Below are 121,896 nucleotides of genomic sequence, written 5' to 3' on the forward strand. Positions count from 1 at the left end.
GACCAGAACCTTATCGTAATTTGGAAGCTTGTATGCCTCAATCACCTGGAGAGCTATGCTGGCTGGAATCAGGGCTTTATGCTTTGGCTCTTGGTAGGGTCACCCATGCCAAACAGGTCAAAGAGTAGAGGCTAGACTAAGAGTGGTCCAACTGATCTTCCAGGTTTGGGGTTCAGCTCAGGGCTAACAACCCTGAATGTTAAAACAAAACTGTTACAGAAACAGCAATGAAGAAACATTTTACATGCGAGTGCAACGTTATTCCTGAGTCTCCACTCGGGACTTGCGTGGCTGACAACAGTGAAAACCAAGAGAAAGCTGTGGACATGAGGTAGGAAGCCCTGACACCAAGACCAACATTGGTTTCTGGAATGGTCAAGGAGAGAAACAGATGGAAGACATTCATTGCTGCCCTAAATTCTAGCAGGTGTAACAGGCAGTAAATAAATACGTTATACAGAAGATTCAGTGTACTGGTCACCATCCTGAAAGAGCCAGGCACAGTTTAGCAGCACATTTCCAGACCAACGAATAGTTTCTAGTGTGTGAAGGAGACAAAGTCACCATGAAATAGAGAATGGCACACCCCAATGGTTTTGGTTTGGTTTAGTTTATCATTGTCATGTGCCAAGACACAGTGAAAAGCTTGTCTTGCACACTATTCATAAATATCAAATCATTACACAGTGCATTAAGGTAGAACATGGTGAAACAATAACAGAATGCAGAATGAAGTGTTACACTCTACAGAAAAGTGCAGTGCGGGTAAACAATAATGTGCAACACCATAAACGAGGTAGATTATGAGGTCAAGACTCCATCCTTTTGCACTAGGGAACCAATTAATAGTCTTTTAAGAGTGAGGTAGAAGCAGACCTTGAGTATGGTGATGAGCTTTTTCAGGCTTTTCCACCTTCTACCTGGTGGGAGAGGGGAGAAGAGAGAACGCCTGGGGGTAGTTGGGATCCAGTAGATCTGAGGTAGTGGTGTAACTAGTAAAGCAGAGTGGGTGCTCTAATTTCCTCCCATATCTTAGAGGTTTGAAATTACTGTGGTGGAAGCAGGTGATTGAAGAACTGGAGGGAGGGGACAGTCAACGGAATGTGAGAGATGTGATAGAGAATAGATTGCAAGGGAATAAGTGGGAGGAATACAAATGATAGGAAGGCACCGAGAGCTAGAATAGGCTCAATGGGCCAAATGGAATTGGTTTATTATTGTCACATGTAGAAAGGTATAGTGAAAAGCTTGTCTTGCATATCATTCAGATCCAATTGTTCATTACACAGTGCATTGAGGTAGAATAGTAACAATACAGAATTAAGTGTAACAGCTACAGAGAGAATGCAGTCAGGTAAACAATAACGTGCATGATCTTAATCCAGCTGATTGTGAGGTCAACAGTCCATTCTATCTTACTAGAGGGCCATCTAATAGTCCTACTGCAGCAGAGCAGAAGTTTTCCTTGATATATACTTTAGGGATTAAAAAACGAGGGCCTGTAGGCAGGCTCCTACAAACTGTAGTTTGATAATGAAAGTGACATCAGTTAAGGAATAACCATTGAATTGGGAGAACTCCCTTTTCTTTTTCCACATTATGGCAGCATGGTAGTGAAGCGGGTTAGTGCACGCTTTACAGTGCCATCTATAAGATTGGGGTTCAATTCCCGCTGCTGTCTGTAAAAAGTTTGGATATCCTTCCCGTGAATGCATGGGTTCCGTCCAGCTACTTCTGTTTTCTCCCACATTCCAAAGACATAGAGTTAGGGTTAGGATTAGTAAGTTGTGGGCATGCTATGTTGGTGCTAAAAGCATGGCAACACTTATGCGCTGTCCGGCACAACCCTTGTTGATTTGATTTGAAGCAAACGACACATTTCACCGTATGTTTTGAAGTTTCAGTATACAGGTGACAAATTAAGCTGAAGGTTTTCCTTTTTAATCTTTTATATCCTCCTCCCTAGGTATTACACATCATCTAAAAGATGGCATCTCTAAAGCAATGATAACCTACCTCAAAGCTATCTAGGGAGCCTTAGCTGACCTGACATCTGACAGCCGTGCTCTCATCCGCTCGCCCTGCGGCTCCTAGTAGCAGCTGGATATATGTAGGGTCCAATTTCAATGCATTCATAGACAGGTGTAGGTCAAAGTTCAGCAGCACTTGAGATTGCCAGTGAGAATACCTCCCATTCACTTTGTCAGGCGGAACTTGTAATGTTCGCACAGTGCATGAAGTGTCCTTGCCCCAAACTATAGGTAGAAATTCAAGCAAACACCAGGGAGATGGGCGAGAAGTGGGCTGAGTGTGGAGTGATTATTTTAATTGCTTTCCATCTCAAATCAAGTAGTACTGACTCTTGTCCAGATGTTACTAAATTGTTTTCCTGCCTGTTGCAAACCATGCTTCTTTCTCTTCCATTGGAATTCTCATTGGGTGGTTCTAAAAATCATACAATGGCTTACTGCTTAGTTTAATTTAAAGGTTTACCTACAGCTATAAATGGAAAATGCTGGAAACACTTAACAGGTCAGGCAGAAAGAGAAACAATTGTTTTGGATCTTTGGCCCTCCAACAGAATCGAGTTGAGTCTGCAAAAGGTGTCTGACCTACCGAGTGTCTTTAGTATTTTTCTGCTTTCAGTTCAGACTTCCAGTGTCAGCAGTTTTTCAATATTTATTTACCCACAAATGGTAGGCTAGCCTCCCATGCAAATTTCTTAGATCGTTCAACCATGGATTAAACAATAATGAAAACTCTTCTGTCCAAGCTTATAGGTTTCATCCAGAAAAGCCAGCTCTTTACTACTTTCTACAGTGGAGAGCATTCTGAGTGCTTACATCACCATCTGGTATGGAGGTTTCAAAGCACAGGATCGAAAAAAAATGCTGTAGAGGGTTGTAGACTCAGCCATCTCCATGGTGGATATTAGCAACCCCACTATCAAGAACATCTTCAAAAAGTGGTATTTCAAGTAGGTGACATCCATCATTGGGAGAGCCTCACCAACCAAGACATGCCCTCTTCTCATACTGCCATCAGGGAGGAGGTACAGGAGCCTGAAGATTCACACTCAACATTTTAGGAATAGCTTCCTCTCCTCCACCATCAGAATCCATGAACACTATCTCACTATTTTGCAATTTTTACTTACTTCCTCATTTTTATATATTTCTTATTGTAACCGATAGTAATTTTATATATTGCACTGTATTGCTGCCACAAAACAATAAATTTTACAATATAATAAATTTGATTCTGACATTCTTATTTCATTCTAATACTGTCACACCTTACGAAGTAGATCATCTCACACTTGCCAACCTGTGCCAACCCTCCTGCCCATTTGAGTTCAAGTCATGAGAGCTTGAGAGGTAACTAGACAACCGGGTGACCCGTTGGGGCAGCTTTTCAGAGAAAGGTAGTGCAGTGTGATGTGATGTGCTTTGGAAATTAAAGGAGAAGAACTCAGGGTATTAAAGAAGAAATACGCGTAGCAAGACAAATATTGGTCCTCCTCGTTTAACGAAGGAAGCGTTTTATGACAACATTTCTGGTTGATCCGCCACCCTTCAGGAATACTGTAACGTTTTCATTTCTTTTTCCCCGGCTTAAAGCCACATATAGCTCACCATGCTGGAATTCTGGTTTCTCCAGATAAATCAGCACATTCTTCATGGTTTGGCCTTGTGCCTTATGTCATAGAAAAGCATGACTGTATCGGGAACTGGCTCCGCTGAAGAGGGACATCTTCCCCTTCTGATAAACTGACAGTAATCCTTGGGATCAGGACAATGTCATTTTTGAACGCACCAATATTTATCTTCGCTACGATGAGATTGTCGTGCAGTTCTTCCACCATCATTCGCGTTCCATTGCGAAGCCTTGGTGGATCCAAGTTACTCACTGAAATGATGGGAGATTCTCTCTTCAATTCCAGTTTATGTGGTGGCAATCCAGAGAGTTCGATGGAATCAAGATGTAATGATGGATTTGGCCTTGAATAATCACAGAAGGATTCCATCAATTCCTAGTTGGAACGACTTCTTTGGCACCAACGGATGTCATTTTGAAGAGGCAGTTGTATTGTCTGATGTTCTTCCTGAACTCGTTTGCCATAGGTTCATCATCGCTGTACAAATTGAGGAGTTCATTAGGTAGAGGCTGAAAATTGCCTATCCTGACCTTTCCCTTCATACAACAGAAATGTGCGGTTTCTCCAGTGAATAGGAAGGCACAACAGTGAGGGCATACTCTGGTCATCGAACCAACATCAGCAAAAATGTGACGGCATATGAGTCGTGCATTTTGCCTTGTTCTTTCTCTGTCCAGGTATTGTCGTCGAAAGCAGCCATTATCGTCTTCAGCAAATCTCGCAATAATTACTCTGTGCCGCATATTCTTGAGTTGATCTTTCCTTTTCTCCTCTGTCTCTTCCTCTCTCCTCCTTCTCTGCCAGTTTTTGTCATACTGGAGACGCGCAGCCCTTTCATCCTTCGTCTCTTCATCTCTTCTACCATTTGTTCTTTTTCTCTGATCCTGGAGTCGTGCGGCCCTGGCCTGATCGGATTCTTGTTCTCTCCTCCATCTGTGCCTATTGTTGTCATTTTGGAGATGTGCATGTCTGGCCTCCTCTGTCTCATCTTCTCTCATCTTTTTTTGTCCTGACTCTTTGATCCTGGAGTCGTGTGGCCCTGTCATTTCTTGACCATAGTGACCCCCTTCTCTTTCCATGTGGCATAATTAGGCTATCCATATATTTTTACCCTAATACTTGATAGAAGATAGGAAGCAGTAACACCAAAGCCTCCAAGATGCTGTTGTTTCTTGATGATGTGGTTGGTGCTCTCCTCAATGGACGTGATAGCCCTGCCCTTTTGCTGTGGTTCGTGTGGCTGCTGTGCGCATGGTGAGGCACTGCTGAGGCTGGCCGTGCACATGCGTCGGGCTGTGGTGTCGCGGTCTCCATGGAAGGTGGAAGCAGCTCTGTGAGTATCGTGAGGCGCCGCTGAGGCTGGCCGTGCGCATGTGTCGGGCTGTGGCGTCCCGATTTCCATGATGGCCGATGGGGTCTCGGGTGAAAGGCAGCTTGTTGTTTTTTGGCGAATGAGCAATTTTAAACGAATATATAACCCTGAACTTTGCCTGCATTCTGTAATTAGAATTTTAATTAGACTTAGCCAAAAAAGTGCCACTATAATGCACCATTTGCGCTAATTGAAGATCACAAACAGACAGAGCATGAGAGTTTTAGTAGTGTATAGATGTTGCAGCTCTGTAAAGCCCTGGTTAGATCACACTTAGAATATAATGTTCATTTCTGATCATCTGATTATAGGAAGGATATAGAAACTTTAGAGAGGGTACAGAGGAGAAATACTAAGATGCTTCCTGGGTTAGAGAACGTATCTATTAAGGATAGCTGGGGGACTAGGACTTTTCTCTTTGGAGTGAAGGAAGGTGAGAATTGATTGGATTGAGATGTATAAGACGATAATTTATTTATTTTATTTAGTGATACAGCATGGAGTAGGCTCTTCCAGTCCTTCAAATAATGCCACTTCCGGCGACCCCAGAACCTTGATTAACCCTAAACTAATCATGGAAAAATGTGCAATGACCAGTTAATCTACGCGGGATGCACTTGGACTGCAGGAGGAAACTGCAGCACCCAGGGAAAACCTAGACATTCCACGGTGGTGGTGTACAGAGATACCTTACAATACAGCGCTGAAAGTGAGCTCCAAAATGCGGGATGCCCCAAGCTGCAATAGTGTCGCTCTAACTGTTACGCTACCAGAGGCATAGATTGACTGGATAGCCAGAGACTTTTTCCCAGCATAGAAATGCTAATATGAGGGGCCATAATTTTAAGTGTGCTTATTTGATGGAGGAATTCATTCCAGTTTACGCTGCCGTATTCATTGAATTGACTGTAAGTGAACAAAATCAATGCAGACACTTAGTGCAGATAATGAACTGCATTCATACAAATTTTTTTTGACAATTGCATCCTCCAAATCTTCACTTTCATTGTAACATTCAAAATGATTGTCGATACCTTTAACTTCATATAGTTCCTAACTTGCTGAGGTAGTTTCATTTTCACTCCTGGCCATTTCTGTCATCTCCAACCCTGAGTGCTTAAAACCGTGGTGAGCAAAGTACTTCTGATCAAAGTTGCTGGTGAACGCAGCAGGCCAGGCAGCATCTCTAGGAAGAGGTACAGTCGACGTTTCAGGCCGAGACCCTTCGTCAGGACTATCTGAAGGAAGAGTGAGTAAGGGATTTGAAAGTTGGAGGGGGAGGGGGAGATCCAAAATGATAGGAGAAGACAGGAGGGGGAGGGATGGAGCCAAGAGCTGGACAGGTGATTGGCAAAGGGGATATGAGAGGATCATGGGACAGGAGGCCCATGATCCTCTCATATCCTCTCCTGTCCCATGATCCTCTCATATCCCCTTTGCCAATCACCTGTCCAGCTCTTGGCTCCATCCCTCCCCCTCCTGTCTTCTCCTATCATTTTGGATCTCCCCCTCCCCCTCCCACTTTCAAATCCCTTACTCACTCTTCCTTCAGTGAGTCCTGGCGAAGGGTCTCTGCCTGAAACGTCGACTGTACCTCTTCCTAGAGATGCTGCCTGGCCTGCTGCGTTCACCAGCAACTTTGATGTGTGTTGCTTGAATTTCCAGCATCTGCAGAATTCCTGTTGTTAAAGTATTTCTGAGTTGTCTTACTGCTTATTTCTCACCAACTGTCAATGTCAAAAAAAGCCACTAGTTTTTTGAATACAGATGCACCTGACACTAGTTTAAAATATTTCAGCAACAGTCTCCTGCCCTGATATACCTGGCATAGTTTCTCAAATAACCTAAAGGAATCCCAGTTATTTTCTCAATTAGATTTTGCTCTTTAAGAGTTGTCCCAATAAGTGGCTACCCTGGTTAGCTGCAATCCACTGTATATTATGAATAATCAAGACCATGTCATGATCCCATGGCACACCACAAACTTGATTGCTCATCCAAAAACAAAGCATTTATTTTGAGCAACTCACCCAGAACGTTGGAGGAACTCAGAAAGTCAGGCAGCATCTATGGAGGGGAATAAACAGTCGATATTTTGGGCCGAGACCTTCATTGGGACAGGGAAGGAATGGGACAGAGGCCAGAATAAAAAAATGAGGGGAAGAAGTACAAGCTAAAAGGATATACGTGAGATCAGGGAGATCAGGTGAGGGCGAAGATGGGTGGAGGGGGAGGGGGATGGGGATGATGTAAAAAGCTGGGAGGGGATAGGTGGAGAAAGTGAATGTATTTAATGCCTATATATTGCTATAATCTTTGCAGTAAATTTTACACGGCACCATACCAAATGCTTTTGGGAAATCCAAAGGCATTACATATACTGGTCTCTCCTCTATCAACCTTATTTGTTATATCCTACAAGACTAGATATCTCTCCTCTTCTTCAGGACATACTTGGTTTGAATAGCTGGGTACATAAGGTGTTAATTTTTTGTCTGTGTTGTCACACAGTTCGAAGTGGTTCAGTTGTCTCAGGTATAAACCCCTGTGTAAAAGAAAGACATCAAGATTGTATAATTATCATTGAACTCCTATGTAAACTGGTTCTCATGGATGGTTCAAACAAAACTGGTGTGGTTCATATTTTGTGCTCAGTGTGCATGCCACTGTTATTGGAAGAGTAGTCTATTTTGCTGTGATTTCTCAATGGTTTACACAATGTTCAAACAGATGGAATGAGTGGAATAGCTCCTGTATTGTGGTGAGGATTCCAGCTCAATGGAATCCATTCCGGTCAGAATGAGCTGTACTGGTATCACGCTAACTGTTACACTACCAGAGGCGTAGATCGAGCGGATAGCCAGGTACTTTTTCCCAATGTTGAAATGCTAATGCAAGGTGCATAATTTGAAGAAAATATAGAGGGGATGTCAGAGGAATGCTTTTTTCACAGAGTGGTGGATGCTTGGAATTTGCTGCCAGGGGAGTAGTACAGGCAGATCAACGGAAACATTCAGAAAAATCAGAGGGTGGCAGATGGATGATGGAGAAATGGAGGGACACGTGTGCTGGAATGGTTAGATTGATCTTAGAGTAAGTTCAAAGGTCAGCAGACCATGGTGGGCCAAAGGGTCTGTACTGTGCAGCTGTGTTCTATGTTCATTTATGTAACTTTTCTCTTTACCTCTGCAGGCTCTTTGCCTCCTCCCTACATCTTCCTAGCTCACCTATCTTTGCATCATAACCAACTTTGGCTACAGCACACCCAATCCCTTCATCTGTCTTCAATATACAGTGGATTCTGGTTAACTGGAGCACATCAGGACCAGCACATTTTGGCTCAATCAAGCAGCTGCCCCAATTAGCCAAAGGTTCATAGAAATAGTTAGAAATGTATAAAACAAAAAAAATACCATTTAACAATGGTCACTGAGTAACAATTTATGTATTTAAATGAAATAGGGAACAAATTAAAACACTACCAATACTACCACAGTAATATAAAATTGTGTATAAGTTCCTAATAATTATTGATGGAGGATTTCATCCAGTGTATGCTGCCATGTTCTTTTAATTGACTGTAAATGATCAAAATCGTTGCTAAAACCAAGTGCAGATAATGAACTGACTTCATACAACATTTTCTGCAATTTCATCCTCCAAAACTTCATTTTCATTGTAACATTCAAGATGATCGTCAATACCTTCAAATTCTTCATTGTTCCTAACTTGCTGAAGTAGTGAACTCGTTTCATTTTCACTCCTGGCCATTTCTGATGTTTCCAATCCTGAATGCTTAAAACTGCAGTGAGCAAAACAGTTATTTCTCAGCAAATATCAGTGACAAAAAAGTCTTTGAACACAAACCTAATGCAACTGAAGCGATATAAAACTGTTCACTCTCTGTATGGTATAGTGCCTGACAACCACACAAGTGTTCACAACTGATACTAGTTACAAACTGTTCAGCAACAGTCTCCGGCCCCAATATACCGGGCATAGTGTCCCAAATCACTTAAGGGCATCCCAGGTATTCTCTTGGTTAGTATTTCCTCCTTAGGAATTGTCCCAAATAAGCAGCTGTCCCAAATAACTTGTATCCACTGTATTTTATAGTGGATATAAAATCCACTATAATCCACCAGCAAGTCCATATTTCGGGCCAACACTCTTCATCAGGACAGGGAAGGAATGGGGCAGAACTCAGAATAAAAAGGTAAGGTGAGGGGAGGGGAAGAGGAAGAAGTTCAAGCTAAAAGTTTATAGGTGAGATCAGGTGAGGACGAAGGTGGGTGGATGGGCAAGGGGGATGAAGTTAGAAGCTGGGAGGGAATAGGTGGAGAAAGTTAATGTATGTAATGCCCATCTACGCCTATATAATTGCTCTAATCTTAGCAGTAAAATTTTATGTGGCACCATATCAAATACTGACATTTTGCCTCTTCCTCAGGACGTACCTGGGTTTGAATAGCTGGGTACATAAGGTGTTAAATTCCATTCCGTGTTGTCACACGGTATGGAGTAGTTCAGTTGTCCCAGCTATAAAGCCCTTGTGTAATAGAAAGACATCAGGATTGTATAATTATCATACTTATGAGAACTGATAGATGGTTCAAACAAAACTGGTGTGGTTCAGATTTTGTGCTTAGTCTATATGCCACTATTACTGGACGAGTAGTTTATGTTACGCAATGTTCAAACAGATGGAATGAGTGGAATGGCTCCTGTAATGTGGTGAGGATTCCAGCTCAATGGACGCTATTCCGGTCAGAATGGAGAAGATATTGTCAACATTGTATGAGAGAGGATATGGATAAAGCCTGACCCATAGGGAAGCCACTTTATGATGCAATTTAGGGAATTATTAATGTGTCTGTAAATATCTGCCTGGAGGAGTCATCCAAGTCATGGACCTGAAATCTTACTTTTGATTCGCTTTTAACTGATGCATCACCTGTTGAATATTTTCTGTTTTTTTATTACAGTGTACCATTTAGTATCGTCCTTGTCCTCACTGAGCCATAATAAGATTTACAATTTACATCTTGCACAGGAGTTTGAGAGAAGATCTCTCTAAGCACATGTATACACGGAAGATGTGCATCCTCAGGGCATTTGACTAGTAATGGGGAAACCCACACCCTACTGGCCCCAGTCCATATAACCCACTATATCTCCTTAAAGATTATTCATCAGAATACAACATACAAAGAAATGTTTTGTTTTGCATCAATAAAAATGATGAAACAATGTACAGGGAGGAGGCCAAACACCTAGAGAGCTGGTGCAGGGATAACAACTTGATGCTTAATGTCACCAAAACCAAGGAGATGATCGTCGATTTCAGACGGTCTCAGCCTGAGCACACACCCCTCAGCATCAGCGGCTCCACAGTGGAGAGAGTGGAAAACATCAAGTTCCTTGGGGTGCAGATCTCGGATAATCTCACCTGGTCCAGGAACACCACTGGGATTGTGAAACGGGCCCAACAGAGATTGCACTTTCTGACGAAGCTTAAACAAGCATCACTCCCCACTGACACCTTAACTACATTCTACAGAGGCGTGGTTGAGAGTGTGCTGACCTTTTGCATCACAATCTGGTACTCCAGCTGCAGTGCTGTCGACAAAAAAGCCTTGCAGAGGGTGGTTAGGGGAGCAGAGAAGGTTATTGGGGTCTCCCTACCTTCTGTCCAAGACCTCTTTCAGAGTCGATGCCTCCAGAAGACACGGTACATCATTAAAGACCCCTCAGACCCTCTCCATGAACTGGTTGTTCTTCTGCCATCAGGCAAACGTTACAGGAGCATCAAAACTAAAACCACAAGGCTACTAAACAGCTTCCTCCCACAGGCAGTCAGACTGCTAAATAGCTGCTCCACCTGACTCTGCTTTGGACATTTTTAACTTGCACTGGACACTTATAACTTGATTTTAACTGACATGTGGCTGTTGTGTTTTACCATTTATTGTTATGTTTATTATTTAGTGTTGCGTTTGTTATGTTATGATTGCACTGCTCCTGAGAAACGCTGTCTCATTCTGCCCTGCAGAGCTGATGTATGGTTAGAATGACAATAAAGTTTTTTGAATCCTTGAATCTTGAACAACCAAACACAGTCTGAAATATGCAGGGGGAGGGGCAGCCCATAAGTGTCACCATGCTTCCAGTGACAACAGCATGCCCACAACTTATTAACTCTAACTCATTCAGCTTTGGAGTGTGAGAGGAAATTGGAGCACCCAGAGCAAACCCGTAGCAGAACACGTAAACTTCTTACAGAGAGCGATGGGAATTGAATCCCGATCTTATAATTGGCACTGAAATACACTTAAGCCTGATTTATACTTCTGCGTCAACACGACGCTGTAAGTACTGCATCGCCGCAAACCCTACGCAGAGCCGACGCGGATCCCCACGCCAGAGCCTGACGCACACCACTCCCAAAATGTAACTGCGTGTCGCAGCAACGCAGAACGTAACAACTGTGATTGGGCCGCTTGGTAGCATCGCATTTCATCCTACACTGCAATAGCTTCCCATTGGGCGACTGAAGGGCAGGGAAGGAACTCTGGACGCAATGCTTTCCATAAAGCTTTACAGACTTCTGAAATTATGGAGGACACATTTTGCTTTTACAAAAAAAGACTCTCGCTTCTTGTTTACGCTGAGAAGGACTACCATGACCATGAAGCCTTGCACGGGCAGGTGTGTGCGCATGCATGATGTGCCCGAATTGCAGAGCGATGCAGACACACCAACGCACAAGTATAAATGCTCACAACGTGCGTAAGTCACTTGCGTAGGTTACGGCGTCCAGTTAACGCAGAAGTATAAATCAGGCTTTACGCTTAAGGCTAGGCAGCCATGGTGCTCCTTGTCTAATTGTCTCCCTCTTTCCACTCAAATCCATCAACATCCTTGCTCTCATCCAATTATCACATCTTCCACATTCCTCATTCACCACTGTTGGCTCTGGTTTCTGAGACTTAAGCCCTATACTCCAGAACTTAAGTATCTTTGACAGAGAAGTGATTAGCATTGGAAGGGTTGCTGGTTATGGATTAAGTGTGGAATGTGGGAGATCCTTTCAAAATGAAGAAAAGTTAAAAGAAAAACATAACCATAACCATAGAAAGCATTACAGATTGGAATGGCAGCTGTTCTGCCCAAGACTTTGAAAAATTACAGAGAGTTGTGGACACAGCTCAGTCCATCACCAAACCAGCCTCCCCTCTATTGACACCATTTACACTTCCCAATGCATTGCAAAAGCAGCTGAGATATACCATAAGATATAGGAGCACAATTAGGCTATTTGGCTCATCAAGTCTGCTCCTGCATTTCATCATGTCGGATTTAATATTCCTCTCAGCCCCAATCTCACGCCTTCTCCCCGTATCCCTTCATGCCCTGATCAATCAAGAATCTATCAACCTCTGTCTTAAATATTCATAAAGACTTGGGCTCCAGAGCTGCCTATGGCAAAGAATTCCACAGATTCACCACTCTCTGGCTAAAGGAATTCCTTCTCTTCTTCATTCTAAAAGGACACCCCTCTATCCTGAGGCAGTGTTCTCTGCTCACAGACTCTCCTATCATAGAAAACACCCTCTCCACATCCACTCTATCAAGGCCTTTCACCATTTGATAGGTTTCAATGAGGTCACCCCTCATTCTTCTGAATTCCAGCAAATACAGGCCCAGAGCCATCAAACATTCTTCATCTGACAAGACACTCAATACTGGAATCATTTTTGTGAACCTCCTTTGAACCCTCTCCAGCATCAGCACAGCCTTTCTACGAAAAGGAGCTCAAAACTGCTCACAATACTCTGTGAGGCCTCACCAGTGCCTTATAAAGTTTCAACATTACATCCTTGCTTTTATATTTCAGTCCTCTTGAAATGAATGCTAACATTGCATTTGCCTTCCTCACCACAGACTCAACTTGAAAATTAACCTTTAGGGAATCCTGCACAAGGACTCCCAAGTCCCTTTGCACCTCAGATTTTTGTATTTTCTCTGCATTTAGAAAATAGTCAACCCTTTTATTTCTTCTGCCAAAATGCATGACCATATACTTCCCAACACTGTATTCTATCTGCCATTTCTTTGCCCATTCTCCCTTCTTGAAGAATGGAGTGACATTTGTAATTTTCCAGTCTTCTGGAACCATTCCAGAATCTAGTGATTCTTGAAAGATCATTATTAATGCCTCCACAATATCTTCAGCCACCTCTTTTCAAAACTCTGGGGTGTACACCATCCAGTCCAGGTGACTTATCTACTTTCAGACCTTTTGGTTTCCCAAGAACCTTCTCTCTAGTTACGGTAACTTCACACACTTCATGACGCCTGTCACCTAGAACTTCCACCATACTGCTAGTGTCTTCCTCCGTGAAAAATGATGCAAAATACTTATTCAGTTCTTCCACCATTTCACTGTCCCCCCTTGCTACCTCTGCAGCATCATTTTCCAGCCATCCAATATCTACTCTAGCCTCTCTTTTACACTTTATGCATCTGAAGAAACTTTTGGTATCCTCTTTAATACTATTGAAGCACCTTCAATTACTCCAAAAGACTGAGGTTTGGTAAAATACTGAAAGGCTTTTATTCGCTGTACAATACGACCTCCACAGTGAGTGTCTGCCCCCGGACTGAGGGGGAGGGGCAAGGCGAACACCTTTATACAGGACTCTGTGGGAGGAGCCACAGGGGCAGTCAGCAGAGATATGTGTCCAGACAGGTAACCGAGTTACAACATATATACATGGTTTACCACATTCACCCCTCCTTTTTTTAAAAAGAGTCCCGCGGGGTGAAGTGACTGACAATATTTACAAGAAGTATATTTACAGGTTAAGTCTATCAGGCGGTCGAGTCCGTCGCTGCGATCTACGTAGCACCAGCGATGGCGATTGTGCTGGCTCGGGCCTGACTTCAGGTGCCAGCACGTTAGGCATCGGTAATCCCTCGTGCATGTGCGTCGCGCCCGGTATGGGAGTGTCGTGTGGTGTCTGTAAAGGGTTTGGGGTGCACGGTGTCTTGTAGGTACATACATTGGGGGGTACGGGGTCAATAGTCACCACGGAGTGTTCAGGGTAGGGGCCCGGAGCTCCTGCGGGCGCCAGGTCGCGGATGGAGATCGTGTCCTCCCGCCCATCAGGTAAAACCACGTAGGCATACTGGGGGTTCGCATGAAGTAAGTGAACCCTCTCGACCATCGGGGAGTATTTATTGCTCCTCGCATGTTTCCGAAGCAGCACTGGCCCCGGGGATGTCAGCCAGGTTGGTAGAGTGGTTCCAGTGGTCGATTTTCTGGGAAAAGAAAAGAGCCGCTCATGAGGGGTGGCATTGGTGGCTGTGCATAACAGGGAGCGGATGGAGTGGAGTGCCTCGGGAAGGACCTCCTGCCAGCGGGAGACCGGCAGTCCCTTTGACCTGAGGGCTAAGAGTGTGGCTTTCCACACTGTGTCATTCTCCTTCTCTACCTGTCCATTCCCCCGGGGATTATAGCTCGTGGTCCTACTGATTGCAATTCCCCTAGCTGGCAGTTATTGGTGCAGCTTGTCACTCATAAACGAGGACCCTCTGTCACTGTGGATATAGCATGGGTATCCGAACAGAGTGAAGAGCTTGCGCAGGGCTTTTATAACTGACGTGGTAGTGGTGTCGGGGTAGGGGATGGCGAAGGGGAACCGCGAGTACTCGTCAATTACTTTAAGAAAGTACACATTGCGGTCGGTGGAGGGAAGGGGGCCCTTAAAGTCAACACTCAGTCGCTCAAAGGGGCGGGTGGCCTTGATGAGTGGTGCCTTTTCGGGTCGGTAGAAGTGCCGTTTGCACTCTGCGCAGACTTGGCAGTCCCTGGTCATCATCCTGATCTCCTCAAGGGAGTAAGGCAGGTTCCGGGCTTTCACGAAGTGGAAAAGCCGGGTGACTCCCGGGTGGCAAAGGTCTACATGTAGGGCGTATAGCCGGTCGATCTGCGCGCTGGCGCATGTTTCCCGGGATAGGGCATCGGAGGGCTCGTTGAGCTTCCCAGGCCTGTACATGATGTCATATTTGTAGGTGGAGAGTTCGATTCTCCACCTCAGAATTTTATCATTTTTGATTTTGCTCTGCTGCTGATTATTAAACATGAATGCGACTGAGCGCTGGTCAGTTAGCAGGGTGAACCTTTTGCTGGCAAGATAGTGCCTCCAGTGCCTTATAGCTTCCACTATGGCCTGGGCCTCTTCCTCCACCGCGGAGTGCCGAATTTCAGGGCCTTGAAGGGTACGGGAGAAGAACGCCACTGGTCTTCCTGCCTGGTTGAGGGTAGCAGCCAGCGCAAAGTCGGAGGCGTCACTCTCTACTTGGAAGGGAATGGCCTCATCCACCGCATGCATTGCTGCTTTGGCAATGTCCCCTTTTATGCGGTTGAAGGCCGTGTGGGCCTCGGCAGAGAGGGGGAATGTGGTGGACTTGACCAGGGGGCGGGCCTTGTCTGCATAGTTAGAGACCCATTGGGCGTAATATGAAAAGAAGCCCAGGCACCTTTTGAGGGCTCTGAGGGTATTGGGAAGAGGGAGTTCCAACAGGGGGCGCATACGGTCGGGGTCAGGGCCAATGACTCCATTCTCCACGACACACCCAAGGATAGCAAGTCGGGTGGTCCCAAATACACACTTGTCCTTGTTATAGGTGAGGTTGAAAGATTTGGCCGCTTGGAGAAATTTTTGGAGGTTGTTGTCGTGATCCTGCTGGTCGTGACCGCAGATGGTGATGTTATCCAGATATGGGAACGTGGCCTTCAGTTGGCACTGGTCCACCATCTGGTCCATTACCCTCTGGAAGACTGATACACCATTCGTGACACCAAAGGGGACGCACAGGAATTGATAAAGCCTGCCGTCCGCCTCGAAGGCAGTGTAAGGGCGGTCCTCCTGGCGGATGGGGAGCTGATGGTAAGCGGATTTTAGGTCTATAGTCGAGTACACCTTGTACTGTGCTATCTGATTGACCATATCCGCGATGCAGGGTAGAGGGTACGCGTCGAGCTGCGTGAACCTATTGATGTCTGGCTATAGTCCACGACCATCCTATTCTTCTCCCCGTTCTGAACAACGACCACCTGCGCCCTCCAAGGACTTGTGCTTGCCTCAGTGACCCCCTCCCTGAGCAGCCGCTGCACCTCCGACTTAATGAAAGCTCTGTCCCCCGCGCTGTACCTCCTGCTTTTAGTTGCCACGGGTTTACAGTCGGGGGTCAGGTTGGCGAACAGCGGTGGGGGAGGGATCCTGAGGGTGGAGAGGCCGCAAGTGGTGTCGGTAATGTGGCAGTTGGCATGATGTTGGGTGGGATGTGCGGGTTGGTGTGTGTGTGTGGTCAGTAGCGGGGTATGTGACGTATCCCTACAAAACTGGGGATTTATGACAGTGATTGGCGGGAGGGGCCCATCATACTTCATTGTCACGCTTTTCAGGTGGCTCTGGAAGTCCAACCCCAACAGCACAGGGGCACACAGTTGAGGCAAGACCGGTAAGTTAAAGTCCCGATATTCTGTGCCCTGCACCACTAGCGTCGCTACACAACCCCCCTGGATGTCTGTTGTATGCGACCCAGAGGCCATGGTGACCCTCTGACTTACCGGCCGTATCATAAGTCCACAATGCTGCACCGTGGCCGGGTGGATAAAACTCGCCGTGCTGCCTGTGTCAAACAGGCAGCTTGTCCTGTGCCCCTCCACCAGGATGTCCATCATTGACCTTGCGAGCTGGTGGGGAGCGCTTTGGTCGAGGATCACGGAAGCCAGGGTGGGGTCGCTGTCTTGGTCCGGCGCGGTGGGGTGGCCCGTGAGCACCCGTTGGTCGTAGGCGGTGGGAGGTGGCGCCGACCAAGATGGCCGCCCCCATGTCTCGCACGTGGTGGCGGCGTGCAGGGAAGATGGCGGCCCCCCATGTCTCGTACGCGGCGCTGCTCGATCCCGCTCGCGGTTTTGACTTACAGACCTTGGCGAAGTGGCCCTTCTTTCCGCAGCTGGAACAGGTAGCTTGTCGGGCCGCGCAGCGTTTCCGGGGGTGCTTCTCCAGTCCGCAGAAGTAGCACCTCACGGACTCACGACTGGCTGCAGCCGAGGTCGATTCGTCGGCGGGTTGCGGGGTCTGCGGCGCCCACGAGGCCATCGGGGGATCGCGTGTCTGGAGAGCCTCGGAGTTATGCAGAGCGGCCTCCAACGTATCAGCCAGCTCGATCGTCGAACTTAGGGTAAGATCGGCCTTTTCCAGCAGCCGCTGGCGCACGTACACTGACCTGGTCCCCGTAACGAAGGGGCCTCTCACTAGGAGTTCTGCATGCTGCGCTGCCGTCAGCTCCTGGCAATTGCAGGCCCGCATGAGTGTTTGTAGGGCCCGGACAAACTCAGCACTCGATTCCCCGGATCGTTGTTGCCGTGTCGCTAAGCGATGCCGAGCATAGATGCTGTTTATCGGCCGCAGGTATTGTCCTTTGAGTGCGTTCATCGCGCCGTCGTAGTTCGGCTGGTCTCTGATCAGCGAATAAACCCGTGGATTGACCCTGGAGAGTAGAACTCTGTGCTTCGCTACGGGGTCGGTCGCTTTAATCTCCTCTAGATACGCTTCGAAGCAGGCCAGCCAGAGTTCGAAAGCGTTTCCAGCGTCAGGCATTTGCGGATCGAGGTCTAATTTGTCTGGTCTCAGAGCCTGTTCCATGTTTTAAAATGTACAGCGAATAAAATTGAAGCACCTTCAATTACTCCAAAAGACTGAGGTTTGGTAAAATACTGAAAGGCTTTTATTCGCTGTACAATACGACCTCCACAGTGAGTGTCTGCCCCCGGACTGAGGGGGAGGGGCAAGGCGAACACCTTTATACAGGACTCTGTGGGAGGAGCCACAGGGGCAGTCAGAGGAGCCACAGGGGCAGTCAGCAGAGGTGTGGGTCCAGACAGGTAACCGAGTTACAACATATATACATGGTTTACCACAACTATCAACTAGCTTACTTTTGTTTTCCATCATTACCTTCTTAATGACATTTTGGTTGCCTTCTGTTGGTTTTTAAAAGCTTCCCAATCCTCTAACCCCACTTATTTTGTTCTACCATATGCACTCTCGTTGGCTTTTATGTTGGCTTTGACTTTCTTGTTAGCCACAGTTGTGTCATCTTTCCTTCAGAATATTTCTTCCTCTTAGGATGTATATATTTTGTGTCTTCCAAATTGTTTCCAGGAATTCCAGCCACTGCTTCTCTGCTACCATCCCTGGCATCAATTCTGGCCAACACCTCTCTCATATCTGCAATTCCCTTTACTCTACTATAGTACTGATACATCTGACTTTAGCTTTTAACTCTGGAATTTCAGGCTGAATTTGATCAAGGACTCCTCCTACCTCAGTCATTTTCTCTTCTCCTCTCTTCCAGCTGGCAGAATATAGAAAAGTTTGAGGGCATGTATCACCCGGCTCAAGGACAGCTTCTGTCCGCTGGTATCAGATTCCTGAATGGGCCTATCATATACCAAAGATGAACCCTTCTATCACCTAATCTACCTAACTGTGGCCCTTGCACTTTATATTGGTCCACCTGCACTGCACTTTCTCTGTAACGCAACACTCTATTCTGCATTTTGTTTTTACTTTTGTATGGCATGATCTATCTAGATGGTATACAATAAAAGCTTTTTGTATATTTGGAATACTGTGACAATAATAAACCAATTCCAATACCAATAATAAAGCATTATTTGCATCGTTTGCAACCTAATAACAACAGGCTTTGGATATTGAACATCAAAAAAATTCAAATACACAAAAAAGATGGAGAACTATGCAACACAGATACGGTGGGTTGTAAAGAGAGCTTTTGGAGCATTGGTCTTCATAAATCAGAGTATTAGGCACAGGAATTGGAATGTTATATTAAAGTGGTATAAGACATTGGTGAGGTGAGATTTGGAGTACTGTGTGCATTTCTGGTCACCTGCTTACAGGAAAGATATCCATGAGCTTGAAAGGGTGCAGAGAAAATTTACAAGGATGTTGCTGAGACCTTTTTTTTATTAAGTGCAATCGTGAACAATAGCCAGATTAGAAATGCTGATCAAGTCAAGTAGTTCCCAAAGAGAACTCTGATAGGCCAATCAGACAGTCCACTGCTGCTTGGCGACAGAACACAAAAAATCATATGTACAATTAAGAACTCGTAGCAAGTACATAGAACAGGCACAAGGGTCGCTAGCCCCTGTACCCAGAAACACACCTGAGCAGTGTGGCGGAGGTATGTGCTATGTATGACCTGACCTGAAAGCGTCATGTTGACTCATAACAGATCGTATTCACGGTGGAACAGCTTGGTCAAGGATGGGGTGGTCAGCACAGATGGACAAATTATACCTCCACTACCCCTGAGTTATAGGGAAAGGTTGAATTGGGTTTGACTTTATTCTCTGGAGTGTAAGAGAATGAAGGAAAATCTTATAGAGGTATACATAAGTATGAGGGGTATAGATAAGAAATACTGCAGGCTTTTTCCACTGAGGTTGGTTAAGGCTAGAATTAGAGATCATAGGTTAAGGGTGAAAGGTGAAATATTTAAGAGGAACCTGAGGGGGGAACTTCTTCACTCAGAGGGTGGTGCGGAATAAACTGGCAGTTGAAGTGGTAGATGTGGATTCATTTGTAACATTGAAGAGAAGTTTTGAAAGGTACAGGGACAAGAGGGGTATGGAGGGCTGTGGTCTGGGTGCAAGTAGTTGCAGCTGGCAGAAGAACTGGCATGGACCAGATGACCTGAAAGGCCGGTTTCTGTGCTGTAGTGCCCTATGACGCAAACTTTACAGCATGGAGTTGATCAAGAATTGACGTGCAGATTGGCCTCTCTCTGTACTACACGTTCTGTGACCCATATCATGATTTAATGTCCCGTTGCATTTGTTCACCGGATGGAGTTGATGCATTTGGTTATAAATGGGCATCAAGATCCCTCATCAGCGAACAACACTGGTGACACCCCCCCCCCACCCCCAGGATGCTGAATCATTGGATTATTAAGTATTTCTGTCAAGAGATAAGCAAGTCAAGGATCCGAGCCTGATTTTGTAATCCGAGTTGGGACACTGGCTATCAGCTTTTTCCTGCCTCTGATGTTCTGCAGAGCTGCCCTTTACTGCATACATGCAGTTTGGCTTCCTATTTCCAGAGTCTATTAACTAAACAGTGCTGACAGGTTGAGGGACATTAGAGCCTGGGAGTCCAGTTCTGGCATAGGTGGCATGCCATTCGGACAGCTGTGACAGCATCAAGAACGGGGAGGGCTCCGGCCTCCCTGAGCCTATATATAGAACATTACCAGTCAGTAGACACTATACACTCAATGGCCACTTTATTAGGGACAGGAGATACCTAACGTAATTGTCTCTGAGCATATGTTCATGATCTTCTGCTCCTGTAGTCCATCCACCTCAAGGTTCAATGTGCTGTGTGTTCAGAGATACTCCCCTGCACACCACTATTGTAACATGTGGTTATTTGTTAACCTGAACCACTCTGGTCATTCTCTTCTGATCTCTCTCATTAACATGATGTTTTCGCCTACTAAACTGCCATGCACTGGAAGACTGTTGTGTGTGAAAATCCCAGTCAACCAGCAGTTTCTGAGATACTCAAACCACCCCGTCTGGAACTAAATATCATTCCATGGTCCAAGTCGCTTGGATCACATTCCTTTTCCATTCTGACGTTTGGTCTGAGCAACAACTGAACATCTTGACCATGTCTGCATGCTTTTATTCACTGAGTTATTCCCACATGATTGGCTGGTTAGATATTTGCATTAACAAGCAGGTGTACAGGTGTGCCTGATAAAACGGCCACTGAGTGTATATTAAGGACATGTTGCTGCTATTGTTCCACCATCCTTTGGCTACTGCTCAAAGCACCTTTTGACTTTGGGGGATGGAGAATAAGATTCCTTTCACATCCACTTTCCAGTGATGCTGTCATATTCATGAACTGGCACAGTAATGTAGCAGTTAGCATAACTCTCTATGGTGTCGGCTGTAAGATTGAGGTTCATTTCCCACCACCCTTTGCAAGGAGCTTGTATGTTCTTCCCATGACTGCATGGATTTCCCACAGTGCTCCGGTTTCCTCCCACATTCCAAAGACATACGGATTAGGGATGGTGAGTTGTGTGCTTGACGCAAGCAACGTATTTCATTGTATGTGATAAATAAAGCTAATATTATTCACTTATTATTTAAACTAAATGCCTTAATTCTACCTCTTCCATTATTGTCACTTCAGCCCTACCTCAGCGGGAGGAGAAGATGGCGGCGCGCCACGTGTGCGCAGTCCTCCGGTGAAAAATGATATCATCTCTGTTAAATAGGGGCCGTGGACAATTCTGATTTGATGGAGATAGACCTGAAAGCACAGAGGAACATCTGGAGAAATTTCTGAAACGCCCGTCCGCTGCTGCCGTTACTGTGTGGTCGGGAATCTTTCGGAGGGTAGGCCTCAAAATCCCCGGCCTTGCCTGCTTTTGGCGACAGAGAAGGAGGTTGAATTGTTTGGACAGAGATGGCGCTCAGTACTCGGTGTCGGACAGCTGATCAGAGCTCGAAGTTTTCAGATGACTCAGAGTCAGATTGTGGTCGGCATGGCAGGGAGAGTTTTTCTTCCTTCTCCCGTCTGCATGAGATGTGGGACATTTGAGAAACTTTGAACTTTACTGTGCTCACAGACTTCTTCATCAAATAAAGTATTGTTACACTGTTTGTAACTATATGTTATAATTATGTGGTTTTGTCAGTTTTTTCAGTCTTCGTTTGTCTCGTGTTTTGTGATATCACACCGGAGGAAATAATGTATCATTTCTTAATGCATGCATTACTAAATGACAATAAAAGAGGACTACGTGTCTTCATAGTCATAATCATAGTTGGTACCTGAATGCATGATTTATTCTCGTTTTCTTCTCATCGCTGAGCTTACTGTCACATTTATAATTGCCAAGTACACTGCTCACAATGTGAGCTTCATGTAAAAGTGAGGAATCAGTTTCTTCCCCTCTGGCATCAGATTTCTGAACCGTCCATAAACCCATGAACGCTACCTCATTATTCACCCACATGATTTGAAAAGATGTACCCTTGACCTCACAATTTACCTCATCATCTTTGCACCTTGTTGTTTGCCTGCACTGCACATTCTCTATCACTGTAATAACTACTCTCCATTCTGTTATTGCTTCTCCCTTGCACTACCTGGATGTACTGATGTAATCGTCTGTATGGCTGCAACGCAAAACAAATCTTTTACTGTAGCTCAGTACACGTGGCAATAATAGACCAATTCAGACTCATTTATTGATCATATGTACATTGAAACATAAGGGGAATATGTCGTTAGCATTAACAACCAACTGAAGCAGACTGAAAAGCTTGAGCATGTAGATATTAAGAAAGAGGGTGTGCTGGAGCTTTTGGAAAGCATCAAGTTGCATAAGTCTCCGGGACTGAACGAGATGTACCCCCGGCTACTGTGGGAGGCGAGGGAGGAGATTGCTAAAACTCTGGCGATGATCTTTGCATCATCAGTGGGGACGGGAGAGGTTCTGGAGGATTGGAGGGTTGCAGATGTTGTTTCCTTATTCAAGAAAGGGAGTAGAGATAGCCCAGGAAATTATAGACCAGTGAGTCTTACTTCTGTGATTGGTAAACTGATGGAGAAGATCCTGAGAGGCAGGGTTTATGAACATTTGGAGAGGCATAATATGATTACGAATAGGCAGCATGGCTTTGTCAAAGGCAGGTCGTGCCTTACGAGCCTGATTGAATATTTTGAGGATGTGACTAAAGACATTGATGGTAGAGCAGTAGATGTAGTGTATATGGATTTCAGCAAGGCATTTTATAAGGTAACCCATGCAGGGCTTATTGAGAAAGTAAGGAGGCATGGGATCCAAGGGGACCTTGCTTTGTGGATCCAGAACTGGCTTGTCCACAGAAGGCAAAGAGTGGTTGTAGACGGGTCATGTTCTGCATGGAGGTCGGTGACCAGTGGAGTGCCTCAGGGATCTGATCTGGGACCCCTACTCTTCGTGATTTTTATAAGTGACCTGGATGAAGAAGTGGAGGGATGGGTTAGTAAATTTGCTGATGACACGAAGATTTGGGGTGTTGTGGATAGTGTGGAGGGCTGTCAAAGGTTACAGCGGGACATTGACAGGATGCAAAATTGGACTGAGAAGCGGCAGATGGAGGTCAACCCAGATAAGTGTGAGGTGGTTCATTTTGGTAGGTCAAATATGATGGCAGAATATAGTATTAATGGCAAGACTCTTGGCAGCGTGGAGGATCAGAGAGATCTTGAGGACTGAGTCAACCACACAGTCAACAGCTGCGCAGGTTGTCCGTGTGGTTAAGGAGGCATGCAGTACATTGGCCTTCATCAACTGTGGGATTAAGTTTAAGAGCCGAGAGGTAATGTTACAGCTAACATTGGTTGGACCCCATTTGGAGTACTGCACTCAGTTCTGGTCACCTCACTACAGGAAGGATGTAGAAACTATAGAAAGGGTGCAGAAGAGATTTACAAGGATGTTGCCTCGATCTGGGAGTATGCTTTATGAGAATAGGTGGCCTTTTCTCCTTGGAGTGACGGAGGATGAGAGGTGACCTGATAGAGGTGTATAAGATGATGAGAGGCATTGATTGTGTGGATAGTCAGGGGCTTTTTCCCAGGGCTGAAATGGCTTGCACGAGAGGTCACAGTTTCAAGGTGCTTGGAAGTAGGTACAAAGGAGATGTCAGGGGTAAGTTTTTTTACGCAGAGAGTGGTGAGTGCGTGGAATGGGCTGCCGGCGACAGTGGTGGAGGCAGATACAACTGGGTCTTTTAGGAGACTCCTGGATAGGTCCATGGAGCTTAGAAAAATAGAGGACTATGTGTAACCCTAGGTAATTTCTAAAGCAAGTACATGTTCGGCACTGCGTTGTGAGCAGACGGGCCTGTATTGTGCTGTAGGTTTTCTATGTTTCTACAAGCGGATGTGCCAGGCAGCCCACAAGTATCAGTATACATTCCAGCACCAATATAGCATTCCCACAATGTTTGGCAGAACCACACAGAACACACAAAAAAAACACAACAAGCAAAAAAAAATAACAACAGCAAAGCAAGCCCTTTTCCTCCTTCTCACCCGTCTACACACACGAACAATCCTCAATCCCCAGGATTTATCCTTCACTTTTCCTGCCTCCAGTCTCAAGTCTTAAGCCATTGGGCTTCAATTACCGATTACTTTGTGGACGTTTGGCTGTTGAACATAACTTAATGGGATTCAGGGAATATGGAAATAGACCAGAAGAGTGAAGTCAAAGTGGGGAATCAGCGTGATTTTATTGAAGGGGACAGCAGGCTTGAATGGCCGAAGGGCCTCACTTTCCACCCATCTTCACAGTTCTTAAAGAGTTTCTCAGGAGCATGTCAAGAGATATTAGCAGAGGTTGGTTGAAGATGGAGAAATGAGTAATCAGGAGGGTGGAGGTTGTGGGGATGGTGAGGTTATGGTTGTGGCACTGAGGCATCAGCCTCTCCAAGTCCAGCCCTACATCCCCGCCGTGAGAAGTGGAAACGGGTAAGGTCGGCTGTACAGCTCTGGTGAAGCGGTATAGGCCAACCCCCTGTACACTGGATGCATTGGATTATAGAAAGCACACCATCAACTTCAGAGGATGATGGAAACAGGAGGTCGTTGATGGCCTATGCTCCACTGGCATCAGAATGGAGGTAAATTGGAAACAAGGGCACATCAGAAGGAATTTCTAATCACAAATAGCACCAGGTTAATTTAGCTTTGAAGACTAGATAAGTAGAGCTCCATACTGATAAGGTGGTGAACCTGTGCAGCTGGTAGAGCTGCTGCCTCACAGTGCTGGAGACCTGGGTTCAATCCTGGACTCGGGTGCTGTCCACGTGGAGTTCACACCTCCCCATGTGGGTTTCCGCCTAGTGCTAATGGTTTTCTCCCACATCCCAAAGGCATGGATTTATTCAGTTAATAGGACACTGTAAACTGGTGAGTGATGCAGTCTGGGGGATGTGGGAAGAATGAAATGGATTAATGTAGCATCTGTGAAAATTCTTGTAGTTGACATGAAAGGCTGAATGACCTGTTTCTGAGCTGTATATCTCTATGACTATGTTGTTTAAGTTGCTAGGATTCCTCACATCAAACTCTTGGCACAAAGGTTACATTCACATAGATACAGAATTTACAGCATAAAGCAGCACAGGAAAGGAACTGGCCCTTCAGCCCAGAATGTTGTGTCTAACTAATTAAATTCCTAACTAAGCTCTTCCTTCAGTTAGTCCTGACGAAGGGTCTCGGCCTGAAACGTCGACTGCACCTCTTCCTATACATGCTGCTTGGCCTGCTGCGTTCACCAGCAACTTTGATGTATGTTGCTTGAATTTCCAGCATCTGCAGAATTCCTGTTGTTTGTCCTAAACTAAGCTAATGCCTTCTGCATACACAATGTCCATATCCTTCCATTTCCTGCATATTCATGTTCCTATCTAAGAACTCTAGCACCATCAACCCAGGCAATGCATTCTAAACAAAAAACCTGGACTGCAGATCCCCTTTGAACTTACCCCTCTCCCCTTAAATGAACACCCTCTAGTATTCGACCCTGGGGAAAATTTGCCAGCTGTCTACTCTATCTACACCTCTCATCATCTTGTAAACTTCAGTCAGGCCTCCCCTCAGACTCTGCTGCTTCAGAGAAAACAACCCAAGTTTCAAAGTTCAAAGTAAATTCATTTTCAAAGTACAGATATGTTACCATATACTACTCTGAAATTCATTTTCTTACCCGCATTTTACAAGAAAGAATAAATACAATAGAAATTTATGACAAACTATACATTAACAAAACTAACAAATACTAATGTACGAAAGACAAACTGGATTAATGAAAATAATACTGCGAACATTTGTTATAGAGAATTTTTAAAAGTGAGTCTATAGATCATAGAATCAGTTCAGAGTAGTGGTGGATGAATTTATCCACATTGATTCAGGAGACTGATAATTGTAGGATATTACCTGTCCCTGAAGCTGGTGGTATGGGACCTAGGGCTCCTGTACCTCCTGCCTGATGGTAGTAGTGAGAAGAGGGCATGGCCTGGATGGTGGGGGCCTTTGATGATGGACGCTGCTTTCTTGTGGCAGCACTCCACATAAATGTACCCAATGGTGGGGAGGGCTTTGCCAGTGATGGACTGGGCTGTATCCACCACTTTCCATTCCTGACTCCTGGTTTTTCTGAAGTTAGGATACTCTCCACCGTGCATATATTGAACTTCATCAAAGTTTGTGCTGCCATGCCAAAACTTTTATTTACAGAATGGATTTGTTTAGAGGTACAGCATAGTAACAGGCCCTTCTGGCCCAATGAATCTGTGACAACAAATTATACCCATGTGACCAATTAACCTCATACCAGGACATCTTTGGTATGTGGGGGGAAACTGGCACACCTAGAGGAAACCCACACAGTCACAGGGAGAATGTACAAGCTCCTTACAGAAAGCGGTGGATTGAACTCTGGCAGCTGGTGCTGTAATAACATCACTACTTGACATGAGAGTTTGTCTAACCTCTCCTTAACATCATGTTAAACTTCTTTTTCACCCTCACCAAAGCCTCCACGTGCTTTCCATAATGTGGTGACCAGAAGTGAACACAATATTCCTGAAGCAGCCTAACCAGAGTGTTATAAAGCTACAGCAGACAATGGTTGCCAATGTACACAGCAACAATAAGTTGATGTCTTTTGTGAGGGAGACAAGTTTAGCAGATATCTATTTCATGATATCTGATGGTACTGTATTAATACTTGGTCAAGATGTTCTTGGGATTATGTGTAGATTTTGAGAGAAATTTTAGCAGGAGATTCATCTTGGCAGATTCACTGTTGGCAAGCACAAACAGGCTTTGTGAAAAATTATGTCATGTTTTGTATATAATAAACTTTTACAAAGGGTGTATGCTGTGGTAGTTTGCAAAGCATGTACTGTGCCTCGCCATCTGTGATGCTTCAAGATTTAACCTTTGACCCCAGTTCTTTGGAAAACTCGTTGGCGTTCTTGCACCACATCCAAAGACTTTGCAAACTTTAGAAGTTTTTCATCCCTTCTCCTTTTTGGAATGCTATGTTTGTGCAGAGACCCTAAAAGGGAAGAGGATGGCACAAGAACATTGAATGTGATGGGGTGGGGGGGAGCTGTGTTGAAAGGAGGAAGATTCCTGGCCAACTTTCCTCCCCTACACTTCCGCATTACTCATCGGAAATTTGTGAGAAATGGTTCAAAGTTCAGTAAAGGGCATTTTGACATCTGTTTTAGAAAATTAGTTGGAAATGTGCTCCAAGTTTTCTCAGAGAATACTTCCATTCCTCCATTAGTTTTTTTTCTCACAGCCAAGACATTCGTCCATGTATCTACAGACCGAATTGTTGCAATCTCTTCACAGCAGACAGTTCTGCTGCCCCCTACCCCATCCTACAACACACCCTTATTCATCAACCAACCTTCTGTGAGAGGGCACAGTTTTAAGGTGCTTGGAAGTAGGTACAGAGGAGATGTCGGGGTAAGTTTTTTTCAAGCACTCTTCAGTGCATGGAATAGGCTGCCGGTGACGGTGGTGGAGGCAGATACGATAGGGTCTTTCAAGAGCCTCCTGAATAGGTACTTGGAGCTTAGAAAAATTGAGGGTTATGGGTAACCCAAGGCAATTTCTAAAGTAAGGACATGTTCGGCACAGCATTGTGGGCTGAAGGGCCTGTATTGTGCTGTCGGTTTTCTATGTTTCTACGTTTCTTCTCCTAGTCCAGCAATGCCTCATCTTTAGCATTTTCTTTAGACTCACCCTTCACCTTCTCGGCAGCCTCCTCCACCCCTACAATGACTAACACCTCCCTTCCCAGCTTCAGTGACCGGAAATCAAGGATCAAAGGTCAACTTTATTTGCTAAACTCAAAGATTCAAAGTACATTTGTTATCAAAGAATGTACAAATTATACACTTTGAGACTTGTTTGCTTATAGGTAGCCACAAAGCAAGAAACCCAAAGAACCCAATTAAAAAAAAGAAAAACCATAACCACTATGCTGAGAAAGAAGGAAAAAAACACGCGCATCATGCAAACAACATTTTGCAAGCGACATTTACGTCTGCTAAGAATTCGCTGTGAAGTGTTGGTCAGGGGGTGACATGGAACAAAAAAAAACAACATTCAACAATTATAACGAATAATATAAAAATAAGTAATTATATATAAATAATAAAAGCTAATAAAGTTAGAGGTTAAAGTATAGATATGGAATAAAACGTGCATAAATAAATAAATAAATGCCAGCAACACACATCAAAGTTGCTGGTGAACGCAGCAGGCCAGGCAGCATCTGTAGGAAGAGGTACAGTCGACGTTTCAGGCCGAGACCCTTCGTCAGGACTAACTGAAGGAAGAGTGAGTAAGGGAGTTGAAAGTTGGAGGGGGAGGGGGAGATCCAAAATGATAGGAGAAGACAGGAGGGGGAGGGATAGAGCCAAGAGCTGGACAGGTGATAGGCAAAAGGGGATACGAGAGGATCATGGGACAGGAGGTCCAGGAAGAAAGACAAGGTGGGGGGACCCAGAGGATGGGCAAGAGGTATATTCAGAGGGACAGAGGGAGAAAAAGGAGAGTGAGAGAAAGAATGTGTGCATAAAAATAAGTAACAGATGGGGTACGAGGGGGAGGTGGGGCCTTAGCGGAAGTTAGAGAAGTCGATGTTCATGCCATCAGGTTGGAGGCTACCCAGACGGAATATAAGGTGTTGTTCCTCCAACCTGAGTGTGGCTTCATCTTTACAGTAGAGGAGGCCGTGGATAGACATGTCAGAATGGGAATGGGATGTGGAATTAAAATGTGTGGCCACTGGGAGATCCTGCTTTCTCTGGCGTACTGGGAGATCCTGCTTTCTCTGGCGGTATTTATTTATAATGTAAACAATTATAAAAAGTGGTTTAAAATGTCTCCAATGTCAGCTTGGCCCTGGACCACCAGGACAATAGCAATACCTACATCAGGCTGTTGTTTATTGTTGCAGCTCAGCATTTAACACCATCATACCCTCAGTACTAATCAATAAGCTCCTAAACCTGGGCCTCCGTACCTCCCTCTGCAACTGGATTGTTGACCTCCTCATCAGGAGAACATAGTCAGTGACCTCTACACTGGCGCTTCTCAAGGATGTGTGTTTAACCCACTGCTCTACTCTCTCTATGCCCACAACTGTGTGGCTAGGCACAGCTCAAATGGCATCTATAAATTTTCCAATGACACAGCTGTTGTTGGCAGAATTTCAGATGATGATGAGGAGGTGCACAGGAGTGAGATAGATCAGCTAGTTGAGTGGTGTTGCAGGAACAATCTTTGCACTCAATGACAGTAATACCAAGGAAATGTTTCCGGACTTCAGGAAGGGAAAGTCGAGGGACCACACACCAGTCCTCATTGAGGGATCAGCAGTGGAAAGGGTGAGCAGTTTCGAGCTCCTGGGTTTCAGCATCTCTGAAGATCTATGCTGGGCCCAACATTCTGATGCAAAGGCGGCACAAGAGCGACTACATTTCATCAGGGGTTTGAGGAGACTCAGTATGTCATCAAAAACTCTCATGAATTTCCATTCTAACTGGTTGCATCACCATCTGGTGTGGAGGGGCCAAGGCACAGGTTTGGAAAAAGCTGTAGGAGGTTGCAAACTCAGCCAGCTCCATCAAGGGCACTACGCTCCCCAGGATTGAGGACACATTCAAAAGGTGGCACCCATCACCCTGGGCATGCCCCTTTTCTCATTGCTACCATTGAGGTGGTGGTACAGGAGCCTGAAGACACATACTCAATGTTTGAAGAACAGCTTTTTTCCCCACTGCCATCAGACACTATCTCAATATTTGTTTCCTTCTTTACACTATCTACTTTATATGTATACATTTCTTATGTAATTTATAGTTTTATTTTATTAGGTATTGTAATGTACTTCTGTGCAAAACAACAAGGTGTGATTTTAAACCTGATTCTGATTCAGTGCTGTGCAGGGACAGAGGTCATAGGTAGAGATTTTTGTTTTTATTGCATTTTGGAAAATATCCCAACGTTTCTGGAAATGGCATTTGTACTTCTGTGCAAAACAACAAGGTGTGATTTTAAAACTGGTTCTGATTCAGTGCTGTGCAGGGACAGACGTCATAGGTAGAGAGGCCTTCTCCATCCTCACTTCCCTTGTTCCTTTAGTAGTGCATGTGAGATCCTCAGCTGCGAACTACCCTCGTGAACCATCACCCTCAACAACTTGTCTGCCACTCGGTCATGTTGATAATTTGCCTCGTTTAGTATTTCCCATGACAGAGGTGCAGTTGGGTAGATATAGAGAACCAAACTGGAAACACAAGAGAACCTGCAGACCACATGGTGTCAGTTGAAGAAGGACGATGGAGTTTTGCCCAGCCAATGTTTACTCCCCTGCTGATACTTTAACAGACAGCCTGATCATTTAATTCACTTCTCTCAGTGAACTTCGATACCTAAATCAGTCGCAATGTTAGGGGTATGGATAGGGTGGATGGTCATAGACGTTTCCCCCAAGGTTGGGGAGTCCAAAATGAGAGGGAACAGATATAAGAGGAGAGAGAATTAAAATATATCTGAAAGGAAACTTCTTTACAGAGTGTAATAAGTACTGGAATGAGCTGCCAGAGGAAGTGTGCAAAGCAAGTCCAATAACATAGAAAACCTACAGCACAATACAGGCCCTTTGGCCCACAAAGCTGTGCAGAACATGTCCTTACCTGAGAAATTACCTAGAGTTACCCATAGCCCTCTATTTTTCTGAGCTCCATATACCTGTCCAGGAGTCTCTTAAAAAACCCTATCGTATTCGCCTCCACCACTGTCGCCAGCAGCCCATTCTACGCACTCACCACTCTGCGTAAAAAACTTACCCCTGATATCTCCTCTGTACCTACTTCCAAGAACCTTAAAACTGTGCCCTCTTGTGCTAGCCATTTCAGCCCTGGGAAAAAGCCTCTGACTATCCACACGATCAATGCCTCTCATCATCTTGTATACCTCTATCAGGTCACCTCTCATCCTCCGTTGCTCCAAGGAGAAAGGGCCAAGTTCATTCAACCAGTTCAGACTTCTGATGGTGGAGGGGAAGAAACTGTTCCTAAAGTGTTGACCGCGTGCCTTCAGGCTCCTGTACTTCTGCCCCGATGGTAGCAATGAGACGAGGACAAGTCCTGGACGATGAGTGTCGGTTAATGGAGGATGCTGCCTTCCTGAAGCACCAACTTTTGAAGATGTTCTTGCTGGTGGGGAGGCTCGTGCCTGTGACGGATCTGGCAGAGTCTACAGCCCTCTGGAGCCGCTCTCTCTCTGTGTGGCTCCCCAATACCAAGCAGTGGTGAAACCAGCCAGAACGCTCTCCACGGCACGTCTGCGGAAGCTTGCTAGAGACTTTCGTGATATACCAAATCTCGTCGCAAAACTCATAATATTTATCCTGACTCACAAATATTTTCGGGAATATCAGTCTGCAGCGGTGGCTGAATTTGCTCCGAGGTAGAACACTGGTCTCTTGTGTGTCCAGTCTCGCTCCTGAACTTCCATGATCTCAGCAGGTGCTTCACGGTAGCACTTCATGGGGGTGAACAGCTTTCAGAGAAGATGTTATACTGAGGCTCTGTGTTAACAGGTAAGGTGTTAAACTGAGGCCTTAGACCATCACAAGTCCTGGTTATGTGACCACTGATGCCAGGCAGACACTCTCTGAAGAGTATTGATCATGGCTGGGGCCACCCTTCTTGTAAAGACACTGCTCAGGAGATGGCAATTGCAGACCACTTCTGGAGAAACATTTGCCAAGAACAAGCAGGTTATGGAAAGACCATGATCACCTATGTCAAACGACAAGGCACATAATGAACAAACTTAGAACGTAGAACTGTACAGCACAGTACAGACCATTCAGCCCACAATGCTGTGCTGGTCTTTTAACCTACTCCATTCTAACCCTTCAATCATAGATCAATCTAGTCCCTATCAAGTTAACCCTTTCCTCATGCATAGACCATAACCCTCCATTACTTTCATGTAGGGATAATTAGCAGTGCAAAATTGTATGTGCCTACTGGCACATCCTTGGGATGTGGAAGGGAACAAGAGCACTGTGGTTACAGGGAAACTGTGAAGACTCCACAAAGACAGCAAAGCCAAGGTCAAGATTAAACTCAGTTCTCTACAACAGTGTTACTGTGCAGGAGTGAAATATCTCACGGCACTTTCACTCAATCCGGCTGCCACATTTCCCATGGATAAAAGTCCCGTTCAGTCCCAGCTAAAAGTGACTGTTTTACAATTACAGTGGACTCCTGTTAATTGGGCCATTGGTTAATCAGGGCAGCCATTTATTTGGGACAGCTCTTAAAGAACAAAAACTCAATTGTGAAAATAGCCCTTATTCCCTTCGTTTATTCGGGACACTTTGCCAATCAGTTGGTTCAGGAGACTTACTGAACAGGTACTAACTCACAATAATTGCGTCTGCTTGTGTGGCCCTTAGACACTACATGGCACTTGGAACAAAAGGTTTTTAAATAGCGTCATTTGCCTGTGTTTCTGTTCAAAAAGCAGTGATTTTTGTCACTGATGGTTGGCGAGAAATAAGCACGAAGACAATTCCGAAATGTTACACTCACTGAAGTTTCAAGCATTCAGGTTTGGAGATGCCAGGCACGGCCGGGAGTGAAAATGAAACCATTTCATTACTTCAACATGTGAGGAATTACAAAAAATTTGAAGATATTATGAATGTTGCAATGAAAATGAAGATTTGGAGGATACAGTCATCTAAAGCATCCTATGAAGCTAGTCCATTATCTACACAAGGTGTTGGGTTGATTTTGTTCATTTAACAGTTGATCGTAAGAGCATGGCAGATGAATTCCTCTGTCGATAACTATTAGGAACTAATACACATTTATAGTACTGTAGAGGTTTTGGTAATGTTCTAAGTTGTTCTGTTCTTCATACCTTTTAACTTTTTTCATGAAACTCTGGTTAATTGGGGCAGCCGCTTAATTGGGCCAAAATGTACTTGTCCTGACGTGTCCAGGTTAACCAGAATCCGCTATATTTCAGGGTTAGTTACACGAGATGTAGAATGTCATGTAGTAGTACTCAGTGGGCAAGCAGGCTGAGGGAGAGCTGAATGGCGCTGTACGATAAATTGTTCAGTGTGACCGCAGCATCCATCAGTTGAATCAATAACTGACACATAGCAAGGATCGGGGGCCCATTGTTTAACTTAAGTGGTCAACCAGAGACAAGACCAAAGATGGATGATGGGTCTCTGGAACTTTTTTCTTAAAAGCTATGCAAGAGCTGTCTTTGCCTACTTGAGGAAAAAGATAGGTAGATATTTGAAGAGAAGGGCGATGCAAGGTTACTGGAGCCAGAAGGAATGCAAAGTTGAGGTTGCATTCAGATTACTTACTGACTGCCTGTTACACCATTGGCGTTTAGGGCAGCAATGAAGGTTCTCCATCTCTGGTCATGTTCAGGGCTTCCTTCATCATGCCAGTGGCTTTCTCTCGGTTTTCACTACCGTCAGTCATGCAAGTCCCGGGTGGAGACTCAGGAATACCATCACACTCAGATGTAGAAGGATTCTTTATTGCTGTTTCTGTAACAGTTTCGGTCTTGCCAGTCAGGGTTGTTAGCCCCGAGCTGAACCCTCTGAACCTGGAGGACCAGTGGACCACTGTTAATCTGACCTTTACTCTTTGACCTGTTTGGCATGGGTGACCCTACCAAGACTCGAAGCATAAAGCCCTGGCTCCAGCCAACATCGCTCTCTGGGTCATTGAGGCACACAGGCCTCCAAACCACGACAAGGTTGTGATCCTCCTGGAAGACAGTCAGATCAGCCACCATCTAACCACAATACTGATGTTTAAGTGGCTTATTCTGGCCCCTAGTTTATTGCAATGTTTGTGTACAGGAATGTCTGTCTGTAGGAATGTTCATGTGCAGCTCTGTCTATGTGTTGGAATGTTTTTGCATAGGAAAAGTCTGTGCATTCAGATTCTGCATAGTGGCATGTTTTGTGTGCAGGAATTTACCCTCAGTGTCCTCTTTATTTTGCACCTCCTGTACCTAATAAGGTGGTCACTGAGTGTGTGTTCGTGGTCTTCTGCTGCTGTAGCCCATCCACTTCAAGGTTCCACGTGATGTGCGTTCAGAGGTGCTCCTCTGCACACCACTGGTTATTTGAGTTACTGTTGCCTTCCTGCCAGTTTGAACCAGTATTAGTCTCTGACCTCTCTCACTAACAAGGCACTTTCCCTCACAGAACTGCCACTCACTGGATATTTCTTTGTTCTTTTCATACCATTCTTTGTAAATTCTACAGATTATTGTGCAGGATACTTGGTAGTGTGGAGGACTAGATTAGATTAGATTATGAGGACACACAGTCCTCGTTTATTGTCATTTAGAAATGCATGCATTAAAAAATGATACAATAAAGGATATAAATAAGGTTGAAAGAGTGCAAAGAAGGTTTACAAGGATGTTGCCGGGACTTGAGAAACTCAGTTACAGAGAAAGGTTGAATAGGTTAGGACTTTATTCCCTGGAGCGTAGAAGAATGAGGGGAGATTTGATAGAGGTATATAAAATTATGATGGGTATAGATAGAGTGAATGCAAGCAGGCTTTTTCCCACTGAGGCAAGGGGAGAAAAAAACCAGAGGACATGGGTTAAGGGTGAGGGGGGAAAAGTTTAAAGAGAACATTAGAGGGGGCTTCTTCACACAGAGAGTGGTGGGAGTGTGGAATGAGCTGCCAGACGAGGTGGTAAATGGAGGTTCTTTTTTAACAGTTAAGAATAAATTGGACAGATACATGGATGGGAGGTGTATGGAGGGATATGGTCCATGTGCAGGTCAGTGGAACTAGGCAGAAAATGGTTCGGCACAGCCAAGAAGGGCCAAAAGGCCTGTTTCTGTGCTGTAGTTTCTATGGTTTTATTCTCATCAGGCATGCTCCCCAATCCGGGCAACATCCTTGTAAATCTCCTCTGCATCCTGCTGAGTTCCTCCAACATTTTGTGTGCGTTGCTTGGATTTCCAGCATCTGCAGATTGTCTCCTGCTCGCTGATTGCCGTACATTGCGTTCTCTGATTTGATGCACTGTGGTGCCACCATGTGGTCATGCTAGATATTACTTCAAACTGAAATTGGTTTATTACAGATTGCAACATGTATCAGGGATACAATGAAAAGCTTGTCCGTATATTGTTTGTGCAGATCATATGCATTTAGGCAAAACAAGGTAAAACAATAACAATACATAATATAGTGCAGCAGCTAGAGATGAAGTGCAGTGCAGGCAGACATTAATGTGCAAGATCATAATTGTGAGGTCAAGGGTCCAATTCATTGTATTAGGGATCCATTCAATAGTCTTATAACAGCAGTGAACATCTCAATGAATTATTGATTAGCTTTCTGGCACTTTCTGAACACCCAGGCTTAGTTTGATGTTTGAGAGTTGTGAATTGAATGAGTATAAAGATGAGCTTGCAGGTAAGTCTTTAAAAATTCTGGTGTAGGGAATTCTGAAGTTTAAATTAAGGAATCTAAATGGCAATCTTCCATTGGAATTGGAATCGGAAGGCAGAGTAAAGTCAAGATGGCATTAAACGGTGGTTCCTTTGCTTGCAACTTTGGAAACAGCTCTATTTCTATCTTTGGTATCTCTTTTTTCCTTTTCAAGGTTCTTTTGAAGACCCTGACCCCGAGTTACACTCTGACTTCAGTTCTTTGCAGGAATGGAACCCGCTCTCAGGGCCACACGGCCAGCTGCTTTTGATATGCCAAGGAAGCGGCCTGGAAGACCAGCGCGCCTTCAGGCTGCCGGATTTTCGTGGCTGATTCGAGGCCGGAGCCCCTGATTGAGGCATCACGGGAGAACACAGAACATCAGGAGCAGTGGTTTGGCTGCTGGCTGTGTTTCCAGAGACCTGAGCCTTTCTGGGGATGACTCTCTGGGCAGAGCTCGGAGAAAGCAACGCAACAGACTTTTAACATCACAAGTCAGCGAGTTGTTTGTTATGCCTCCCCTCTCACTGTGAAACGGGGACACCTCTTTTTCCCTTATTTGGGGGGGGGAGAGAGAGAGCCTGTGGTATGTTGAATACCGGGTGAACGAGTAGTCTTTGGGGTACTGCAAGTCTCTGTCTTTACCGATGCTTTGCTGCATGCTTGAGTGCTTGGTGGAGGGCGCTGATGCTTTCTTGCTGGTGGGGGGTGGGTCGTTGCTTTGCTGCTGCTTGTGCATGGGAGGGGGGAGTCGGGGGTGGTTTGGGATTCTAATGTTTTACTGTCATTCATTCTTTGGAGCACTCCTCTGTATTTCTGGATGTTTGTGAAGAATTTCAGGATGTGTATTGTATATATTTCTCTGACATTAAATGTACCTATTGAACCTTTTGGTTCATTATTATCGCGTGTACCAAGTTATAGTGAAACTTTTGTCTTGTACAGTATATGTTTAAAGATTGAGGCACTACAAGGTAAAGCTAGATCAGCATGCAGAATAAAGTGTTACAGTTACAGAGAAACTGTGCAGTGCAGGCAGACAATAATACGCAAGATCATAACAAGGCTAAAGGTGATATCAAGACTCCATCTTATTGTAATAAAGGACCGTTCAATAGTCTTATAACAGTGGGACAGAGGTTGTCCTTGAGCCTGGTGGTACTTCCACGGTCAGAGATAACCAGCTCATGGACTGTCCACTTGGCCCAATATTGTACTTCTCTGTACTGGTCCCACTTATTCCCACTGGGTCCATAGCCGAGAATACCTTGATGACTCAAATGCTTGTGCCGATGTTCTGTAATGTTGTGAGAGTACCTGTCTCGACCACTTCTTCAGGTGGTGCATTCCAGATTCTAACTGTTCTGTGTATGAAAACACTCCTCCCGCAGATACAGTATAAGCCTACCAAACACTTCATATCTATGCTCCCACCATAGGAATCAGATGATTAATATTTACCCTACTGACCCCCCTCATAACATTATATACCTCTATCAGGACACTTCCCCACCTCCCTCACTCCTGGTAAAACACTCCTAACATGTCCATTTTCTCCCTTGTAACCACAATTCTTCAATCCAGGCAACACCCTGGTGAATTCACCTCTGCACCCTCTCCAGCACAAACACATCCTTCTTCAAACAGAAGACCCCTATTTTATATTTATATCTAATATTTATACATCCTATATGTAATATTTTACTTATTTACGTTAAATTTCATCTGTCATTTATCTGTCCACATCTGGATTTTGTTTAGATCTAACTGTATTCATTCTGCTGCCTGAATGTTATCAGCCCATCCCCCTAATTTTATGTATTCGGCAAACTTTACTAGTTTATTTGTTATGTGCTTATCCAAATCATTAATGTAAATTAGAAGCAGCAGTGGCCCCAAACGGATCTTTGCGGAGCCCCACTTTTAACATCTATGCGTGAAAATGGTCCTCTCACCATAATTCGTTGTTTTCTGTTTTTGAGCCAATTTTGTACCCATTCATACACCTTACCCTGAATCCCTACCTCTTGCAATTTGATTATTAACCTCTTGTGGAGTATCTCGTCAAAAATTCCAAGTAAATGATATTGTTATCTCTATTGTTATCATAAATTTTAGTTGCCTCCAGCATATTAGTAAAACATGATTACCCCTTTCCAAATCCATGCTGGCTTTCTGCTAACATGCCTGTTCTCATCAGCTGTTTTTCCATCTCATTCTTTATTAATGTTTCCATTACAGTATCTTACTTATGATACACGTTAAGCTTATTGGTCTACAGTTACTAGGGTCAGTGTGATCACCCTTCTTATACCAAGACAATGTTAGCCCTGTTCTAGTCCTTAAGAATTTCACCTGTCTTCACCGACTTTTGAACAATACATATTAGAACTTGTGCAGTATATATAATCACAGACCTCTTAAAGTACCCTTGGATACATGTTGTCTGGACCTGGAGATTTATTAACTTTCAACCTTTCAGCTGAAGCAGGACCTCACTTTCTAAGATCAGTAAGTCATTTAAAACAGCCTTATTTTTCTCTACACTTACTGGCATATTGCTAACATTTATGCAGGTGAATATTTCAGCAAAATATGAATTAAGACGATCCGCTATGTCTTTCTCTGCATAACTTAACGCCCCACTATTATTCCTAATACACTTATCTTCCTCCTTTCTTTTACTAAAGTATTGAAAATATCTCTTGGGGTCAATCTTAGCCTTATCAGCAATATCCTTCTCAACCTGCCTTTTGGCAATCCGTATTTCCCTCTTGACCATAGCTCTCATATTTTCATATGCCCTATGCTTAACATCATTGCTATTTTTTCTGTATTCCTTATATAGCTGTCTTTTCTTCAATAATTTTCATTCATCCCTGTAGTTGATCTATTGTTTTTATTGCTTCACCTGACCTTGGGTATGAACCTTTCCTGTATTGCGCATATTACCTCTTTAAATCAACCCCATTGTACCTCAATTGACTCAACATCAAGCAATTCTTTCCAGTTTACCTTCTGAATTCTTTGCCACATCTGCACAAACTTCGCCTTTCTAAAATTCAATTGAATGTTTTTGGTTTTTATTGACATACTCTCCCAAAATACTTTGAGACTAACAGTGTTATGATCATTTGTTCCTAAAGGTTCAACAACTTCTGTACTCAAAATTCTATCCTGATTGTTACAGGATCTAGACAGACACCCCCCACCACCACCTTTTATTGGTGCATTAACATACTGGATCAAAAAACTACCATTCGATAACTCAGTGAATTCGCTTTTCTGTAATCCATTAGTCACTGGTTCTCCCACTCAAAATCAGTGATATTAAACCTGATTCTAACCAAAACTGTATGCAATACTCCAGATATCATAGAAACATAGAAACATAGAAAATAGGTGCAGGAGTAGGCCATTCGGCCCTTCGAGCCTGCACCGCCATTTATTATGATCATGGCTGATCCTCCAACTCAGAACCCCGCCCCAGCCTTCCCTCCATACCCCCTGACCCCCGTAGCCACAAGGGCCATATCTAACTCCCTGTTAAATATAGCCAATGAACTGGCCTCAACTGTTTCCTGTGGCAGAGAATTCCACAGATTCACCACTCTCTGTGTGAAGAAGTTTTTCCTAATCTCGGTCCTAAAAGGCTTCCCCTCTATCCTCAAACTGTGGCCCCTCATTCTGGACTTCCCCAACATTGGGAACAATCTTCCTGCATCTAGCCTGTCCAATCCCTTTAGGATCTTATACGTTTCAATCAGATCCCCCCTCAATCTTCTAAATTCCAACGAGTACAAGCCCAGTTCATCCAGTCTTTCTTCATATGAAAGTCCTGCCATCCCAGGAATCAATCTGGTGAACCTTCTTTGTACTCCCTCTATGGCAAGGATGTCTTTCCTCAGATTAGGGGACCAAAACTGCACACAATACTCCAGGTGTGGTCTCACCAAGGCCTTGTACAACTGCAGTAGTACCTCCCTGCTCCTGTACTCGAATCCTCTTGCTATAAATGCCAGCATACCATTCGCCTTTTTCAGCGCCTGCTGTACCTGCATGCCCACTTTCAATGACTGGTGTATAATGACACCCAGGTCTCGTTGCACCTCCCCTTTTCCTAATCGGCCACCATTCAGATAATAATCTGTTTTCCTATTTTTGCCACCAAAGTGGATAACTTCACATTTATCCACACTAAATTGCATCTGCCATGAATTTGCCCACTCACCCAACCTATCCAAGTCACCCTGCATCCTCTTAGCATCCTCCTCACAGCTAACACTGCCACCCAGCTTCGTGTCATCCACAAACTTGGAGATGCTGCATTTAATTCCCTCATCCAAGTCATTAATATATATTGTAAACAACTGGGGTCCCAGCACTGAGCCTTGTGGTTGTCCACTAGTCACCGCCTGCCATTCTGAAAAGGTCCCGTTTATTCCCACGTATAACAATGTATAACGTATATCGTATAACAATGTTTTATAAAGTTGTAGCACAACAGCCCAGCTCTTATATTCCATGTCCCAGGTGAAGAAGCCATTTGAAATGTATGTGAACAGGGAAGGCCTGTTTAGGTCACTGGATGGTGGTGAGGAAGGATGAGTAAGAGCACGTGTTGCACCATCTGTGATTTCACTGACTCTGGCTCTTTCACCTGCATTCACATGGAATCTGAGATGTATATTGAAACATACAGTAACATGCGTTGTTCACGTTAACAACCAACACAAACTAAGGATGTGCTGGAGACGCCACACATTCTGGTGCCAACATAGCAGGCCCATTATGTTCAGCAAAACAACACAAACAACAGCAGCAAAACTAGCCACTTACCTGCAAACTCACAGACAGGCTGCCTCTGGGTCTCAGCCCACCAGTCCTTGGTGGCCATGGACTTTCAGATTGGAAGATATCGAGCCACCAACCTCTAGTCCCTGGCCTAGACTCATAGACTTGCAGATCTCAAACCCCTGAACACGCTGATCCAGGCTCTTCAGGCTTCATGTTGCAGATTCACCGATCCCTGAACTTCGACCTTTGGACTTTGCTGACCTCCAGCAAACGTGTCTACTGTATTCAGTGCTCCTGCTGTGACCTCCTCTGCACTGGCAAGATCGACGGGCAGTCGTTTTACTGAGCACCACTGCTCTGTCCTTCAATCCCTCCTCCCTTTCCCATACTGTCGAGTCCATCCTTACCCTCCACTGCCAGGGTGCAGCCCAGTGCCTCATCTTCCGTCTTGGTAGACCAAATTCAATTGCATGAACACAGAGTCCTCCACTTTCAGATGAGCATTCCCTCTGATGGTTCCCCCCCCTTTCAAACCACCCCACTCCCTCCTGTGGTCCTCCCATCTTTGTCCCCATACACCTGCCACCTCCAATCTCCCCATTACCCATCTTCACCCCCCCCCCAGATTATCTGCTGCACCAGTCAGTGTGCTGAACAGAAAGGCGGCGGGGGGGGGGGGTGAGAGTGCAATTGTTGTAGTGATGAATAGAGAGGTCAGATGTTCTTGTTGTTGCAATGGATAGATAGGGAGGGCAGTTCTTGTTGGAATATTTATTAATTTATTGAGATACAGCACAGAACAGGACCTTCCAGCCCGATTTAACTCTAGCCTCATCACAGTACAATTTACAATGATCTATCACAACCAGTAGGTCCTTAGACCGTGGGAGAAAACCCACGTGGTCACGGGGAGAACGTACTAACTTCTTAAAGGCAGTGGAGGGAACTGAACCCGGGTTGCTAGTACTGTAAAGCATGGTGCTAACCACTATGCTACCTAATATAGTATTACAGCACAGTACAGGCCCATGACGTTTGCCGACGTTTTAACCGATTCTAAGTCTAAACTACCCGAGTCCCTCCTGCATAGTCCCCCATTTCTCATTCATCCACGTGCCTATATAACAGTTTCCCAAATGTCCCTAATGTACCTGCCTCTGTCACCACCACGTTCCACGCACCCACCACTCTATGCAAAAAAAACTACCTCTGACACTGTACTCCAATCACTATAAAACCATGCACCCTCGTATTAGCCAGTTCTACCCTGGGGGGGGGGGGAGTATCTGGCTGCCCATTCTGTCTGTGCCTCTTATCATTTTGTACATCTCTCGTCCTCTTTCGCTCCAAAGAGAGAAGCCCTAACTCGTTCAACCTTTCCTCATAATACATGCTCTCCCATCCGGGCAGCGCTCCGGTAAGCCTTCTCGGCACTCTCTCTAATACGTTCATGTCCTTCCTGTGAGGAGGCGACCAGCATCGAACGCGTTACTCCCGGGAGGCTGTTGCCGCTGTTGCTAGGTGACTGTAATACCCAGAATGCCCGCGTGTCGGCCGGTGGACGCTCACGGCGCCAATGTAACCAATCATGGGAGGGGCGGCGCTACCTCGTGGCCGGCCGGCGACACCTGCGCGGTTACAGCCAATCATTGGGGAGGCGGGACAGACTCCTTGGCGCTGACTTGTGCAACGCCTGTCAGTCGGAGGTGACGTCACAGGAGGCGAGCTGAGCGGGCTCAAGGTCGCTTAGGGGGTTTCAGTGCTGCCGATCGCTGCTGCTCGTCCCCACGTCCGGTTCCACCGAACCCCCTCTCAGCACTGCCTCGATGGCGTCCTTTTTCGCTGCTGTGCCGCTGGCTGCGCCCGTAGTCGTCTTTAAGATTACGGCTGACTTCAAGGAGGACCCGAACCCCAAGAAGGTCAACTTGGGAGTTGGAGGTAAGATCCGGCTCCGGTCGCCTCACCGGGCCTTACCTCAGCGTCCCGCAGCTGTGGATCGGAACCAGCCAGGCCAGTGAAGGGATGGGATGTTCGCGGGGGCGGGGGGGGGGGTCACCCACCTCCCAGGGAGCACGATGACCTCTGAACATCTGAGCTTTAATGAACCCCAGCCACAGGGAGCTGGATGAATCTGAACCCCGGAGGCAGGGAACAGTATGACTCCCCAACATTAGATGCAGTGAGGCGGTGACCCCTGATCTCAGGAGACAGAGAGGGTATGTGAGATGGGTTGTGATTGCTTCACGAGATGGGAGGGCCAGGTAGACAATCTATTCATATACATTTGCACACTTATTTTGCCTACACTCTCGTGTTGTTTCCTTATGTAGTCTGGTGCTGAAGACCTTGTCCTTTCAAAGTTCAAGTTTAATTGGCCTTCATGAATACAGCCAAGCGAAACAGCACTCGTCCGAGACCAAGGTGCAAAACACTGTGCGCACATAACACATATAGTAGTTACGAGAGCAGAAAAACATACAGACGCAAAGATGTATATAGCCCAAGTTCCTGGGTTGCACGGCCTCGCAAGGATGTTGTCCTGGTCCAGCTTCTCTTCCACTGAGCAAATTCTGGAGGGCAGCAACAGCTATTGGGGGTTTTCAATACTTTATACTTTATTGTCGCCAAACGATTGATACTAGAATGTACAATCATCACCGCGATATTTGATTCTGCGCTTCCCGCTTCCTGGATAACAAATTGATAGTAAATATTAAAAATAGTAAAAATTAGTAAATATTAAAAATTTAAATTATAAATCATAAATAGAAAAATGGAAAGTAAGGTAGTGCAAAAAAACTGACAGGCAGGTCCGGGTATTTGGAGGGTACGACCCAGATCCAGGTCAGGATCCGTTTAGCAGTCTTATCACAGTTGGAAAGAAGCTGTTCCCAAATCTGGCTGTATGAGTCAATAATCATCATCAAAGTTTTTTAAACGACTTCAGTGTAGTTTTGATGTCTGTCAATATTATAGGATCACAGAAAAATACAACAGGAGAAGAGCCACTCACACTGATCATTAGACATGTACACGAGTTCCCGTGTTTCCGTAATTTCCCCACAGGTTATATCTCACCCACACGTGTTTGGAATGTGGAAGGAAACTGACAGTCCCGTCGGGAATGTGCAAGCTCTACCCGGACAGCACCATGGATCAGGCTTGAGTTGTGAAGCAGGTTTTATATTCTGCCTCACAATGGTTCCCTCTGACATGCCCTCTTTCGAAAGGCCTCCATACAGTGGATGTGGAGAGGATGTTTCCAATGTGGGGGTGTCTAGGACCAGCGGACACAGCATCAGAATAGAGGGGTGTCCTTTTAGAACACATATGAGGAGGAATTTCCTTACCCAGAGAGTGGTCAGTCTGTGGAATGCATTGGCGCAGGTGACTGTGGAGGCCAGGTCTTTGCATATATTTTAGGCAGAGATTGATAGATTCTTGATTGGTCAGGGCAGGAAGGGATACGGGGAGAAGGTGGAAGATTGGCACTAAGAGGGAAAATGGATCAGCCACGATGAAATGGTGGAGCAGACTTGATGGGCCAATTGGCCTAATTCTGCTCCTATGTCTTATTCACAGCTTCTGTTAGTTCTCCCAGTGAGATATTGAAACTATCAAGTATCACTGATCAAAAAATTAAAAAAAAAGAAAATAGTGGAAACCTGAAATAAAAACAAATGCTGGAAACATTCAGCAGGTCAGGCAGCATCTGTAGAGAGAAGAGTTAGCGATTTGAGATCAAAGACTCTTCGTCAGGACTATATCACTCTCCACGGATGGTGCTTGACATCCAGCATGTTCTGCTTTTCTTCTTACTGAAACTGAGGTTCCTCCTTGAGTGCAGTGGTCACCAGTTTCACCCCAGCCACTTCCTGCTTGGTTGTGGATTCCAATCTGGAGTTAGGATACTGACCTGCCAAAAATGTAGTCTTGCTAACTTATCCTTCTGTATCTGCTGCAGGTAGGTTATGGGTAGGGAAGTGGGCATTCCTCACTAAAGGAGGGCCAACAATTTTCTGCCATGGTTGCATTTGACCTGTTGTGCACGTCACAGCATGATAACAGTATCTTGTCCTTGCTTGTGTCATAGATTTGCTGATGTTGTGTTGGGCACGATCGAAAGTGGCCTATTGGGACAGTATTAAGGAAATTTTTCATTTCTGATCACCCAAGATGTTGGTGCCAATAAAAGCAGAATTTTATTAAATCTGGCTCCACTAAACTTCTTTCTTGCCAATGTTGTTGGTTGCACAAGCACAATAAGTTCTGATGACCTTGGAGTAAACATGAGAGCTGTGGATTGCAAATACACAAATCAAATATTCAAATCAAAATATTTGATTTCCAAATCAAATATTCCTGAAGGTCTTTTCAGGAAAATATTAGCAAACGAACATGTTGATGCCCTTAGATCACTGCTGAGTCACTGGGTTAAATAGGTTACTGGTTGGTGCAGCTCTTTCGACCAGAAGGGCCTGTTCTACCCTGTAAAACAAATGTGAATACTGAGATTGCAGAAGTCAATGCCACATGGACTTTCTTGTGAAAAGGGTGTTTGATGGACATGGAGCTGCTTTCATGTTGATCTCCATTTCTGAGGTGCTGTCCTTCCCAGCAAACTGTAAATTTACACTAAAATGACTGTTCTCTGCTGGGAAGCAGTATCAGCAGTTCATCCTGTATATTCTAATTAAGGCAGTGTTGTAACCAGTAGCAGTTCCTATGATCATTAGAACATTGGTGACGTTTAGAAATATATTGCCATGATTGCTAAATATAGATCATTTGTTTCTTGTTATTGTGGTCTGGGCTTCCCTTTCTAAGCTGTCAAAATTGCTTCAAGCTGCCTTGCAATTGTTAAGCACGCAAATTGTTACAAAGCAAATGGCATTCTTGATGTCATTTGAGCTTAGATCGCAGACATAAGAATAGCTGGAGCATGAGATTCCCAAATGGATCCTCATTACCATTTTAGGATGGAAAAGTCTAGGGATCTACAGAGTTTCAAGGTCAGTTAGTCTGTAATAGAAATCAATACAAGGTAGTTGCTCAGTTGCCTCTCTACTGACTCCTTATCTTTGTCCTTATGAATTTTTTTTGTATAAAATGTCTAATAATGTACTGAGTCCACCTTAGTACCTCCTTTTTAACCTGAGGCAATTGATTGGCACTCTATCAAGTATTGCTTTTCCACCAGCACACAGTTGTAATAGTGGCTCTCAGCTCTTAACTTCACGGTCTACCTCTTCACGACCTTGTACTTCATTGTCTACCAGCACTGCACGTCCTCTTTCTGCTGTTTCACGTTTTTCCCTGTATTCTGTTACTTTACCTCAAAGCTCTGTGTAATGATTTGATCTGAATCAATGGTATGCAAAACAAGCTTTTTGCTGTACCTCGGTAAATGTGACAATAATAAGCCAATTTCAGTATGCACTTTGGCCTCACGGCAGCACCCCTCAGACTGGTAAAGTCTACCAGGGAACTTCTCCACATGAAAAGGCACTCGCAAATTTCTGCAAATGTGCCATGGAGAGCATTTTACCTGCCTGCATCACTGTTGGGTATGGAAGGACCACTCCACAGGATCGAAATAAGCTGCAGCGAGTTGTGAATTCAGTCAGCTCCATCATGGGCACTAGCCTCCCCGACATCCAGGACACCTTCAAGGAATGATGCATCAAAAAGGCAGCATCCGTCATTAAGGGGTCCTGTCACCCAGGACATGACTGACTCTCATTGCTACCATCAGGAACAGGGTACAGGAGTCTGAAGGCACACACTCACCGATTCAAGAACAGCTTCTTCCCCTCTGCCATCAGATTTCTGAATTGCAAATGAACTCATGAACACTACCTCACTACTTTTTTTCATTTTTTCTCTACTTTTGTAATTTAATGTTATACGTATACAGTATATACTTACTGTAGTTCACATTTTTCCCTATCATCATGTATAGCATTGTACTGCTGTCACAAAGACAACAAATTTCATGACATATGCCGGTGATATTAATTCTGATTCTGAAAACTCTCCTTTGTCATGTCATCACCCTTACATGGAAACATTATGCGTTCTTTGTTTTCACTGGGTTTAAACCAGAGGTTGGCAACCTTTTTGCCTCTGGGCCAGATCGCGTATTAATGAGCGGACGGATGGAGGACCAGATAAATGCCGTTAAAAACTTGAAATATGGGAATTACCCATTTAAATACATCTAGTTATGTTTTGCCTCAAATTAATGAATAACACATGCTAGAAAATCATTTGTACTTAACCAAGGATGCCAATTAGTAATCAAAGAACTCAGTTTAGTTTTTCTGTCCCACCATTGCTGGTGCCCCATCAGTTGTGATGCCAATTAGCTTCAACACATTAAGTTTCATTTCTGACATCACTTTCAACAAAGCTTCAAAAATGTCTGCTCCAGTAACCGTGTTCTTCATAGGAATTAATTGAGTAAATTCTTCAAAAATTTGAAAAGTTGAGGTCACTCCTCACACAAACACTGCAAGTTGAGCAGTGTCTCTCAAGTCTGTGCTGTCATCAAGCACAATTGGAAAAAGAATGCAATTCATTGCAGGGATGCAGATTTCTTTTCTGGACAAACAATATCCACCACTGCTAGTAAACATTCTTTGACAAACTCCCCATCTGTAAAAGGCTTCATCTTTTCTGCAATACGTTTTGAGACTTCGTAGCTGGCACAGTTATTTCATTCATTTTCACTGCTATTTCGGCACTCAGCGTCTACCTTCCTGCGTTTTGCATTCATTGCCATTGGAATTTTTTTCTTTGATTTTATTTTGAAACACGAGTTATTCAATGAGTATCGTAGCACATGTAAGTATCTGGATAGTTAGCGTGGATTTCTTGCTAAAACACAGTGACGCTGTTTTTGTTTACAAATTTGAACGATCCCATTTGAAAACCTGCGTGTGCAAGGAGAGTATCTAATACATATTAATAAGGTAGTCTGCCTTCCCGTCATTCGTATATATCAGTGTTTGGTTTGGAACAAAACGGAACCTGGGGCAGTGTAACAAGACGCCATGCATGTCCATCTGTGTGATCGCATGAAACACTCAGAATAAGGAAAAATCGCTCGCGGGCTGGATCTGGCCTACCCCTGGTGTAGACTATAGTACAGGTCGACCTTCACTAATCCGATTACCTGTAGTCTGGTTCCTTCTATAATCCGGCACTGATTATGCTTAATGTGATCCTTCTGTAATTTGGCATTTTCACTAATCCGGCACTCCTCAGGTCCCAGTGGTGCCGTATTAGTGAAGGTCGACCCGTACTAAGTTTTCTTCCTGCTAGTGACTCTTTTGTATCTCTACCTGACCTTGAGAGACTCTTAACCAGGCTTTCTAAAATTGGAAATATAAAATACACTTTTATAGACTTGTTTTGGTGCCGTGTCCTAATCAGGGATTGTAAAGATTTTGTGCTTTTTCTGTACCAGTAGATTTTTTTTAAAGAATCCATCAAGAGTTCAGAAATTTCACAAAAGTTGCCTGTGCTTGCAGTGTCTTCCTATCAGTGTTTTTGTGGATGGCGGAATTTCATCATTACAGTTTTGCAGTGCTGATTACCACTGGATGTCACATGTGGTATTGAGTTCTCATAACTGGTCGCACTGGAGAGTTGATATCTTGCTTCGTGTCGGAACACTGCAGGAGAATGGTATACGCTTCTGTTGCTGTTTCCATTCTAAAATTCTGTGCACTGGTTTATTGGAATATGTTGAATTGAATGGTTGTTGTATTGCAGGGATTAAAGCACCTTTGTCCAGAGCTTTGAGCGAAGAAAAATACAAAGCAGGGTTGATACATGTTTCTTGCTGTCTCATTTCCCACTCTAGTCTTGTGGGTTCTAATGAGGTCCACACAGGAACTGCAAACTTTTCTATAGATGGGTCAGGCGGATGGATGATTTGTGAGCTCCTGTACACTGCACTTTGTTTATAACAAAACATACAAACTCCTTACAGGCAGCGGCAGAATTGAACCCAAGTTGCTGGTGTTCTGTTAACTGCTTCAGTATCGTGTCTAGAAATACTCAGCAGCTCAAGCATGGACTCGAGGAGCTCAATGTCATCCCTCTCCGGTTTGAGTGACTGCAGGGCAGAGACTCCCAAGAGTCGAGGAGGAGGTTACATTTTTTAAGGACTGTCATTTCCTCTATCCGGTCAGTAATATCAATACATCTAGAGCAGCTGTTTTGGGAATTTGATGTTGGGCATATGAACAGCAAAGCTTGTCTAATGTATCTGAGTTTGACCAAGTATGTTAGCCTGGGACAGGAAACTTTTCCAGTGATTCTCCCAGATGATTTTGTGGAGACATCATTGATGGTACCTGTCATCCCCAAGTTATGACAGTTGACAGATCAGAAATGAAGCTGTGAACTATATTCCTACATGGGAGACAATGCTGTCAGTCTGTCCCAGACACATCTTGTATGTAGGCCTATTGGTAAGTCAGTGTTTGTAAGCTAGAGATGACTTGTATTTGGTGTCTTGAAGTGCTGTATGCAGTCCAGGTCTTAAAGCCTTTAGGTTGCCAGAGATTACTGGAGCATGGTAGACTGGTTTTGTGTTGGGTCAGAGATCTTTTCCTAAATTGAGGCAATTTGAAGTCTGTGATGAATTTCCTTGCTTGACCATTAGCCTCAGTGGCCAGGAAGGCAGGACCCTCTGCTTCAAAAAAAAAATCAATTTATTAATTAAATTAAATTATTAATTTATTTTATTTAGATATGGTGCAGTAACAAGACCCTTCTGGCCCAATGAGGGTGTGCTGTCCAATTGCACACATGTAACCCAATTAACCCACTAAACTGTAACCTTGCCTGAACATAATAAAACTTTGCAAGGTATTTTAAAAAATGTTTTGTTGGAATTCCATATGTGGCCTTATGTTCTTCAAATGACATAAATGTATTGCTATTATAAAGATCAGACACCTTAGCTCTGCCTTGTGTCGACCAAGTTTTAAAACCAGGGTCCGCTCTGCTGGGCCGGAAGCTACCATCACCAAAGGTAGGAGTAAACCGGGATAACTGTGATGTCTCCCCCAAATACACAAGAACATCATGCCAAACCATTATTGTATCTACCCTGGAAGACATCACTCTGAAATTATCTGAAGTTAGGGGACATGTGTCTGTATTATACAATTTGTTTGCAAGTAAATGCAAAGAGTCATCAAACAACATACTACAAGCATGAAGAACTGATTTGCATGAGAATCTGTCAGCAAAAAAAGTGGTCAGAAGCTTGTTCCTTAGTTCAAACCCAATCAGTGAACACTCATTCTAAATTACTACAGTACAAGTGGATAACCAGACAGTACATTACTCCAGTCAGGTTGCATCACTTTAACCCCAACATTTCAGACACTTGCATTAAATGTTACCACCAAAAGGGGTTTCTGTTCCATTGTATGTGGGAGTGCCCCCAGATAATCTGCTTCTGGAAGAAGGTGCTGGATTTGATTAGTCAGATTATTGGAAAAAAGGTGCCCCTTGATCCTAAATTATGTATTCTGAATATTTATACAAAGGACTTTGTAACCTCCAAAAATGTAAGGCCTCTGCTTAATATTTATTTTTTGGAAGCCAAACGCTGCATAGCCTATTCATGGAAGAAACCAACAACCAGTGAGCTCTCATGATGGCTGAAGGGAATGACTTCTTATCTTGCTCTAGAAAAGATAAGCTGCATCACAAAAAACAAACTTGGCAAATTTTGGGAAATTTAGGACATTTTCTACAAGTTTCTGGAGAACAATATTCAGGATGATAAAAGTAACGAACTGAATTAACTGATTAATGGGGGTGTTTGTTTTTTTTCTTCTGATTTCTTATTTTTTTTTCCTTTAACTTCATCGTACTTTCAAACCTATGGATGATCTAATGTGTTTTCTTTTCATTCTGTAAAAGCAATAAAGAGATGTGTAAAAAAAACCCACTAAACCTATGCCTTTGGAATGTGGAGGGAAACTGGAGCACTCAGAGGAAATTCATGGAGAGAACGTATGAACCCTTTACAGACAGTGGTGGAATTGAAGCTGGGTTCTTGGTGTTATGCCAACTGTTCCGCCGCCATGCCTGGAAATTCTTCGCAGGTCAAGTGGCATCTGTGGAAAAAATCTGTCTCTGCAGATGCAGCATGACCTGTAGAAGTGTCTGTGGTTCCTACATTACCCTCAATGGACACCTTCACTACCCACAAAGCCTTGGTGAGAGCAGGTTAGTCTCTTACCTGGAGGAGTTGAGAACAGAGATTGTTAATGCATATTGAAAGGCCTAGATAGAGTGGACATGGAAAAGATGTTTGCTGTAGTGGGAGAGTCTGGGACCAGAGGGCATAGTCTCAAAATAGAAAGATGTCCCTTTAGTACAGAGATGAAGAGGAATTTCTTTAGCCATAGGGTGGTGAATCTGTGTAATTCATTGCCACAGAACCTGGGAGGGCAATTCATTGGGTGTATTTAAATTGGAGGTTGGAACGTTCTTAATTAGTAAAGTTGTCAAAAGTTACGAGGAGAAGACAGTAAGATGGGGTTGGGAGGGGAAAATCAGCCGTGATCGAATGGTGAAGCAGGCTTGATCGGCTGAATGGCCTAATTCTGCTCCTATATCTACAGCACAAAGTCATGCAGTGGCAGTGCAGGAGTACAGTTGTTCCAACCACTGGATTGTAAATTGGCATATTTTTTACACAAAGTAGAAAGGCCAAAGTAAAATCTCATTTCACATTTGAACAAGTCTGATCCCAGCTTCTGTTCTGTAATATGCAATAGACATTTTGTAAAGGGTTTCTTCATTCTTTCTGTACTTCCCCTCTTTGAGTTGGGTGGTTTTGACACCAGTTCCCTGAAATATCATGTCTTGTCATGTGATGACATGAATATTTAATCTAATAATCTAATCTAATCTAACCTAATTTGTGCTCCAAACTCCCAATTGTGGACGGAATTCCTTTGTTGCTGCTGTTAGGTAGTGCTTTCCCTCACTGTCCCCCAAATATCTTGAAGAGCAACATAGGTGAGAACTCTATGCTTTGTGCACAGAGACCGAAATCAGTTGTCACTAATAATAAACACGAGATTGTGCAAACACTGAAAATCTTGAGCAAGTCCTGATGAAAAATCTCGGTTGAAACATTGACTGGTTATTCGTCTCCATAGATCCTGCCTGACTTGCAGAGTTCGTCCTGCACTTGTGTGCGTTGATCAATCGTTGCTGAAATTTGATAGGAAAGATGCACTTTGATTTGCCCCAGACCTGCTGGTCTTCATTGCAAGGCCACGGCTGCTGGCTACAGGACAGTGTGACAGGCCTTGGCACAGCCACTGCAAAGACTGAGGAAACACAGTTAATGATGCTTATGTCATTATAGCTGAAGAACAGGAACAGATGTGTTTAAAAATTCAAACACGAGGAATTCTGCAGATGCACATCAAGCAACACACATCAAAGTTGCTGGTGAATGCAGCAGGCCAGGCAGCATCTGTAGGAAGAGGTACAGTCGACGTTTCAGGCCGAGACCCTTCGTCAGGACTAACTGAAGGAAGAGTGAGTAAGGGATTTGAAAGTTGGAGGGGGAGGGGGAGATCCAAAATGATAGGAGAAGACAGGAAGGGGAGGGATAGAGCCAAGAGCTGGACAGGGTGATAGGCAAAAGGGGATACGAGAGGATCATGGGACAGGAGGTCCGGGAAGAAAGACGGGGGGGGGCCCAGAGGATGGGCAAGAGGTATATTCAGAGGGACAGAGGGAGAAAAAGGAGAGTGAGAGAAAGAATGTGTGCATAAAAATAAGTAACAGATGGGGTATGAGGGGGAGGTGGGGCCTTAGCGGAAGTTAGAGAAGTCGATGTTCATGCCATCAGGTTGGAGGCTACCCAGACGGAATATAAGGTGTTGTTCCTTCAACCTGAGTGTGGCTTCATCTTTACAGTAGAGAAGGCCGTGGATAGATATGTCAGAATGGGAATGGGATGTGGAATTAAAATGTGTGGCCACTGGGAGATCCTGCTTTCTCTGGCGGACAGAGCGTAGATGGGCCACTGGGAGATCCTGCTTTCTCTGGCGGACAGAGCGTAGATGTTCAGCAAAATGATCTCCCAGTCTGCGTCGGATCTCGCCAATATATAGAAGGCCGCATCAGGAGCACCGGACGCAGTATATCACCCCAGCCGACTCACAGGTGAAGTCTCGCCTCACCTGGGTCCAGAGAAAGCAGGATCTCCCAGTGGCCACACATTTTAATTCCACGTCCCATTCCCATTCTGATATGTCTATCCACGGCCTCCTCTACTGTAAAAATGAAGCCACACTCAGGTTGGAGGAACAACACCTTATATTCCGTCTGGGTAGCCTGCAACCTGATGGCATGAACATCGACCTCTCAAACTTCCGCTAATGCCCCACCTCCCCCTCGTACCCCATCTGTTATTTATTTATATACACACATTCTTTCTCTCACTCTCTTTTTTCTCCCTCTGTCCCTCTGACTATACCCCTTGCCCATCCTCTGGGTTCCCCCCCCTCTCCCTGGGCCTCCTGTCCCAAGATCCTCTCATATCCCTTTTGCCAATCACCTGTCCAGCTCTTGGCTCCATCCCTCCCCCTCCTGTCTTCTCCTATCATTTTGGATCTCCCCCTCCCACTTCCAAATCTCTTACTAGCTCTTCCTTCAGTTAGTCCTGATGAAGGGTCTCGGCCCGAAACGTGGACTGTACGTCTTTCTGAAGATGCTGCCTGACCTGCTGCGTTCACCAGCAATTTTGATGTATATTGCTTGTGTTTAAAAACTCTTCAGATTGTAAAATGTTGAGAGTTACAGAGAAACGCAATGCAGACAGACAATAATTTGCAGGTCCTAACGCGGTAGATTGTGAGAGTCCATTTTATCATGCAAAGGGACAGTTCAATAGTTTTGTAACAGTATGATAGAAGCTGTCCTTGAGCTTGATGGTATGTGCTTTCAGGCTTTTTTATCTTCTGTTTGTCTGATTGGGATGGGGGAAAAGACGTGAATGTTCAAGCTGGGAGGGATCTCTGATTATAGATAGAAACTCCTGTGTACCCCCCCCCCACCTCACTACTCATTGAATGTCGAAGAATTACTTGATATCATTCTACTTTCATTTAGATTATGAGGACATTCAGTCCTCGTTTATTGTCATTTAGAAATGCATGCATTAAAAAATGATACAATGTTCCTCCAGAAAGATATCACAGAAACACAGGACAAACCAAGACTAAAACTGACAAAACCACATAATTATAACATATAGTTACAGCAGTGCAAAGCAATACCGTAATTTGATAAAGAGCAGACCATGGGCGCAGTAAAAAATGTCTCAAGTCCCGATAGTCCCATCATCTCACGCAGACGGTAGAAGGGAGAAACTGTCCCTGCCATGAACCTCCAAGCGCCGACAACTTGCCGATGCATTGGAAGCACCCGACCGCAGCTGACTCTGAGTCTGTCCGAAAACTTCAAGCCTCTGACACCGAGCACCATCTCTGCCGAGCGCATCGACCCCACCCCGGCCGTCGAGCAACAAGCAAAGCCAAGGACTCGGGGCCTTCCCCTCCAGTGATTCTGGATCACACAGTAGCAGCAGCAGCGAAGCAGGCATTTCAGAAGTTTCACCAGATGTTCCTCCGTGCTCTCACGTCTGTCTCCATCAAATCAGGATTGTGCACGGCACCTACTTGACAGATAACAGATATGATTCACCGGAGTGGCCGCTGTGCGCTGCGTCGCGCTGCCACCTTTTCTTCCCGCCGTTGCTTATGAGATTTACATTATATAGAGTTCTGTGTAAAAGTCTTAAGCACATATATATAGCTAGGGTGCCTAAGACTTTTGCACAGAACTGTAGTAATTTTAAGTATTGCACTATACTGCTGCAAAAAAACCCACAAACTTCATGACATATGAGAGTAATGGTAAACCTGATCCTGATATGTGGGAACGGAGAGGGGAATCATGGTTGGGAAAAGGGAAAAGGAGAAGGGAAGGAGTGGGAAGCTCCAGGGAGACATTCTGTAGTGATCAATAAACCAATTATTTGGAGTCAAATTACCTTGCTTGGTGTCTCAGGGTTGGGTGTGTCTGCACTCATGCCACATCCCAGCCCTGGCACTGCTTCTCTGCCGCCACCTTCACCATGCCCAACATCCTTTGCTCCCACCGGATGTACAAACTCACTCCCTGCTCCACGTTGACAGTTACAGTGCCATGCAAAGGTCCTAGGCACCCTAGCTATATATATGTGTCCAAGAATTTTGCACAGTACTGTATATTGTTCTGTAACTTGCGACAAAGATATACTTGATTATTTCACAAATATGTAGCCTTTTGGGGAAAGGAAGCCACAGGTCTGTTGGGTTTAATATTGTGCTGCTATTTGGTCCATTCTATCCCAACTGTTGCTCCCCATTTTGCTGTATTGACTAAATTCCAAGTAGTGTTGCCTTCCCTTCTAATAAAGGTAGTCAACGGCAGTCATTTTCCTTCTGCAGACAAAATACGTGGTGTAAACACAAAATACTCTGCAGATGCTGGGGTCAAAGCAACACTCACAACACGCTGAAGGAACTCAGCAGGTCGGGCAACATCCGTGGAAATGATCAGTCAACGTTTTGGATCGGAACCCTTCATCAGGACTGAAGAGGGAGGGGGCAGAGGCCCTATAAAGAAGGTGGGGGGAGGGTGGGAAGGAGAAGGCTGGTAGGTTCCAGGTGAAAAACCAGTAAGGGGAAAGATCAAGGGGTGGGGGAGGGGAAGCAGGGAGGTGATAGGCAGGAAATCTGAAGAAGGAATAGGGGAAGACACAAGGGGTAGTAGAAGGAGGTGAGGGAGGTGATAGGCAGCTGGGGGAGGGGGCAGAGTGAAATAGGGATAGAGGAAGGGAGGGGGAGGGAATTACTGGAAGTTGGAGAATTCAGTGTTCATACCAAGGGGCCGAGGAGGCCATGTATGGACATATCCGAATGGGAATGTGAAGCAGAGTTGAAGTGGGTGGCAAACGTAGTCCGAAACGTTGACTGATCGTTTCCACGGATGCTGCCCGACCTGCTGAGTTCCTCCAGCATGTTGTGAAAATACCTGGTGTGCGCTTTTACAATGTCTAAAGGATAGAGTAGATGGAGAGAAGACAGAAATTATTTTTGCCACTTTAGATTATGAGAACACTCAGTCCTCTTTTATTGTCATGTAGAAATGCATACATGCATTAAGAAATGATACAATGTTTCTCCAGAGTGATATCACAGAAAACAGGACACACCAAAGACTAACACTGACAGAACCACATAATTATAACATATAGTTACAGCAGTGCAAAGCAATACCATAATTTGATGAAGAACAAACTATGGGCACGGTAAATAAAGTCTCAAAAGTCCCTGAGTCGATCGACTCCCAAGTCCCCCATAGCGACGGCAAAAGGGAGAAACTCCCTGCCATAAACCTCCAGGCACCATCAACTTGCCGATGCCCTGGAAGCAGCCGACTCTGAGTCCATCTGTCCAAAAACTTCGAGCTACCGACCAGCCTCTCCGATACAGCCTCCCGAGCGCCTTCAATCTCGCCCCAGCCGCGGAAACACGCAAAGCCGAGGATTTCGGGGCCTTTTGCTCCAGAGATTCCACTTCGGAATAAGCCAGAAAATATTGTTTCCAGCATTTGTGTTTTTTTAATATATCAGGATTGGGAAGTGCAGTTGGAAGGAAGTTTTCCAGGAGTGAAGTTTAGAAGTATTTAAATCATGCAAAGGGTGGTAGGAATTTGAAGCCAAAAGACTGCCAATTCTGGCACTCGTGCATATTTGGAGAATGATAACCTCTAGCTTTAACAAACTGTGATACAGTTCCAAATTATTATCCAAAGTTGGAATATCAATATTTAATTAAGTGGTCGTGCTACCACCTCAATACAGCTGAAGCTTCTACAGAGGCACCGTTGTAAGTATCCTGATGGGCTGCGTTATGGCCCTGTACAGAATTTGAATGCACAGGAACATAGAGAGTGGTTGACTCTGCCCACTGGATCACAGATGTATCCCCCTCTACTGCCGGTACTACCTACAGGAGTCACTGCCTCGGGAAAGCAACATCCATCATTAAACATCCCCACCATCCAGGTCAAGTTTAGTTCGTTTTTCTTGCGAATGTTGCTTATCTGATGCTCTGTGCCTGTGATGTTGCTGTAAGTTTGTTTTTCATTACATCTGTGTGTATTCATGTAGTTGCGCACATGACGATAAACTTGACCTTGCCTCTGATTTGTGGTGGCTTAATGCAATAGCCAATCATATTGCACTCATGCCTATTCTGTATAGACACATGCTGCAGTATAAAAAATAGTTCTCTTCAAACATTTATGAAGTACTAAGTGACAATCGTTTTTAACAAAAGAATTCCATATTTTATTGTTTCTTTACTTTTGACTTGTACAGTTCAGAGCTTCTTGACTCTATTTCCTCAGAAGTTGCATTCTGTACAGAAAGCAACAGAATTGGACATGTTAATGCTTTAGGTAGATGTATGAGTTAGATGATTTAAACATTAATTTAATCAGGTACCTTGTAATATTTGCCTTAAATTGATGAACACCACAGCAGAGTTGAATTATAAATGTCCTTTAATGTGTTCTTTAGTAAGATTTTAACTATGTACTGCTCCTTCCCCCATTCCCTGATTGTTTCTTGCAGCTTATCGTACCGATGAAGGGACACCCTGGGTGTTACCTGTGGTGAGGAAGGTGGAAAAATGCCTGGCTAATAATGATAGTCTTAATCACGAATACGTACCCATTTTGGGCATTCCAGAATTCACCAAGAGTTCTTATGAAACAGTTCTTGGAAAGGACAATCCGGCCATTGCAGAAGGCAGGGTAAGTGCCTAGTTTGATAGGTTTGAACTGTCGATGCACAGATTGGGAAAGAGTGTAAATAATGGAATATGTTTTAAAAAAAAACATTTTTGTTGTGCAAGTGCTTTAATCAAACTATTAGTGAAATTACGTTAATGGCTTACATAGAAAATCACCGGCAGCATTTGTCGAGAGAAACAGAGATCAACTTTTCTGGATGGTAAACCTCACATGAGTACAACGAGAAGTTAGAAATTGAATTTTTAAGTTGCAGAGAAGGGGAGAGCTGGAAATGCCACCACCGATCCCTCAGCAGCTCCTTGGCTCGTTCTTCTGACCCCACTACCAACCAGTTCTCCTCCGCACATCCTCAAGCAGTTCCAAACATCTGCCCTTTCGTTCGTCGCTCATACCATTGAGGGGCTCGAACACTCCCTTCCTGTGAAGCAATGATTCAAATGGTTATCAGAGAATGTATACAGTCTACAACCTGAAATACTTGACTTTGCAGACATCCACGAGAACTGGAAGAACCCCAATACAATGAACGACAGAAAAACATTAGAACCCAAAGGCCCCCTCCCCTATGCAAGCAGCAGCCTGCATCAATACAACAGGCTCCCCCACCCTTTTCAGAAAATAGTGTCAGTACCCACCATCCAGCAAGCAACAGCAAAGCACCCAAAGAGAGACCATGATCTGCAGTTAACGAAAACTATTGTTCACCTGACAGTTCGACAGGCCACAGTCAGTCAATCTCGATCAATCAATCAATCAATCTCGCTCTCTCTCGCTCTCGCTCTCTCTCTCTCTCTCTCTCTCTCCCTCTCTCTCTCTCACACACACACACACACACACACACACAGATGTCGCCCACTTTCACAGTGAAAGGGGAGACCGACAGTCGCTGTTATGACATTATAGTCTGTCACATTGCTTTGCCCTACATCTGCCTGAGATCGGTCATCCATAGGGCCGCATCCTGGAGGCACCGTCATCCAAGCCACGCCTGGACAATGTCGGAAAATGATAAGCTCCAGGAACGGGAACTCACCTGTGCTTTCAAAAAAAAAACCATAGTTTGAGTACCATGTGCGGATCAGGACTTCAGTAGAACCCCATCCGCCTTAAAAAGGGAAAAACGAGACACTAAAGGGAGGAATTAAGCTGTTTTTCACAGATGAGCTCGAAGAGGCAGCCACTTGGCGCCATCTTAACTTCACATGTACTTTTTCCCACTAGATGTACTTCGTTTTGTGCCAACTGTGTAGTTTTCTCCACAAGCAGAGAAGCCAACTGGAAAGGAAGGGTGCAAATGCCAGCATAAGAAGTTGGCGGGGGGGGGGTGGCGATGACTGTTTCTATGAGTTCTTCCAGCACTTTGTGTGTGTCACTTGTCTCATCTGTCTCTATTGTTCTTCATGCTATTTCAAACATATCCTTTACCCTTATTTCTCTGATTTTGCACTTTTTCAACTTTTGATGTTAGGATATCAACCTAAAAAGTTAACTCTGATTTGCTCTCCACCTATTTCTGTCTCACCTGCCAAGTATTTCCAGAATTTTTACTTTAATATTAACCATAGACTGTTCAACGATTTAACCTTTTTTAAATGAATTCAGTTAATCAAGTTTCCCACCTATACAGTCCTGATGAAGGGCCATTGTTTTTTTCCCTCCATGGATGCTGCCTGACCTGCTGAGTTTCTCCAGCACCTTGTGTTTTGTTTAGTTAAGCAAGGTTCACTTACATAGCTTTAGTGAGTTTGCGCAGATTTGTAAGTGTGCTCTGGAACTAATGCATTCTGCTTTTGCCAGGTAACAGTTTTAATTCTGATAGCTAATCGGAAAGAAATGGAAAAGGCAGAGTTATTGAAGACTCCACCATGTTGGTAATCTTATAGCAGCAAATAGTCTGCTGAAATCCTGAATTCCCAAAATGCCGACAACTCCCTTTCTCCTCGAGTTGCTTCCTGACCTACTGAGTTCCTCCAGCATTTTGTGTGTGTTACTGCAGTCTCTTGTGTTTCTGTTGGAAATCTGATAGTTAATTTCCAATTAAAACACAGGAGCCAATCCCAAACTCCTACTCTCATTGAATTTCAAGCAGAACCTGCAATGTGGGTTTGCAGTGAGCTAAAATGAGCTATTTGGGTGGCAGAGGAGAAAAGCAATGGCATTCTCAATTGGATAATTCAAATTCAAGATTGTAATTAGCCTTCCATAACCATTGCGGACAAGATACTTTTATAGTGAGTTTGATCATGTGTGAACTCTTTCAAACCAAAACAACAGTAGCCTTGCGCAGAAGGTAGGGAGTGATTAAATCTAAATGAGGACTATTTAACAGATTAGCCACGATAACATAGCAGTTCAGGGTTTTGGAGTTCGGAGTTCATTTCTGGCATCGTCTGTAAGAAGTTTGTATGTCCTCCCTGTGAGCTCATGGGTTTGCTCCCAGTGTCCAAAGACATACTGGTTAGTAGGTTAGTTGGTCATTGTAAATTGTCATGTGATGAGGTTAGGATTAAATAGGTGGATTGTGGACGGGCCTGTTCTGCGCTTTATCTATAAGGAAATTAAACTTGCACAATATCATGTCTTTTCCACACTTTGTGTTTAGTCAGGTAGCTGAACTAGTTAGTAGAGTGAACTTGATATTGCAGATGAGCTAATATAATACTAGTGTCAAAAATTATTCAGTTGATTTCTGAATAGGGCTGTATAACAGAGGAGAAAAATCAATGCCTTTTGGCTGGCATCAAGCTACAAAACTTCTCTCTTGCTCCGAAAAGTAATGTGGTAAATTCTGAAGTCTTACAGACCTGAAAATTTATTGTTTTTTCAGATATCTCCCTGGAAATTTTCTGCAGGAGTGTCTGCCTGAAACCCCAGACAGTTACTGTAGTCCAATGCAGCAAGAACGTGTCTCCTGCAGGCACTGTTCACTGGTCTGTCCAGGGTTCATCTGACCCCCTAGCAGTACTCTCCCATATCTGTTCTATCATTACAACATCTGTTCATTTGGTAGACATGATTCCCCCATAGATGACGGAGTGCTTTTGTTGCCCTACTAAAAGCTGGCTGTCGTGATCGCACCTGCCGGGCTAAATGCTGGCAGATGCAAGAGCTTGAAAACGGAATCTTCAGTCTGAAGCTGGCCTGCTCAACTTTGATAATGCTATTCAGTGACATTTTTCTTGTATACAACTTCCATATCGTCACATTAGTTTAACTCACGGTACAATTTTAACACCATTGAAAGATAGCAAAGTGATTCCTGCCATTTTGTATCTCAGCTTAACCTATGTCCTTTTTGTGACAGGTGGGTGGTGTGCAGTGTCTGGGAGGGACTGGCGCACTTCGTTTGGGTGCTGAATTTCTGCACGCATGGTACAATGGAACTAATAACTCATCAACTCCAGTATATGTTTCTGCACCGACTTGGGGTATGTGCTTGTCCAAATTTTGAAAATTGTCTTTTAAAGGATGTGTTATTAATTTACTTACGGTAGCACAGCAGAAGGCATTCAGCCTATCAGTCCAATCTGACTCCCAGTAAACCCCGTTCTCCTTTCCAATGTCGCCAGTATCATTCACTCCCACAATGACCATCAGCGCTCTACAGTTCTCTTCCTACATATCTATTCCAAGGACTAATTTACAGTGGACAGCCTGCCGGTATATCTTTGGGGCAAATCCTGGAGTGACTCCGGAGATCCCACTGAGGGGACTTCCCTCAAGCTACAATGATCAGATTCACACTCAGGATTGAACTTGGTGTGGCAATAGGATTTCACTTTTATGGAAGTTTTTTTGCATGTAAATTATCCTAGAAGTTTGAACTAAAAGGCAGGATGGGCGATGTGACTTTATTTTGGGTGATTCAGGGGAAGCCCATGCCAATGGAATAGCAGCTCCCTTTCATGAAAACCAAGTCCAATGCCTCATGAGTCGAATTTCATTTCTTCCACAGCAGTCTTCTAGCCACAAATTTAATTCTCTGATCTTTATGTCAATTTGCATGTTCGTTTATTTATTATCAAAGGAAGTATGTTACCATATACTAGAACTTTGCTTTCTTGTAGGCATTTAAGGGAAAGAGAAATGCAATAGAATTTTATGAAAAGCTATACATAAACAGATAAGCATGTGGCTTGGTACTCATTCGTAGGTGATTACCTTTGTGATTCTGCTTTTTAGTTTGGACTCTAAAACTTGTATATCTGCAGCAGAATCTCTTTCTTTTGTCATTGATCCACATGTGGAACATGAGACCTGGATCTTTTCCCTCCCACTCCAAGTTTGCCTCAAGGCCTGGGATATCCCTAATTGTGGCACCAGGGAGAGAACATAACTTCTCAGACTCCCGCGCACAGCTGCAGAAAACAGTGTCGTTCCCCCGAACTACACGAGCCCTTATTACCACTGCATTCCTTTGCATTCCACCCATCTTGAATGGCTCACTGTACCATCATGACCGACTAAGTCCTGCACTCACACCCATACTCTGAGAGTGCTGGTCTGAACTATTTGTGCTCCTGAATCTGTCAGTGCTTAGCTGCTGAATTCCATGTGGAATTCAAGAGCAGAACACAGCCTAGCTGACATTCCCAGACATTACACAGAGGAATTCACCCCACCAACCCCCAGGCCCTCTACTTAAAAAGCAAGTTCGAGTGCTTTCGGAGGGACATGTTAAGCGTACACTATATCCATTCACAAAAATACTTAAAGATTAATAGAGGCTGGTCCTGAGCTCTTGATTGCCTCTCTTCCTCTCAACTCCTTAGCACACTAAGGAATCGTAGTCTTGCCTGCAGGTCTTATCCCCACCCTATCCCATTTCAGTCTGTGCACTTGTGAGGAGGTTGTTAAAAGATGTACAAGTTGCTTTCCAATGTCCTGACGAAGGGTCTCGGCCCGAAAAGTCGACTGTACCTCTTCCTATAGATGCTGCCTGGCCTGCTGCGTTCACCAGCAATTTTTATGTATGTTGCTTGAAATTCCAGCATCTGCAGATTTCCTCGTGTTTGCTTTCCAATGTGACTCCTTTAAGTGTGGCCTGGCTATGACAAACGGTCAGGCACTCTTGTCCAATCATTCAATTGTGGGTGGTCTGTACACTAAGGAACAAGGGCAAGGAGACTGGAATCTGCTGTAGGTAAAATCAGGTTCTCACCTCTTTGACTAAAATAACCCATTTGCTTGTTGTATCACTTTAGCAGTTCAGCCAATTTGGCCAATAAATACTTTTTTGAACTGTGATTTTCCCTAAGATGATTGATACCAATTATTTAGAAGGGGGAGCATTGTGGCTCAAGGTAAGAGAGGGAATTAAGATTCCTAAAGGGCACCACAATTCCTGTTCTGATTACGGTTAGCTGACTTCACTGAATACATATAACATACAACACACATAAAAGTTGCTGGTGAACGCAGCAGGCCAGGCAGCATCTCTAGGAAGAGGTGCAGTCGACGTTTCAGGCCGAGACCCTTCGTCAGGACTAACTGAAGGAAGAGTGAGTAAGGGATTTGAAAGTTGGAGGGGGAGGGGGAGATCCAAAATGATAGGAGAAGACAGGAGGGGGAGGGATAGAGCCAAGAGCTGGACAGGTGATAGGCAAAAGGGGTACGAGAGGATCATGGGACAGGAGGTCCGGGAAGAAAGACAAGGGGGGGGGGACCCAGAGGATGGGCAAGGGGTATATTCAGAGGGACAGAGGGAGAAAAAAGAGAGTGAGAGAAGGAATGTGTGTATAAAAATAAGTAACAGATGGGGTACGAGGGGGAGGTGTGGCATCAGCGGAAGTTAGAGAAGTCGATGTTCATGCCATCAGGTTGGAGGCTACCCAGACGAAATATAAGGTGTTGTTCCTCCAACCTGAGTGTGGCTTCATCTTTACAGTAGAGGAGGCAGTGGACAGACATGTCAGAATGGGAATGGGATGTGGAATTAAAATATGTGGCCACTGGGAGATCCTGCTTTCTCTGGCGGACAGAGCGTAGATGTTCAGCAAAGTGGTCTCCCAGTCTGCGTCGGGTCTCGCCAATATATAAAAGGCCACATCGGGAGCACCGGACGCAGTATATCACCCCAGCCGACTCATAGGTGAAGTGTTGCCTCACCTGGAAGGACTGTTTGGGGCCCTGAATGGTGGTAAGGGAGGAAGTGTAAGGGCATGTGTAGCACTTGTTCCGCTTACACGGATAAGTGCCAGGAAGGAGATCAGTGGGGAGGGATGGGGGGGACGAATGGACAAGGGAGTTGCGTAGGGAGCGATCCCTGCGGAATGCAGAGAGAGTGGGGGAGGGAAAGATGTGCTTAGTGGTGGGATCCCGTTGGAGGTGGCGGAAGTTATGGAGAATAATATGTTGGACCCGGACAGTGGTGGGGTGGTAGGTGAGGACCAGGGGAACCCTATTCCTAGTGGGGTGGCGGGAGGATGGAGTGAGAGCAGATGTACATGAAATGGGGGAGATGTGTTTAAGAGCAGAGTTGATAGTGGAGGAAGGGAAGCCCCTTTCTTTAAAAAATGAAGACATCTCCCTCGTCCTAGAATGAAAAGCCTCATCCTGAGAGCAGATGCGGCGGAGACGGAGGAATTGCGAGAAGGGGATGGCGTTTTTGCAAGAGACAGGGTGAGAAGAGGAATAGTCCAGATAGCTGTGAGAGTCAGTAGGTTTATAGTAGACATCAGTGGATAAGCTGTCTCCAGAGACAGAGACAGAAAAATCTATAAAGGGGAGGGAGGTGTCGGAAATGGACCAGGTAAACTTGAGGGCAGGGTGAAAGTTGGAGGCAAAGTTAATAAAGTCAACGAGTTCTGCATGCGTGCAGGAAGCAGCGCCAATGCAGTCGTCGATGTAGCGAAGGAAAAGTGGGGGACAGATACCAGAATAGGCATGGAACATAGATTGTTCCACAAAGCCAACAAAAAGGCAGGCATAGCTAGGACCCATACGGGTGTCCATAGCTACACCTTTAGTTTGGAGGAAGTGGGAGGAGCCAAAGGAGAAATTATTAAGAGTAAGGACTAATTCCGCTAGACGGAGCTCCCTACGCAACTCCCTCATCCATTCGTCCCCCCCATTCCTCCCCACTGATCTCCCTCCTGGCACTTATCCGTGTAAGCGGAACAAGTGCTACACATGCCCTTACACTTCCTCCCTTACCACCATTCAGGGCCCCAAACAGTCCTTCCAGGTGAGGCAACACTTCACCTGTGAGTCGGCTGGGGTGATATACTGCGTCCGGTGCTCCCGATGTGGCCTTTTATATATTGGCGAGACCCGACGCAGACTGGGAGACCGCTTTGCTGAACATCTACGCTCTGTCCGCCAGAGAAAGCAGGATCTCCCAGAGGCCACACATTTTAATTCCACATCCCATTCCCATTCTGACATGTCTGTCCACGGCCTCCTCTACTGTAAAGATGAAGCCACACTCAGGTTGGAGGAACAACACCTTATATTCCGTCTGGGTAGCCTCCAACCTGATGGCATGAACATCGACTTCTCTAACTTCCGCTGATGCCCCACCTCCCCCTCGTACCTCATCTGTTACTTATTTTTATACACACATTCTTTCTCTCACTCTCTTTTTTCTCCCTCTGTCCCTCTGAATATACCCCTTGCCCATCCTCTGGGTCCCCCCCCCTTGTCTTTCTTCCTGGACCTCCTGTCCCATGATCCTCTCGTATCCCTTTTGCCTATCACCTGTCCAGCTCTCGGCTCTATCCCTCCCCCTCCTGTCTTCTCCCATCATTTTGGATCTCCCCCTCCAACTTTCAAATCCCTTACTCACTCTTCCTTCAGTTAGTCCTGACGAAGGGTCTCGGCCCAAAACGTCGACTGCACCTCTTCCTAGAGATGCTGCCTGGCCTGCTGCGTTCACCAGCAACTTTTATGTGTGTTGCTTGAATTTCCAGCATCTGCAGAATTCCTGTTGTTTACATATAACATACCTTAGGATTTGTTAAAATGCCCCCTCTAGTGGCGAAATCCTGTCATTACCGTTCAGTTCAGTTGAAGTTAATAAGCTTGAATACCTTGGACCTTCACTCTGATAAATGGTGAGCACCTGTGCAGATAGTACAAGAGAAGTGTTTGGGGAAATAGCTATTCTCTTCCTTTTTGTGATCTCTGTAAATTTATGGTCTGCACCAACCATGATGCCAATTTAAAATAATCCCATCTGTCTGCTTCTGGCCTATTTTTCTTCAATTCTTCTTCCTGTTCATGTGCCCCTTTAAATGTTGCTATAATATCTAGATGGACTACTTCCCCTGGCAGCACGCTCCAGTTAACTTTTTAAAAAAAAAGAAAATTACCTCACAAGTTTCCTTCAAATTTTCGCTGTCTCTGCTTTTAGCCATGACATCCAGTGTTTGATATTTTCATCCCAGTAAAATGACTGACTACCCACCTTATTTATACATAGAAACATAGAAAATAGGCGCAGGAGTAGGCCATTCGGCCCTTCGAGCCTGCACCGCCATTTATTATGATCATGGCTGATCATCCAACTCAGAACCCCGCCCCAGCCTTCCCTCCATACCCCCTGACCCCCGTAGCCACAAGGGCCATATCTAACTCCCTCTTATATATAGCCAATGAACTGGCCTCAACAGTTTCCTGTGGCAGAGAATTCCACAGATTCACCACTCTCTGTGTGAAGAAGTTTTTCCTAATCTCGGTCCTAAAAGGCTTCCCCTCTATCCTCAAACTGTGACCCCTCGTTCTGGACTTCCCCAACATCGGGAACAATCTTCCTGCATCTAGCCTGTCCAATCCCTTTAGGATCTTATACGTTTCAATCAGATCCCCCCTCAATCTTCTAAATTCCAACGAGTACAAGCCCAATTCATCCAGTCTTTCTTCATATGAAAGTCCCGCCATCCCAGGAATCAATCTGGTGAACCTTCTTTGTACTCCCTCTATGGCAAAGATGTCTTTCCTCAGATTAGGGGACCAAAACTGCACATAATACTCCAGGTGTGGTCTCATCAAGGCCTTGTACAACTGCAGTAGTACGTCCCTGCTCCTGTACTCGAATCCTCTCGCTATAAATGCCAGCATACCATTCGCCTTTTTCACCGCCTGCTGTACCTGCATGCCCACTTTCAATGACTGGTGTATAATGACACCCAGGTCTCGTTGCACCTCCCCTTTTCCTAATCGGCCACCATTCAGATAATAATCTGTTTTCCTATTTTTGCCACCAAAGTGGATAACTTCACATTTATCCACATTAAATTGCATCTGCCATGAATTTGCCCACTCACCCAACCTATCCAAGTCACCCTGCATCCTCTTAGCATCCTCCTCACTGCTAACACTGCCGCCCAGCTTCGTGTCATCCGCAAACTTGGAGATGCTGCATTTAATTCCCTCATCCAAGTCATTAATATATATTGTAAACAACTGGGGTCCCAGCACTGAGCCTTGCGGTACCCCACTAGTCACCGCCTGCCATTCTGAAAAGGTCCCGTTTATTCCCACTCTTTGCTTCCTGTCTGCTAACCAATTCTCCACCCACACCAATACCTTACCCCCAATACCGTGTGCTTTAAGTTTGCACGCTAATCTCCTGTGTGGGACCTTGTCTAAAGCCTTTTGAAAATCCAAATATACCACATCCACTGGTTCTCCCCTATCCACTCTACTAGTTACATCCTCAAAAAATTCTATGAGATTCATCAGACATGATTTTCCTTTCACAAATCCATGCTGACTTTGTCCGATCATTTCACCGCTTTCCAAATGTGCTTTATCACATCCTTGATAACTGACTCCAGCAGTTTCCCCACCACCGACGTTAGGCTAACCGGTCTATAATTCCCCGGTTTCTCTCTCCCTCCTTTTTTAAAAAGTGGGGTTACATTAGCCACCCTCTAATCCTCAGGAACTAGTCCAGAATCTAACGAGTTTTGAAAAATTATCACTAATGCATCCACTATTTTTTTAAGCACTCTGGGATGCAGACCATCTGGCCCTGGGGATTTATCTGCCTTCAATCCCTTCAATTTACCTAACACCACTTCCCTACTAACATGTATTTCGCTCAGTTCCTCCATCCCACTGGACCCTCTGTCCCTTACTATTTCTGGAAGATTATTTATGTCCTTCTTAGTGAAGACAGAACCAAAGTAACTATTCAATTGGTCTGCCATGTCCTTGCTCCCCATAATCAATTCACCTGTTTCTGTCTGCAGGGGACCTACATTTGTCTTTACCAGTCATTTCCTTTTTACATATCTATAAAAGCTTTTACAGTCCGTTTTTATGTTCCCTGCCAGTTTTCTCTCATAATCTTTTTTCCCCTTCCTAATTAAGCCCTTTGTCCTCCTCTGCTGAACTCTGAATTTCTCCCAGTCCTCAGGTGAGCCACTTTCTCTGGCTAATTTGTATGCTTCTTCTTTGGAATTGATACTATCCCTAATTTCTCTTGTCAGCCACGGGTGCACTACCTTCCTTGATTTATTCTTTTGCCAAACTGGGATGAATAATTGTTGTAGTTCATCCATGCATACCTCTCATACTTTTATATACAGGTCACCTCTCAGCCCCTGATCTTCCAGAGAAGACAGTCCAAGTTTGTCCAACCTGTCCTTGTAGCTAATGCTGTCTAATCCAGGCAGCATCCTGCTGAACTTCTGCACCCTCTCCACATTCCTCCTGTAATACAGTGACTTGAAATGCACATAGAATTCCAAATGGAGTCGGAACCAAAGTTTTATACAGCTGTGATATGACTTCCCAATTTTTACGCTCAATGCCAACCAATGAGGATCAGTATGTACTATGCCTTCTTTATCACCCTAACGACTTGTGTTGCCACTTTTTGGGACCTAAAATGTAAGATTACCCTATGCCCCATTGCTCTTAGCCTGCCACTTACTGTATACTCTTACCTTTTATCTCCCAAAAGTGCAACGTCCTACCTCCATCACTATCCACATCTTCACCAATTTTTGTGTCATCTGCAAACTACCTACACTTCCATGTGTATCTCACAAACAACAGAGATCCCAACAGTGACCCCTGTGGAACACCACTGGTTACAGACCTCCAGTCAGAATAATCAGAATAATACCCCCTCTCCCACTGCCTGCTGTCTTATACAGCCAAACCAATTTTGAATCCAATCTGTCAAATCGATAGGTCCCAACATTTTATCTTTGGATCTGATGTGCCTTAATCTTTAGGATCAGCCTACCAGGAGAGATCTGGTCAAATGTCATGTGTACAACACCCACTGCCTGGTACTTATTGGTGATCTTTGTCATCTCCTCAGAAAATTAAATGTCTGTAAAATGTGATCACCCCTGCACTAATCCTGTCATAAGTCATTTTGTTCTTCCCCACATTTCCTGTAAACTCCTCCCAGATTCTGCCACTCTTTTACAAAGATTTTAAAGATTAGCCTTACTTGTCACACGTACACTAAAACACCGAAACATACAGTGAAGCATGTCAATGGGGATCACTTTTTCTGATGCTAATCTAGTTCCGCATTAACATTAGCACTTACTAACATTCACACTTTTCTAACAGATATGCCATGGCGAGCATTCTGACTGCCTGCATCAACGTCTGGTGTGGGGGGGGGGGCGGTGTCGGGAGGGGGTGACTCCTGCACAGGATCAAATTAAGCTGCGGAGAGTTGTAAACTTAGTCAGCTCTATCATGGGCACCGGTCTCCGTAGTACCCAGCTCATCAAGGAGCAGCACCTGAAAAAGGCGACATCCATCAGTAAGGACGCCAACCACCCAGGTCATGCCTTGTTCTCATTGTTACCAACCGGAAGGGGGGTACAGAAGCCTGAAGACACACTCAATAATTCAGGAACACCTTCTTCCCCTCTGCCATCTGATTTCTGAATGGGCATTGAACCCATGAGCACTACCTCACTGCTTTTATTATTTCTATTTTTGGACTACTTATTTAATTTAACTCATTTGCTTTTGTCTGCATAATGTACTTGCAATGGCCCATTCCACATTTTGGAATGGGGGAAAGGTCTTTTATTGTAGATAGGGTGGTTAAACGTGAATGTATTTCTGTAGATCGTCTTAAACCAACCCACCAAGGTCTGGATGGTTCCACTACCATGTGACGTGACCATGTGTGTGTCAGCGCACCGCTGGTCAAGCCAGAGGCCCCTGCTGTCACTCCAATCCAGGCACATAGGACCCAAGCCGAGTGATTTGTATGAGATTCACAATGCTGGTTTTGGTGAATTCTGGCACTGTCTGTGTAGGTGACAGTTTACACACACTGTTCATAATAGAAACTTCTACATAATTCACAAACACTGTTGTTCAGTTCTTGTGTTCACTTTCAGAGATGATGTCTCATGTAATGAGATCAGTGTAAGGTGACTGCTGTTGGCTTTGCTCATAATGGAAGTAAATGGCTGCTGCTTTTGTTCAGTACATAAAATGATCTTCGCATGTTTTATTCACAAAATCCTACAAACTCATACTGTCGTTACTGGTTGAGAAGAGTCCTTTCTTTAATTGATAGTGACAGTTTAATACACTCATATTCGACTGGGAGCCACTGTACAGTGCTATTGCTTTCACATTCACTAATTATGGCCTTAACGACTGAAGAGGAGAAAGGCTGAAAAAACACGAGGAGCGGGTCCACGGAAATACAGCATCTCACATCATCTTCAAGAGGTGGTGTTGCAGCATTTTCACTCGTCTCTAAAGATCTATCCTGGGCCAACATACTGATGCAAACATGAAGAAGTCATACCAGCAGTTATATTTCATTAGGAGTTTGAGGAGATTTGTTATGTCACCAAAGCCTGTAGCAAATTCCTACAGATGTACCACAGGGAGCATTCTGACTGGTATAGAGTTTCCAATCCACTGGATTGGAAAAAGCTTCGGAGGTTTATAAAGTCAGCTAGCTCCGTCATGGGCATGAGCCTCCCCCATGAACAGTACCTCACCATCTTGATCTCTTTTTGTGTCAATTATTTATTTTTTATATTTCTTAGAGTAACTTATAGTATTTTTCTATATATTGTACTGTACTGCTGTCACAAAACAACAAATTTCACAATACACTGTATTTCGGTACAGATAATAAGCCTGATTCTGATTCTGTAGAAATTTAGTTTCAAACCAAGCCCTTAATTCCATTGACAATACTTACTTTACAGGAAACCACAATGGGGTGTTTGGTGGAGCTGGGTTCACCGATATTCGCAGCTATCGTTACTGGGACCCAACCAAGCTTGGTCTAAACCTACAAGGACTTCTGGAGGATCTGGAGGTGTGCTTTGCAACAGTATTTTTGATTTCCAATATTTACCCATAGTTAGGAGAGTGAAATATTTGACAGTTACTTTTTGAGAGCTTTGACTGTGCCAAGACAGAACACACTTTCCACATCTGAGGAAAGCCCTGTTACCTTAGAAACGTCTTTTGCAATAAATATTGCCTGACCTGCTGGCTTTGGATAGCATGTTATTTTAATGGTTAAGGTGTTGGTTAAGAAATAATTATTGGCTGAGAAAACTAATGCACTCTGCATAATCCCGTTTAAGTACACTGGAAATGGCAGTCATTACAAATATCTATGCAAAAACCAAGCCTTGATTGCTAAGCACGGTGAGCATCTGGGCCTGTGGCTACAGCTTCGGCACCTTTGTTCTGGAGAATTGACTGAGAAGCACTTACAACATTGCTGATCGCACAGTAAGGAGGTCTGGTGAATTTAATAAATTATAGCTGGCTCATTACTCCATTCGCTGGCTGGTGGCATAGTGGCATCAGCGCCGGACTTCGGAGTGAAGGCTCCCGAGTTTGAATCCAGCCGGCTCCCTTGCACGCTTTCCATCTGTGCTGGGTTGAGTGTCGAGCTAGCAACTTGGGCTCGTAAAAATAAGAAAGTCTGCTTAAAAAAAAAAGCACCGTCATGACGGCGTCCCAATGCCTCCATTTGGAGTTAAGGGGTTTCTTCTTCATTACTTCATTACTCTTTCTAAACCTGAATGTGCTGTGCATTTTATTTGCAAGTACAAAATATTGTTTTAATTTTTTTCTCTCTCTCTAAAATTAGAATGCTCCAGAATTTTCAATTATCGTGTTGCATGCATGTGCACACAACCCGACCGGTACTGATCCAACTCCAGAGGAATGGAAGAAAATTGCCGAGGTCATGAAGGTACGGAAAGACACGGCCTCAAAAAGTTCCATTTGGTGGCAGACAAAAAACTATTTTTTTTTCTTTTCAAATCTTTTTATTGTGTGTGTGTGTGTGTATATATATATATATATATATATATATATATATATGAAAAATAACATGAGTACATCAAAGTAACAACACTTACAATGCCTCAAAAAAAACCCATCATCTTAAAGATTGAAAACAAATTTTGTGATAACAGGAAAAAAACCTACTGAGCAGAAAAGTGAGGAGAAAAAAGAGAACCCATTAGGTGTACGACCCCGGAGCCATGCGTCGTACAAAAAGCTTCTAAAAATAAACATCAATCCGCCAACAAGAAAAGAAAATATACTAAAAGAATTTACAATTAGATCGTGGAAAAATTATATCAATTAACTCAAATGATAATAACGAGCAAATGAGCCCCATCTTTTCTCAAAATCAAATAAAGGTTCAAAGGTTCGACTTCTAATTTTCTCCAAACTAAGACGTAGCATCACTTGAGAGAACCATTGTGACAAAGTGGGAGCTGATGTATCCTTCCACTTCAACAAAATGGCCCTCCTAGCTATCAATGTAACAAATGCAATAACATGTTGGTCAGACACAGAAATGCCATGAATATTTTGAGGAACTATTCCAAAAAGCACAGTTAATTTATTAGGTTGTAAATTAATTTTAAGTGCTTTAGAAATTGTTGAGAAAACCGACTTCCAGAACTGTTCCAATATAGAACGAGACCAAAACATATGTGTCAGTGTAGCTATCTCAGTTTTACATCTATCACAATGACTATCAACATTAGGAAAGATTTTAGAAAGTCTCTCCTTTGTCAAATGATGATGATGTACAATTTTAAATTGAATCAATGAATGGCTAGCACAAATTGAAGAAGAGTTAACCAACTTCAATATCCACATCCAATCCTCCGTCATAAAAGTCAAATTAAGTTCCTTTTCCCAATCCTGTTTAATCTTAGACAAAGGATTGTCCCATTGTAATAATAAATTATAAATTCTCCCAATCGATCCCTTAATCAAAGGATTCATACTCATAATAGTATCTAACAGGTCAGCCTCCAATATGTAAGGGAAATTACTTAAATATTTTTGTAAAAAATGTCTAACTTGAAGGTATTGCAGAAAGTGTGAATATGAAAGAGAATATTTATCAGTTAATTGTTCAAAGGACATCAATCTATCTTCGTTAAATAAATCCAAAAAAGAATTAATAACTTTATTTTTCCAAAGTAGAAAAATTGGATCACTCAAAGAAGATTTTAAAAAGTAATTTCGGTAAATTAAACTACAAAGTTTAAATTTTTTAAGATTAAAAGAATTGCGGAACTGGAGCCAAATTTGTAAAGAATACTTAATCACAGGATATAAGTTTAAATTAACAACTTTACCTAATTGCATAGGTAAAGGAGCCCCCAATAACGAAGTTAAATAAAACTGTTTTACAACTTTTAGTTCCAGATCTACCCAAATTGGCCGATCAGTCTTATCAACCCAGTATAACCAAAAAGACATATATGGTAGATTAACAGCCCAATAATACATTCTAAAATTAGGCAAAGCAAGACCTTCATCCTTTTTCAATTTTTGTAAATGACATTTACTAATTCTTGGTTTTATACTATTCCAAATAAAAGATAAAATAATAGAATCAATCCGATCAAAAAACTTCCTAGTCAAAAAAAACAGGAATATTCTGAAATAAATATAAAAATATCGGTAAAATCATCATTTTAACTATATGAATACGACCAACAAGTGAAAATGTAAGTGGACTCCATCTACTAAATTAATACTTCATAGAGTCTACTAAGGGAACAAAATTAGCTTTATAAAGATCCTTATATTTTTTAGTAATTACAATACCCAAATATCTAAAAGAGTCTGAAACTTTACAAGGAGTATTATCATATATAGAGACAGAATAATTTAAAGGAAATAATTCACTTTTACTAAAATTAATTTTATATCCTGAGAAACCTCCGAATTCATTAAATAATTTTAAATTCGTCAGGGTTAGATATATAAACCAATAAATCACCAGCATAAAGAGAGACCTTATGCATGGACTTGATGGCTATCCTGTAGAATTTTATAAAAAATTTGGAAAGTTGCTCTCTCCGTATATATTGGAAATGTTTAAGGATTCTTTTGTGAAAGGTGACTTACCCTCTACTTTTTATGAGATCTCTATTTCTTTAATTGTTAAAAAAGATAAAGCTTCTACTGACTGTGCTTCATATAGACCTATTTCATTACTGAATGTTGACGCGAAGATTTTGTCAAAGATAATGGCCAATCGGTTGGAGAATATTTTGGGTAAAATTATTTGTAAAGATCAAACAGGCTTTATAAAAGGTCGTTATTCCTTTTCAAATGTTCAGAGACTACTTAATATTATATATTCATAAAGCGTTCCACGGAGTCGAAAGGAAATATTTAATCAATGTTTTAGAGAAATTTGGCTTTGGTGTTAATTTTAATAATTGGATTAAAATGATATATAAAGCCCCTATTGCTACTGTTGTTACTAACAATTGTAGGTCTCCTTTTTTTCAGCTTTCACGGGGGACAAGGCATGGCTGTCCATTAAGTCCTTTGTTCTTTAATATAATATTAGAACCCCTTGCTATTGCTCTTCGTGAGGCTAAAAATATCCATGGGATATTTGTGAATGAGACCATGCAACTCTTTTTTTTTAAACATCATCTCAGCCAGCTTAAAAACATCATCTAAATGTTATCTCAGAGTAGCTTGTAGGTGTGCAAGCTCATGAAAATAGATAAAAAGGTTAGAAGTACTGTTGGCAAAATGTTTCTTATTGTCTGGAACGTGCTGCATCCTTGATTTGGCTGAGCGTTGGGTAAGTATTACACAGTCACGGTAGTGCGGGGCAAATTTGATTTTACAACCATTTAAGTTTACTTTGCACTCTAAACTGATATGAACTCAATTTTCTTTTTGCACTGTCTTGCTGTCATCTGCAAAATCTCAGAAGGATTAGGTTAGTTACAGGCCCACTAGATAGATACCATTTCCACTTGCTGTGGAATCTAGGACTAAGGACAATGTCGTAATTAAAAATAGAGCCAAGTTTTTCCTAACTGTAAAGTTGGGAATTATTTTACAGACGGAAGTGACAGAGAAGAGGAACTTTTCTTCATTACAAGTGGCAGTTTATACTAGGTTAGTGGCACGTAGTGGTTAGCACAACGCTTTATAGTACAGGCGCCCCGGGTTCAAGTCCTGCCGCTGCCTGTAAGGAGTTTGTACCTTCTCCCTGTGACCACATGTGAATGCTCTGGGTGTTCCAGTTTCCTCCCACAGTCCAAAGTCTTACCGATTGGTTGGTTAATTGGTCTTTATAAATCGTCTTATGATTGGGCCAGGATTAAATCAGGGAATTGGTGGGCAGAGTGACTGGAAGGACCTATTCTGCATTGAATCCCAATAAATAAATCTAAGATTGGTTAATAAAAGTCAAAGTTACTGAGGTACGTGGACAAAGGAAGTTATATCATGGACCAGCCATGACGATAATGAGTTTTGGAACTGGCTTGAGGGCAAAAAAGCCCGATGCAATTCCATTTCATTTTGTGACAGAGTGTAGACTCAAGTTTTTGATTGCTTGTAGCATTCATTCAGATCTGTGAGATTAAACAGCTAATCTGGTGGGTTGGGAGAGATGGGCAAACGAGTGATGCTGATCACTGTTAATTTATTCACTGTCACCATTGGGAACTTTGTATTCATCATTTAGTACATCCCATTGAAGTGTAAAATACTAAAAATATATATTAACTTATTTTGCAATACATAATTGTAAAATCTAAAATGGTCACTATCGTTAGGGACTGGAGACAGAGAATTTATAAAGGGTGCGTGTGTTTTCCTTTTCTATATCATCTGGGAGATTGTGGAATCGACTTGGTGGGTCAAATGGCCTAATTCTGCTCCTATGTCTTATAAAGTTTTTCTTTAAATTTACTGTACTACATTTACATTGGACTGCTGTGACATTGTCTGGAATCTAAAAAAAATGCACTTGCAATTTAATGACAGCAGAGACCATTTAGTAGCTCTATTATGGGATCGCAGGTATGCTATTTGAGCAGGCAGCAGACATTCTGTGCCTTTACCTCCTTGAGTTTGAAATGAGATTGAAAGTAATGAAATTGTTATGAGCTTGACTGGACCGACGCAGTATCCAGTGCTGAGGGATCGGAGAGGGTAAAAAAAATGGTTTCAGAGATGATAGGTTTAATGTATGAGGAGTCTTTGCATAGCGAGAATGTTTTCAATAGTGGGAGAATGTAAGACCAGAGGGCATACCCTCAGATTAGAAGGATGCCCCTTTAGAACAAAGGTAAGGAGGAATTTCTTCAGCCAGATGTTGTTCTGTGGAATTCATTGCTACAACCGGCTATAGAGGCCGTTATTGGATATTTTTAAGTCGAAGTTGATCGGTTCTTGATTGGTAATGGCTTCAATGAGAATAGGGTTGAGAGGGAAAATAAATCAGCCATGATCGAATGGCGGAGCAGACTCAATGAGGGAAATAGCCTAATTCTGCTCTTAAGTGACATGATCTTAATGATTTTTCTATTGTTTGGGCTGTTTCAGGAGTCACTGTCTTAAAATAAGGAGCTGGCTGTTTACAATATATGTCTGAGACGACGATAAAAATCTTCATTACCCAAGAGAGCTGTGCAGAATTTGAACAGTGAAGAGTTAGGTACTTACTGATTTACTCTCACTGGCTCCTAAATCAGCCAGAGGTTTCAAGAGTTGATTTTTGAATATCAAATGAAAGCAACAGACAGTGAGGGATGAACTCTTGTGGACCTTGCAGGTGATATAGACTGTACCAGGCATGGATGGGTATAATTTTAAAACTGTTTCTTTGTTTACGTAGGAAATCTTAAGGTCATTTAAATGGAGGCTGCACAACATGTGCTGCTAAGTGTTACACTCCTGTGCAATCCTGTTCAAAATCATTTAGAACTGTCCCAAATTTAATAAAGATTAAAGATTAGCTTTATTTGTCACATGTACACCGAAACATTTAGTGAAATGTGTTGTTTGTGTCAACGACTAACACACTCCAAGGATGTGCTGGGGGCAGCCCATACGTGTCGCTGTGCTTCCGGCAGTAAAACAGTATGCCTTCAACTTATTAACCCTAACCAGTGGGTCTTTGAAATGTGGGAGGAAATCCATGTGGCCACAAGGAGAACGTATAAACTCCTCTTAGGCAGGAGCGGGAATTGAACCCTAATCGCTGGCATTGCTATGCTACCACAGTGGCACAACATAGAAAATAGTCAGGCTGCTCCCTAATCAGTTCTGTTCCCCCACATCCCTGTAATGCATTATAACCAGATACCAATTACAGCACGGAAACAGGTCATCTCGGCCCTTCTAGTCCATGCCGAACGCTTACTCTCGCCTAGTCCCACCGACCTGCACTCGGCCCATAACCCTCCATTCCTTTCCTGACTATATAGCTATCCAATTTTACTTTATTTGACAATATCGAACCTGCCTCTACCACTTCTGCTGGAAGCTCGTTCCACACAGCTACCACTCTCTGAGTAAAGAGGTTCCCCCTCATGTTACCCCTAAACTTTTGCCCCCTAACTCTCAACTCATGTCCTCTTGTTTGAATCTCCCCTACTCTCAATGGAAAAAGCCTATCCATGTCAACTCTATCTATCCCCCTTATAATTTTAAATATCTCTATTAAGCCCCCCCTCAACCTTCTACGCTCCAAAGAATAAAGACCCAACTTGCTCAACCTTTCTCTAAATTAGGTGCTGAAATCCAGGTAACATTCTAGTAAATCTTCTCTGTACTCTCTCTATTTTGTTGACATCTTTCCTATAATTCGGTGACCAGAACTATTCACAATACTCCAAATTTGGCCTTACCAATGCCTTGTACAATTTTAACATTACATCCCAACTCCCTATACTCAATGCTCTGATTTATAAAGGCCAGCATACCAAAAGCTTTCTTCACTGCCCTATCCACATGAGATTTCACCTTCAGGGAACTATGCACCATTATTCCTAGATCCCTCTGTTCTACTACATTCTTCAATGCCCTACCATTTACCATGTATGTCCTAGTTTGATTAGTCCTACCAAAATATATCACCTCACATTTATCAGCTTTAAACTCCATCTGCCATCTTTCAGCCAACTCTTCTAACTGGCCTAAATTTCTCTGCAAGCTTGGAAAACCTAGTTCATTATCCACAACGCCACCTATCATCTGCATACTTACTAATCCAATTTACCACCCCATCATCCAGATCATTAATGTATATGACAAACAACATTGGACCCAGTACAGATCTCTGAGGCACATCGGCCTCCAATCTGACAAACAGTTATCCACCACTACTCTCTGGCATCTCCCATCCAGCCACTGCTGAATCCATTTTACTACCTCAACATGCTCTCACGTGAACCACCACCTCCCTCCCCAGTCATCTACACTAAGGGATTTATGCAGTAACCAGTTAACTAAGCTACTAGGAGACACAAGAGACTCCAGATGCTGGAATCTGGGACAAAAAGAGTTGTTGCTGCCAGCTCTCCATTTCCATCTGCAGATGCTGCCTGAGGTCTTCTAGCAGTTTGTTTCTGGAACCAAACAACTTGTGGAACTTGAGATGTGGGAGAAAACAAGAGCATCAGAGTTGGGTGGTGCAGACGGTAGAGGGAATGGTGACGAGTCGGGGAAGGAATCTGCACGGTCGCAGGGAGATCTTGCAGACCACACCTAGATGACTCTGGAGGTCTGAAACTAACCTGGGGTGCTAGAGCTGCACAACTGTAACAGAAGAATCTATCACATTCCTAGATGTATCTGGTAACTTCTGCTGGAACCATGTACAACGTCTGTGTGTGGCTGCATTAATGTGCAGTCTGCCTTGACTGCTTTCACTGGTCTATTATGCTGTATTAACCAATCCTTAATGGTTTGTGTAAACTGCCCTCTGTTCACTTGATGTGTATTTTTGTTTTCCATTTTAGAAACAGGAATAAAAGGACAAACTATATACAGTATATGGGTGAACCAGCTGGATGTACTAGGAAGTCTGATAGGGTGAACATTTATGGAGAGCCAAATCAGTATGCTGAATTTTTCCACTTTCTTTCTGTCCTGTATCCTAACATCTCAATCTTCTGTCCATTTTCAGAAAAAGTCCCTCTTCCCGTTCTTTGATTCAGCCTACCAGGGCTTTGCATCTGGAAACTTGGATAAAGATGCTTGGGCTGTCCGTTACTTTGTAAGCCAAGGTTTTGAGCTTTTCTGTGCCCAGTCCTTCTCTAAGAATTTTGGATTATACAGTAAGTAATATGCTTTATCTGATTTAAGTTATAAAATGTGTAATATATTTTGGTCATTTCTGTATCCTAAGGAAGATGAAACCAATTGTCAACTTGATGTACTGGCGTAGCACCATGCTGCATTGCTCTGTGACGGTGTGAATCGCCCCTTTAACAACTGCTCAGTGTAGTGCTGCTGAGAATCCAGAAGATGGCAAGCAATGAGCGCTGCTACAGCAGGGTGCATAACACCATAGATATGTAATAATTTGCACCTGTCATTTTCCCAAAATAGATCAAAGTGTTTGCTCAAAGGCACAGGATGATCAGAAAAACTTGCATTTTGTTTTGTTCTGTTGGGTTCTGAATTAGCAACTGGTGTTTTTGTGAGTGAATTTTTGCTTTTTTTTAAAAAACACTTTTCAGAACCTAATCTGAAGCAGGTTTTGTAATTGTATATCAGACTGCATGCCATTAAGAACTTACTTAGAGAAATATTTTGGCTCTCAATTATACACTGAGCTTTGTTAGAGTTGAGGAATGTAAAGGGGGCCCCCAGCATGCAGAGAGACAATGTTAATCAGAAAGTAATCTTCATGCTGGATATTCAGATTACAGTGTAGGGTTTCCACCTTGGGAGCAGTCATGAAATTATACCCTAAATATATATGATTTCTAGCTGGTTAATTTAAGCTTCATCATTTCCACTAACCTCAATCTGCACGATCACAAGCATAAAATTTTCAAAGAACCTGTAATTCATCAGAATACAACAGAATCATTATGTTTTGATCCTTCACTGAGAGATAGCCCTGATATAATTAAGGATGATAATTTGTCTTACACTCACAGCTGAAAGAAGATTTGACAATGTAAGCATTTTTAATATGGATTCAGGTGTAGATCAGGCTATTTTATTTTCATATACACCAGGGTGCAATGAAATCTCTTGCTCGCATGAAGCTCACATAACAAACAGTAATAATAATTAAAGCAATAAAGGCAGCAGCAAGCGTAAAACTGCTAAATGACTAATCCACCCTGACTTAAAATAGCTGAAAATGACTAAACTCCATTAATGGCTTCACATCATATTTTTTTGAGCTGATTTTAAAAAAATGTACCTATTTGGGTTTAGCTGCCTTTAAAAGTGTGTGTTTACTTTGAAGATCTTTCCAAGGCCAGTCCACCCTCTCCTTTTTGATCCTTGGGTGAATTGGGATAGGGTGTGTAGCAGAAATTTCATTGGAATGGCATAGTTGCCTCCAGAGAAACCTGAATCCTCCTGACTGCCCTACAGAGTAGCAAATAACTCATCGCCGATTAGTGTTGTTTCATTAAAAAGAATTTGGCCAAACTGATCCTGACAAAGTTTGTGATTATTCATTTCAAAAAGTTAAATGCTCTGGATTTTACTTAAAAGGGATATAGTGGGACCAGAACATTTTGGCCCATCTAAGTGGCTGTCTCAATTTGTTTATGGAAACTGTTAAAAATTATTAAAAAGACAAACTAATACTTAACTGGCAACAAATTATGGATTTAAATAAAATGCAGAAAATATTAGAACACCGTTGATGCTACTACAAAACTGTGTATAATCCCAGTGGATTATCGGCACCCAGTTGCCCACCATTGAGAACATTTACCATAAGCGCTGCCTGGGCAGGGCGAAAAGCACTATCAAGGATGCATCTCACCCTAACCATGGACTTTTTACTCTCCTCCCATCCGGTAGGCACTACAGGAGCCTCCGCTCCCGCACCAGCAGGCACAGGAAGAGCTTCTTCCCTGAGGCTGTGACCCTGCTGAACCTCACATCACAGTGCTAAGCAGTATTGTACCCATATTGTACTGTCTCAGTACTTTTATATTTGTGTGCTGTAGCACTTACTTTTTATTCGCAGTTATTTTGTAAATAATACTATTCTTTTGCACTTCTGGTCAGATGCTAATTGCATTTCATTGGCTTTGTGTCTGTACTCGGCACAATGACAATAAAGCTGAATCTAATTTAATCTGTTAGTAGTTATCAATGGAGGAATTCATCCAGTGTACACTGACGTGTTCTTTTGATTGACTCAAAATGAACAAAATCATTGCAGATACCTAGTGTGCATAATGGATGATGGGCTGCTTTCATTGCCTTCCTGCATTTAGCAAGGCTCTGAATTTTTTTTAAGTCAAAAACAACTATTATTAAAAATCATTGCTTTTTGGTATCTGTCAGCCCAATTGGATAACAATAGCACAAGCATATGCAATTGATGCTATTTTAAAACTGTTCAGTCTAAGCAGGGTGTAGTATCTAACAGCAACACAAAGTGCATGCGACTGATGTTAGTTAGCAATTGTTCGACGGGTCTGCTGTCCCAGTTAAGTGGCATAGTGTCCCAATTAACCAAAGGGAATCCCATCTATTTCCGGATTAGTTTTTGTTCTTTAAAAGTTGTCCCAAATAATCAGCTGTCCCAATTAACCAATGGCCTAATTAACTGGAATCCACTGTGTTTTGAAATTATGAATTCACAGAATGAATTTAATAGAAATGGATTCTGTTGTTGAGCAAAGTTACCTTTTAAGAAGTCAGAATCAGGTTCCATATCAGGAGAGTGTTGTGAAGTTTGTGGTTTTGCAGTAGCAGTACAGTGCAAGACATAAAACTTACTATAAGTTACAAAAATAAACTAATAGTGCAAAATAGTGTTAAACACAAGAGGTTCTGTGGATGCTGGACATCCAGAGCAACAAACACAAAATGTTAGAGGAACTCTGCTGGTTGGGCAGCATCTGTGGAAAAGAATAAACATTTGATGTTTCAGGCTGAGTCCCTTCATCAGGACTGGGAAGGAAGGGGGAAGATGCTAGAATAGGAAGGTGAGAGGAAGGGAAGTAGGACAAGAGAGAAGGTAATAGGTGAAGTCAAGTGGGTGGGGGATGAAGTACAAATCTAGTTTTCATGGGTTCATGGACTGCTTAAAAATCTGATGGTGGAGATTAAAAAGCTGTTCCTAAAATGTTACTTGTGGGTCTTCAGACTTTTATACCTCCTCCCCAATAGCAGTGATGCAAAGAGTGCATGTCCTGGATGGTGAGGCTTTGTTAAACTGGTTGCTGCCTTCTTGAAGTGCCACCGTTTGAAGATTTGCCTTTGATAGTGGGAAGGACTGCACACCTAATGGAACTGGCTGAGTTTTGGCTGGTGCAGCCTCCACAGTCTTCTCCACCGTATATCTGTAGAAATTTCTAATCATCCTTGGTGACATACCAAATCTCCTCAAATTCCTAATGAAGTAGAGGCATTGGCTTGCCTTCCTCATGATTGCGTCAGTGTGTTGAACCCAGGATAGATTGTTTGAGATGTTTATAACGTGGATGTTCACTCTCTTCACTACCAATGAACATTGGCGTCTGTAGTCCTGACGTCTCCTTCCTGAAGTCCAAAATCAATTCATTAGCGTTTTGATGTCGATTGTGAGATTTTCAATCAAGAATGAAAACTGATCAGGAAGATTTAAGAGTGAGCTCGTGATTAAATGGGATCCAGTGTACAGAGGATTGATGGGTGAATAGACTATGATATGAATGAGGATGTGGACAGAGCTTTGGATGAAATTAAGTATACAGAGCCAATGTGGGAGATTAACAAGGCAATTGATACATGGTGACTCACGGTGAAATCTAGGTGCTTTCGGAATACATACTCTGTTTTCCAATGTGTAGTTTTTGAAAGGGCATTCTTGTTAAACTCCAGCAACCATTTTGTGGCCCACGCAGTTAAGATACACTGGTTCGAATATTTCCCCCACATCAATGTCTTATTCTTACCAGTCAACTAAGAGTAAGACATAGTCCAGAGCAATCCTGAAACACTTATAATCAGAATTCGGGATTTTAAACTGCTATTGGAGCTCATCTAAATACCCAGTTGGATGTAGCATGGTACCGTACATTATAGAAAGTTTTAAGTGTGCTCTCCAAAGGGGCAGCTGTTCCTGTTCTTTCAAGTAATCAGTGCAATTTTACATCTGCTTGTCATTCAGAGGCTGCACTTCAAACTTGATCAAATATAGTTCAGTTGGAATTTTGGCTGCACTTAAAAAATCGTGAAATCCGTAAAACAAAACCAATTGCATTCTAACTCAACCCAACAAAACAACTTGGGTATGAGAATGATTTAAGATTTTTAAGTATTAATGTTGGTGTTGCTCACATAACTCCATCTAACTTTCCTAACTTTAAGCTGGAATGTCAATAACTTGATTGCCATAGGCAGGCATGGAGTTGGGATCAATGGGGTTTTGATTGCTTGCGATACTGAAAGTTTGCAGTTTGCAGTAGATATTTACAGGAATTCAGCAGTGCAAGGATCTTTTGTCACTAAGTGGACATATTTTGAATTGAACTCATTTTGAATCAAATACAGATCCCATTTTTAAACAGTACTTTGATAATTTGAGTTGCACTATACATTAATGTTGCTATTTTCTGTATAAAGGGTTGCAGAATTATTAGAAGTTCTGATTTCAAAGCAAAGCCAATTTATGAAGGTTTAAAATGAATGCCCATTGGCATTGAATATTTGTGTTAGTCAGATTGGACAGTTTACAGAATTCAAAACCTTTTCTCAATCAAAGTTCATTAGCCAAGATTCCGATTCATCATGGAACATAGGGAATATCCACTATCTTAAAATCTTGGATGCGAGGTAGCCAATTCTGTAGATCAGTACTGTAATATTGCTTACATTGACCTACAGCCATACATAGGATTTGCAGATCTCCCCCCTCCCCCACCAGAAGTTGTTAGTTGTGATTGCAGAGCCCAGAGCTGAAAAGCCCAAAATGCATCTGGGGAGCAAATTCAGAAATCAGGGGTGCAAAGGGGCTTGGAAGTCCTCGTGCAGGATCCCCTAATGGTTAATTTGCAGATTGTGTTAGGGGTGAGGAAGGCAAATGCAATGTTAGCATTCATTTCAAGACTAGAATATGAAAACAAGGATGCAGTGTTGAGGCTTTACAAGGCACTGGTCAGACCACGCTTGGGGTATTGTGAGCAGTTAAGGGCCCCTTATCGAAGAAAGGATGTGCTGGCATTGGAGAGGGTCCAGAGGAGGTTCACGAGTATGATTCTAGGAATAAAAGGGTTAGCATATGTGATGGCTTTGGGCCTGTACTTGCTGGAGATTAGAAGGATGGGGGTGGGGGTATCGTATTTCATTGAAACCTATTGAATATTGAAAGGCCTAGATAGAGTGAACGTGGAGAGGGTGTTTCCTAATTCCGGGGAGTCTAGGACAAGGTGCACAAGGGCATCCTTTAAAATAGAGATGAGAAGGAATTTGTTTAGCCAGGGGGTATTGAATCTATGGAATTTATTGCTACAGACACTGTGGAGGCCAGACAGTAGGTTCTTGCTTAGGAAGGTTACGAGGAGAAGACAGGAGAATGGTGTTGAGAAGGATAATAAATCAGCCATGATGGAATGGCGGAGCAGACTTGATGGGCCAGGTAGTCCAATTCTGCTCCTATGTTGTGGTTTTTTTGGTCATTTAGAACTTGTCTGAGCTATCCCCTTTCATGGTGAGAGGGGAGACAATAAAACAACTCGCTGATTTAAGGTGCTAAATGTCTGTTGCACTGCTTTTTTCCCCCAAGTTCTCTGCCTGGAGAATCGGCAACAATCTTTCCCCCACCAATGAAAGAGAGAGAGAGCGATTTGCCGAATACACAGCCTCCGATAGCTGATCCGCTGTTCCTGATGTTCTGTTTTCTCCCGCGACACTACTGTCGACGGCACCGGTGCAGAATCCACAAAACCCTGGAAAGCCGGAGGTGCACTTGCCTTCTAGGCTGCGTCCTTGGAATAGCGAAAAGTAGCCGTTGTGAGCTCCCAGACCACTGCAAAGAACCAAAGTCTGAGTGTAACTCCAGGTCACGGTCTTCAGCAGAACCCCATCCACCCTGAAAAGGAAAAAGAGGGACATCAAAGGTAGAAATTAAGCTGTTTCTGCAGATGAACGTGAAGGAGTCACCATTGAGTACCATCATAACTCCACCTCCAACTCCGAGCTTTGTCAGGAAATGTAGCGGAGACTTGACCCAGCAGCAAAGATGATTTAGCAATAGACAATAGTTTACTAATAAATTGCAAAGTAACAAGTCACAAAGTCCGAAGGAACACATACTAACCCCAGCAAGGTAATTGAAGGCGAGGAACAACCAGGCTGGCTGGTTCGGATGAGTGAACAAGGGCTGTGGGTGAGAACTGGGTTTAAATAGGCTGTAGTCGATGAGTTGGAAACTCGTGGCAGGTGACTCCTGTTAGCTATGTGGAGACTGGGAGGTGCCTTAACAGGGCCCCCCATCTCCACTCCCTCCTATAGTGGGCACCGGATGGCCCAGGCCAATCCTGATGGTTCTGTTGGATAACTTCAATGAGCAGTGGATCCAAGATGAAACTAGAAGGCACCCAAGACCTCTCCTCTGCGTTGTATATTTCCCATTTGATCAGATACTACACACCCCATCCATGACCAGGTGAATCCATCAATTGGTGAACTGTGTACACTGGACCACCTTCCAACATAATGGGTTCTGCAGCTTAGGCTCAGGTGAGCTGAGTGGTCCATGGACAATGGACTTGAGGCAGGACACGTGGAAGGGAGCTGTGATCCTGAGGGACAGTGGCAACTGGAGACATTAAGTGAATGAGTTGTTGTGAAGGGTAATCTTAAAGGAACCATTGAACCGGGGTGACAACTTGCGGGAGTCAGTGCACTGGCCCAGGTCTCAGACGGACAGCCAGCCAGGGTCTGCAGGCCAGAGCAGTCTGTGTTGGTACTGCTGGCGGTAGACAAAATGATGACCCCATTTCCCAACTTCAAACCTTCTCTTCTTGGACACTCCGCTCTGGTTCTCTGCCTGCTCTGAATTGTTTCATCTTAAATTGCCGACAAGACATCAATGACTGCATTGGTGCTGCTTCATGCACCCATGCTGAGCTTGTCAATTTAATCAGCTTAGCCTCTAACTTCCACCCTGCCCTTAAACTCACTTGGCCATCTCTGAATCTCCCTTCCCTGTCTTGATATCTCTGCCTTCATCTCTGAAGACAGGCTGTCAACTGGTATCTGTTATCTGTTGGAGTCATCTACTGCGTTCAGTGCTCCCGGTGTGGCCTCCTGTATTGCTGAGACCCGACATACATTGGGAAGCCGTTTTGCTGAGCACCTACGCTCCGGTTGCATGAAGAAGTGGGATCTCTCAATGGACACCCATTTTAATTCCACTTCCGATTCCCATTGCTACATGTCAGTCTATGGCCTCCTCTACTGCTGCGATGAGACCCCACATAGGTCGGGGGAACAATATCTTGTATTCCATTTGGATAGTCTACTACCTTACAGCATGCACATAGATTTTGGGAACTTTCAGTAATCTTCTCCCTGCTTCAGCATTCCCCAATCCCATTTCCCATTTCCCTGACGCACCTTATCTCCTTACCTGCCCATCACCTCCCCCTGGTGCTCCTTCCCCTTCCCTTTCTTTCCTGGTCTTCTGTCCTCTTCTATTAAATTCTCCCTTCTCTACCCTATCTCTTTCACCAATCAACTTCCCAGCTCTTTACTTCACCCCCTCCCCATCTCCCGGTTTCACCTATCACCCACTACCTTGTATTTCTTCCTTCCCTTTCTCCCCACCTTCTTACTGTGACCTGTCTATTTTCTCCAGTCCTGATGAAGGGTCATGGTAATAGACAATAGGTGCAGGAGTAGGCCATTCAGCCCTTTGAGCCAGCACCACCATTCACTGTGATCATGGCTGATCATCCACAATCAGTACCCTCTTCCTGCCTTCTCCCCATATCCCTTGACTCTGCTATCTTTAAGAGCTCTGTCTAACTCTTTCTTGAAAGAATCCAGAGAATTGGCCTCCACTGCCTCCTGAGGCAGAGCATTCCACAGAACCACAACCCTCTGTGTGAAAAAGTTTTTCCTCAACTCCGTTCTAAATGGTCTACCCCTTATTCTTAAACTGTGGCCTCTGGTTCTGGACTCCCCCAACATCAGGAACATGTTTCCTGCCTCTAGCGTATCCAATCCCTTAATATTCTTATATGTTTCAATCAGATCCCCTCTCATCCTTCTAAATTCCAGTGTATACAAGCCCAGTTGGTCCAATCTTTCAACATATGACAGTCCCACCATCCCGGTAATTAACCTCGTGAACATCGCTGCACTCCCTCAATAGCTAGGATGTCCTTCTTCAAATTTGGAGACCAAAACTATACACAATACTCCAGGTGTGGTCTCACCAGGGCCCTGTACAACTGTAGAAGGACCTCTTTGCTCCTATACTCAACTCCCCTTGTTATGAAGGCCAACATGCCATTAGCTTTCTTCACCGCCTGCTGTACCTGCATGCTTACTTTCAGTGACTGATGAACAAGGACACCTAGATCTCGTTGTACTTCCCCTTTTCCTAACTTGACACCATTCAGACAGTAATCTGCCTTCCTGTTCTTGCCACCAAAGTGGATAACCTCACATTTATCCACATTAAACTGCATCTGTCATGCATCTGCCCACTCACCCAACCTGTCCAAGTCACCCTGCATTCTCATAACATCCTCCTTACACTTCACACTGCCACCCATCTTTGTGTCATCTGCAAATTTGCTGATGTTACTTTTAATCCCTCCATCTAAATCATTAATGTATATTGTAAATAGCTGCGGTCCCAGCACTGAGCCTTACGGTACCCCACTAGTCACTGCCTGCCATTCTGAAAAGGACCCGTTAATCCCTACTCTTTGTTTCCTGTCTGCCAACCAATTTTCTATCCATATCACTACCCTACCCCCGATACCATTTGCTCTAATTTTGCCCACTAATCTCTTATGTGAGACCTTATCAAAGGCTTTCTGAAAGTCCAGGTACACTGCATCCACTGGCTTTCCCATGTCCATTTTCATATTTACATTCTTAAAACATTCCAGAAGATTAGTCAAGCATGATTTCCCCTTTGTAAATCCATGCTGACTTGGACCTATCCTGCTACTGCTATCCAAGTATGCCGCTATTTCATCTCTTATAATTGATTCCAGCATCTTCCCCACCACTGATGTCGGACTAACTGGTCTATAATTGGCTGTTTTCTCTCTCCCTCCTTTCTTAAAAAGTGGGATAACATTAGCTACCCTCCAGTCCGCAGGAACTGATCTTGAATCTATAGAACATTGGAAAATGATTACCAATACGTCCACGATTTCTAGAGCCACCTCCTTAAGTACCCTGGGATGCAGACCATCAGGCCCTGGGGATTTATCAGCCTTCAGTCCCATCACCCATACCCAACACCATTTTCTGCCTGATACGAATTTCCTTCAGTTCCTCCGTTACCCTAGGTCCTCTGGCCACTATTACGTCTGGGAGATTGTTTGTGTCTTCCCTAGTGAAGACAGATCCAAAGTACCTGTTCAGCTTGTCTGTCATTTCCTTGTTCCCCATAATAATTTCACCCATTTCTGTCTTCAAGGGCCCAACTTTGGTCTTAACTAATTTTTTCCTCTTCATATACCTAAAGAAGCTTTTACTATCCTCCTTTATATTCTTGACTAGCTTACCTTCATACCTCATCTTTTCCCCCTGTATTGCCTTTTTAGTTATCTTCTGTTGCTCCTTAAAAGTCTCCCAATCCTCTGGCTTCCCGCTCATCTTTGCTATGTTATACTTCTTCTGGTTTATTTTTATACTGTCCTTGACTTCCTTTGTCAGCCACGGTCGCCCCCTACTCCCCTTAGAATCTTCCTTCCTCTTTGGAATGAACTGATCCTGCATCTTCTGTATTATTCCCAGAAATACCTGCCATTGTTGTTCCACTGTCATCCCTGCTGGCGTAGCTTTCCATTCAACTTTGGCCAGCTCCTCCCTCATGGCTCCATAGTCCCCTTGGTTCAACTGTAATACTGACACTTCCGATTTTCCCTTCTCCCTCTCAAATTGTAGATTAAAACTTATCATATTATGGTCACTACCTCCTAATGGCTGCTTTACCTCGTGTTCCCATATCAAATCCGGTTCATTACACAACACTAGATTCAGAATTGCCTTCTCCCTGGTAAGCTCCAGCACAAGCTGCTCTAAGAATCCATCTCTGAGGCACTCCACAAGCTCCCTTTCTTAGGGTCCAGTACCAACCTGATTTTCCCAGTCTGCCTGCATGTTGAAATCCCCCATAACAACCATAGCATTACCTTTGCGACATGCCAGTTTTAACTCTTGATTCAACTTGCACCCTATATCCAGGCTACTATTTGTGGGCCTGTAGATAACTCCCATTAGGGTCTTATTGCCCTTACAATTTCTCAGTTCTATCCATACTGACTCTACATCTCCTGATTCTATGTCGCCCCTCACAAGGGACTGAATTTCATTCCTCACCAACAGAGCCACTCCACCCCCTCTGCCCACATGTCTGTCCTTCCGATAGGACGTATACCCTTGAATATCCATTTCCCAGCCCTGGTCCTCTTGCAGCCATGTCTCTGTTATTATCACAACATCGTACTTGCCAATTTCCAATGGCCTGAAATGTGGACTGTTTTCTCTTTTTCATAGATGGTGTCTGGCCGGCTGAGCTCCTCCAGCATTTTGTGTGTGCTGCTTGGAGTTCCAGCATCTGCAGATTTTCTCTTGTTTGTGATCTTTTATAAATCTACTGATTCCCATGGTCATCTTAACTATACCTCTTCCCACCCTATCTCCCGAGAAAATGCTCTTCCCCTTTCTCAGTTTCTTCACCTCTGCCGCATCTGTTCCCATAACGTGGCTTTTGGTTCCAGGACACGAGAGATGTCCTCTTTCTTTAAAGAATGGGGTTTTCCTCCCTCCACTATTGATGTTGCCCTCACAAGCATCTCCTCGGTTACCCATACATCCACACTCACCCATTTTCCCACCTTCTTAGTGATAGAGTTCTTATTGTTACCTACCATCCCAGCAGCCTCCACATCCAACACATTATCCTCTGCAACTTCTGTCATCTCCAAGGGATCCCACCACTAAACATATCTTTACCAGCACCAGCAACCCCCTCCGCCCGCAGCTTTATGTAGGGATTGCTCCCTCCACAATTCCCTTGTCCATTCGTCCCTCCCTACTAACCTCCATTCTAACACTTATCCCTGCAAGTGGCCTAAGTGCTGCACTTCCTCATCTACCTCCTCCCTCACCTCCATTCAGGGCCCAAGGCAGTCCTTCCAGGTGTGACAACACCTCACCTGCAAATCTGCTGGGGTCACCTATTGTGTCCAGTGCTCCACTACATTGGTGAGACCTGTTGTAAATTGGGGGACCGCTTCATTGAGCACCTCCACAATAATTGCCACAAGTGGGACTTCCCGGTGGGCAAACATTTTGATGCCAATTCCGGTTCCGGTGCTTCGGTCCATGGCCCTCCCTTGTGCTAAGGTGAGTCCACCCTCAGGGTGGAGGAGCAACATCTTGTATTTCGTCTGGGTATCCTCCAACCTGATGGCATGAATATCGATTTCTCCTTCCCCGGTAAACAAATCTCCCCCGCACACACCACCTTCTCTTCTCCACTTTGACCTTTTATTTCTCACCTGCCTATTGCTTTCCCCTGGGTCCCCTTCTCCTTCCCTCTCTCCTTTGGTCCAGTCTCCTCTCCTATCAGATTTCATCTTCTCCAGCCCTTGACCTTTTGTCACTGCCTGGCTTCACCTATCAGTTTCCAACTAGCCTCTTTCCCCTCCCCCCAGTTTTTTATTCTGGGATCTTCCCCCTTCCTTCTCAGTCCTGAAGAAGGGTCTCGGCCCGAAACATGGACTGTCTATTCATTTCCATAGACACTGGCTGACCTGTTGTGTTCCTCCAGCATTTTGTGTGTGTTGCTTTGGATTTCTTGCTCCTGTTTATGATGTGCTCTCTTCCACTGGCATTGGCGACAGGACCTGCACTATTGGCTCCTCCATAGGGAACAATGGGGTTTGGTAATCATGAAGCACTTCAGCATTTCAAAGGGTGACATACTTCTGGCAGAGGTATGTAGATTGTGGGACGGTTTGGCCCAGGAGAGATACTTCTTGCACGTAGAAGGGTTAGAGGTGGTGAAGCATCCCAGAAACTTCGCTTGCTGTTTGGCTCTTTTTGATGATACATTGGTCTGTGGATGATAGCCAGAGGGCAAACTCACTGAGGTGAGGAGGAGTGAGCAGAACGCTCGTCAGAAGCTGGCGATGAGTTGTGAGCCCCAGTCCAACACAGTTTCCTGGGGGCAAACTGTGGAGGACTACATATTGAAGAAGCAGGTCTGCTGTCTCAGCAGCTGATGGAAGTTTGGGTCGAGCAGTGAAGTGGGCTGCTTTGGAGAGCCCATCCACCTTAGTTGTTGGGGGACTGATCGGGGACACAGGAGCTCAGAGGGTTGCTGGTTGGAGAAATTGGCACATTGAGGACAGGTAATGATGAAATGACATGTATCTGTGATTGTGACGGGCTGCCAGAACTGGCGTCACAGAAACTCCTGGCTCCGTTGTATGCCAGGATGGCTAGAGAGAGATGAGGGCTGGGTTCACTGGAGTGCTTCACAGCACACAGCCACCAGCATGTACTTGTAGTTGTCAGGTGTTGTGGCCAGAGCTGGCTCGTGCTGTAGTGCCTGGTGCGTCTGGTTCTTAAGACTCCAGAGGATCTGGGAGGAGGGTGGATCTCCATTTCATTAGTTTGAACTGTTGTGACAGGTTGTTTGCCTTGGTGTTCTTGGAGCAGGGTCAGTAGGAGATGGTGAAATTGAATTACTCAGAGAAGGGGGCCCAGTGAGCCTGATGTGGGTTGAGTTGGTGGGCCATTTGAATGGATATGAGATTCTGGTGGTCAGTCCAGATAAGGAACGGCTTGGTGCTTCCAGTCAGCCAGTGTCTCCATTCCTCCAAGGCCCATTTGATGGCGAGTAGCTCGCCATCTCCTACTCCATAATAGCGCTACATAGAGTTGAATTTGTGCGAGAAGGAGGAGCGAGGGTGTGTCTTCCTGTCCAGTTCTGACTGGGAGAGAATGGCCCAGCACCCACATCAGAGGCATCCACCTCTATCAGAAAGATCCAGCGAGGTTCAGATGGTGGAGGATGATAATGAAGCGTTTCTTTAGCTCCTTGGAGTGTGGCGTGCAGCAGCAGACTAGGTTATCTGTGAGCTAAGTTCTTTAAGATTGTTATAGCCATGAGTGGTAGTGGGGGAATAAGCTCCCACTATCTATGAAATGCTCCTAATGGTGTGTCTCAGATAGCCTCAGACAACCAAGTCCAGCTCCTGGCCTTCACACGTAGCTCAGCTACTAAGCCCGGTGGAATGCCTTCCACTGACAGGAGAAGGGGCAAAGGTGGGTTACTGGTGCCTTTAAATCAGTCGCTTTGGGCAGATGGGGCTTGTCAGTCGTGGTTAGCAGCTCATCTCGGAGAAGGAAATCTGATCTCAAACCTCCATTGCCTTGCAGCTGTACCCACTCATGGGGAAGGCTTCGGGAGTAAACCCCAAGTCAGTCCTGTGTTGAGTTCAGTGCTGATTGGCAAGTCCTCCAGCATTTTTGGTGCCGAACTGTAGTGGTCTCTGCCATTCCTTTAGATTCATCAGCTGTTTGGAGAGGGGGAGCTTGTTACATGGGCAACAGCTTGTTCTCCATACTGTACTGCCCTGGTTTGTGTATCATACAGACGACTGGGATACAACATCCATGGTCAACTCCGGTAAACAGAGGGCCTCAAAGTGATTTGGCGAGGGAGCGGCTGTAGCTCCTAATGAAATGTCGGTAGAAGTTGAAGAAGGCCAAGAAGTGCTGTAGCTGTTTGGGGAAGCGTGGTCAGGACCTTTCAATGACAATGCGTGCTTTCTGGGTCATTAGTTATACCTTGCGATGAAAGGAAGGAAGTGACTGGGATGTGGAACTCTCATTTCCCTAACTTGAGTAGAGTTGGTTTTCCAGTAGACTCTGAACAGTGAACGGACACGGCAGTTCTAGTCTTGGGGGGTCCTTGGAGAAGCTGAGGATTTTGTCGAGATAGATGATCACCTACCCGTGTCCTGGAGGATCCTTTGATGAAGGCTTGGGAAATGGCTGGATTTGTGGAATGTAATGAAAGCAACATTCCAGTCATCCCCCTGGTGGATGCAGATCAGATTACACCTACTCGGTCGATCAAGTTTGGCGAAGATCTGGGTACCACAGAGTGCTTGAAATGCAGTACCCATCAAGAGGAGAAGGTAGCATTGAGCTCATGGTAGTAAATGAGCTCAAAAGGACGAAGATCCCCATCTTTCTTTTTGACAAATACGAATCTTGCACTGGCTGGGGACTGGACGGTCGAATGAAGCCATGCTGAAGCGCTTTGGTGACATAGTTATTCTAGTCCTGACATAGTCCTGACGAGGGGTCTCGGCCTGAAACGTCGATTGTACCTCTTCCTAGAGATGCTGCCTGGCCTGCTGCGTTCACCAGCAACTTTGAGGTGTGTTTCTAATTATTCATGGCTTGGGTCTGGGTGGGAAGAGGGAGAACGGCCTTGGAGAGGGGTGGAAATGTAGAGGAGGATTGACCCAAATACACAGCAGCGAAGATGATTTAGTAGTAAATGAATTTTTACTAATAAACTGTAAAATAGTGGTCGCCAACCGGTCGATCTGTGAGAGTTTCCCAGTAGATCCCAAAAAAATTCAAAAATAAATACACAAATACTGTTGTAATGGGAGCATTATAAAAATAAGTAGTACTAATTAGGATAATAGTAATATAACAATACTTTCGCTACTGAAAGCTGTTTGTAAAGAGAGGTTGTTTCCAGGTTGCGGGGTTTTAATTCCATTCTTTCGGCCCAGTGCGCATGTGTGTAGCTCCCCCGCCATGCACCGCGTTTTCGGCATAGCCTGTGCTGCATCAAAGTGACCAATCAGATTAGATAAGAGTACATACAGACTGTTGCAAACATCAATATACGGCACTCGCTCGTGATACCCTGATAGCCTGGCGGAGGTTCCACGAAAGAAGGTGAAAATGTACAAATTCCATCCAGAATGGGAAGAGGAATTTCTATTTACCTTGGTGAAAGACAAGTGTGTATGTATGTTGTGCCACCAAACACAAGCACTGACTAAGAGGGAATCTGGAGTGGCACCACAACACCAACCACCAGGAATTTAAAGACACCTACCCCCCAAAGAGCGCAATTCATGCCTGGAAAGTTGAGGAGTTGAAATTGGGGTTGAAGGCCCAGCAATCGTTTTTCACAAAACATGCTGCTCAAAATAAGGCTGCTATTGAAGCATCATTTTGTGTAAGTCACCTTTTGGCTAAACACAAGAAGCCGTAACAGATGGCGATTTATTCAAGGAAGCAATGGCCATTACTGCAGAGACTGTTTTTAATGACTCTAAAAACAAAAACGCATCATAACCGCAATACATAACATACCGCTTGGCCCTGCAACAGTGACAAGGAGGGTAGAGTCACCGTCAGAGTCGTGGATCGACTTGTCACTCTGTGAATATTTTTCACTACAGTTTGATGAATCCCTGGATGTAACGCAAACAGCTCAGCTTGTATTTGTCAGAATGGCTTTCCAGGATTTTGCAACAAAGGAGGACTTCCTCACTCTTTTGCAATTAAAGGAGAGAACAGGAGGTGAGGATATTTAAAATGAGTTTAAAAAATATGTCCGTGAAAATGACATCCCCATTCATAAACTGGTGGCATTTACTACTGATGGGGCTCCAGCAATGCGCAGTGTGTGCGTTGGTTTTATAGCACTAAAAGTCAGTGCCTACTTCGGGTCAACTTATCTATGTGAAATTGCATGTTCACAGATGAAAATTATTAAATCTAAGTACAGGAGCTGTCTTACTGACAGACACCTCTCAGACTGGCTGTCTGTAGTTATGAGCCAAATTTCAGGGAACTAGCAGAAATTATTCAGCCCCGGTCATCACACTGAGTGCGACAGTCAATTTTTATTCATTTATTTTTCGTGTTGAAATAAAATTAAATAATGAAACTTAGAATTAAAGGTGTGAAGTATTGTAATATTCTTAAAGAAAGACAGCTGTGGCCTGTTTGATATGCTAGTTACAGTGTTTTCTTGTTTGAATTAATTTGTGTAATTCAAATACAATTAGCCCAAATAAAAGGCCTCAAATTGGAAGTACAATCTGAGCTGATTTTTCTCTAAACGATTTAGTAGGTAGATCTTGCCTTTGACTAAGGTCAAGGTAGGGGATCTTGGGCTTAAAAAGATTGGTGACCACTACTGTAAAATAACAAGCCATGAAGGGCCACAAGGTAAGGGAGAACAGATCCTCAGCACACCAAGACTAGAAACAACTGGTTGAGGCTGGCTGGTTTCTATGAGTGAACATGAATTATGGATGAGAGCTGGGTTTAAATAGATTGCAGGTGGTGATGGCAGGTAACACCTGTTAGCTGGGAGGGCTGGCATATGCAGGCCTGACAAGTGTAGTGTTTAGGGTAATGTTAGAGAAAGTCAAGGTTGAGTTTATTGTCATCTGCACAAGAACATGTATGCATGGGTGCAATGAAAAACTGACTTGCAAAAGCATTACAGGAAGATAGCATTCGATAAGTAGCATTCACGAGGAAAACATCAATTACAGAGCAATTGGAGCAAAAGTCCAGTTTAGTGAAAAATGATCAAAGTGTTGCTAAACTGTAGTTATTTGGGTTGGTCAGCTGGTTCAAAAACTGAATGGTTGGAGGAAAATAGCTGCTCTTGAACCTGGTGAGGTGGAACTTAAGGCTTCTGTACCTCCTGCCCTATGGTAGCTGCAAGACATGGCATCACCTGGATGGTGGGATCTTTGATGTTGAGGTCGTGAGAAACTGTTTCCTCCTATGGTTGACTTGATTTTAATTTTAAAGCTTGTCCATTCACAGAGGACTGACATCTTTACCCAGGTTCAGATTTGAAAATGTCAAACTTGATTGCACAGAAGTATTAAAAGTTGACAGAAACAAGGCGGATGAAGAAAACTTAAGTCATCTTTCAATGAATGGTAAAACAAGCTTTGACGTGAATAGCGTCCCATTGCTCCTTTCCAGTTTAGGCCACAAGGGTATTTTGTTATACCCTTTGGCTAGATGATGGTTGGTCTGTATTGGGTGGGCCAGGATACGCATTAATGAAAAATATTAGCCACTAGTAGCCACGCTGCTTAATGAAACAGGTCTCTTTGTGGAAAGGTGAGAGAATGATGACAGAACTATTTAATAATATTCACTATGCCTTGGGAAATATCCAAGTGAAACATTACTTAGTTAAGATTTTAGAAAGAAGCTTTTAAACATTTCGCTCTGTTTATCCAACCATATGTTTTGCTCTTTTTGTTCATTGTGATCACCGCATCACTTGACCTACAAGCAATCATCTTTTAACCACAAAATAAGAAATTAGATTCATGACAGTTGAGGGCTGACTCCCAATGAAGGCATTTACAGTATATTTACCTTTTTTTCAAAGGAAAGTTGAAGATCGAATATAGAACATTGAATAGTACAACACAGCACAGGCCTTTTGGCTCATTATGTTATGCACCCTTCACTCTCTCATAGCTCTCCAGTTTTTTTTTCATTCATGTCCCTACCTAAGAATCTCCTGAATGTCCCTAATGCCTCTATCAGCACCTCTGGCACGCACCCACCACTCTGTGTAGAAAAAAAACCTGTGAGGCAAATCTTACACTACACACTTAGTTATAATCAAGATTGCATGGTTTTGAAGAAGGAACTGGATCAGAAGTTAATTGGACACACATGGCTTGACTGCAGTGGATGAGCTGAATTGCTCCTGTAAAAAGTCAGTCCAGATTTGATCTGTTTCTTTTCTCTCCCTGTCTATAGATGAGAGAGTTGGAAATCTGTGTATTGTGGCAAAGGACAGTGACAATGTGAAACGGATTCGATCTCAGATGGAGAAAATAATCCGTACAATATGGTCAAACCCTCCGGCGCAAGGAGCTCGTATTGTAGCCACAACACTTAATGATCCAGATCTCTTTGCAGAATGGTGAGTGCATGGTGGTAGAGCTGTTTTAAAATGCACTGGAATAGCACTGTGCATGTAGAGGCCTTTTGACAGAAACACTAGCCCAAGTAGTTCCAACCCTTGTTCTTCTTTATGCTCGCCTTTGCTTTCCTTTGGTATATTTCAAGTTTCCTTTTGAATTAATGAACCTGCTCCTATTGCATACTAAGATGCATTGTGCATAAAATTGTTTTCTTTCGCCTGGAGGAGCTCAGTAGGCTAGGCAGCATCTACAGAGAAGAATAGACAACTGATGTTTCGGGCCCGGAAAGTCAACCATTTATTCGTCTCCATAGATGCTGCCTGGCCTACTGAGTTCCACCAGTGTTTGTGTATATTACTTTGAATTTCCAGCATCTGCAGAATCTCTTGTGTTTATTATATCTAGTCTGATTCTTAATGTTAATTAACATTAATTTATTAACTTTTGTTTGCTGGAAACTCTTTCTCTTTAAATGCTTTTTGAAGAAAGTGAGAGCTAAAGATGTATTGGCATCTGTTATACTTGTTAGCATGAAGCTGATGCAACTCCCTACTCTGAAGAGGTAGGAAAATATTCTCCCTCTTTCTCCATTACAGTTGATTTTACATTTGCAAGTTTGACACTAATTTGTCTAAGGCCAGAGGTGTTAAGAAATGTTTAAATATCTGAATATGGACAGGCAGAGCTTTCCAAAGTAAACCTGAAAATAGTTTTGGAAAGTTACTCCAAAGTGCGGTAGTAGGGAGTGAGATCTAAAGTTGTAATAAATTACATAAAACAAAGTGCAGACTTTTGGGAGTCAGACAAAGGTTTGGAAATTATTTATTTACTGATTTCAAGGTAGAGTATGAAGTATAGACCCTACTGACCCCTTCGAACCGCACCGCCCAGCTTAATCACAGGACAACTTACAATGGCCAACTAACCAGTACATCTTTGGACTGTGGGAGGAAACCAGAGCACCTGGAGGAAACCCACACATTCCACAGAGAGGACAAGATGTACAAACTCCTTACAGGAGACTCCAGGATTGAACTCTGATGCCCCGAGGTGTAGTAGCGTTGCATTCACTGCTACGCTATGGTGGCACTGATAATATTGCTGATCCTACAGCTTAATGGAGAACACCATAACCTATAGCTGTGCTTTCAGCACACATAAGAAAATGAGTCAGTTTGGTCTAGGGAATTAGAAACCATTGGCAGGCATCGGAGGTGTCATGGAAGGAAATGGGAGGAGAGAAAATAGGAAGCAGGTTCCTTTAAGCATCAACATTACCCAGTCTCTTATAATTTACACTCTACTTTTCATATTTTTTCATATTACAATCCATCTGAACCCTCCTAACCACTTCACTCAGATTGTCTTCATCCTCTTAGAAACATAGAAAACCTGCAGCACAATACAGGCTCTTCAGCCCACAAAGCTGTACCGAACATGTCCCTACCTTAGAAATTACGAGGGTTACCCATAGCCCTCTATTTTTCTGAGCTCCATGTCCCTATCCAAAAGTCTCTTAAAACACCCTATCGTATCCACCTCCCCCACAGTTGCTGGCAGCCCATTCCACGCACTCACCACTCTCTGCGTAAAAAAACTTACCCCTGTCATCTCCTCTGTACCTACTCCCAAGCACCTGTGCCCTCTTGTGGCAGCCATTTCAGCCCTGGGAAAAAGCCTCTGACTACCACATGATCATTGCCTCTCATCATTTTATACACCTCTACTAGGTCACCTCTCATCCTCCATCGCCCCAAGGAGAAAAGGCTGAGTTCACTCAACCTGTTTTCATAAGGCATGCTCCCCAATCCAGGCGACATCCTTGTAAATCTTCTCTGCATCCTTTCTATGGTTTCCCCATCCTTCCTGTAGTGAGGCGACCAGAACTGAGCACCGTACTCCAAGTGGGGTCTGACCAGGATCCTATACAGCTGTAACATTACCTCTTGGCTCCTAAATTCAATCCCACGATTGATGAAGGCCAATGCACCATATGCCTTCTTAACCACAGAGTCAACTTGCGCAGCAGCGTTGAGTTTCCTATGGACTCGGACCCCAAGATCCCTCTGATCCTCCACACTGCCTAGAGTCTTACCATTAATACTATATTCTGCCATCATATTTGACCTACCAAAATGAACCACTTCACAGTTATCTGGCTTGAACTCCATCTGCCACTTCTCAGCCCAGTTTTGCATCCTATCAATGTTCCGCTGTAACCTCTGACAGCCCTCCACATTATCCACAACACACCCAACCTTTATGTCATCAGCAAACTTATTAACCCATCCCTCCACTTCCTCATCCAGGTCATTTATAAAAACCACGAAGAGTAAGGGTCCCAGAACAGATCCCTGAGGCACACCACTGGTGACTGACCTCCGTGCAGAATATGACCCATCTACAACCACTCTTTGCCTCTTTGTGGACAAGCCTGTTCTGGATCCACAAAGCAATGTCCCCTTGGATCCCATGCCTCCTTACTTTCTCAATAACCCTGGCATGGGGTACCTTATCAAATGCCTTGCTGAAATCCATATACACTACATCTACTGCTGTTCCTTCATCAATGTGTTTAGTCACATCCTCAAAATATTCAATCAGGCTCATAAGGCACGACCTGCCTTTGACAAAGCCATGCTGACTATTCCTAATCATATTATACCTCTCCAAATGCTCATAAATCCTGCCTCTCAGGATCTTCTCCATCAACTTACCGGCCACTGAAGTAAGACTCACTGGTCTATAATTTCCTGGGCTATGTCTACTCCCTTTCTTGAATAAGGGAACAATATCTGCAACCCTCCAATCCTCCAGAACCTCTCCCGTCCCCATTGATGATGCAAAGATCATTGCCAGAGGCGCAGCAAGTTTTCCCTCGCCTCCCACAGTAGCCTGGGGTACATCTTATCTGGTCCCGGCAACTTATCCAACTTGATGCTTTCCAAAAGCTCCAGCACATCCTTTTTCTTAATATTTACATTCTCAAGCTTTTCAGTCTGCTGCAAGACATCACTACAATCACCAAGATCCTTTTCCATAGTGAATAGTGAGGTAAAGTTTTCATTAAGTACCTCTGCTATTTCCTCCAGTTCCATACACACTTTCCCACTGTCACACTTGATAGGTCCTGTTCTTTCACATCTTATCCTCTTGCTCTTCACGTACTTGTAGAATGCCTTGGGGTTTTCCTTAATCCTGCCTGCCTAGGCCTTCTCATGGCTCTTTCTGGCTCTCCTAATTTCCTTCTTAAAACTCCTTCCTGTTAGCCTTATAATCTTCTAGATCTCTAACATTACCTAGCTCTCTGAACCTTTTGTAAGCTTTTCTTCTTGACTAGACATACTACAGCTCTTGTGCACCACGTTGCCAGCAGCTATGTACCTATGCAGAACTCCACACAAATATCCCCTGAACATTTGCCACATTTCTTCGGTACCTTTCCCTGAGAACATCTGTTCCTAGTTTAAGCTTCCAAGTTCCTGCCTGATAGCCTCATAATTCCCCTTACTGCAATTAAACGTTTTTCTTGAAGCACCCCAGCTTCTAATGCATGGAGACAGGAGACTGCGGGTGCTGGAATCCTGAGTTTTAAAAAAACAAAACTGCTGGAGCACCCTGGTGCGCAGTCTCTACCTGAACACCCACAGTCGTGACAGCTTCCACACATGCTGCCTGACCCACAGAGTTCTTCCATCAAGTTTACCGTCATCTGCACAAGTGCAATGAAAAACTCACTTGCAGCAACATCACAAGACAGTTTTTAGATTTATAGTATTACTTTTTTTAAACCTAATGCTTGTCCATCAGTTTTTCATTTTTGACAGACCCTTAATTCACACTGCTATATCTGGCAGCTTTTGTATGATTTCCTTCTGAAGATACATGAAATAACTATATTATTTCCCCTGCCATTTAGAAGCTTTCCCCTCTCTGTGATGGGGTCCACATTTGCTGTTTGCTAGTCTTCCCCTTTATAGATACCGATAAAAGCTTTCATAGTCTCTTTTTATGCTTCTCCCAAGTCAACTTTTGCATCCTGTCTCTTTCTGAATTGGTTGTTCTCAAGCCTTTTGCTATTCCTGGCAATTTTGTGAGCTTTTTCTCTTGATTTAATACTATCTTTAATTTCTCTTGTTTGTCACTCATGTATGCATTTTCCTTTTGAGCTTTTGTGTCTTAAAATATAAATAAAAATACTGACTTTATTAGTTACAGGAGCAGAATCCGGTGTGGGCTTCAGCTGCTGTAGCCCATCCACGTTTGAGATGGTGTGTGTTCAGAGGTCCTCTTCTGCACACCCACATGGTGATTCGAGTTACTATTGCCTTCGTGTCTGGCCGTTCTTCTCTGATCAACATCACTGTTGCAGGTTTCAGCCGCCAGGCTTCGACTTCTGGGTTACTGATCAACCTGCAAATTGCACCTATCTTCTTAAGCTCCCTGGTTACAGAACTTTCTTTTGGTTTTTGTCATCTTCTGGTTACATTTACTTTGCCATCATAAATTGTTTTGTGATGGGAGCCTTCCATGAGCTTGTCACACTGTACCTGCACCTCCCTGTCAGTGGGTGGCACAATGTTGCAGTAACTCTGTATGTCCCATCTCTTTGGCCTGAAATGCAGAGAAACAGGATCAACTCCTTCTCCATCTCTCCATCCTAAGCTGCATTTAAACTACAAATAATTATCAAATTATGTATTAAAATGAGGCAGTACTGTATGTACACTCAATGGCCACTATTAGATACATCTATCCTCCTGCTCATTAATACAAATATCTAATCAGCCATTCATGTGGCAACAACTCAGTGCATAAAAGCATGCAAACGTGGTCAGTTGTTGTTCGGAGCAAACATCAGAATAGGAAGAAATGTGATCTAAGTGACTTTGACCGTGGAATGATTGTTGGTGTCATATGGGGTGGTTTGAGTATCTCAGAAACTGTTGGTCTCCTGGAAATTTTACACACAACGGTCTCTAGATTTACAGAGAGTGGTGCTAGAAAAAATACATCCAGTGAGTGGCATTTCTTTGGGGGGAAAATGTCTTGTTAATCAGAGAGGTCGGAGGAGAATGGCAAATCAGGTTCAAGCTGACAAGAGAGCTTCAGTAACTTAAATAACAACATGTGACAGCAGTGGTGTGCAGAAGAGCCTCTCTGAATGCACAACATGTCGGATCTTGAAGTCGATAGGCTTCAACAGCAGTGGACCATACTGGGTTCCACTCCTGTACTCAATAAAGCAGCCACTGAGTGTATATTCAAACCGCATTTGGTTGCTTTGATTTAAATCTTCCTTGCTTTTTAATAGCTGAGTAACATTCTTGGTTTAGACTTCTCTGGCATTATCATGGAAATTTACACCATATTCTGCCGAATATACGCATACTGTAATCGAGCCACGGGAGATTGACAGCATGTAACAAATGGTTATATAAATAATCTGCTGAAATATATACAGAGATGATAAAAAACTTAGTTGAAGAGCAAGTGGATCCTGAGGGGAAACAACTTCTGTCAGGATGGTGGGAATGTGGAATGAGCTGCCAGTGGAATTGGTGGACGTGGACTTGATTTCAATCTTTGAGAAATTTGGACGGCTACTGTATAGGGATGGGACTCATTTGGAGGGGTATGGTCAGATGCAGGTCGTTGGGATTAGGAAGAATAATAATGTGACATTGACTGGATGGGCCAAGGAGTCTATGGTGTTCAATAATTCTATGACTCTCTGGGAAAGAGCTGGCCAGATTTAGAAATTAAATTCTAGTTCTTTGGGTTCATTTTTTTTGAGTGTGTGGTTGCTAGTAGCCGAATAAAGGAAATCAGTAATGTGTCAAAGGGCAGATTTGGAGTATTGAAAATAGACACCATGATGACAGTATTCAGTCAGTGTGCCCCTTCCAAACTACCTGTTGTAGGTTTATAATTTATTTATTTTTATATTGTACAGCCAACACTTGAGTCCTCCAGCTTTGCCACTGGATTTTCCCATTGAAAACCAGCTGATTTTTCAAAGGATCATTGAACACACGCATATCTGTAATTCTTTTGCTACTGTTTTAACATATACATTTTAAAATTTTGATATCTTTCATATAGTATTCTGATTAACATTCAGCAGTGTTAGTTCATCAGCTTGACTAAATTTATTGAACCATGCTGATAACTACCAGCATGGAATATGGAATCTTTTACTCAGTTTATGTCATAACTTACTGCTAATTACGCCACTGGTGTTCAGAGTAGCACTGAAAGTTCTCCATCTCTGGCGTTGTTCATGCATCCTCTCGGTTTTCACTACCATCAGTCACGCAAGTCCCAGGTGGAGACTCAGGAATACCGTCACACTCAGATGTAGGAGGAATCTTCATTGCTGCTTCTGTAACAATTTTGTTTTATCAGTCAGGGTTGTTAGCCTTGAGCTGAACCCCCGAACCTGGAGGACCAGTGGACCGCTTTTAGTCTGGCCTCTACCTTTGACCTGTTTGGCATGGGTGATCCTACCAAGAGCCAAAGCATAAAGCCTTGACTTCAGCCAACATAGCTCTCTGGGTCATTGAGACACACAGGCCTCCAAACCATGGCAAGGTTGTGGTCCTCTTGGAGGTTTATGCCATAAGTTTAGTGTTTTTTTCTAACCTTGATAGATCCTATGGGTCCTTAATTTTAAACTGAGTCTTAGGGAATGTCCCGCAGGAAAAAAAAACTTGATTTCTTATTCTTTATTTGATTCCAAATCCACTAATGCACCTTTACCTTCAAGTCCTACACAGGAGGTTGCAGTTTCAGTCTCATGGTCCTTCCCTTCAGAGCCATTATTCCATTATCCAAGTTCACATGCCACAGTACCAGTAATAATTGGCGGTGATTTCTAGTAAGTTGCCAAGCAACAACTATTTGCAAACTGATTGTTTTCTCATGTACTACTGGTGCAGAGCACATGTTAATGCTCACTGATGCATTCATTGGCAAAGCGTGTTTGGTGAAGATTTGAGATTTCCCTCCAAGAAAGGGAGGATCTTAATGGTACACACACAAAAATGCTGGAGGAGCTCAGCAGGTCAGGCAGTAGCAATGGAGAGGAGTAAACAGTTGACTTTTGGGCAAGTTCCTTCATCAGGACTAGTTGTTAGATGTTAAAGGTGCATCTGAAGAAGTGCAGTTAACAGTTTAAAGGCACAGGAAATCAAGTTTGTTCAAGTTTATTGTCGTCTGGTTGTGTGTGTGTGTGTATACACACACACACACACACACACAACCAAATGAAACATTAAAGAAAATAAAAATTTCTGGTAGCATCTGTGCTGAGCCAGGAACACTGAAATCAGTTTTTGTGTTTTCATCAAGTCTACAAAGTCAGGGTGGAAATATTACATACTGTACCAGAGAACATAACTCTAAGGAGAGCAGGGGAAAGTGTAAAGGAGATTTACAAGGCAATATTTTACATAGTGTGGAAGGTGACTGAAATGCAGCCAGCTTGGATCATGGGCCAGAGGTCCTGTTCCTGTCCTGTATTCTAGTGTGCCATTGGCTCACTCACCACATAGCAGAGTCAAACCTGGGACTTTTCTAGGTGTATGATCACACCAGGTATGTGATGCTCACTGATTCTCTCTTAACCCTTTCCCCTCCAGGACAGGTAACGTGAAGACAATGGCTGACCGAATATTTCTGATGCGATCCCAACTGAGGGAAAAGCTGGAGAAACTGGGGACACCTGGCACTTGGAATCACATAACCCAACAGATTGGGATGTTCAGCTTCACAGGACTGAATCGTATGTATCTAGACTGTAGGACTGCTGCATTGCATTTACATTTGATTTTCTTCTCAGAAAATTGTAGGAATGTGTAGATAGCATTTATAGGAACTCAGCTCATTGGATTTGAATTAGTCTGTAGCTTAAAATGAGACCTAAGATTGATACTTAAACTGATGGAATATAATGAACACAGAGTAATGTCTTCACTTTGCACCAATCAACATATTTTGGTCAAAAAGTGGCTTAAATACTTGATAACTATGTCCTGTGTTTAAGATTAAAACTCTGTTTGTCGTGTGAAGTGAGGTGCGTTGTTTATGTCAATGACCAACACAGGTTGAGGATGTGCTGGGGGCAGTCTGTGAGTGTTCCAGTATCTAGATATGCCCACAACTTACTAACACTAACCTGCATGATTTTTGGAATGTGGGAGAAAACTGGAATAGCCCTAGGAAACCCATGTGGTCATGGGGAAAACGTACTCATTACAGCGATGGGGACTGAACCTGGATTGCTGGTGTTGTAAAGCATTGTGCTAACCACTACGTTACCATGCTGCCCTTTCTTCAGAACATTCAAAGTTCTCTATCTTAAGCATGTTTTAATGTATACAGAGATTTCCAACAAAACAATGAGGAGAGGAAACCTGTAAGCAGATATTGAAGTTGGGTGACTTATGCCCTCTACTCTTCACTGAATTGACCTGGTCTAAAACTCACGCAGCACAGTACTGCAGCAAGTATAGTTACTGCCTCACAGTTCAATGGTCTGGGTTTAATCCTGACCTCTGATGCTGTTTGCATGGAGTTTGCATGTTCTCCCTGTGATATCATGGGTTTCATCTGGATGCACCCGTTTTCTCGCACATCCCAAAGACATGGCAACTGAGAGGTTAATCTAAGAGATTCTGTAGATGCTGGAAATTCAGAGCAGTGCACATAAAATGCTGGAGGAACTTAGCAGGTCAGGAGGCATCCATGGAAATGAGCAAACAGTCAACATTTCAGGCCGAGACCCTTCTTCAGTGCTGGAAAGGAAGGGGGAAGATGCCGGAATAAAAAGGTGGGGGAGGGGAAGGAGGCTAGCTAGAAGGTGATAGGTGAAACCAGGTGGGTGGGAGAGGTAAAGGGCTGAAGATGAAGGAATCTGACAGGAGAGGAGAATGGACCATAGGGGAAAGGGAAGGAGGAGGGGACCCAGGGAGAGGTGATAGGCAGGTAGACAAGAGGCCAGAGTGGGGGAATAGAAGAAGAGGGGAGGGGAAGGACTGTCAGATGTCCCTCGTGTGTAGGTGAGTGGCAGTGTTGATGGGAATTTACAAGGACAATTCATAATCAGTTTTTTAAAACACCTAAGAAATAATCCAACTATTTTCTGCAGGCATGTATTGAAAATTGCAATACTGGGAGTAAGTGAGGAGTGATGCCTTGAGGTTTGTTGCAGGAATTTGCTATGGGCAGGTTTTAGAGGAGGTTGCATAGGCCTCCTCTAACATGTGGTACTTGAGATCTTGGCTGGTGCCAAGTGCCTGCTGCAGTTTAGACTCCGGGATCTTCAGCTGTTCCCAATTCTTGTGACTAGTCCATTCCTCCGTTAGTGCACCTGGCAAATAGCTCGGAAATTTTTGCAGATTTTCACTGTAGCATTTATTGCCAGCAGCTGCAGAGTTTGCACACACCATTATAGAATGTGCCTGGGGTCGTCTCTGTTTATTGTCAGTCTAATTGTGTTGAAAGCTCTGAGCAGCCAGAAGAGTTCTTACAAAGACCTTCAAAAATGCTGTTGCCAAAGCATCTGTCTTGCAGGAGTCTCCAAACAACTGAGCTCTCTCTAGCTATTTCTAAAGAATGCAGTGGCTTTTATTCCAAACAAAAACTTCCTATCTGCTAGAATTTGTCCTGTGCACCATTTCCAGTGTTCACTCTGTTTGCCTCAGGAGTTGGAGTGAGGTGGGGGACCTGCAGATGAAGTTCACCTTCTTCAGCGATTTTGTTCCTTTTTTTGCTCGTCTATGTAGTTAACAGGTTATATTCAAAGTATTGTATTACAGTGACTGCTCAAAGCCACATGGGTTTCTTCTGGGTACTCAGTTTTTTCCCACAGTCCAAAGATGTACTGGTTAGAAGGTTAATCGACCATTGTAAATTTTCTGATGATTAGGCTAGGGTTAGGTAGGTGGGTTGTAGGGTGGCATGACTCTTAGGGCCATAAGGGCCTGTCCTGCGCTGGAACTCTAAATAAGAAGTAAATTTAATATCAAAATACATATATGTTACCTTATACAACCTGAGATTCGCTTTCTTGCAGACATTTACAATAGAACAAATAAAATCAATGAAGAACTACACACAAAGACTGACAAAAGTGCAAAAGAAGTCAAACTGTGCAAATACAAAAAGAAACTAATCATAATTCATAATATTAAATAAGAATACTGAGAACAAGAGTTGTGGAGTCTTTGAAAGTCAGCCCGTAAGTCGTGGTATTATTTCAGTGTCGAAGTGAGTGAGGGAGCACACCTGGTTCAGGTTGTTGATGGTTGTCGGTTAATAACTGTTCCTGAACATGTTGGTGTGGGACCGAAGGCTCCTGCTCCGAATGGCAACAGTGAGAAGAGAGCATGGGCTGGATGGTGGGGGTTATCATTGATAATGCTCTGATCCAACCCAGGACACTGTAGCATATTTTGAACCTTGGTGTTCAACAGTTAAAGACTGGAAGGAAGAGGGGGAGTGATAATACTGTTGGCAAGACTCTGCACTGTGACTTCTGAGAACTGCTGTACCTAGGACCAGAATGAGAGAGTGAACAGTTTATACCAACAACAGAGTTGCAAAGGTGACCTCGCGACGGGGGTGCCTGGTGGCCTTCTGATTCCTATTGTGATTAAAGTCATTGAGTCATACAGCCACAGTAACAGGCGCAACCTTTGGTTGTCATCCATGCCAACCAAAATGCCCCATCTAAGCTACTGCTTGTTGCTTGCATTTGGCCGTTATCCCTCCGAAGCTTTCCTATCCAATATACCTGTTCAGGTGTCGTTTAAATATTTTAAAAATTTCATATATAATTATTTTTATATAATTCCTTGTAACTGTTGATGGTTTTTTTTTTGTTGCATGCTGCACCCAGCATATTCCGAGTAACTATATTTGCCATTTGATCACTGATATTGAACTAGCCTCAGTAACTTCCATTGGCAGCTTGCTCCATAGACGCACTGCCTTCTCCATGAAGAAGTTACTCCTCGGGCCCCTTTCAAATTGTTCCCCTTTCATCTTGCCCACGAGTTTTTGATTGCCTTTTCCCTGGGGGAGAAAGGACTGTGTGCATTCACTTTCTCTAATCCCCTCATGGCTGCTGGTTCGGGGGGTCCACGGCAAGGTTGGAACTCCATCCCCATCCCTCATGCTAAATGCCTGTTAACTGAAGAATTGTCTTAAAGTCATAGTCAGGCAGCACAGAAACAACTTGTCCATGCTGACTGTAATTCCCAGCCAGTTAGTCCATAGCCCTCCAAAGCTCTCCTATCTCTGTAATCTTCAAGGTCACCTGAAGATCACTTTCTTTCCCCCTTCAGCTGACCTTGTGTTTGTGTGAATTGAAAAGAAGGCTTAAAGGAAACAAAAATGTATTTCAGGTGAGGAGATCACGCCCTGTTCTTCATCTTCACTTGAGTCTGAGACCTGCCATTTAGGTTTGGTACTTAATGCCTTGTGGTGTTGCTAGATTCATCCTTTGAAGGAATGGATTCAGGAGGAAGACTTACAATAATTGTATTCCGGGCAGCACGGTGACATAATTTTTAGCATAATGTCATTACAGCACCAGTAACCTGGGTTCATTTCCACCCCTGTCTGTAAGGAATTTGTATGTTCTCTCTGTGTGACCTCGTTGGTTTCTTCCAGGTGATCCTGTTTCCTCTCACATTCCAAAGTAATTGGTCACATTGGTGTAATTGGACAGCACATTACCGTGCTGTACCTCAAATAAATAAAACTAAATACAGTAAACGATTTTAGTCTGGAACTGGGAGTGGCAGTGGGCTTGTTTCACAGTTAGTGTGATCCACAGCCTCGTATTTGAGCAGTGTTGTTGCAGTGCTCATTTACTGTCACTGCAGGTCATTCCATCTGACATGCTCCTTGAGCAGCAGTCCCACAACATGGTGGAACGTGCTGTGTAATCGATCCCGCTCCCTCTGCTTTGTGTGATTCTTCACATTTGTTGGTCAGTGGGTAGCATGTTGGCAGTGGGATATATTTTTGGGGGCATTGTTTTTCATGCTCAGTTTGTGGAAGAACCTGATATAATGCATCCAGTGAAGGAGCTCAAGGTTCAGCTCCCTGGATTCGCAGACCCTCATTGTCCATATTAGAAGTACAGGTTGCAGTTTGACAGGGACACTATTCTTGAAAGGAAGCATTGCTTGTAATGTTCTTGTTTTAACACTAGTTGGGAGATGATAAGATGTTGTGTTGTGACTTTGAAACATAGAAGCAGAATGAGGCCATTTGGCCCATCGTCTGCTCTGCTGTTCAATTATGGCTGAGTTACTATCTCAACCCCATTCTCCTGCCTTTTCCTAGTAACCTTTGACTCCCTTACTAATCAAGAACCCATCAACCTCTGCTTTAAATATACCCAATGACTTGGCCTCCACAGCTGTGTGTGGCAATTAATTCTACAGATACATCACCCTCTGGCTAAAGAAATTCCTCCTCATCTCTGTTCTAAAGGGACATCTTTCTAAAGGTGCCCCCTGGTCCTAGACTCTCCTACTATTGGAAACACTGTCTCCAGGTCCACTCTATCCAGGCCACTCAATATTTGGTCGGTTTCATTGAGATCCCCTTCATTCTTCTGAACTGTAGTGAGTGCAAGACCAGAGCCATAAATTGCTCCTCATACATTAATGCTTTTTTGTTCCCGACATCATTCTTGTGAACGTCTTCTAGCCCCTCTTCAATGCCAGCACACTTTAAGAAAGGAAGCATTGTTTTTAATGGCCCCACTCTTGCTCTCCTTAGCATTATGGGTTGTGGCATTGGGAGATGATTTGGTAAGATATTGCATTGCATTCTGTAGCCACTAGTTCTGGAAGAGTTAGTTTGAATCGATTGCCCTCTGAGTTGCTTAGCTTAGTGACACCATCTGAACACCCAGGCTTGGTTTGAGAGTTGTGAATGGAATGAGTATAAAAGATGACCTACCAGATCAGTCTTTACAAATTCTGGTTTTGGGAGTTCTGGATTTTAAATTAGAATCCTAATGGCAACTGAGATGATTATCTGTTATTTTCTATTGGAATTAGAATTGGTTTATTATTATCACATGTACCAAGGTACAGTGAAACTCTTGCCTTGTACAAGATCCAATCATTACACAGTGCATTGGGGTACTACAAGGTAAAATTATAACAGCATGCAGAATAAAGTGTTACAGTTACATCGCAGGTAGACAACAAGTTGCGAGATCATAATGCATTCACCACCATTGCATCTGTTCCAAGGATGCAACTTTCCATTCCAGGATATCATAGACGTCTTCTTTCTTTAAAGAATATGTTTTCCCTCGCTCTACTATTGATGCTGCCCTCACCTGCATCTCCTCCATTTCCTGGCTCACCCCATCTTCCTGCCGCCTTAATAGTGATAGAATCCCTCTTGTCCTTAACTGTCACTCCGTCAGCCTCTGCATCCTCTTCAACTTCTGCCATCTCCCAAGAGATCGTACCACTAAACATATCTTTACCTCCACCCTCCCCACCGCCCGCTTTCTATGAAAGTCACTTCTTACGCAATTCCTTTGTCCATTTGTCCGTCCCCACTAATCTCCGTCCAGGCATTTTTCCCTGCAAGCGGCCTAAGCACCACACCTGCCTATACGCCCCCTCTCCCACCTTCATTAAGCACCACAAACGGCCTTTTCAGGTGAATCTGCTGGTGTCGCCTATTGTGTCTGGTGAGGAGACCTGTTGTAAGTAAGGGACCTCTTCGTAGAGCACCCCCCCCCCCCGCACCATCCGCTACAAGCTAGACTTTCCGGTGGCCAAACATTTTAATTCCAATTCCCATTCCTGTTCCAACCTGTCAGTCCATGGCCTCCTCTTGTGCCAAGATGAGGCCACTTTCAGGGTGAGAAGCAACACTTCATATTCTGTCTTGGTGCCCTTCAACCTGATGGCATGAATTTCGATTTCTCCTTCTGGTAACCACACTTCCCCCACCCCTGTTCCTCTATTCCTCACTATGACCATTTACTTCTCATCGGCCTGTTACTTCCCCCTGGGTCCCCTCTTCCTCTCCTTTCTCCAAAGGTCCACTTTCTTCTCCAGCACTCGACTTTCCCCACCCACTTGGGACAATCTGCTGGAGGAATTCAGTGGGTTGAGTAGCATCAGTGTAGGGGTCGGAAAGCATCGTCGACGTTTCAGGTCAAAACCCTGCATCAGGAGCCTATGTATTTTGGTAGATTAGATTAGATTCCCAGATTCTCCAGTGTTAGGTTTAATTTGTCAGTGCCTTCAAACCAAGAGGTTCTGCAGATGTTAGAAATCCAGGGCAACACACACAAAATGCTGAAGGAACTCAGCAGGTTAGGCAGCGCTGTGGAAAAGAATAGACAATCGACACTACGGCTGAAACCCTTCATTAACACTGTTGCTTCCTCTTCATAGATGCTGCCTGATCCACTGGGTTTCTCCAGCAGTTTGTGTGTGTGTGTGTGTTAGGAAATAATATTTCATTGGTGCCATATGCAATTAACAAGTAATGCCAGTTTACTTTCTCCTTATTGGCAAACAATATGTATTTGCTTTTAAATTCGAAAATATCTGAGCGATGGATTACTTTCAGATGGGAACTCAGTTCTCTGGAGTTCCAGCTGCTCCTTCGAACTCAGCTCCCCACTGGAGTACAGAACTGGTGGCTTCACTGTTTGAATAAATGAAGCAATTTTCCAAAAATACCGTTGGTGGGTCTATCTGAGCCATACACTTCCTGCTGAGGGATAACACTTATCTTGTTTTTATTTGTTGTCTGTTGCTTCCTGTCCCCTCTCGTCAAGGGAATTCAGTTTGCTGTTGGTTTCCGTGCAAAACCACTCCATGTAGGATGTGTCTGTTTTCAGTTGGAGGCATTGCATGGACGTTCCATCTGTTTTTCCCTCTCTTGGCTCAGGCAGTTAGTACAGGTCCTGTGGTATTATTCAGAGCAGAGGAGACAGAACACCCACCTCAATTAATGTGCCAAAAACCATTTTTCATTATGGCCATTCATTTCAATTAATGTTTGCAGAGTCTTGCCATGCATTAAATTGACCACATAAGAGGCTGGAGTTGGGAGCTGGCTCATTACGAATGAAAGGTGTTAAGATGATGAGATGGGGGATCATGCAGCTTTCTTTCTCAGTTAACACGTTGTCTGGACACTTTTGCCAGCCTGAAACCATTAGTCATCCTCTGGATCATCACTGTATAAAATGATTTCACGTCTAAGGAAATTTTCTATTTTATTATTTCAGAGCTTGTCACAGTGAAAACCGCAGTGAGAGGTGTTGGTGGAATAGTGGCAGTCTTTGTTAGTATTCACAGCTCACTGGGTTCACAAAGGACCCTGTTACTTCACTTTCACTCTTTACATGCCTTTTAATTCAAAACAACTGCCCTAATTGATAAGCTTCCCCCTGCCCAGCCGATCTTTGGACCATACAATACCTTAAGCAGTAATGTTATCCAGCTGTTCTGCCTGTGTGTTTTGCTTTGGATTATTGGAGATTCACAAAGGGCTGAAATTTTTATATTCAAGAAAGGGGGGCAAAAAAATCTTTGCATCATACTTTTAATGAGAAGCAGACTGTTTGGTTTAGTAAAAGAGCTTGTGCAATTTGAGAGTCTGTTGAGAGTGTCTGTTTTGGTGCCCTGAAGCAGTCAATTAGATGAACACATAACCTACCACCAGGGTCCTTTGATGGTATGAGGAGGTATCTCTTTCAATTTGGAAAAGGACCCCAGGTATCAGATAAAGAGTCCACACTCGGACCCTCCTCTGTCTCAGAGTAGAGCTGGTTCTGTGTGATGCTGGCTGAAGGGCTAGGTAGACGCACGGTGTCTAACTTTTGACAGCTCTGAATTAACCTGCCAGACTTATAGGGACATGGATAGCCTGACAGAATTTAACCAGTTCAGTTGTGTGCCAGAAACACGCATACGCACACACACACACACACTTTTTTTCTTTCTCGAGATCCAAGGTTTCATGTTTTTTTTGCATCCTTCAGCATCTGTCCTCTGCTCTTTGCTCAACATCAATCACCAAATGATCCCAAATACACCACAGGACACTGTTTTATGTCAGCATATTGTGGTGGGAATCTGATTGCATGATTTCTTTTCCCCTTCTGAGTAGAAAAGCCAGTGACCTTGCTAACAGATTGAGGCCACAATTCATAGAACACTACAGCACAGTACCAGGCCTTCAGCCCGTGATGTGCCAACCTTCTAGCCTACTCTCAGATCAATGTAAACCTTCCCAGCTATATAGCCCTCCATTTTTCTATCATCCATGTCCCTATTTAAGAGTTTCTTAAATATCTCAGAATCAGGTTTAATATCACCGACATATCATGAAAAGTGTTGTTTTGTGGCAGCAGTACAATGCAACACATAATAAAAACTATAAATTACAGTAAATATATTAAAAAATTAAATTGAGTAGTACATAAAGAGAGCAAAAAAATAGTGAGGTAATGTTTGTGGGTTCATTGTCCATTCAGAAATCTGATGGCAGAGAGGAAGAAGCTGTTCCTGAAATGGTCAGGGTCCTATACCTCCTCCTTGATGGTAGCAGTAAGAAGAGGGCATGTGCTACATGATGGAGGTCGTTCATTATGGATGCTGCCTTTTTGAGTCATTGCCTTTTGAAGGTGTCCTCAGGTTTCTAATGTTTCTGCCTCTACCTGACACCTTCTGTGGGGTGGGGGAACTACCTGACATCCCCCCCATACTTTCCTCCAATCACCTTAAATCTATGCCCCTTTGCATTAGTCATTTGTGCCTTGAGGGAAAAAGTGACTGCCTGTCCACTTTATCTTTTCTTCTTAGCATCTTGTACACCTTTATCAAGTTACCTCTCACCCTCCTTCGTTCCAAAAAGAAAAGCCCTATCCTATGAATTTACTCAACCTATCCTCATAAGATATGCAAATTCACTAACCTCTAGAATTTTTTTTATCTGACTTTTGAGTGACAGTTCACCTGTTTCTCATAAACTAACAGGAGTGTGTAGGCATTTTCTTGGGATTCAGCAGCCCATCTTTCATTCTGGTTCACTGGACGATTGTGAATGTAATGCTGAAACAGTTTGGCTTTTGACGTTTCGAGTTAGTTACTGCCCGATACACCAGTGGCTGACTGGCAAATGGTCCCAATCACATATCCCCACATAACCCTGCGCATGCCTTCACGAGTACAGTGAGGAATGTCTTATGATAGGCTGAGCGACCTAGGACTTTACTCTTTGCAGCGAAGGAGAATGAGAGGTGATTTGATGGAGGTGTACAAAATGGTAAGAGGCCAGAGATCTTTTCTCCCCAGGGTGGAAGTGCCCAATATGAGGGGCATAATTTTAAAGTTGGAGGAAAGTATGGTGAGGGGGGGAGAAATAGTCAGAGATAGGTTGTTGTTTTTTGTACAGGAACAGTGGTGAATGCATGGGGTGATGGTAGAGGCAAATGCATTAGGGACACTTAAGGGACTCTGAGATGGATGATAGAAAAATGGAGGGCAATTTAAAAGGGAAGGGTTAGATTGATCTTAGAGCAGGTTGATTGTGGGCCGGACTATGCTGTACTATTGGTCTATGTTCTGTGTTCTATCTGGCTTAAAGCTAAATTGCAAGGACAAAATGAAGAGTGCACCATTTGGAACCAAAATCTGGGATTATGAGAAAACTAATATACAATATGCACATTACTTGGGTTCCAAAGCATGTACTCTTGATAGACGGGACAGGAGATGGCCCACTGCTTGAATTGAATTTCATTTGAACAGGGTCACCTGTTTTAACAATGAATCATTCCCTCATGGTTCACTGAAAGCCAAACTGATTATGCACCCAGGTCGCACACTGGAGTTTGACTTAGTCCATAAAACCATAAGACATAGGAGCAGAATTAAGCTATTCAATCATGGCTGAGTTATTACCCCTCTCAACCCATTCTCCTGTCTTCTCCCCATGACCTTTGAAGCCCATATTAATCAAGAACCTATCAACTTCCACTTTAAGTATACCCAACGTCTTGCCCTCCACAGCCATCTGTGGCATTGAATTCCACAGATTTCATCACCAGCTATTCATGCTGACATCAGAGTCCTGCTGATGAGCTAAAGTTAACACATCTAGTATTCATATATGGTCATACTTAATCCTATTTATTCAGATGTATATGCGCTGAAAACTTTGCAAGTTCAAGGTTGCTGATCGGTTCCTCGAATCAATTACAAAAAAAATCATTTGGAAGTCAGGTTGCTTGCCAAATCCACCAGATATTGTGAAGATCTGCTGCAGTTGATTTTTAAGATTGACTAAGAAGAGGATGCAAACTCACATTTAAAATAGCACCATTATTGTTACCCAAGCATTAATTAGATATAGCAGTTCACTATTTAAGGCCATGAACTTCTGGGTAATTAACCCTTTCCCATTGTTTGGCAAAGTAGAACCTTCAAACTAGTGTATCATTCTGTTTAGCTGCCACAGTTAGGTGTATGTATGTACTGTCAGTCTATTTAGCTGTAAAGGTTAATTGCCTCTGGTTGGGCTGGTTTTATAAGATGAAGTTACACACTATACTGCCCTGTATTTTCATTCAATGGCCACTTTATTGGGTATAGGAGGTCCCTTATAAAGAGGTCACTGAGTGTAACTTAAGCACTGCTTTCCTGTACTAGCTGCCTTGTTCTTGATTCCCATGCTATGCTGACGCTGGAACGTGGCGACACTTCTGGGCTGTCCCCAGCATACCCTCAGATACGTTGGTTGCACTTGTCTTAATTGCTTGTTGAGTCTGTGTGTTAACTTCCAGTGAGTGGTGTGCAAAATATGCAGATCATTCTGAACAGCAAACCCTTCAATCTCTCATCATTTCACTGTAATAGTCTGCCTTTCTGCCACAGTGCAGATTATTCTGTATTATTGGGCTTTCTGTCGTGTATATGCAAGTACAGTGAGGTACATGCACAATGGAAAACTTAGATCAGTATCACAGGTGCATAAAACACACAGAACTTAAGCTATGCATTATATTTCATAGGGTGTGTCTTTGACCAGTCAATCAGTCTGCAAAGATCAGTTCAAGTTTAATTGTCATTCAACCATACACAGGAATACAGCTAAATGAAACAGAGTCCTGCCGGGCGGGCCAAGGTGCAAAGCACAGTACCAACAGTTGCACACAGCACACATAGAGCATATAGTGTAGAAAAAGATACAGTCACATCAAAACTCTGTTTAAGAATAAAATATCGTAGCCCAAGTCCCTGAGACTCATGGCCTGCAGATTAATGGTGCATTAAGAATAATTACACTGTGTGTGTGTGTGTGTGTGTGTGTATGTGTATCTATCTCAAGAAAAAGTATGTGAACCCTTGTATTTAATAACTATTAGAATCTCCTTTAGCAGCAATAACCTCCACCAAATATTTCCTGTAGCTGCTGATTAGACTTGCACAACAGCGAGGAGGAATTTTAGACCATTCCTCCATACAAAACTGTTTCAGTTCATCAATATTTCTGGGATACCTTGTATGAACAGCCCTCTTCAGGTCATGCCACAGCATCTCAATTGGGTTAAGCTCTGGATTCTGACTTGGCCATTCCAAACATTATTTTTCTTCTTTCTAAACCATTCTGTTGTTGATTTACTCTTGTGTTTCAGATCATTGTCTTGTTGCATTATCCAACTTCTATTAAGCTTCAGGTGACAGACTGCTACCCTGACATTCTCCTGTAAAATGTCTTGATACAATTTGAATTTATTGTTCCCTCAACGATTGCAAGTTGTCCAGGCCCCTAGGCAGCAAAGCAGCTCCAAACCATGCTGCTTCACAGTTGGGATGAGGTTTTGGTGTTGGTGTGCAGTGCCCTTTTCCCTCCAAACATAGCAATGTGCATTTCTGCCAAAAAGTTCAACTTTTGTCTCATCTGCCCATAGAACATTGTACCAGAAGCGTTGTAGAACATCCAGGTGGTTTTTTGCAAACTTGAGATGTGCAGCAATGTTTTTTTTGAGAGCAATGGTTTCCTCTGTGGTGTCCTTCCATGAACAGCACTCTCCTTCAGTGTTTTTCCTATAGTGGACACATGAACAGACTTTAGCAAGTTCCAGAGACTTCTGCAGGTCTTTTGTTGTTACCCTTGGGTTCTTTTTCACCTCCTTCAGCATGGCACGTTTTGTTTTTGGTGTGATCTTTGCAGGATGCCCACTCCTAGGGAGAGTAGCAAAAATACTGAGTTTCCTCCATTTGTAGATGTTACTGTGGACTAATGAACATTCAGGTCTTCAGAAATGCTTTTGTAGCCTTTTCCAGCTTCATGCACTTCTACGTTTCTTGTAAGGTCCCCTGAAAGTTGTTTTGATCAAGGCATGGTGCACATAAACAGATCTGGCTTGAGAAGACCAGGCACTGTCAGTAACCTGACTTCGTGTGTTTTTTTAATAGGGCAGGCAGCTCTACACCCCACACGTCCAATCTAATCTCATTGATTGGAACACAGACTCTGAGTAGTGTTTGTAGAAGGCATTATTCCAGGGGTTCACATACTTTTTTGAACCTAGACTGTGATTTTTTAAAATGGTGTTCTCTGTATTGACGCGAAGAAGTACAATTGTTTGTGTGTTATTAGTTCAGGCAGATTGTGTTTGTCTATTATTGTGACTTAGGTGAAGATCAGACCATATTTTATGCAGGAAACCAGGTAACTGCAAAGGGTTCACAGACTTTTTCTTGCAATTGTGAATGTGTGTTTGTGTGTATACCCTTTGTCCAAAACTTGCAAAAGTTTGTAAACCAGGAAGCAGAATATCACAAGGGTTGTAACCTAAAGCAGGAGAACTAACCCCTGAGTATCTTTCTGAAGTTCTATGATTATTTTATTTAACATTCATATGAGACTTTTTCATAGTAGTTCATTATTAGTTTTGACATCTTGTTGAACATTAAACATTCTTTTACTTCTTCCTTAAAGACTAATAGGATAATTTATCATCCAAGTTCAGATTTCCGAGTCTGAATAAGCATATGTTTTTAGTCATTGTTTTCCATTTCACAAACCAAAATCTAAAGGTGAATTTGCAGAGAAAAAACAAATGCTGACCATTTATCCGCTTTCTCCCCTTCCCTCACCACTCCCAACAGCTTCTCAGGTCGATTACATGGTTAAGAAGAAACACATCTATCTCATGAGCAATGGCCGCATCAACATGTGCAGTCTGACCACTTCCAACCTGGATTACGTGGCAGAATCCATTAAGGAAGCAGTGACTGCCAGCCAGTGCCAGTGAACAAGAACTTGCTTCCAAAGTAATCTGTAGATGTGACTGCATGTGATGGTGGGTGTTTGTTGGTGTTGCAGTCTCTCATGCCTTATGCTTAACTTCATCTAATATCCAATTGAGAGGGAAGCCCTGAAATTAACACTTAAATAGAGAAGCACTAATTTAGCTCTATCCCTTGGTTTACTATCTAGTCAGGATGTTTAATTTTATCTTTATAATTGTAGAACAATTCAATTGTTTTTAAATATTATTTTACAGTTATTACTGCACACCACGTTATCTAGAAATTTCAGTGTACAGCATGGTTGGTCAGTTTTAAAACTTTATGAATATTTGCAAATGTGTTTATTTTTTCATTTTTCCTTTAAACTAGTCCCCAAGGACAGATTCGTAATTTTTAAACAAAAATCTCCCTTTTAACATGGGCAAAGTGGTCATGTAAAACTGTAAAATTCTGACAGTCATAAAGTCACACAGTAGGGAACTGTCCTTCAGTCCAACTGGCCCATGCTGGTCAAGGTGCCACCAAGCTCCTCCCTGTGTTTGGCCCACATCCTTCTAAGCCTTCCCTTTCCGTATACAGGTCGACCTTCACTAATCCGGACTACCTGTAATCCGGCACTGATTATGCTTAATGTGATCCTTCTGTAATTCGGCATTTTCACTAATCCAGCACTCCTCAGGTCCCAGTGGTGCCGGATTAGTGAAGGTCGACCCGTACTTGTCTGAATGTCTTTGACATTTTGTGGTTTCCTTTTTCCAGAGGAAAACCTTGGAAAAGTTTAAAGGCAGGAAAGCAAAAAGGCTTTTAATTACTACAGGAGTGATGATGAGATGGGGCAAGTGAGGCATTGAATAGAATAAATTGTTGAGAAAAGTTTTTGTCCATAGGTTATCGTTTATTCAATCCCACTCAAAGCCAGTGGCAAGCTTCAAGGTGAACTGCACTGTCAGACTTCCAGTGGATGTGAATATTCAGCAGTATGCAATAATTTTCAAGACACATTTGTAGATGCGCTCAAATTGATCTGTCGTGTCAAGACTTGATCCCCTAGAGCAGGGGTTCCCAACCATTTTTATGCCATGGACCAATAGCATAAAGCAAGGGGTTCGTGGACTCCAGGCTGGAAACCCCTGCCTTACAGTGACCAGGGTTGTTGTCAGTAAACAGTCCAGTCTCGGAGCCAGGGAGCTTAGCCAATGTGAGGGGGCAACTCATTTACTTCATATATATTATCCTGTGCTAAACTGGCTGATGGGCTAATTGCTCGTTTCTTTGACCTGTTACTTAATGAACTCTAATGGAAGCAAAATTCATTGAATAGGATCAATACCTCAGGGAGAGAAGTAATTCCATCCAGGTTTATATGCCTGTTATACTTGATTGAGTTGCCATAATTATACAGCCGTGATGATGCCTTACACTGCTGCAGTTTGAACTGTAACCATTTAGCTAATGTGACTGAAGGATCAGTAGGGAATCACTAATTTGGGCGTAATCCGTATTGAAACGGTTTAAAGGCATAGTGAGGGCATTAACCTGTTTGATTCAGGAAGGTTTCTGAAGGGAGCAATGCAGCGACATCAGAACTGAGTCAGATAATCCTAAACCTTTACAAATTAATTGCAGATTTTTAGTCTGAAAATAGTATTTGTGATTCACAGTGTTAAATATCTAGTCCTGTATAGCACTTTAAAAACAGTAACATAGAAACATAGAAAATAGGTGCAGGAGTAGGCCATTCGGCCCTTCGAGCCTGCACCGCCATTTATTATGATCATGGCTGATCATCCAACTCAGAACCCAGCCTTCCCTCCATACCCCCTGACCCCTGTAGCCACAAGGGCCATATCTAACTTCCTTTTAAACATAGCTAATGAACTGGCCTCAACAGTTTGCTGTGGCAGAGAATTCCACAGATTCACCACTCTCTGTGTGAAGAAGTTTTTCCTAACCTCGGTCCTAAAAGGCTTCCCCTCTATCCTCAAACTGTGACCCCTCGTTCTAGACCTCCCCAACATCGGGAACAATCTTCCTGCATCTAGCCTGTCCAATCCCTTTAGGATCTTATACGTTTCAATCAGATCCCCCCTCAATCTTCTAAATTCCAACGAGTACAAGCCCAGTTCATCCAGTCTTTCTTCATATGAAAGACCTGCCATCCCAGGAATCAATCTGGTGAACCTTCTTTGTACTCCCTCTATGGCAAAGATGTCTTTCCTCAGATTAGGGGACCAAAACTGCACACAATACTCCAGGTGTGGTCTCACCAAGGCCTTGTACAACTGCAGTAGTACCTCCCTGCTCCTGTACTCGAATCCTCTCGCTATAAATGCCAGCATACCGTTCGCCTTTTTCACCGCCTGCTGTACCTGCATGCCCACTTTCAATGACTGGTGTATAATGACACCCAGGTCTCGTTGCACCTCCCCTTTTCCTAATCGGCCACCATTCAGATAATAATCTGTTTTCCTATTTTTGCCACCAAAGTGGATAACTTCACATTTATCCACATTAAATTGCATCTGCCATGAGTTTGCCCACTCACCCAACCTATCCAAGTCACCCTGCATCCTCTTAGCATCCTCCTCACTGCTAACACTGCCACCCAGCTTCGTGTCATCCGCAAACTTGGAGATGCCGCATTTAATTCCCTCATCCAAGTCATTAATATATATTGTAAACAACTGGGGTCCCAGCACTGAGCCTTGCGGTACCCCACTAGTCACCGCCTGCCATTCTGAAAAGGTCCCGTTTATTCCCACTCTTTGCTTCCTGTCTGCTAACCAATTCTCCACCCACACCAATACCTTACCCCCAATACCGTGTGCTTTAAGTTTGCACACTAATCTCCTTATGTGGGACCTTGTCAAAAGCCTTTTGAAAATCCAAATATACCACATCCACTGGTTCTCCCCTATCCACTCTACTAGTTACATCCTCAAAAAATTCTATGAGATTCGTCAGACATGATTTTCCTTTCACAAATCCATGCTGACTTTGTCGGATCATTTCACCGCTTTCCAAATGTGCTGTTATCACATCCTTGATAACTGACTCCAGCAGTTTCCCCACCACCGACGTTAGGCTAACCGGCCTATAATTCCCCGGTTTCTCTCTCCCTCCTTTTTTAAAAAGTGGGGTTACATTAGCCACCCTCCAATCCTCAGGAACTAGTCCAGAATCTAACGAGTTTTGAAAAATTATCACTAATGCATCCACTATTTCTTGGGCCACTTCCTTAAGCACTCTGGGATGCAGACCATCTGGCCCTGGGGATTTATCTGCCTTCAATCCCTTCAATTTACCTAACACCACTTCCCTACTAACATGTATTTCGCTCAGTTCCTCCATCTCACTGGACCCTCTGTCCCTTACTATTTCTGGAAGATTATTTATGTCCTCCTTAGTGAAGACAGAACCAAAGTAATTATTCAATTGGTCTGCCATGTCCTTGCTCCCCATAA

General features: G+C 43.6%; 1 protein-coding gene across 1 annotated transcript; it reads left to right on the top strand.

Annotated features, from left to right (window-relative positions):
- Positions 1-42,271: 42,271 nt before the first annotated feature.
- got1 (glutamic-oxaloacetic transaminase 1, soluble) lies at positions 42,272-120,546 on the top strand. The gene is made up of 9 exons (XM_063071315.1): positions 42,272-42,492; positions 57,299-57,480; positions 60,785-60,908; positions 70,641-70,753; positions 71,543-71,647; positions 78,881-79,031; positions 96,934-97,099; positions 104,744-104,886; positions 118,289-120,546. The coding sequence occupies exons 1-9, from the start codon at positions 42,381-42,383 to the stop codon at positions 118,432-118,434; spliced, it is 1,242 nt and encodes a 413-aa protein (XP_062927385.1). The 5' UTR covers positions 42,272-42,380; the 3' UTR covers positions 118,435-120,546.
- The last annotated feature ends 1,350 nt before the right edge of the window (positions 120,547-121,896 follow it).

Source organism: Mobula hypostoma, chromosome 19 (assembly GCF_963921235.1).
Source record: "Mobula hypostoma chromosome 19, sMobHyp1.1, whole genome shotgun sequence".
Classification (NCBI taxonomy): Eukaryota; Metazoa; Chordata; class Chondrichthyes; order Myliobatiformes; family Myliobatidae; genus Mobula; species Mobula hypostoma.

What these genes read in the sequence shown, in the direction of transcription:
- got1 (XM_063071315.1), top strand. Translation starts at nt 42,381, where the DNA reads ATGGCGTCCTTTTTCGCTGCTGTGCCGCTGGCTGCGCCCGTAGTCGTC. An exon ending in TGTTTCTGCACCGACTTGGG is followed by an intron (nt 60,909 to 70,640) that starts GTATGTGCTTGT and finishes CTTACTTTACAG; the next exon opens with GAAACCACAATGGGGTGTTT. An exon ending in CCAGATCTCTTTGCAGAATG is followed by an intron (nt 97,100 to 104,743) that starts GTGAGTGCATGG and finishes TTTCCCCTCCAG; the next exon opens with GACAGGTAACGTGAAGACAA.